The sequence below is a fragment of the Symsagittifera roscoffensis genome, chromosome 9 (assembly GCF_963678635.1).
Source record: "Symsagittifera roscoffensis chromosome 9, txSymRosc1.1, whole genome shotgun sequence".
NCBI lineage: Eukaryota > Metazoa > Xenacoelomorpha > Acoela > Convolutidae > Symsagittifera > Symsagittifera roscoffensis.
In genome coordinates, this window is record NC_087070.1 from 24360972 (window position 1) to 24505150 (window position 144179).

General features: G+C 33.8%; 1 protein-coding gene across 1 annotated transcript; it reads left to right on the forward strand.

Annotated features, from left to right (window-relative positions):
- Nucleotides 1-5647: 5647 nt before the first annotated feature.
- LOC134854773 (uncharacterized) lies at nt 5648-98298 on the forward strand (the record flags this gene model as incomplete). The annotated part of the gene is made up of 5 exons (XM_063871130.1): nt 5648-6469; nt 36792-37000; nt 73318-73551; nt 86818-87034; nt 98144-98298. Coding segments are annotated over exons 1-5 (1224 nt in total), but the record flags the coding sequence as incomplete, so codon positions are not given.
- Between the last annotated feature and the right edge of the window lie 45881 nt (nt 98299-144179).

Below are 144179 nucleotides of genomic sequence, written 5' to 3' on the forward strand. Positions count from 1 at the left end.
GTTCAGTCTTTGGCTCTGCTTAAAGCTGAATCTGATCGAATGAAACTCTTATTTGCAACAACTAACATTAAACACCACCTTGAAGCTTTTATTTCCTCAAAATTTCCGTTCAGTTTCGCTAACTGACAGGATGACGGTGCTTTTAAAGCCATTTTTACGTCAACCTTCTTCCGTGACTCAGGGTCACTCAAAAGTAACTTCGATAAGGCTTCAATTTTCAAGACGAATTTACAAGATTTGTTCAAATAAGCCCTGAAAGCAAACAAGACTGCTCGTATCAGGGCGAAGCCCTGAATGTTCCCACTGCCTTTTAAGGTTAATGGAGCAGTAAAAACATTAAAACATTCAATGAATTAAAACAAAATGAAGAAAAAAAATTCTAAAATTTGAAATATTTTTTTGAAAATCAATCCCCCACACTCCAAATAAAATACAAAAGGATATATTTCGCTCCTTGTAACAAAACCATTATGGCAAATAAGCTTCTTTTTGCCAATTTGGAACGATTTCTAAGTCGGATTAACTCTCCGCTCACGCGTTAATAGCGCGAAATTTATCGCGCGTTAATTGTCCCAAATTGGCCAAAATGGCAATCTTTAAACCCCCGTAACTTTTTGAAAAATGTTCACAGGTGAAATATCTTTTCAAATTTGAGCTTAAGACAACAATACCTTTCGAATGATATAAATAATAAATAATATAAAAATTCCGTCAAAAATGGCTAGTTAAAAAGTCGAAATTTGTCTGAAGAAAAAAAACCCACCCCGAGCACAAATATTCCGTTACTTTCGTGTCGAAAGTCGGAACAATAAACACTTTGTTAAATTCCAATTGAATAAGTGGCTTTGCGCTACGTCTCGAAACAAAATTCGGGTCTAAAAAAGAACAAAACAGCTCGTATCAGGGCGAAGCCTTGAATGTTCCGACTGCCTTTTAAGGTTTATGGAGCAGCAGTAATAACATAAAAAGTTAAATGAAATAAAAGATATAATGAAACTTTTTTTTTTAATTTGAAGTTTTTTATGAAAATCATCCCCCCACACGCCATATAAAGTACAAAAAGATAGATTTCGTTCCTTGTAACAAATCAATTATGGCAAATAAGCTTCGTTCAACCAATTTGGAACAATTTTTAAGACGGATTAAATCTCCGCTTACGCGTTAATAGCGCGAATTAGATCGCGCGTTAATTGTCCCAAATTGGTCAAAATGGCCAAAATGGCAATCTTCAAACCCTGATAACTTTACGCAAAATGATCACAAGTGAAATATATTTTCAAATTTAAGCTCAGGACAACAATGGCTTCCGAATGATATAAAAAAATTCCGTCAAAAATGGCTAGTTAAAAAGTCGAAATTTGTCTGAAGAAAAAAAACCCACTCCGAGCACAAATATTCCGTTACTTTCGGATCGAAAGTCGGAACAATAAATTAAATAAAGGTGAATTCAAAATGTTTGAATTGCTTGATGAAAGAACAGAACTTCATATATTGTTGTGAATCCTAATAAATCTAGCTTTGGTGCCAACTTTGTTGCCAAAATGTCTGCAACTACAAATAGAACAATTATTTCAGCGCCAAAACGTCTAAGAGGCGAAATCTCAAAGTGTCACTTAAGTTTATAAACGATCGCCGTTTAATTTAGATTGCAGCACTTAAAATGTTGAAAATTGTTGATAAAAGTTTTCATTTTCGGCACTATTGAACTAATTTTTTTCGGCACTGTTGTACTTCGGCACTATTGTACTGCCCCGTCATTTTGGTCATTTTGGGATAATTGGTTACGTAGCAGTATTTAGACAACCGCGTATTCAGACACTGTATTAACCAATCAGAAACGAGACAAGGAAGATATGAAACTCATTTCTTCCTTGTCTCGATTCTGATTGGTTATTTCAGTGTCTGATTACGCGTTTGTCTAGATACAGGGGCACTCCGGGATAACTAAATTAGCTAACCTTTCTAGTTCTCCCGTAAACGGTTAACTATAATGTAGGCAGCATTCAGCTCTTAGACCAGTCAATTATCAGAATGGTCTAAAAGCCGATTGGGTCAAACAGCAGAAAAAAAAACTAAACAGTAAATTGAGTATAAAAAGTGTCAAAATTATCGGGTCTTATGCACTAAACGGCCCAAAATCATTATTTCTACATCTCTTGAACTGAAATTAATGTGGTTGAATTTGATTGGCTAATTAGCCAATCAAGTTCCGTCGACATTTTCTGCCATTTCAAATGAAATAATTCTGCCATTACAAGCAGATAAAATTATTAGCCGAAAAGATAAAAAAATTTGAATTTTTTGTTTTGTCAAGCCATTTTTTTTGTCTGGGCAAGCTTTTTTGTCTGGGCAAGGTTTCACAAGTAACTCAAAATTAATTTGATTATTTTACAAAGTTCCATCTTTTCGAAAATTTCGGCTTATATTTTTATCTGCTGGAAAGGTTGATCGGAATGCCTGACCGTCTAACTTGAGTTTGATTGGCTAAAATTACCCAATCAAATTCGATCGCATAATTTCCAGCTTACGATGTAGAAAATTTGATTTGGGGCCGTTTAGTGCATAAGACTCAAATTATCAAAGAAACAAACATATTATGCATGATTTGAGTAATTTATTTGAGATTTAATTAAAATTCAAAATTAAAATAGATGAAATTATTCAATTCAAGCATAATTATTTCATTTATTTGGGATAAATGATGTTTCAAATAACTGTTTAGTATCAATTGGCGGATCTACTGAACAATTACCCCTCTCTATGTTATCTATTAAAAAGTTATTTAAAAGCAATAACCCCTATAAATAAAAGGATTAAATTAGCATTCGATTGTTGTTCCCACTTTCGATACAGCAGTGCTCGGGATGGGTTTTTTTTCTTCAGACAATTTTTGACTTTTTAACTAGGCTTTTTTGGCGGAATTTTTAAATATCATTCAAAAGATATTATTGTCCTGAGCTTTAATTAGCCTTAGACTAATAGGCAGTCGGAACATTCAAGGCTTTGCTCTGATACGAGCAGTCTTGTTATATTTCAGATTGGAGTTTTGCTGCATTCTGTTTCGTGTGAGTCTAACTTAATCTAAGTAACATTTGAACGGGGGATAATTGTTGTGTCGATAATTAGTTCGTATGAATTAATAAAACTTAATCTTTTTTTTTTGGTTTTCTGCTCTTGGACCCATTCTGCTCATAAACCATTCTGCTTATTGCTCCGCCTCCGATGGCAGCTAACAAAACCGTCTCAGAGAACGTCTCAAACTGAATTCACACAAGCTTATTAGTTCAAATAATGCTTTAGCAGACACGAAACTTGTATAACTGTAGTTGTTATAGCGCGGATGGAATCTCTTTAAAAATACGAAAACTTATTTTCATTCCTAACAACAAAAATTGCTCGTGAATTCAAGATCCAAATCAGCGATGTTTCATGCTCTGATTAATAATCATAATAATAATCAAAATAAATGATTTTCGAGTATTTCCATTGTGAGTATTTATTTATATATTTTTTTAAACCGCGCCAACACTTTTGCTGCCTGGGAGAGCCCCTGTGAACCTAGTGGTGTTGTTTTACTAATATCAATAATAATAAAATTAAATTTCAATTTCAAAAACTTTGAAAAGATGTTTTTCTTAGTGCGATGAGAAAAAGAAATACTCAAGCTCGAAGTCTTTTAAATTATTGTGTAGCATGGAATTTGTCACTTGGGAATCTCCATCTATGTGCTTACGAGGCACTGACAGTCTTAATTGTTGTAAGGTCAAATTTAATTAGTATTCCCTTTTTTATTCTCTTGAAACTTTTAAATAATAGTTCCGCTGTGTTTTGATTAGTTTTAAGCAAGATTTTTTTATTTGAAATTGCGTAATCACAATGTGGAGGATTGTTAAATTTCAGGTTTTTCTAATTATTTTTGTTCAGCGCAGTTTGGTTGATGGGACAAAATGAGTTTTGTGATTAAAAAACTGAAGCTTTGACAATTGGCTAAGGAAATAGTCAAAAAGAGAATTTAAAAAAATCTCACAAGCTCCAATTTCCAGTATAAGTAAATTGTTTGAAGTTTTTGAAACTTTTTTGATAACTTGGGCAAGTTTTTAAGCATCAAAGGTAACACGACTTTCCCCTAAACTTGAAAATAAACAATTATTATAGAGGCTACTGAAATTGAGCCAAAATACTCACAATACTTTTTTGCATGGTCTCTAGTGCCTTTTAAAGTGTTTACAAGCCTTAGATTTAATTCAGTGAGCCCCCAGTTGTTTTGAATGCTGCATAAACCAATCGCAGTGACAAAAAAGGATAAAAATCGAAGATATCCTGAAGAGTCTACTGATTAACGTAAGTACAGAATCGATTTATCTTCAACCAATTTGCGAACGATAATCGATTCTGTACAGATAGAATCCATTTTTTTCCACCGAAAACAAAATGGTTTTTAGTGCCATAATAATCGATTTTTCTATTGCGTATAACATGTGTATAATTTGCGGATAATCTTCATATACTCAGTATATGTTCTTTATACAATAAAAATTGTATATAAACTATAGATAGTCTGTAGATATTATGTAGACAATCTGTATAAAATATGTATCGAATTCATTAAATTGCCTAAAAACTAGAGGAGTCCTAAAACTTTCATTTTAAACCATGTTTTTTTGACAAGTTCAACAAAAATTTGCAATCGGAAAAATTTTCCTCAGTTTTATGGTGAGCTGAACTCACTTGAGGAAAATTGGTTACCGCAAACTACAAATTTCAAGAGTTCCCTCTAAGATTTTGCAATTTTAAGGTGTCCGCGGTAAGAAAAGTAATTTTAATTTTGTGCAAAACTTTTGAATTATCAACCTGTTCAGCGCAATTTTTAGAGAAAAAAAATCAAAAGAAAAATTTGGAAAACTAGCATAGAATAATAATTTACTTTGTGCTGCAACTTATTTACAAAAAAAGGAATTAAAATTTTTATTCAGATCAAACATTGGTGCAAAATTTTCGATAAAAAGCCTACATTATATATTTCTTCAATATACTCATTCTATCTGATTGGCGAGAATGTTGAGTAAATCAGTATACAATCTGAATATAACATGTATATGGGTCTATATAAAATCAGTTTTAATCTGTATATATTCTGTTGATTATCTGCATATAATCAGTATACATTCTGTAGGTTGTCAGTATATACTCTGTAGATAATGTGTATATAATCCCTTAATAGCTAGCATAAACTTAGATATAGAAAAAAAAAACAATTTCAGAGTGTTTTGGCAAAAATTATATACTGAAGGTTTACAGTATAAAATTTTTGGTGATCAGAATGCAATATAATTGAATATTAAAACTACTTATTCGATTTTTCACCAATTAAAATTACAACAGATCTGAAACCTGTATTCTTTCTATAGATAACCTGTTTTTATCCATTTTTTCACTGCGGGCACTGCATTTCTCTATAAACTTTGAAGCAAAATGGTGTGATACTCGTAAAATTTGTGCAGTTCAAGAAAAATGAAAAAAAGGAAGTTAAGATGTGTTGCTGTTATTTCTCATCCAGTTAAAAACCGATATTTGTTTATTCCAATTTTCTTATCAGGTTTGCAAGTCAACGTTTATTGGTCGATCCACAATGGCCACTATTTTTATGTTTTTTACTGGGCTTCTTACCTTTTGAATTAGTTTACATTCCTGAATTTTCTCTTTCAACCAAAATAATAGGTGCAAAAGTACTGCTCAATAATGGACCATCTTATTAACTTATTTTTCCTAGAAGCAGCAATTGATGAAATTATTTGATGAAGCGCGGCGCAATTTCGAAATTAGATTCAAAATTTTTGTCACTAAATCACGCTTTCATTAGTTCATTTTTCACGCACTTACTGTTTTGGAAAACAAATTATGCTGTGCTATTTACATTTCAAAGTAGTGACTTTGTGTATCTTAGTTTTTTGTACTTTCAAACCAATAACGATGTTTTTGTTCCATCATAACGCTAAGCTTTGAGCCATGTGAGCATCTCACAATACTAGTAACCTAAAATATTTATTTCGTATTTCACAAATGAATAAGAATACGCCTCTAGGCGTTGTTATCTATTTTGGGGGCTTTGGTTCGGCGTTTGCTGATTCGGCATTATCAGGGGCAAGCTTAGTACCAAATGTGGACAACCCCTCAAATATTTGCGACACAGGCCCCGAAAAAATGGGTGGTTTCGAAATTTCTGGTGAGACGCAACAGTTAATAGAAGATACCCAGTTTCAGCCTGAGTATAAAGTTAGAATTGTAGGACAGATTTTGATTCTCCTCGCCGCTCTCCCCCTCAATGCTTTTGTTATCTACAAGTTCGTGGGGGGTAGGGGGGCGGGCGAAGAGAGAGCAAGGGTGAATATTTTGGCGGGGCATCTGTGTTGCATCAATCTGGCTTACACTCTTTTCTCAATTCCTCTTGACATCATTTGGCATCTCACAGGTCAGTTAAATCAGCAACTTCTTTTTTTGAAAATTTTCAGAATATACGTTGTCCTTGAAAGCGTTTTCACTTGCGTCCTTATTTGAACGTTATGATTTTAATTCGAAAATAATGACAGGGTATCAAATTTACAGGTATAATAACCAGGGGGCTAGAATTTAGACGGATCCCTAAAGAAAAAGGACGACGAAATGAAGGAAAATTAAAACACCGTTTTCTTGTTGTTTTTTTCAAAAAATTGTAAAACGCATCTTCATTTTTTTCTAAAAACTTTGAATTCCAGTCAAATGATAATACATTCCGCGCTGCAGTACACTGTTCAAATTTGTAGAATTGGCGATTCTACTGTATTACATGCTATAGTAACCTGAGCTCAACATTGATTAGTCGTTAACTTAAGCAGTACAATAAACAAAAGGTCGAGTTCAAAATAGTTCAATCTTCAAAAATATCGTCCTTCCTATGCCAGAAAGTAAAAATTTTGACAAAATCGGCGAAACTCCCCCTGCCAAAATCGGAACTAAGGAAGCTAATGTTATGAAATTCAGAGGAGCGTTACTAGAGATGATTTGACCAGGGCACACGAAAAACGGGACCCCTCAGACCCTTGGGGTACAAGTGATAACAGTCCCCGGAAGTGTAAATGGCCCAATCAGAACTCGGAAACTAGCGGCGGTAATGGGCTCAAAATTTGTTATGTTGTAGGCCTAGTTGAGGGAAGCTTAAGTTTGGAACACCAGACCCCTAGGACCCCCACTTCCGGTTTTATGCCCTAAACAAACAAACCCACCACTAACTTCCGGAAATCGTGTCTCAGCTGCCACTGAACGCTGGGAGTTGAAACTTGGAGGGATGATAAGTAGTGGTAAAATACATGTTGTGTTAAAATTTGAACCATTTCCCACGGGTGGATCGGAAGCTACTCGCACTTGAAAAAACACCCCTCAGACCCCAAATAGGCAATTTTACCAAAATAATTGGACAGTGGCATAATGATTTTTTTGCGACAATTGACATAAGATACGAACCTCGAAAAAAGACCCCTTCTGAGTGAAAACCCTCCGGCGACTTCTTCCGGTGTTTTTAGCCTTTTTCCAGAAAAAGTGATAATGGACCTTAGAAATGGGATAACTTGTGGAGTATTAATGGTATATGGATGGAACTTGGTTGTAAGGACCACCATGAGATTCTGAACCCAAATCTGAAAGCTTGAAGCGGTTGACCTTAAGTTGACTTTTGGGCGTTTTGACCCCAATGTTTTACAGAAAAATTTGAGATTAACCGCGAAAACGGCGTATTACCCAGCCCAACAACTGGAAATGAGAATGGATCACCTTAGTAATAATTAGGAGGAATTTTGTATTTGGAACTAAAGCAGAAGCTGATAGAAATATAGTTTTATATTGCAACCTTGGGGAAGTAGAATTAATTCAAAGTGAACTTGGTAAACATTGGGTTCAGTTTAGTTTGGCGAATGATCTATTAATAGCAATTCAGCTAGACCAAAGAAAAGTAGTCATTGAAACAATTGATAGTAATAGGACCGCAGCAAGAAACGTTTTGAGTCTCCTAAAAAGTATGAGCTGACGGGGAATTTATTTAGCTCCCGGAGGTGAACTTTTGGCCTAATTTGACCCCTAATAGACGAACTACGTTACTCTGATAGCCAGAGGGTGTGGATTGCAATAGAGTACAGCTAGAAATTTTTGATGCTTGGAATGAATTAGCTACGCATGAAAAGGGTCTCCCCCTACCCTTGGGAGGTCGGAGCGTTAACGGAATAATTTAAAAAAAAAGACCTTGGGGAAGTCATTGAGTAAACCTTGCATGGTTTGGATGTTGGACTGAACTCGAGGGCTGAAGTAACTGCGGCTAGGAATTAATTGATTAGATTTGTATGACATTTTTTGTTTGGTCAAACTGTGACACCTATTGTATACCGGGTATCTAATAAGCGTGAAAAGATTGATAAAAGAAACCGAACATGGCACGTGGCAGAGTTGACAGAGGGAGAGATATACTTTTAAAACATGTGCGGACGGGTGATTTAAGCGAATGTCAGGACTGATAGGGAACGGAGTGACTTAACTAAAACTTAGTGCATAGAAAGATAAGGAATTGAAGGGTAACGGAGAGCCTTTAAGAGTCAGAACAATTATTGCTAATGAGCCGAAAAGTTGGTTCTCAGTTAGAGAGAAAACGATTGAGCAAGCCGAGAAGAATAGCTCGTCCGTCGAGGATGCTTTTGCTTGATTTGAGGTTAGTTGTGTCTCACAGAGTTTAGAAATTAGTCCATCTGATTTGAACCCGAGTATAGTACCGGGTTGAACTATTTGTGCGATCGAGTTGCGCTTGAACCCGAGTTTAGTACCGGGTTGTGTGAGCAAGCTGTACTGCTGGAAAAGGTCAGTTTTGAATTCAGTGAACCAAAAATTGACGAGCGGGTTAACGAAACGATTGACAGGAACGAAACAAAAATTTCCTTATAGAAAATATTAAAAAGTAGTTAGCTCTTCAAGGGAATTGTAAACTGCTTTTATATCCTTTGTAGTTGAGAATTTACTCATGTGCCCACGATTTGCTGAACTAGCTAGAAACGCAAGAGGAGAACCGAAAAGAGCATAAACCATAGGGGGAATTTGAGTAATCTTTTGATCGGCCGATTTAGTCTGAGCACCAGACTTTCGGGATTGCGGATGATATCGTGTCTTAGTGTCCCCCGCTATTACACGGTATAAAGGGGAGAAACCCTGCGGCCGTTCAGTAGAGTGAAAGTGTGCTTACAGGAGACGATTCCCCGGAAGACATCTACTAAAATGCCCTCATATTTCTGTTGCTTTTACTTAATTATCATGGGAAGCAGCTCTAGCGCAAATCTACAAAAATACCCTCAAATTTCTGTGACTTCTACTGAATTATCATGGGGAAACAGCTCTAGCGCAAAAGTGAGCGCCACTAAAAACTTTTAAGGCAATATCACTAATTGTCTGTAGATTGCATCCGTTTCACAATTCCGTGGATTTTTTTTTTTTTCACGTAGAACCTGGTTTTCTAAGTTGATTCCAACTTCAAGCGTATTCTATGCTTAACTCTTAAAATAACTGCCAGTAAACACTCCTACTGGTTGTGTATACAGATAAGTAAGCCGGGAAATTTGAACTGTTTTCTCTAAATTTTTAATTTGATCTTTTTAATTCTATTTTCCAAATCCATGACTTGGTATCAGTAGTACAAAACTGATAATTGGGTCTCTAGTTAATTATGTGGTGTTTTATTGTTTTGGTTGAGACCTTTTTTATATTCAAACTTGAGCTCAACAAACAAAAAACTCCAAGATTCCTAAGCTTCAAAAAAAAACTGAATCCTTAATGCTAATTGTTCGAGAAAATGAAAATTTCTATAAAAGTTTTCAATGATTTGATTTTCAACCACGGTAAATGTGCTTTGAAATTCATAGTTAAAATTCATAGTTCATCACATATTCCAAAGAGTTTGATCACATCTCTAAATTATTTTTTATTAAATGACAAACTGAACTGACAGTTCTGGAAAAAAAGTGCTGCCTCTCGTAATTTTCATCTCATTTCTTTTAAATGTTTTTCATAGAAGAAATGGGAAACAAACCAGCTTGTCACTGAAAAATTTCACTGAAACTGAGTCTACGATTATAGGAAATAATGAGCGTAAAAACTGTAACCTATAAAAAAAAGTTTTTCCAGTTTCCATTCCAATGAAAATCTATTACTTTTCTGACTTTTTGTATCCTTGATTTAGATATTTTGATAATCTAGGTTAATCAAGCAAATTTATGCGATAGCAGGGCACTAACCTCTGGTTTGACATGATCTGTTCCTTTCACTCTTAGATATCTGAAACGGGCTTAATTTGCCTGATGGCATCTTGAATGGGTTTCTTTAAATTGAATGATTGTCCTTTTAAGTTAGCTTTAACTTACACTTACATTTTTTTATTAATATTTTATTATTGTACTTGAGAGCACTGGCCTGCGCAGATATGTTTCTAGAGGGCGGTTTTTCGAAAAAAAAAATTGAAAGAAAATTTTGTCGACCTTTTTTTTTAGATGGACCAATTTGATTTTCCGAGCTCTCCGAAATTACAATAGGAACCTTTTCTGTCAAAAATTTTTGCGCGACAGACGAATTTTAGGGAAAAAAAGGTTAAACTGATGTTTTGAGCATTTTTAAATAATTTTTGACAAAAAACTGCGATTTGTTGTTGAAGACTTTAGAAAATTTTGATGTTGGACTTCCAAAATCTCGTAAAATTATATCAAAGGGGGACGGACTCTTAGGAAAAATTTGGCAACCAGAGGGGGGAGGGGTCGAAAACTTATGAAAAAAATTGCTTGGAAAACTCCTTTTTTGTTTAAAGAGTACAGTGCTATTAATGGTGTTTGACGGGCTGAAGAGACAACATTTCAAAGTGTAAATCATTTTCGTTGGTTAGTTTAAGGGCAAGAAAAGCAAGCGCATAAATGATCACAGACAATCAGAGTTTTGCTGTTATTTTATTTTCTGAAGACGATTTTGCTAACCAAAATTATTCAAGTTACTAAAATTATAAATAGCTTTACAAATACAGCCAACAAAAACTCTAAAAAAAGTTGAATCACTTTATGTAACTTTTCAAATGCGGAGCAAACTTTCGTTGTCTAGAAATAGCCCAACAGGTCAATTGTAAATCATATGCGCGCAGAATTAAGTACTGCGTTTGAAATTTGGTCCCAAAAAACCTATCGTGTTCATTTCAAAAACCTTTCTTTTCCAAAAATTTTAACAAAATTATTGAAAAAAGTGTTTGAGCGCGGTTGATGTTTTTCCGAAAGGTTTCGGCCAAATTTATCGTTTTGCCTTATTTCTTTGACTAAATTCAATTTTTGCGATAGGAAAAATTACAATCAGTAACTTATAGAGCGAATGGTTTAATTATACAGTTTTACTATAGCACAAGACTGCTCGTATATCAGGGAAAAGTCCTGAATGTTCCGATTGTACTTAAGGCCAATTGAAATTTTATTTTGGCCGAATCATTGACAATATAATTGAGAAAAAAAGAAGAATTTTTTCTTTTTTCTTTATTTATCGCCCCATACGCTATGTAAAATTTTAAGGGTGAGTTTAGCGTCACGTATTGTGATAATCGGATTGAATTGCTGGCCTAAATGCAATTTCGAACGCTATAATTTGCTTATTAAGCGTATCGTATTACGCATTATAGGATTAAATTGCTGCCCTCATTTCAATTTCGAACGCATTGATTAACTTGTTAAGCGTGTCATATTACGTAATATATCGCACTCATGCTATCCCAATTTGGCCAATTTAGCAATTTTCAAACGACATTAACTCTACGATAAATGATCACAGTTGAAACGATAGCTCTCAGATGATCATAAACTAATAACAAGACTGCTCGTATCAGGGCGAAGCCCTGAATGTTCCGACTGCCTTTTAAGGTTTATGGAGCAGTATTAACATGAAAAAATTAAATGAAATAAAAAAATAGTGAATTTTTTTTCTTCTAAAATTTGAAGTTTTTTAATGAAAATCATCCACCCACACGCCATATAAAGTACCAAAGGATAGATTTCGTTACTTGTAACAAATCAAATATGGCAAATAAGCTTCCTTCAACCAATTTGGAATGATTTCTAAGACGAATTAAATCTCCGCTTACGCGTTAATAGCGCGAATTATATCGCGCGTTAATTGTCCCAAATTGGTCAAAATGGCCGAATGGCAATCTTTAAACCCTCATAACTTTACGAAAAATGATCAGAGGTGAAATATCTTTTCAAATTTTAGCTCAGGACAATACCTTTTGAATGATATAAAAAAATTCCGTCAAAAATGGCTAGTTAAAAAGTCTGAAGAAAAAAAAACCCACCCCAAGCACAAATATTCCGTTACTTTCGTATCGAAAGTCGGAACAATAATTCTCAGATGGTCTAAACAATTCTATCAAAAACGCTGAGTTAACAAGTCAAAAACTGACAGAATAAAAAAATTCACACCAAGCGTAAATATTCCTACTTTTCTTCGAAAGTCGGAACAAAAGCTGTTTGCAGCTTCTCTTTTATCTAGTAAAATGATTCTTAAATTAAATCTAATTGCAGAAACCTTTAGTGTTAAATGTAATAATTTTTCTGGCTTCACCCAATTAAAGTGGATTAAGCTGAAATAGTAGTGAATGGTTTTCGACAAATAATAAAAAACGCATTCAAAAACGTATATCTTAAACGAACACTTCCTTTATAGGCTGCCGAAGGATTCAGAGCTCAGTTAAATGAAATCATACTTTTGCCTTTTTTCAAAACTGAAATGATCAATAGCTATTCAGTTCAGTTGTTTTCAATTATTCAAATTGCTATTTTTCTAACAAATGATCCAAAAAGCGATAGGTTTTTCGAAATTTGGATGGCTGTAGATAATAGAAAAGAATTTCAATGGTTAACTGCGTCCTTATATTTATGAATCAATGACAAAACTTTGCATAATTTTGAATTTCAATCACGCGTTAAGTAGGTCATAGCACCAAATTGTAGGGTTACATGGACTTAATGGGCTTAATGGGGTAAAGAGGAAGTATGCAAAAAGTTGGGTATAAAAAGAAATTCTAGCAGTAAATAATTATTTGATAGTGAAAACTCTCTTTAATTTTATGGATTGACAGAATTAATTAAAAATCTTCTGAATTTTGAAGACTAAACAAGAGTGATCTCGTATCAGGGTAAAACCATAAACGATCTGACTGCAACGTTACTTCACCCCGAACGCTATGTAAAGTACAAATTGATATGTTTTGCATATAGCAAAGTAAAGAAAAACAACTATTAAGCCTCAATTCAGTTTGGAACGATTACTAATAGGGAATACATCTCCGCTTACTCGTTATTAGTACGAAAAATTTCGCGCGTTAATTTAATAATCACAAATGATCACAGAACAAAAATTGTTTCTTTCTAAAACATCAAAAATTTTCAAATGATATTAAAAAACTCCGCCAAAACTTGCTTCTTAAGAAGTCGAAGCCTGTCTGGAGAAAAAAAACCGACATGAGCACCAATATTCCAATTTTTTATCAACCGAAAAATATCTTTGTCCTGAGGTCACAATTAAAAAGTTATTTACCTGTAATTGTTTCTCTTAAAGATATGGAGCTCAAGTTTATAAAAAAAGATACTTTTTACCCGTGATTTGGACTATTAATTACTTTGCTATAAGCAAGTATATCACTTTATACTTTGATTTTCGACAAAGTCTTCAACTTAGATAAAAAATAAATATTTTTTTCTTAAGATTTTAATGCTAACACGACTCCATAGATCTTAGAAAATTGTCAAAACATTAAGAGCTTCGCCCTGATAGGAACAGTTTTTAATGATCCAACTTAGTTCATTCAAAAATCTTTTAATATTATCAGCAATCTTTGATATATGTTGATTTAGAGGGTAGATGAATGGTTGCTTAGGATGAAGGGTAGATGAAATAACAAAATCAGCTATGAAACTCAGCAAAAAATACGCAATGAATTTAGAGAAACATCGAAAAGAAATTGTTATCAAAACTAACCATTTTTATAGCTCAAAAATTTCTATGAGGACTATAAGAAATGCCATTCATATCTGATTAACGCACAATAAATTTTTTCTAGTTCTTCAAATTTTCCATTTCAATTTTGCAATCAGTTCTTCAATCATTTGACTGACAATCATTAAAAAAAATGAAATTTTAAATCAAGCTGAACTCCTGCACGCTCTTAATGCTCCTTGAAGATTTCTTGATTTCTTCGATTTTTACAGGAAAATGTGAAAAAACTTGTGTTCGGGCAGCTTATTTTCTCAAGGCAAACTTTGACTTTTCACTCGCCAATTTTCGACTGAGTTTTCATGCTTTGTGAAAAACATAGCTGTCCGAAGCTTAAAATCAAAAACATATTTCACTTCTGATTCTTTCTTGCAAAGACATAATGTTTGATATTTGTACTATTTTGACAAGTTTTCTTTTTTAATCTGCACTTCTATTAGTGCAGTTTATGACGCAAGTTAAGCCAACTCATAAATTAGTCAAAAGTGAATTGATTATAACTGATTGTCCCAAAAAACTCATTACCACATGCAAAATAAATCACTGTTTCTAAAAAAGCTTGTGCGTATTAGGGAATGGGTTGCCAAAATCGATTGGAAAACAACTAATTGGAACAATTTTTAGCACTTTGTTTCATTCACCACTGACGCAAATGTAAAACCCCAGAAAAATAGCGACCATTAGTTACCCCAAATTAGTCTAATTTTGAACTGTGAAAAAATTTTCACTTAACAAAATGATATCTGATGTTTTTATTCTGAGCTTAGAGCAATGATGATTTTCATAAAGTTATTTTTTTCGCCAAACTAGATTGTTTATTCCGTCAAATAATTCTTTGAAAAATTGACTAATTATGATTTTGAGAAATAATCTGTTTAGCGTAAGCGTTTTTTGTCCAAAATCCGTCTAAACTAAAAAATCGACCAATTTAAAAAAAAATTGATATCAGTTCTGATTTTTTTGGAATAAGGTTTCATTCACTGCTGACGCAAAATGAAAACATAAAACTGCGCGCAGTAAATATTTCCAAATAATCTAATTAAAAAATTCCCACTTCTTTATAATTTGATATCTGATACTTTTACCTGAGCTTAGAATGTAGATGACTTGTAAAAAGTAACAATTTTTTTGCCAAACTATAATGTTTAATCAGTCAAATTTTTTCTTGGAAATTTCTAGCTATTTCAAACTAAAAAAAACTCGTCTAAATTAAAATTTTCCGTCCAAGATCCCTCTAAGTTAAAAAAAACGTGCAATTATAAAATAAAAAGTGAGTTCTGAGTAATTTTTCGATTCCAAAGTAGAAACCCAGAAAAATAGCGGGCAATAATTATTCCCAATTAGTCTAATATCTAAATGGGAAAAATTTCTCATAATTTAAAATTTTATACCTCATATTTCGTTTCTGAGCTAAGAATGTAGATGATTTTTACAAAAAATATATAATTTTTTGTTTGTCAAAATACTTTGTTTAATCTGTCAAAGTCGTTCCTGCCTTACTTTAGCCATATTAGGAGAAATAATCCGTATAATTTAGGAGTTTTAGAAGTGTCCAAACTTTTTCTAAGCCTAAAAAATTAAGTCCAATTATGAAAATATTTAAATCAGTTCTTAGTAATTTTTTGAGCACGGTTCCATTTACAGCCGACGCAAAAGCGTGAAACAAATATCCATAGTTGATCTAAATTCCAGCTATGATCGCGTTGAAAAAATTGGGTTGGTCAGCTGAAAATTATCAAACACTTCATTGAATTTCAAAAAAAACTTAATTGAATTTCAAAAAGAGACTTTTTAAGCTCGACCAATTTTTTTTCGAGCTTTTTTCAAAATACTGCAAAAACCTAATTTTGAAAAATAGTCAAATAGATAGAAGAAAAAAACGAGCCAAAAACGATGATTTAGTGGCTTTTTGTAAAAATTTGAACAAAAAGTTGTATTCTGGGTGTCGACAAAAAGTCGCTTCCCCCTCAAACTTACTGTACACTGGCGCCACGTACGAATTCAGAAGCATATTAACGTCATTCAGCTTAAAAAAATGGAAGTTTTAACACAAAAGGGAGACTTCGAGTGGTGAGAGGTCAAAACCGTGATAGCGAGGGTGCGTTCACAGGGGGACGAGGGGAATGAAAAACAAACTAATCCAGTATACTTGTGTTTTTAATGTGGAGTTAGCTACACCAGTGCGATTGCTGATCATTGATGAACGCTATGATAAGGTCTCACTTTTTGATGCGTTTTTCTATTGAATGAGCCTGAAAACAGCTCTTTTTGCTATCCCCTAAATGTAAGCAAACTTAAAACAAAACTTATATTATTTATTATCAACTTACAAAACGTGAAATTTGATTCAGGTATTAATTTGAGAACAATTTGGTTGTTCTCAGAACAGTGCAAAGTCACAGAAAAGAAGAGGCATTGAGTTAGAAAATGAGCAAAATGCATATAAAAATTCTGATTTTTTTCTGATTTTTTTAATCAATTTTTTGAAGTTTCACCCGACTTGAAAAACAGACTGATTCTATTAGAGCCTAGGAACGTAAATAATTACAAATAGCCAGCCTCATTTAATTCACAACTAATTTTGAGCCGTATTAAAAGGCTGTTTACGCGTTAAAAGAACAAAACGTATCAGATACCTGGGTTTGCCAAAGTTTTAAGCAAACAACCTCCTATATGAAATTATCACAAACCACGTAAAAAAATAAGAAAAATATGAAAGGTCTTTTATCAACGTTTTCTCATACATGGAAAACCAATGCCAAAAACTTTATGTCGAAGGATTTTTAAAATGTTTTTTTTTCTAGTTTGGTTTAATAATTTTGTGTTTCTTTGCCCGAAATCACAAAAACAAGGTATTTCTTTTTGAAGAAAAACTTTGCTAAAAGTATAATAGTTTCAGATTAACTACAATTTCCGATTTGGTAATTCGATGTATTAAATTTCACTCAGATTTGTATCTAAAATCTTTTAAATAGCTAGAAAAATATTTTGATAGCTTTTGATAGCTTTTGATAGCTTCACAAAAATTCAATGATTGAACAACGAGGCTTGCTTTTGTCAAATCTGAACTACGCTATGGTCCAAACAACGGAAAAATACAACTTTGAGTACATTATAGACAAAACTCAGCGTATCTTTTCATGCTACAATTTTTGGAAAACGTTGGTTTGAGTTTAGCCGTGTTATTGCAATTAAAAAATGTGAATAAAAATTCTTGTATTTGTAAGTTCGACTTTTTTGTAGCTATGGAAAAACATGGTTCAACTTTCATAAATAGAAGTTGTATAATAAAAATTTTTCGTGTACTGTAGGTATGGGATTTTATGACAAGGGTTTTTTCGTACACGGGGTTCAATTTTGGTAGCCAAAACGCTTTTTTGAAACCCCGAGTTTAGAAAATCACATTTATTCGAGAGTCCAAATAGCAAACTACAGGAAGCATTCGCATGATCTTTGACTGGGCAAAGTTTGTCAGATTCTCCAAGATTTCGTAGATTCTGCAGTCATTTTATTCTTTTCTTTTCTTAAATTCACTGTTGCTTGGGTATTTTGCAGTTTGACAAGATGATTATTCCATTTAATGGATGATATTCAGTAGATCTCATTTTTATTATTCAAGGTTACGCAGTTTTTTTGTTAAATTGTAAAAACCTTAGCGTAGTAATGAAATTTTCTAATCAGAACAGTTCGACAATAAAAAATGTATTGTTGATCTATTTATGACAATAAAAGCAACTTTACTGAGTTTACTGTTTTTTATCATGAAGATTTAATTTTAGATTGAATGAAATCAGATTATATTGAAACCGACTGACTCTGTTGTTTGCTGCTTAAGAGAGACTGTAAAGAAAGTATCAATAATTGGATTTCTCCATTAGCGGCTTTGTCTTTTTCGGCGAGCCAAAATCAATAAGCAAGCATCATTATCTCAGAACTAAATAATGATTTTTTATTGTGTAAAAAAACATGAAAACAAGAAGATTTAAGTCAATTCAGAATTTTAAAAAACCAGCACCGGACTTCAACTAGTGATAACGGATTGATAATCATTTTAAGCTAAGTTATTCGATTAAGATCAGTTTTTAATTGAATATGATGCTTCCACTTTTTAAGGCGAGAAAATCCAATTCAAGTTATTTATATTTTTTCTATAATAATCATAGTTACGTAATTATTTTTTCTAACTTTTTTCTGACGATTTTGCAACAGTTTTTACTAAAATAAAGACTTGACCGTTTCTTATCACGAATAAAAAACGCGTTGGTTAACAAACTTTTATCTTGTTCGAAAACCATCTAAGATAAGCGTTAAAATGTCATATTTGGCCTGTTTTTCAACGTCAGGAAACTTTTTGATATTTTTGAAATTCCGCTACCCAAGTTTCCTGCTCGAGCTTAAAACATTTAGGGAATTGCGTCAAATCTGTCAAAAATGTTAACAATAACTTTTTTACAATATATATTTCATTATGACCCATCATAATGGATTCTAAAGGGATAATACTCCGTTCAAAAATTTTGTAAAATGGCAAAAAATGAAATTAAATCTATCTCAAATACTAAAAGTATAATGATAATCACACATAACGGAGCTCTGTCGAAGCAAAAAACTGCACAAGCCTGCTTCTAAAACAAAAATCAAATGTGTTTCTCTTGAAAAACAAGGTTTTTTTTTCACTTTAACAGGGAAAAATTAGAGTTTTTTTTACATTGCTGAATAATGACAGTGTCCAAAAAAGCGTGCCGAAAAACCAACAATTTTTTTCTGAAAGCTCAAAATAAAAATTTCTATTGCAGCTCGATGAAAAAATTTAAATGTGTTAAGATTATTATTTTCTTCTTACCTCAATGTTTGCCGAGTTGTTCAAAATCTACAATATGAACAAAGCTAGCAGAAAACAAACGAAATATTCGTATTTGAAGTATCGTCAAAACAAAAAAAGTGGAAAACATTCAGCCGCTAATCGCACATTGACTCATTTGCTTATCGAAACTGCCAAAACTTTTGATCGATCACTTCCCACAACTATCAATTGTGAGAAATGACACTATTTTTCTAAGTCTCGATTTTTGCATAGACATCCTTTCAAAATGAAGATTTGCTACTGAAACTTTATAAAAAGAATAAAAAATAAAAACTGCATTGAAGCGATCATCTGCATTAGCAATCAAAAATTTTGAAAGCAGTTAGAAAACTGTGTTTCATAGTTTTTTTTTTTGCATAAAACAGTTTTGCACCTTGGACAAAGAAAATCGGCTCTGGCAAAAACTATTTTTCAGTCCTGCTGAAGGAAATTTTGTGTTTTGCAAAATCGTCCGTCCACTCGGTTGTACTGGCTTGTTTTCAATTGTCTAAAATAAAATAAAAATTCCAACTTAACTTTATATTAGCATAAGCTGATTACCTACATTATCATCTGCCATTTATAACTGAACATTAACCTGTTTCTTTGAATCAACTGAAAAAAAAAACATTTTAAGTTCTAAGCAGTGCTGACACAAATTTTTTATGACAATTCACGAAATCTTATTGTAAAACTTCTTCTGATTCAATAACGAATTAAGAACTGCTTTATTCTAGTTTGAGTATTTAAAACTAATACTGCCAGATTCTAAAAAGTTTGTTGACTTCCTTCAGCTCAGGTAAGATTTTTGTGCGAGAGGAGATTTTTAAGAGTCTATGAACGTAGTTCAGACTCTTATATATGTCGTGATTGTTTTTGTTTTTCAGAAAAAGTCGTAAAACGGTCTAAAAACTACACAAGAGCATTACTACATTTTAATACATTTATGAACAGCGTATATATGCACTTTCTTACGTTTATATGCACTTTCTGAGTTCAATTCAAGACCAGTAGCTAAAATATTGGCGCACTTAACTTTCCAATTACAAAATAAAAGTTGCGTAAGAAAAATGCTTGTGGTCTAGTTTCTCAAGTGGAAATCATTATTGTTCCGACTTTCGATACGAAAGTAATAGAATATTAGCGCTCGGGGTGGGTTTTTTTTTCTTCAGACAAATTTCGACTTTTTAACTAGCCATTTTTGACGGGATTTTTTTATCATTCAAAAGGTATTGTTGTCCTTGAACTCAAATTTGAAAAGATATTTCACCTGTGATCATTTTTTGTGAAATTATGGGGGTTCAAAAATTGCCATTCTGGCCAATTTGGGACAATTAACGCGCGATATATTTCGCGCTATTAACGCGTAAGCGGAGAGTTAATCCGTCTTAAAATCGTTCCAAATTGGTTGAAAGAAGCTTATTTGCTATATTTGATTTGTTACAAGTAGCTAAATCTATTTTTTTGTACTTTATAGGGCGTGTGGGGTGATGATTTTCATAAAAATATACAAACAAAAAAAATTTCATTTTTTTTCATTACATTTAATTTCTTAATGTTATTACTTCTCCATTAAACCTTAAAAGGCAGTCGGAACATTCCGGGCTTCGCCCTGATACGAGCAGTCTTGATTAGATTTCCCAGCAGTGCAAGTAACTAACTTTCTAGTTTCCTCAAATTCGGTTAACTCGATTAGAAATTTGCGCATACAAGTTTGTTTTTGAAATTCAAAGAGTTTCAAGGCCAATGTTTTATTTTTAGAAACCCCAAAAAACTCAAATATTTTACAAAAACTGACGAAGGCATACTGTTGATATTTTTCATTATAATAACGCACAACATTATTATATTTTTGCAAAACCAGAAAAAAATTGAAGAGTATTTTTCAATACAATAAATTTGTCGCAAAAAAAACTTGAAACGTTTGCTTTCTTGGAACACAACTTAGGATTAAGAAGAAAATTTATAATTTTTTCAGTTTTTCAATAGTTGAGGGCACATTCAGAGGCATCAAGTTTTCCCAAGAACACTAATTATGCATAAGCACATGGGTTGGAGCGGAAACTCTTTTAAAACATTGATAACCTATGAACATTGACCTGTAAAACGTTGAAATTAAGTATTTAAAACAATAATCGAATAGAAACATCAATCGATTTCGATGAAAACAGTTATGTAAATTTGGGTAATTTTCTTCAGTAAGTCCGGTGATTTTTTTTACCAGTAATGATTTTGATAATCAGTTTCATTTTTGGTTGGTACCATTACAAAAGATGAAATGTGTAAGTTACTAAGAAGCACAAAGATTAACAGTTAATTTTATGAGCTGCGAATACTTATAAGTTATTTTGAAGAATCTTAAAATGAAAAGTTGTGCTGAAATTAATTCAATTTTAGATAAGTTATCAATAGTGAAATTAAAAACTTTTAAGTTAAATTGATATTTCATCATTATGATTAATGTTAATACATTTTTTAAAAACTTTGTTGTTTGGCAATTTCCATGAAAAAAAATGATTATCATGATCGTTAATCAAGTTTACAGTGATTAGCTCAGTTTGAAACTTTTGGCCTCATTGAAAAATTTATTTCTTATGTCACAATTTAACACGAATTAAGTTTTGTTCTCATAAATATGATAATTCTGACGAAACTCAGAGGAATGTTTAATGTGTACTATTTTTTCAAAAAGTATCTACTATTCAGAGAAACTAGCCAGAATTTTTTGGTTTTTTCAAATCAGCAATAAAAAAACTAGGCCTAATCGAAACTCCGCAAAAGGTCGGTGAAGCGTGAAAAAGGCGCGATCTAATCAATTTTGCTCGATTTTAAAAGATTTAGAACAAGGGGAAAAATCACGTTAAGAAGCAATCATCTTTCAAAAGATCAGTTATAATCAACTACCTAAGCAAGCTATAGATGCGCTATCACCAAAGCCGGCCTGAATACTTTTAATAGGTTTATCGTTGCAATCGAAATATTGTTATAATTTAATTAAAACAAATCATATTTTTTAAAAAACAATCTATTTCTAAAAAAAAGAAGAGCCCCAGACTACTGTTTGCTTTAAGAAAAATGTAATGTTTACCTTTGCCCCTTTGAGCTAATTCGTACCTCAAGTTTTGCTTTTCTGATATTGAATTTTATGTAAAAAATAACAGCGTTTTTTTGTTCGGACTCACGATGAAAACGGAATATTTATCCTCGGTGTGAGTTTTTTTATTCAGTCAATTTTCGCTGATCAAAATAATAGTTTTCAACAAAAATTTTTCATACACCAGTGAAGATATCAACTTCCTGAGTTCACACTTAAAAAATTTTTCACTTCAGATTACATTTTTTAAGTTCTGGGGGTTTGAAGATTGCCAAATTGCGCTTTGAAAAGTTTATTCAATTTGCTGAAAATGTACCGCGAGTTATTAAAACTTATCGGGTTAGAGTGCACAACAAAACCATGGCAAACTGATTTGAGATAGATTTGGGGTCGCTCGTATTAATTTTGTACGGCTCAACATTTTACACTTTGATATTATCCAAAGGTGCCTATAAAAAACAGTCCCATGCAAAACAGTCCCATGCAAAAGAGTTCGAAACATCAAAAAAAGTTCTAAAAACAGTCCCATACAAACAGTCCAAAACATTTCAATTTTTTGACCTTGATCTTTTGGCGCCGACAGAACTGATCTACGCTTTGAAAAACCAAACATGAGCGCAAGTAAAGATCAAAAATCCACAGATCGAACAATAATTTAGATTAAAACCAAAGATCTCATGGTTTTTTGGTTAAAGCGTTAGGCTCAAACTCTGCAGATCAAAGGATGGAACCCTCGGTGGCACAAAAACTTTTCAATTTTCCAAAAAAAAATGAAATTCACTTAAATATAGTAACGGGTATATCTAAGTTACAAAAAAGGGGTCAAACTTGGAGGGTTGGGCGAGGGGAAAATGAAAATCAAAAGTTTGAATGAATCCATTAATTTGCAGGTTTCAAATCGACCATTTTGAGCAATCCAGGAAAATAGTTGAACTTGGAAAAAGTTTCATTGCTTAACAATGTGTAATAAAAGTGAAAACTGAAAAATAAAAAAACTTCTGATTATAATTTAATATTTTAACTGCATCCTTTCGAAGGCCCAATGATGTTGTTGGATTGATATGACCTAACCACAGGGATTAAGTTTTTGACAAGTTTTTTTGCTTAGTTTTTTTTTGGGTGTGGCTACTTTTTGTCAATAGTCGAATAGAAACATCAAGCGATTTCGATGAAAACAGTTATGTAAATTTGGGTAATTTTCTTCAGTAAGTCCGGTGATTTTTTTTACCAGTAATGATTTTGATAATCAGTTTCATTTTTGGTTGGTACCATTACAAAAGATGAAATGTGTAAGTTACTAAGAAGCACAAAGATTAACAGTTAATTTTATGAGCTGCGAATACTTATAAATTATTTTGAAGAATCTTAAAATGAAAAGTTGTGCTGAAATTAATTCAATTTTAGATAAGTTATCAATAGTGAAATTAAAAACTTTTAAGTTAAATTGATATTTCATCATTATGATTAATGTTAATACATTTTTTAAAAACTTTGTTGTTTGGCAATTTCCATGAAAAAAAATGATTATCATGATCGTTAATCAAGTTTACAGTGATTAGCTCAGTTTGAAACTTTTGGCCTCATTGAAAAATTTATTTCTTATGTCACAATTTAACACGAATTAAGTTTTGTTCTCATAAATATGATAATTCTGACGAAACTCAGAGGAATGTTTAATGTGTACTATTTTTTCAAAAAGTATGTACTATTCAGAGAAATTAGCCAGAATTTTTTGGTTTTTTCAAATCAGCAATAAAAAAACTAGGCCTAATCGAAACTCCGCAAAAGGTCGGTGAAGCGTGAAAAAGGCGCGATCTAATCAATTTTGCTCGATTTTAAAAGATTTAGAACAAGGGGAAAAATCACGTTAAGAAGCAATCATCTTTCAAAAGATCAGTTATAATCAACTACCTAAGCAAGCTATAGATGCGCTATCACCAAAGCCGGCCTGAATACTTTTAATAGGTTTATCGTTGCAATCGAAATATTGTTATAATTTAATTAAAACAAATCATATTTTTTAAAAAACAATCTATTTCTAAAAAAAAGAAGTGCCCCAGACTACTGTTTGCTTTAAGAAAAATGTAATGTTTACCTTTGCCCCTTTGAGCTAATTCGTACCTCAAGTTTTGCTTTTTTGATATTGAATTTTATGTAAAAAATAACAGCGTTTTTTTGTTCGTACTCACGATGAAAACGGAATATTTATCCTCGGTGTGAGTTTTTTATTCAGTCAATTTTCGCTGATCAAAATAATATTTTTCAACAAAAATTTTTCATACACCAGTGAAGATATCAACTTCCTGAGTTCACACTTAAAAAAATTTTCACTTCAGATTACATTTTTTAAGTTCTGGGGGTTTGAAGATTGCCAAATTGCGCTTTGAAAAAATTATTCAATTTGCTGAAAATGTACCGCGAGTTATTAAAACTTATCGGGTTAGAGTGCACAACAAAACCATGGCAAACTGATTTGAGATAGATTTGGGGTCGCTCGTATTAATTTTGTACGGCTCAACATTTTACACTTTGATATTATCCAAAGGTGCCTATAAAAAACAGTCCCATGCAAAAGAGTCCCATGCAAAAGAGTTCGAAACATCAAAAAAAGTTCTAAAAACAGTCCTATACAAACAGTCCAAAACATTTGAATTTTTTGACCTTGATCTTTTGGCGCCGACAGAACTGATCTACGCTTTGAAAAACCAAACATGAGCGCAAGTAAAGATCAAAAATCCACAGATCGAACAATAATTTAGATTAAAACCAAAGATCTCATGGTTTTTTGGTTAAAGCGTTAGGCTCAAACTCTACAGATCAAAGGATGGAACCCTCGGTGGCACAAAAACTTTTCAATTTTCCAAAAAAAAATGAAATTCAGTTAAATATAGTAACGGGTATATCTAAGTTACAAAAAAGGGGTCAAACTTGGAGGGTTGGGCGAGGGGAAAATGAAAATCAAAAGTTTGAATTAATCCATTAATTTGCAGGTTTCAAATCGACCATTTTGAGCAATCCAGGAAAATAGTTGAACTTGGAAAAAGTTTCATTGCTTAACAATGTGTAATAAAAGTGAAAACTGAAAAATAAAAAAACTTCTGATTATAATTTAATATTTTAACTGCATCCTTTCGAAGGCCCAATGATGTTGTTGGATTGATATGACCTAACCACAGGGATTAAGTTTTTGACAAGTTTTTTTGCTTAGTTTTTTTTGGGTGTGGCTACTTTTTGTCATGCGCACATTTTTTCCCCTTTCTTCTGCTCGTTCTTGAACTTCACGATCAACTTTGGATAGTAAGGGTGCTTACTGTTGACCAGTTTCGTTTAACTGGTCAACAGCGTTGTTGGTTCGGTTAAGGTCGGTTTTTCCTCTTTGATGGCAACTCCAATACTCCAAGTCAAATCTGGGCTTCTGTCGTCCTTGAGAAGTCAGTCTAGCAATATATGCGTCCTCGATATAATTGAAAGTTGGTTGAATTTCTTCAGAAGCCATACCTTGCAGAAGCTCAAACGCAATGCGCAGTGGAGACGTTCTCCCCGGACAGAAATGATGCTGTGAGAAGCATTTGAACAAATTCGCGGAAATTATGATCACTGTTGTTTTTTTTATTATCGCCTGACGACTGACAAGTCGCCCGACGATTTTACTCATATGGAAAAAAAAACTAAACTGATTTTGTGCACTCTGATGGCTAGCTATTATTGAGTTTTGCACAGCTTTTAAAAAACCAACTGTAACGCGTTCCGGAGAATCGAATTTTGAAATACTGAGAAGGCAACAATAAATTGATACTTTTTTGTTGGGTAGCAGAGCGTAAACAATAGGAAAAATGCATGTTTTGTATAATTGTTTTGTATAATGCTTTGTATAATGTTGATTGAATACATTAGGAGCAGTCAAAAACGTTCGATCACAGAACCAATCATCTGATAAATATAGTAGGTCTAACCCAGGTAACGTGGCGAACACAATAACCCGACTTTCATCTTGGGGACCAGAATCGTGAAGAAAGAATTGCTCTCCATCGTGAAATTTCTGTAGGGCCAGTGGTAGTTCAAAACCGTTCAGCGAAGTGGGCTCTATCATCTGCGGTCTTTTTCTGCGTCGAACTCTATTTACAGCTTACTGATTAGCAGAATACCTTGGTGAATGAACAGCTGTTTCTCGGTTCACATCACGTTGGGCTATGAAAATAGTCTGCCGCGGTGTTACATCAGATGCTGCTGCTCGATCTTCGAGTGTTTTTCTGAACTTAAGTTTTTCGATGTCAGCTGGATTTTTGTACGTACACGGCCATTGCAACTACTTTGTGCGCAGCGCCAGGAAATGGTGTTGTCTGACAGTGTTCGGTGTCTCACATAAGCATACCCGTCGCAAATCAGTAACTCAAAGTATATTTTCCATCGGTAGTTAGTGAATTTTGTTTCTATTGAGTATTGCCAAGTGTTCGCAACTGAAACAACTCAAAAACCCTGTCCGTTTTTGCATGGATTAAAAAAAGAGTCCATTTTGTAATTGCGTTAACTTTTGTTGCTTTTAATTGTTGCTTTTAATGAATGGCCGCTGCTGTTATATAAGTTGTTCTAATTTATCTGCTTTACTACCTACTGTTATCCGGATTAGTTGGAATCAAAATGTGTTTAATCCGAGAATTTTCTTATCAGCTTCTGGAACAATTATGACTGCGATCAATGGGACTGTTTTTTTGAACTTTTTTTTCGGACTTTTTTTGGGACTGTTTTGAATAAGACTGTGTTTTTGTACTTTGATATGGTTTTTGGACTGTTTTGTATGAGACTCTTTTGTACAGACACGTCACCAAAATTAAAAGTTTTTCAATATTTTCTTTTCCGAAAACTATTCGATATGAAGTACGGGACAGTCGGAACAATCAGGGCTTTGCCCTGATGTATGACCAGTCTTGTTGTTGTTAGTGATTTGAGCAGTTTAGTCATTCATTCTTAGTTTTTTCTAACATCCTTAACCTTGAAACTCCAAGCTAATCCATGCCAATGATTTAACTTGATCTATTACGACGCTGGATCTGTTCTACAGCTAAGCGTGTTTTTATGCCTTTACGCGTTACATCTTGTGCACTTCTTTATCGGTGGAATCCTCAAACTCTGTTTTATAAACTGAATCAAATTAATTTCACAGTTTTGTCAGCGGTGAGTTTCTCCTTTTATCGCTGATTTCCACCGTTTGTCACTCATTTGATTCTGCAGTCAATTTGTCCTTGATATCACTGGACCTTTCACAAAAAAAATTTTTGTTCCGACTTTCGTGGAGAACATATCGGATATATTGGAAAATATCTATTATATCGGTTACGAATATATCTACTTTATTAACAGAATATTTGTGCTCGGGTGGTTTTTTTCTACAGAAAAATTTCGACCTTTTAACTAGTTATTTTACGGAGTTTTTTATATCATTCAAAAGTTATTGTTATCCTGAGCTTCAATTTGAAAAGCTATTTCCCCAGTGATTATTTTTTTTCTAAAGTTATGGCGGTTTTAAAATGCCATTCCGGCCAATTTGGGACAACTAACGCGCGATATATTTCGCGCTATTAAAGCGTAAGCGGAAGTTTCATCAGTCTTGGAAATCGTTCCAAATTGGTCGAAGGCAGCTTCTTTGTCATAATCGATTCATTAATTCGAGCAAAATCTATCATTTTGTACTTTTTATGCCGTATGGGGGATGGTTTTTGCATAAAAATTCATATTAAAAAGAAAAATCATTTTTTTTATTATATTTAGTTTTTTCATGATATTACTGCTCCATAGACCTTAGACCTATATTTAGTTTTTTCAAATCATCCAACCCCACACGCCATATAAAGTACAAAAAGATAGATTTCGCACCTTGTAACAAATCAATTATGGCAAATAAGCTTCTTGCAACCAATTTGGAACCATTTCTAAGACGGATTAAATCTCCGCTTACGCGTTAATAGCGCGAAATATATCGCGCGTTAATTGTCCCAAATTGACCAAATTGGCAATCTTTAAACCCCCATAACTTTACGAAAAATGATCACAGGTGAAATATCTTTTCAAATTTAAGCTCAAGACAACAATAACTTTTGAATGATATAAAAAAGTTCCGTCAAAAATGGCTAGTTTAAAAGTCGAAATTTGTCTGAAGAAAAAAAAACCCACCCCGAGCACAAATATTCCGTTACTTTCGTATCGAAAGTCGGAACAATTATATCAGTTTCTAGAGAAGACAGTTTTATTACCAACTGATTACTACGTATTATCTCAAATGTTGATACTTTTACTGTCCAAAGCGCTGAAGTATTGTCGCCCAACCTGTTCACTACCAGGAGTGTTCAAAAATTAATGGGGGGGAAATTAATTGCAATTAATGGGATGCAATTAATTGACTGCGGTATTTGTCTAAACCCATTAATTGATGGTAAAGAAAGCAATTAATTGGCAATAATAACACAATTAATTGGTTAAAATGAGCGAAAAATATCACTTCGTACTTTATATGGCTTGTGGGGGAATGATTTTTACTAAAAATCTCAAAGAATTTTTTTTCATTTTATTTACTTTTTTTAATGTTATTACTGCTCCATGGATCTTAAAAGGCAATCTGAACATTCAGGGCTTCGCCCTGATACGAGCAGTCTTGTTAAAAATCATCCTCATAATGCAGAACAATAAATTATTTTTTGAGGAAAATATGTTTTGTTTGAGAAAGCCCATTACTTGCAATTAATTGCAATAATTGATTCATAGGAAGTCCCCATTACAATTAATTGATTGCCTTGGAAAAAAACTCAAAAACTAATTGCAATTAACTTTTGATTATCCCTGTTCACTGTGTTGTCTTAATGGCTGAGTTTTATTGTCCGAACCGCTGAAAATGAGGGATCAAATTACCTCATTCTTGTCTTGCTATCAAAGGGAGGACAGGAGATGACAGGAAATTCATTTGATTGTTTCAGCAAAACAAACAAGAATGCTCGTACCAGGGCGAAGCCCTGAAAGTTCCGACTGCTTTTTAACGTTTATGAAGCAGTAAAAACATAAAAAATTAAATGAAATAGAACAAAATGAAAAAAATTTTTTCTAAAATTTGAAAATTTTTCTAAGAAAATCATCCCCCCACAAGCCATATAAAGTAAAAAACAATAGATTTCGCTCCTTGTAACAAATCAATTATGGCAAATAAGCTTCTTTCAACCAATTTGAACGATTTCTAAGACGGATTAAATCTCCGCTTACGCGTTAATATCGCAAAATATATCGCTCCCTAATTTTCCCGAATTGACCAAAATGGATGTATTTAAACCCTCAAAACTTAACAAAAAAACACCACAGGTGAAATAATTTTTCAATTTTAAGCTCAAGACATTAATACTTTTGAGTTGTATAAAAAAATTCCGTCAAAAATGACTAGTTAAAGAGTCAAAAATTTTCACTAGTTAAAGAGTCAAATTTTTTCCGAAGCACAAAAATTCCATTACTATCCTTACGAAAGTCGGAACATGAAGACTTCTTGTATATCAGGGCAAAGCTTTGAATGTTCCCTTATTTCATATCGAATATTTTTTGGGAAAATAAAATATTGAAAACCCATAATTATTAGACAAAATCAAAGTGTGAAATGCTCAGTCGTACAAAATTAATACGATAGATCCGACTAACGAGCCTCAGTTCAAATAGGAATGACCCTGTTGTGCGGGATAATTCATCACCAAAATAATTCATTCGCATTACGCTCTCAGCAATATGAATAAAATAATCAAAGCTTGCATAATTTAAACCAGAACTTGGCTAGTTTTGCGATTTTCAAACCCCCATATCTTTTTGAATTTGAACTAAAGAAGTCGATATCTTTGGGGTACGAATTTTTTTGTTGAGAACTATTATTTTGATCGGCGAAAATTGACTGTCTAAAAAATATCGAGCAAAAATATCGAGCAAAAATATTCCATTTTCTTCGAAAGTCGGAACAATAATGAATCTTACGTGCTTCTATTGATTTTACAAGGCTGTGTATCAAGACAAAATGTTTTGTAAATGGATAATCGAGTCATCTTTTTCTACAATTAGACCTTGTTGGCAAAATTTAAGAAATTGAGGTATCGCAGATGAAAGAAAAACGATAGAAGAACCGCAACGCATGGAGATGACAGGAAATTCATTTGATTGTTTCAGCAAAACAAACATGACTGCTCGTACCAGGGCGAAGCCCTGAAAATTCCGACTGCTTTTTAACGTTTATGGAGCAGTAATAACATAAACAACATAAAAAAATAAATGAAATAGAACAAAACGAAAAAAAAAAATTTCTAAAATTTTCACACGCCATATTAAGTACAAAACAATAGATTTCGCGCCTTGTAACAAATCAATTATGGCAAATAAGCTTCTTTCAACCAATTTGAACGATTTATAAGACGGATTAAATCTCCGCTTACGCGTTAATAGCGCGAATTATATCGCGCGTTAATTGTCCCAAATTGGTCGAAATGACAAAAATGGCAATTTATAAACCCTCATAACTTTGCGAAAAATGATCACAGGTGAAATATCTTTTCAAATTTAAGCTCAGGGCAACAATAGCTTTCGAATGATATAAAAAATTTCCGTCAAAAATGGCTAGTTAAATGTCGAAATTTGTCTGAAGAAAAAAAACCCACCCCGAGCACAAATATTCCGTTACTTTCGTATCGAAAGTCGGAACAAAAAGCAAATTGAGCAATTGTGGCCAAAACTAGCGAAAGATTTGTACAATACATTTGCTGACATATACAAACATCCAAGTATACGACTGCTACGAACATGCATTTGCTGGCTAGTTAAATCCAGGAACTCGACGGGATCCCAGTTTCCTGGTTCCGGCTTTTCATTGCATTGTGCAAATTATTCCAGTGTCAAAGAATCCTTCAAAATTGATTCCATAAAAAATGAAATTTGCAAATTTTCTCACTTTTTGGTTCTCTGGCTTCTTTCCATTAAACCTAAAAAAGGTTGAGTAATTGGTCCCATTAATTCCCTATCATCTGCACATTATGTATTTTTGTTGTTGGTATTGTGGCTGCTTTCCAATAAACAACTTGCCCTATAAAATATTTTGATAACTGAGATCTAATACACATATTTTTTTATTCCGGTCTTCTAAAAAATAAAGGAATTTGTATGCTTCGGGGTAATTTTTCCTCAGAATAATTTCGGCAATGGGGAATAATAATGTCTTATGAAACTGTTTTACATTCCAATATATACATTTTATCTTAATATAGTTTACCAATTTTTTCAGACTATTTCAGGGTAGTTGTAATTTTTCCGACTTTCGATACGAAAGTAACGGAATATTTGTGCTCGGGGTGGGTTTTATTTCTTCAGACAAAATTCGACTTTCTAACTAGCCATTTTTGAACGTTTTTTTAATCATTCAAAAGTATTGTTGTCCTGAGCTCAAATTTGAAATGATATTTCACCTGTGATCATTTTTCGTAAAGTTATAGGGGTTTAAAGATTGCCATTTTGACCAATTTGGGACAATTAACGCGCGATATATATTGCGCTATTAACGCGTAAGCGGATATTTAATCCGTCTTATAAATCGATCCAAATTGGTTGAAGGCAGATTATTTGCCAAATTGATTTCTTAATGGGTCGAAATCTATCACATCGTACTTTATATGGCGTGTGGGGGATGATTTTTCAAAAATCTCGATTTAAAAAAAATATTAATTTTATTTTATTGCATTTAAATTGCTTCATGTTATTTTTTTCAAAAGACCTTAAAAGGCAGTCGGAACATTCAGTCTTGTTGTTTTAGTCAACATTTGTTTCCAGTTTCTTGGAATTAGGGTTCGCGAATTAAAAGAATGTGAGCTGGTTTTATTTTCAACTTTTCAACAAGACTGCTCGTATCAGGGCGAAGCCCTGAATGTTCCGACTGCCTTTTAAGGTTTATGGGACAGTAATAACACTAAAAGTTAAATGTAATAAAACAAAATGAAAAAAAATTCTAAAGTTTGAAATTTTTTATGAAAATTGTCCCCCCACACGCCACATAAAGTACAAAAGGATATCGCTCCTTTTAACAAATCAATTAAGGCAAATAAACTTCTTTTAACAAATTTGGAATAACTTCTACGACGGATTAACTCTCTGCTATTGCGTTAATAGCGCAAAATATATCTCGCGTTAATTATCCCAAATTGGCCAAAATGGCAATGCTTAAACCCCCATAACTTTAAGAAAAATGATCACAGGTGAAATATCTCTTCAATTTTGAACTCAAGATAACAATACCTTTCGAATGATATCTAAAAAATTCCGTCAAAAATGGCTAGTTGAAAACTCAAAATTTGTCTGAAGAAAAAACCCACCCGGAGCACAAATATTCCGTTACTTTCGTATCAAAGTCGGAACGAAAATGCCAATTCGAATCCTTGCTGGCAAATTGGAAAACTCAATCAATCTTCGTCACTGAGTTTTCTCATAGCCTTAAAGAATGTAGACAATATTTTTCTCATTTTATTTTAAATATCTTATTTTTCCGACTTTCGATACGAAAGTAACGGAATATTTGTGCTCGGGGTGGGTTTTTTTTCTTCAGACCAATTTCGACTTTTTAACTAGTCATCTTTGACTGAATTTTTTTTATATCATTCAAAAGGTATGCTTGTCCTGAGCTCAAATTTGAAAAGATATTTCACCTGTGATTATTTTTCGTAAAGTTATGAGGGTTTAAAGATTGCCATTTTCATTTTATTTTATTTCATTTAATTTTTTTTATGTATTACTGCTGCCTTAAATAAACCTTAAAAGGCAGTCGGAACACTCAAGGCTTCGCCCTGATACGAGCAGTCTTGTTTTTTTTTTATAATTTAAGGCTATACTAGAGAAACCTTTAATTTTGTGATATAATAACTAACTATAACAGTGCCAAACTTACAATACAGTTTAAAACCGCTTTTCCTAAACTCGCGCTAAACGTTTTCCTTTTTTCTTATTCGCGCTAATGCCTAATTTGCGCTAAACGTTTTCCCTTTTTCAATACTATTCCAAGAATACAAGAAAATACAAGACAATGCATGAGCATAGAAAAAAAGAACAATTATTTTTTTTCAGGCGGTTTTTCGCAAAAGCTTTGCAATTTTGACGGCCAATACATTGACACTTTTTTGCCAACGTTTTTTCTTGGGTTGGTCAACTAGAAATGAAAATCGTAAAGTAGTACCAAAGGTGGACCCTCTGGCTAAATTTGACAAAAACTATCTGAGAATAACTATTCGCACCAGGGCGGATTTCGGGGTCCCCCCTTTGTACTATTTTGTGATATCCATTTTGGCCGGTTTTTTAGTGCTTTGGCAGAGCTCGGAAATCAATTTGGTCGACCCTAAAAAAAGGTCCGCAAAGTTGTCGAATGTTTTTGAAAATACGCCCCACGCTCGAGAAAATCCTGATCCACCCCTGATTCGCGTAACAAAATTCGAGCTCCGAGATTGTCATACATCAATATGCAAATAGTTTTTGTTCGTAACCTTCTGCTGCAAATTTATAACTTTTTAATTTTGCTCAGTTTAGTTGCGAGTATAAGTCATTTCAATATACAGACTTATCAGGGTACAGTTAGATCAGGGTATTTCAGGGTACAGTTAGATCAATCAGAACTGTACCTTGATAAAAACTAGTTTTATAAAAACCTCAGTTGATTTTTGTTCCGACTGTTCAAGACAAAGCGGAATATTCAACTTGGCGTGGATTTTTATTGTTCCGACTTTCGATACGAAAGTAACGGAATAATTGTGCTCCGGGTGGGTTTTTTTTTCTTCAGACAAATTTCGACTTTTAAACTAACCATTTTTGACGGAATTTTTTTTATATCATTCAAAAGGTATTGTTGTTCTGAACTTAAATTTGAAAAGATATTTCACCTGTGATCATTTTTCGTAAAGTTATGGGCGTTTAAAGATTGCCAATTTGGCCAATTTGGGACAATTAACGCGCGATATATTTCGCGCTATTAACGCGCAAGCGTAGAGTTAATCCGTCGTTCCAAATTGGTTGAAAAAAGCTTATACTTTTGTACTTTATATGGCGTGTGGGGGGATGATTTTCATTTTAAAAATTTCAAATTTTAGAAAAAAAAAGTTTCATTTTATTTTATTTCATTTATTTTCTTAATGTTCTTACTGCTCCATAAACCTTAAAAGGCAATCGGAACATTCAGAGCTTTGCCCTGATACGAACAGTCTTGTTCCATTAATTTTTGATTTTCTAACGAAAATATTTTGACAAATTTTATAGTTTATGCGCGATCTTTTGTGCTCTTTGAACACGCGTAAGCGATAGATTAAATCGGTAGAAAATTAGCTGAGGTAATTTTTTTGGTCTTATCATTAGTATAAACAGGTCTAGATGCATCCATTTGTAATTTACATTTGTTTTGAGTGGGGTGTAAACTGTAGGAAAAAATTTGAGACCATTTTTAAACTTTTAGAATTAATTTTGATGGACAGTCGGAACATTAAGGACTTCACCCTCATAAACGAACAGTCTTGTTTAAAAATAGAATATGTACTCGCCTGAAAGTTTCTCTTGTTGAGTGAGAAGCGATGCTAACCCGTGTTATGTTTTTTTGACCAGCCTATGTAAATGTTTAACAAGAATTCTCGTATCAGGCTGACCTTTTTTGGTCTCGACTTGTTGTTGGCTAGTAAAGTTTTGACGAACTATGAGTTTAAGGCAAGCTATGAATTGAAGTTGTATTTTTTAATTATGAGTCTTGTATGGAATTAACAAGACACAATTAGTGTGCCTCACTTCAATTTGAAACGATTTGTAATGCGGTATAATTGGCTCACGCTTTCAATACCAAAATATGAATCGATCAGTTTAGCTAAATTGGTGTTAAGATACTTATATGGCGTGCAAACGTGGCGGCGATAACGAAGATCCAGGGAAAGATACTCAGCTTCAATTGTCTCCTTACAACACGTTTTGCTCGTTTCCCATCATATTTTTCCGACAGTTATTGTTCCGACTTTCGTAACAAAAGTAACGGAATATTTGTGCTCGGGGTGGGTTTTTTTTTCTTCAGACAAGTTTCGACATTTTAAATATAGCCATTTTTGACAGAATTTTTTATGTCGCTCAAAAGGTATTGTTGTCCTGAGCTTAATATTGAAAAGATATTTTACCTGTGAAAATTTTTCGTAAACTTATGGGGGTTTAAAGATTACAATTTTGACCAATTTGGGACAATTAACGCGCGATATATTTCGCGCTAATAACGCGTAAGCGGAGAATTAATTGGCCTTAGAAATCGTTCCAAATTGGTTGAAGGCAGCTTTTTGTTCCGACTTTCGAAACGAAAGTAACAGAATATTTGTGCTCGGGGTGGGTTTTTTTTTCTTCAGACAAATTTTGACTTTTTAACTAGCCATTTTTTATATCATTCAAAAGGTATTGTTGTCTTGAGCTCGAATTTGAAAAAACATTTCACCTGTGATCATTTTTCGTAAAGTTACGGGGGTTTAAAGATTGCCATTTTGGCCAATTTGGGACAATTAACGCGCCATATATTTCGCGTTATTAACGCGTAAGCGGAGATTTAATCCGTCTTAGAAATCGTTCCAAATTGGTTAAAAGAAGCTTATTTGCCATAATTGGTTTGTTAGAAGGAGCGAAATATATCCTTTTGTACTTTATATGGCGTGTGGGGGGATGATTTTCATAATAAATTTCAAATTTTAAAAAAAAAATTTTTTTCATTTTGTGTTTTTTCATTTAATTTTTTAATGTTATTACTGCTCCATAAACCTTAAAAAGCAGTCGAAACATTCAGGGCTTCGCCCTGATACGAGCAGTCTTGTTTACGTTTAATTTTCTTATGTTTTTATTGCTCCATAGACCTTAAGAGGCAGTCAGAACATTCAAGGCTTTGCCCTGATACGAGCAGTCTTGTCTAGTTTTGCTTCAGTTTTCAGTTTTCGTCCATGAAAGGCTTTGGCAAAGTTTTTTTGGCTCTTTTCCATTTTCCCCTTACATTTCAAAACATCCATTCCCTTAGTTGTTCACGAATTATTATGCTTCAATGCGTGGTATAAGATATAAATTATGAACGACAAATTTGTTCACAATAATCAATTTGTCAGCAAATTTTTATTAGACGAAGACAATATTAAAATAGTTTTTCATGACTGAAATTCAAATGTGGGAAAGGGGAGTGGAAAAGAAACGGTTTTTCAACACAAATGTAACTTCTTGCTGTTTTTCAGAGCAAACTAAGTGAAAATTAATTTTTGCATAATATTTCCTAAATTAATTATGAGCGACAAAACTTGATTAATTACTTTTTTGCTCCCAGCTCCCTAAACTAAAAATATGCTCGCGTTTTCAATCGAAGACGGAAACAAAAAAAAACAATTTTGGTGACTTTCAAAACAAGAAAAGAAATTTTTAAAATGTCAAGCGTTCGGCCAAAGCAGACGTAAATTGATGTAAAAGCTGTCTTTTTGTAACTATTGATTTCAACTACTTCAAATTATCTATTTTCACTGAAATTTTTTTCACTTCATTATCAACAATTCGATTTTAATGATTGCTAATTTTTTTTATGTTGGCACTTCATTTGTAAAAATTATTGATTTCATATAAAAATTTCCAACGAACAAAGCTCGAGCAAACTAAATTGTTTTTTAAACAACAAATATGGATCGACTTTAATGTTTTAAACATTGTTTCAACTTGACTCTTACTGTAACTTATCATATGGTTGATATGTGTTTGCAGTGCAATGGCTGGCGGGAGACATGTGTTGCAAAGTGCTCATGTTCCTCCGTCTCTTCCTCTTCATTTGTGGCCCGTTCATGCTGGTGTGCATCTCACTCGACCGCCTCCTCGCAATCGTGTTCCCCCTCAAGATGGTGGTCGCACAAAATGTCACCCCCCTAATGTGTGCAGTCACTTACTCTGTCGCAGTTCTCCTCGCCCTCCCCCAGGTACTTGAATCTACTTAACTATCCCCTCTGTGCAAAATGGGGGGGGGGGGGGGGGGATTCGTTATTAGGTACCAAAATTCACATATCCTCAACCGCTGAATTAGTTCATTATAGGGTCGTAATTCGTTACAAGGTACCCAGAGGTTGAATAGTAAAAAAAACCACAAATTTCCAGCTTTTCCGGAGAACAAATAATCAACAAACATGTTCCCGGGCCAGTTTTCTCAACTTACATCGCCACCCTAGTGGTTACTCCTATCTGATCATCCTACGATCAAATGTCCTCAGTCGCGCTGAGGATAAATTCGCGCAACACAAAAGTTTGTGCAGAATATTTTTTGGTCCCGCAAACTGTCTTCTGGGTCAGGTAAAGTCGCACAATTTTTTTCAGTCCGAGCGAAGATGCGCTGAAAACTGTTTATCGCGCAAAACTGCGATCTTTAATTCGCACTAGTTTTTTTTTCGTTTGCGCAAAGATGAATCATGTCCGTTGGTTGCCACTGCGACATACGTTACAGTCTTTGACTTGGGTGAATGTTAATAAAGGGAAAATCTGCATTTTTGTTCAGGGTATTTCAGGGTACAGTTAGATCAATCAGAACTGTACCTTGATAAAAACTAGTTTTATAAAAACCTCAGTTGATTTTTGTTCCGAATGTTCAAGACAAAGCGGAATATTCAAGTTGGCGTGGATTTTTATTGTTCCGACTTTCGATCCGAAAGTAACGGAATATTTGTGCTCGGGGTGGGTTTTTTTTTCTTCAGACAAATTTCGACTTTTTAACTAGCCATTTTTGACGGAAATTTTTCATATCATTCAACAGGTATTGTTGTCCTGAGCTTAAATTTGAAAAAATATTTCACCTGTGATCAATTTTCGTAAAGTTATGGGGGTTTAAAGATTGGCATTTTGGCCAATTCGGGAATTTAATTAACGCGCGATATATTTCGCGCTATTAACGCGTAAGCGTAGATTTAATCCGTCATAGAAATCGTTCCAAATTGGTTGAAAGAAGCTTATTTGTCATAATTTATTTGTTACTAGAAGCTAAACTTATCACTTTGTACTTTATATGGCGTGTGGGGGGATGATTTTCACAAAAAATCTCAAATTCTTTTTTTTTCTTTTTTTTATATTTAATTTTTTCATCATATTTCTGCTTCATAGACCTTAAAAGGCAGTCGAAACATTCAGAGCTTCGCCCTGATACGAGCAGTCTTGTTTGTTTAAGGACTGAACAGATCTTATGATGACGCTTTCTTTCGTGAAGAAATTCTCTTATAAGACTATTTCTCCTCAACAGACTGCAAAAACATATCACTTATTGTTCCGACTTTCGATACGAAAGTAACGAAATATTTGTGCTCGGGGTGGGTTCTTTTTCTTCAGACAAATTTCGACTTTTTAACTAGCCATTTTTGACAGAATTTTTAATATCATTCAAAAGGTATTGTTGTCTTGAGCTTAAATTTGAAAAGATATTTCACCTGTGATCATTTTTCGTAAAGTTATGAGGGTTTAAAGATTGCCATTTTGGTCAATTTGGGACAATTAACGCGCGATATATTTCGCGCTTTCAACGTGTAAGCGGAGATTTAATCCGTCTTAGAAATCGTTTTTAAACTTTATTTGGCGTGTGGGGGGATGATTAATGTCATAAAAAATTTCAAATTTTATAATTTTTTTTTTCATTTTTTTTAATTATATTTAATTTTTTTATGTTACTACTGCTCGATAAACCTGAAAAGGCAGTCGGAACATTCAGGGCTTCGCCCTGATACGAGCAGTCTTGTTTGTTTAAGGACTGAACAGATCGTATGATGACGCTTTCTTTCGGGAACAAATTCTCTTATAAGACTATTTCTCCTCAACAGACTGCAAAAACATATCACTTAGTGTTCCGACTTTCGATACGAAAGTAAGGGAATATTTGTGCTCGGGGTGGGTTTTTTTTTCTTCAGACAAATTTCGACTTTTTAACTAGCCATTTTTGACGGGAATTTTTTATATCATTTGAAAGCCATTGTTGTCCTGAGCATAAATTTGAAAAGATATTTCACCTGTGATCATTTTTGTAAAGTTATGAGGGTTTGAAGATTGCCATTTTGGCCATTTTGACCAAATTGGGACAATAAACGCGCGATATAATTCGCGCTATTAACGCGTAAGCGGAGATTTGATCCTTCTTATAAATCGTTCCAAATTGGTTGAACGAAGCTTATTTGCCATTATTGATTTATTACAAGGAACGAAATCTATCTTTTTGTACTTTTTATGGCGTGTGGGAGGAATATTTTCATTTAAAAATTTCAAATTTTAGAGAAAAAAAATTGCATTTTATTTTATTTCATTTAATTTTTTTGTGTTTTTACTGCTGCTCAATAAACGTTAAAAGGCAGTCGGAACATTCAGGGCTTGGCCCTGTTACGAGCATTTTTGTTCAGATTGTAACACACAGTCGCTGTTTTGTCTCTATCTAAGAACTCCGTGCAAATTCGTTCGAAATTTTTCCTAGGCTGAAAAATTAAGGCACCGGCTCAAGCCTCTATCATCTAATACCTTGGAAAAATTAATGGCCATCAATTATCTCTTCGAAATCAAATAAAGCCATAACATTAAACTGAAAATGTAACTATCCAAATTACTAAACAAAACTGCTCGTATCAGGGCAAAGCCCTGAATGTTCCGACTGCCTTTTAAGGTTTATGGAGCAGTAATAACGTTTAAAAGTTCAATGAAATTGTTTTTTTTTGTTTCCGTCTTCGATTGAAAATGTGAGCATATTTTTAGTTTAGGGAGCTGGGAGCAAAAAAGTAATTAATCAAGTTTTGTCGCTCATAATTAAGTTAGGAAATATTATGCAAAAATTATTTTCACTTAGTTTGCTCTGAAAAACAGCAAGAAGTTACATTTGTGTTGAAAAACCGTTTCTTTTCCACTCCCCTTTCCCACATTCGAATTTCAGCCATGAAAAACTATTTTAATATTGGCTTAGTCTTATAAAAATTTGCTGACAAATTGATTATTGTGAACAAATTTGTCGTTCATAATTTTTATCTTATACCACGCATTGAAGCATAATAATTCGTGAACAACTAAGGGAATGGCTGTTTTGAAATGTGGGGGGAAAATGAAAAAGAGCCAAAAAAACTTTGCCAAAGCCTGTCATGGAAAAAAAACTGAAAACTGAAGCAAAACTAGACAAGACTGCTCGTATCAGGGCAAAGCCTTGAATGTTCTGACTGCCTCTTAAGGTCTATGGAGCAGTAAAAACATGAGAAAATTAAATGTAAACAAGACTGCTTGTATCAGGGGGAAGCCCTGAATGTTCCGACTGCCTTTTAAGGTTTATGGAGCAGTAATAACATTAAAAAATTGAATGTAATAAAACAAAATGAATTTTTTTTTCTTTTAAAATTTGAAATTTTTTATGAAAATCATCACCCCACACGCCACATAAAGTACAAAAGGATAGATTTCACTCCTTGTAACAAACCATTTATAGCGAATAAGCTTCTTTTAACCAATTTGGAACGATTTCTAAGACGGAATAACTCTCCGCTTACGCGTTAATAGCCAAATTATATCGCGCGTTAATTGTCCCAAATTGGTCAAAATGGCCAAAATGGCAATCTTTAAACCCTTATTACTTTACAAATTACATATCTTTTCAAATTTAAGCTCAGGACAATAATAGTTTTCGAATGATATAAAAAAATCCGTCAAAAATGGCTAGTTAAAAAGTCGAAATTTGTGTGAAGAAAAACAACCCACCCCGAGCACAAATATTCCGTTACTTTCGTATCGAAAGTCGGAACAATAAAGGTGTACACGTATTTTTCGATATTAAGTTCAGTTATTGTCCTTTTTTTCATCTGATTTGCATTTTTATCGATTGTTTGGTTGTCGCAGTCTTTAAACTTTGCTGAAACTGAGCTTAGCAACAATTGCCAAGCAAAAAAAAAATTAAAATAACGCTAGCAGTGTCTTCAAACGATGTTAAAACAAGTAACAATCCGATAAAAATTGTAATATATAGAGTCTATTTTTCTGAATGGCAAATTACAGCAAAACGGATTATAATTTTTTAAATATGAACTAAATCGATGCAAAAGGTTAGCTTGCTTGCTGCATAATCATTGCTGAAAACTTATTAAACGTCGGTGACCTAGAATGATTCTGAGAATGAGTTCTGAGCAGTGAAATTTATTTTGAATCTTCGAAACTTGGTTTTCGCCATTGCAAAGTTCCTAGTTTTAGTCAATCATAGTCACTGATGTCCATTAAAATTATAAAAATTAAAATTCAAATTAATAGTGTAAGAAAATTATAAAAATTGTTGGATCCAATTCAAATTTTTTCAAAAGTTTTAATTTTTTCCTGAGAATTTTAAATTATCCTTCAGTCTGTTTTTAGCAATTTTCTGCCAATTTTGGTATTTTTTTGCAACTTCATGCAAGTAGTTCCCAAACCAATTTTTTCGAACTTTTATAATTGCGACAAAAGTTCATCAAATTTGTCGTGAAAATTTAGATTGTTGGCTTTTTCCGCGGAACTGTGAAAAGTGAAATTAATTATCATGAACGAACTCTGATCTTTGGCGTCAGATCAAATACAGCTGAAGCAATTTAAATTTTTTTCAATTTAAATTGGTCGGTTTAAATTAAAATTTTTCATTCAACTTGAGAGGGCTGATAATTTCACATTTAAATAAACTGAAATTTAAATGAAAATTTAAATTAATTTAAATTTTTTTTTAATGGACATAACAGATCATAGTCATTTAGCCCAAAAATGCTAGCAAGTGGCACGAAAAATTGCCACAGCATTTTTTTGCAAATTACCCGCAAGTGGACAAAGTTTGCCCGCAAGTAGTTCAAAATCTTTGAATATCAAACATTTTTTTTGCAAATGGCCTCAAAATGCAGTAAAAACTGTGTTTAAAGGAGCAAAAGGGAGTAGGAAAAGAATCAAAGTAAGACTTGCGAATTAGATGCACATAAATTAGACTATTTAACCTTCAGTAATTTAATTGATTCATTTTTTTGAGAAACAACATTCCTTCTCACAAAACTCGCGGAAACAGACGTTTCGATAATCTAATGCGCTTTATGCTTGTTTTAGGCTATTGAGTTTAATTTATTTTTTGAAAACAATTCAGCACATAACTGGGAAAACAAACGCAAACCTCTAAACAATCTTGTAGAATAATTGCAAGACTGACCTTCTCTTCACTATTACTAGCATTTTTTGTTCAGGTCTTCCTATCCTTACACAGATTTTTATGCGAACTAAATTGGCCATGACGAACATATTTGGTCTTCAATTTTAACCTTGAGGTTTGTGTGAGGTTGGGGAAAAAAAGAACCGGGGTCTCAATTGGAATCGAAAAATAATTGAATTCTCTAATTCAGATGCGCATGATTGTTTACAACCATCTAATTGTACGAAATTGCAATCAAAACGTAGAAATCTCATGATTTTGTTCTTTCTTGCTATGTTGTTTCTTTTCTCTGGAACAATGTGGCTAAATTGAGAATTTTTGACCATTTTTTACACAATGGACCTATTTCACTAAGAACTCAATCAATTGGCTCCGTACTTTAAATGTTTTTGAGGAGAAGTGTATTGAACGAAATTTATACGATAGTTGATTAATTAGCTGAAAAACGCCCAAATTCAAAACAAGACCGGGTTTTTGGTTTAATACGTAAGCGGACAGATACCCTAAATTTGATGGCAAGCAAATAGTTTTGAAAAAACAAATTTTTCTTGGACGGGGCTTCCTTTAAATGTAAAACATTCTAGTTTTGGTTGGTGTTGACGTAGTTATATTGATATCTACTTCGAACTTTTGATAGAATTGGAGAGATCGATTATGTTTGAGAAACAAAGGTAGAACGTGAGGTAACCTTTAGTTATAATTGGTTGCTCGTCTAGTCACATCTATCACTGCAGTTCCGGAAGGTATCTAGCGGCAAAACTGTTCCAGTCTTAGCGTCTCGTGCTGGTGTCGACACCTTTTCTCTGTAAGGCACGCTCAAGAAAAACGCAATAAAAATTTTTTCGAGGCAAAATTATGCCAGTTTTATTGGCCATATTTTCTCGGCGCCCAGAGAATTGAGTGAAACTTAATTTCCGGCAGTTAGTAAGCTACTATGGCAGTTAGTTAAGTAGGCAATTTTCAGTTAGTGGGGAGAACCGATGAAAACTCCCCTTATGTAAAGTTATCTTTTCAGCTGCGGAGGTTTGGCGGCTCCATCGGTTTTCTCCCGTAAGCTCTCGATAGTGAGGGTGATATGGTGTTCCCGGCAATTAACTAGATAGTCCATGGTGTGTGGTCCTATGTAACAATTTAAACAGATGTCGGGTGTATTGTTGCACAGTCTGTGATGGAGCCGAGTAACTAGTACAAAACTCTGCGAATATATTTTTGTTCAGTTCAAATTAGCTAATGAAGTGCATAAGTGATAAGAAAACACATCATTGGGAAGCTGAAACGGTTGTTGAAATGATACCGCAACAGACTCGGGAAGGTTAGTCGGGGATTATGCATTTTTGCTTGATTCTTTTGCAATTACGGAATCCAAAGAAAAGCAACAACGGTAAAACCATGGAGCAAGTTCAAATTACAGCCTTTTTTATCTTTTCTTTTTTGATTTTTTGTTTCGGTAAACTCAAAGTGCCAACTAAGCCTCATAATGATTTTTTGATCTATAAGTTATGACTTTCAAATACCTAATCCTACACTTTTTTGAAAGTTTTATATTTGGATGGAACTTAATTTGCCAAATCAATGTGTTAAATAGAGTTTCAAGTAAAACAACGTATACAAAATCTGCTGCTAGTTTGTCATTAAAATTTAATTTTCAAATCGGAAGTAATCACTTTTTGAATGTTGCGAATGGTAATAAATGACAGAGCAGAATAAATTTGTTGCTTTCTAGATATTGATTTGACTACCACCTGGAATCAAAATAATTTCAAAGCATACTGATTAGGCTTCCGAAAAAATCTATTTTTGCTCTGATGTAGTAGCTTCTCTTTTTAAGAAAAGCAAGAAACCCGAGTTGACCATCCCTCAAAAAGATTCCCCCAAAGATTTGCGTATGATTAGAAAATTCCGTTATCCTATAACTTTTAATAAGAAATATTCGAAGATAGCAACAAAGATAGCCAAGGTTCATAAAAATTGCCCGAAACACTTGGAACATGTTTCTGTACCGTAATAACAGATAAAACTCAGTTTAGCATTTTTTTTTCAAAATTTTGCAACAAAAATTCCGAGATAGTTGTTATGATGTGTGCATTTTCAGCAAAAAATTTGACTTTTTATTTAAATAGCCTTCTAGCTAATCCTAATAAGCGGTTCGAAATTATTTTGGAGATTAAGAAAATCAACTCTGACGAAACTTTCATAAGCTTTGGACGTATTGTATGTGGGGTTCGGGTATAGCTCGACGTAAAAAAACTAACTCGATAAAATTAATGAGTTTTTCAATAGCCTCGTGTAACAAAACGCGTCTTTTTGCCTACAAGGTTCTATTTTCATTTTCTGCGACACCGGAGAATTTTCAAACAAGTAATAAAAAACTTTTTTTATAAATGGTAACGAAAAGAAAACTGAATAATTTTGGTGGGAAAGTTTCTTAACTTACAACTTTCTTGTAAGAAAAGTCACTATCTTAAAATTTTCGTATCAGAATAAATCCATGTCTTGTAACATTCTTAGAGCCTAATTTTGTAAGAAATAGTAATTTTATCATAATCAAAGATCTATGATAGCGACTTTTGGACACCGCGAGAACCGTCGATTTGATAATTCAGCAAAGTAATAACTTTTTCCAAACAAGCTTAATGCAGTAAATCTAAAAGTGCTCGAAAACTATAGAACTTTAAGTAGCAGCAGCTGTTGTATTTAGCAATAGGAAATTTTTTATGGTACAAGTGATGTCTCTTTTGGCTAACCAAAAACACTGTCTTTGTTTGGAGATTTGGAGTTTCAATAAGGCTTTCTCTCAAATGAGAAATTTTCTTGCTATTGTGTTTTGGTACCTAACTCAAATACATATAGCTAAACACATTTTTTTAGGTAAGGAAAATGCCTATCACATAGTTTTCATGCTGAATTTTGTGAATTATATGAAGATTTATGGAATTGTATGACGTGAGGTTTTAGATAATATTGGACCCTTAAACACATCATCTTCCTTTGTGCATCCTTATTTATGTGCCACCAATTTTTGTTCTGACTTTCAAGGTTATCAAAGGAAAATGGCCAAAAAGAAAAGCGGCTTTTGAAAGAACTATTTTCTTGCTAGAAATAAAAGTAGATAAAATAAAATACCTAAGCAAAAAGACTGATTAGAATTTTGATGTTTGATATCATACATGCCTCCATAATTTTATGTAACCCGACAAACAAAAATGCATTGCAAAAAATTCCTGTGACAGACGCTTATTTTTTGCAACTCCAGTTAAGTAGAATTTAACATACTTAAATTGCTTTTCGTCTCAATTTTCCCCTCCCAGTGGCAGCAAATTCCGGCTATCAAATCCGTTTGAAAGCAAATTAATGGTTCCAACTATATGACCTCCGTTCAGTTGAAAGTACTCTTGAGCGACTAGTAATAAACAGCGCTCGAAATAAATTCGCGGTGATAAGTTGAGCATTGAAGACAAATGAAGAATGCTAGTTCAGATAAAATAAGCACATGCAATTAGCTAAAAAAAATTGGCCAATATAGCATTTATTCAAATACAAATCTCGAAACACGACTGCTCGTATCATGGCGAAGCCCTGGGTGTTCCGACTGCATTTTAAGGTTTATTGAGCAGCAATGATACATAAAAAAATAAATGAAATAAAATGAAATTTTTTTTCTAAAATTTGAAATTTTTTAATGAAAATCATCCCCCCACACGCCATATAAAATACAAAAAGATAGATTTCGTTCCTTGTAACAAATCAATTATGGCAAATAAGCTTCGTTCAACCAATTTGGAACGATTTATAAGACGGATTAAATCTCGCTTACTCGTTAATAGCGCGAATTATATTGCGCGTTAATTGTCCCAAATTGGTCAAAATGGCCAAAATGGCAATCTTTAAACCCTCATAATTTTACAAAAAATGATCACAGGTGAAATATCTTTTCAAATTAAAGCTCAAGACAACAATACCTTTTGAATGATATAAAAAAATTCTATCAGAAATGGCTAGTTAAAAAGTCGAAATTTGTCTGAAGAAAAAAAAAACCCACCCCGAGCACAAATATTCCGTTATTTTCGTATCGAAAGTCGGAACAATAATAACTATGTGACCTCGGCATAGTTTGATAAATTCAACATAGCAATTGAAAAGTTTCCAGAAAAGTTTTTGTTGCGATCATCAGGTCTCTCCTGATAAAAAAGTTCAGTTCCATTACAAAAAAACTCTATTGGATCACCCGCACTGCCGCGAAATGGATTACAAACGATTTATACAGATAATGTAGCAAAAACCTCGAAACAGATCAGCATTGATTAACAATCAAATTAATTTGATTAAAAATGTAGCTTAAAAAACCCTTTTCCATCAATAAATCGATTTAATCATTTTTTTTTCAACTTTTTGGTTTGATATTAACAAGAGTTTTTAGAAACAAAAAACGTTTTAAATTGATTTAAATCGATTTTTGTCCACTTTTTTGGATACTTTTTTAAACAGATTCTATGCAGATTATATTCAGATTTTCTCGGTTATCAAAAAATAGAGAAAATTGGAAATTTAATTTGTATGCTTTTTATTTGACTTTCGGGTTGATGTTTGGCATGAAAAAGTTCGGAGAGTAACTAGTCTGTATCTTTTGCACCAAAACATTGCAATTTAATTGCTCTAAATTGAGTTTCTCTAAATTGAGAATCTCATTTCCTTTCACTCAAAAAGAGTTTCCTCTTCAATTCTATGTCATTTGCCTCAAATAATTGCGCCTGGAACTTTGAGAAAATGATAAATTGGATAAACTGTTCATTCTTTTACTTTTCCTATCGCAGCAGTCCTTAGATTTGGAAAAAAAAGGTTTCCCTTCATCGCAATTTTTGCGGCAAAAAAACTCTTCTTGATTCTCGCTCTCTTTATTTGCGATGGAGGTTTTTTTGAGCTCAAAAACTTGCTCTATTTTTTTTAAATAAAAATAAATCATTTTTTTGAGATTATTATAGATTCCACTGCTCAGCAAAAACCATGTAAATTAACTTAAACTGATTTCATAACCAAAAAAAAAATGTTTTTTTTTCTACCGTAAAAACTCATTCAATCCTTTCTTCTAAATCGATTTTATTTCAAAATTTTATCTGTTGAGAAATCGATTTAAATTGATTTCAATCTCAAGTTTGTCAGCGCTGGCACCTAATTAAATGGCATTGGAGCACCTAAGCAAACAAAACTGCTTGTGTCAGGGCAAAAGCCTGAATCTTACTACGGTCTTTTAAGGCGTATGAAATAGTGTTCGTAATGAATTTTTCTCAATGAAACTTTGTGCTAGGTAAAATTCGAAGTGATTCATTTTACATACAGCAAATCTTTAAATAGACCAAATGCCATGCGTCAATTCAATTTGGTCCGATTTCTAAGACGGATTAAATCTTCTCTAATGGATTAAATATATCGCGCACTGGTAGTCCCACAGGGTGAATGTATAGTTTTTTTTTATTTTTGCGCTCCGGAAAACAATACTTTTTGTATGAAAGTTTAAAATTCCGTCAAAAACAGATAGTTAAAAAGTTGATATCTGTCTGAAGAAAAAAAAACTTTCCTTATCACAAATATTTCTTCAGTTTTTCGAAAATTGGAACAAAAACGCTCCTACGATACTTAATAGGACCATGAATAGGATACTTAGCGGGCTATCTGTTTCTTACTTTCAATGCGTAGGCGGTAATATAATCCGTTTTAGATAAATCGTTTCAAACTGAATCGAGGGTAATTGTTTGGCCTTATCAATATCTTACTGGAACGCATCTTTTTTGAACTTTACAGAGCATGGGGTGGAGAACTTTCAAAAATAATCATGCAAATTTCACAAAACACATGTTGAGCAGTCCGAAATTGTCAGAGATAGGTGCCGATTTTAAGCTCAGCGAAAAAAATAAACAAATGTTTATCAACCTGGGTTAATTTTTTTGAATGAATACTTACTGGCTGGCATATAAATTGGATCTACTTAACAATTTCCCCCTATTACAAAAGGGGGGAGGGAATTGTTAAGTAGGTTCAGCTAGCAAATTACTAGCAAATTAGTCGAACGTTCAGCCAATCAGAATGCAGCAAATTCTGAAACCGAGAAAGTTCTAATTGCCAACATGTGTTACACTTAGCAAAAAAGCACGTAAAATGAACTAAGCAAATGAGCACGTAAATTATAGGGGGGGAGGGGGGGGAGAGATTCTTAAGTAGGTACCACAGGGGGGGGGGGGAATTGTTAAGAAGATCCTATAAATCTTCTGGAATTATCACAGTAAAATCATTTTTTGAAGGCAATCAGGCCATTATTGTATTTGAGAAAACTGGAACCTGAAATTTCACTCAAATTAATGTCCTTTTTTTTGGTCGATTGATTTGGGTTCAAATTACCAAAAAAAACCGAATCAATTTATGAAACACCTATGATGTGAAAAAAACGTCTAAAAATTTATTGTATTTGACGACAAAAAGGACTGTATTACCAAATAAAATGCCAAATTATTTTCTTTGAAAACTGTATAAAACTTTGAGCCCTAATTTTTTTTCCAAAAAAATTTCGAACCCAACAAAAATGTCAGTTTGCTTGGTTCACAAATGGCCCAGTAGATATCGCATATATGTAAGCCGAACGAATCCACCCAAGACTTACGGTTTTAAGAGTGTTTTATTGGGTCCAGTTTTTTTTTCATCTGGTTATCTTATAATAATTTTGGTAAAAACCAAGGCCACGGTTTTTCATCCTTTTTGTCTAAATCTTTAGAAAACAGATTTTTTTCTCAAAATCTTTCAAGTTTTCCGGATAATTTAAACCACCTGCGTAAGGATATAGTTTTCAAAATAATAGCTGCTTTGTGCTAAGTTCGGGTTTAGTCCTCCCATGAGTTTGTGATTGGAGATCTGAAAATTTGATTTCTTGAAATTAACTTGAAACTGGAAAATATTACAACTAAGGCTGTGCGGTGCTTCGATTTTGCATCGAATATCGATTCAAGGGCATTCATCGTCATCGAATCGAAAGTCAATGCAAAAAATATTCGATGATCGATGATTGGCAGCTGCGTTTTTCTGAGAATTGCGCTACAGCTATGACGCGTTTACACATTAGTTACGTCATTAATAAGTTCTCTAGAGTGATTAGCTAACACTTAAGTGATTGGAAATAGCCTTCTAACTTACTTTATCTGAGAAATGCGCTACAGCTATTACAACAACAGTTGTTGACAATGCAGGCTTTCGAGCTCTGGTAAAAGCGCTGGACCCCAAGTTTGATATGCCAACAAAAACAAACTTTTCACGCACAATTATTCCACAACTATACGAGAAAGAACAAAGAAAACTTACGAATTTTGTGAAAGAAAAGCACCTCTACTGGAAAAAAAACTGAAAAATTCCCAAAAATTGCCAAACTCGCAGAAAACTTACTGTGTATTCCTTGAACTGCTGTCCCAGCAAGAGAGTATGGTCTGATGCGGGTAACATATTAACATCAGCGCGACAAACACTATCTCCCGTAAATTTTCTTATGCTACTTTTCTTGCGTGAGAACTTAAAATAAAATTTTGTTTCTGATTCAAATTTTGCATCGTATCGAAAATTCATCGAGTTCGATGAATTTTTCCGCATCGCATCGTCATCGCATCGATTTTGAAAAAGGTTGTTTCACACAGCCTTAATTACAGCAGACTTTTTTTTCTGCTACTTTTTTTTCATTTTTTGCCGACTTTTGAAGAAAAAAAATACAAGAATAAAAATGCTTTGCTGGTTTTTTATTCAGACCAGTTTTGACAATCAAAATAAACAATTTTAAATTTTAGCAACGAGGTTATTAACTCCCAGAGCACTGAGTTAAAATATATTTTACGTGCAATCAATTTTTCGCAAAATTCTTGATCATGTTCTGGAGCAAGTTATGCGCTTTTTGAATTTTAATATGCAATGATGAAAAGATAACGCGATTATCCACGCATTGCGAGTTATCTTCAGCTCATTTTTTTTCCGAATTGAATTATGGCAAGCTGTTGGGCACTTTTATTTTGTTATTACTCAAATTTTAACACGTAAGCTATAGTAATGGCAGTCTCAATTTTTTAATTTATACTAATTTTTTAATGAAAAACTTTGCGACACCAACTAAATAGCATTCAGATTATTCATGAGCAGTAGCGGATTTAGGGTGGGGCGGGGGAGGCGGACGTCTTTTCTCAGGGATTCATCCCCTGCCGACCCCTTTGTACTATTTTGAGATATCCATTTTTGGCTGACTGACCTTAAATTTTTTCTAAAGGCGCCTTTGTTGCTAATCTTTGCTTATTTTAAGGGGGAGCGCGCCGAAAAAACGCGATTTTTTGGTCGACATTTTTCAAAAAGTGCCTAAAAACTCCTTTTTGGCTTTTTTAAATTTGTCTGCGGCGCAGAGATTTGTATCAAGTTAAAGTCTTTCTAGTAGTTTGGGAGAGCTCAGAAAAGCAATTTGGTCGACCGACCTAAAAAAAAAGGTCGACACAATTTTCAATTTTCTTTTCTGAAAATCCGCCGCCCCTCAACAAATTTCTAGATCCGCGCCTGTTCAGGAGTTTGATCTTAAAAACGTGCAGTCTGAATGTTCAAATTTTTGACGAAAGGAAAGAAGAAATATTTTGGCAGTGGTTTTTTTTTCATTCAGATCAATTTTTTTGTTTGAAAAAATAGTTTTAAAACAGACAAAAATTATAAAACCTCAATCAAAATATCGTTCTGACTGAGCTCCAATGAAAATATATTAACTGTTGTGATCCTTTTTTGTCAAGTTTGTTGGGTTAAAAATTTTGCAACACGAAAAATTTGAGCGTGGCAAAAATTTCCACTGTCAGAATGTTCCAAATTGAAATGCCGTAACTATTGGATCAAAATAGTTCCCAATATCGACTCAAAATTTGAAACTTGATAATTAAACCTGGCAACTTAGAGTATATCCAATTGTGATTTACAAAAAAAATCGAGACTTTTTATAGGGTAGCCGGAACATTTTAGGTTATACAGGCAGACCTAAAATATTCTACTGTATAACCTAAAATATTCCGGCTACCCTATAAAAAGTCTCCGATTTTTTTGTAAATCACAATTTGAAGTATATTTAAAATAATTGCGGGATCTTAATGCAAAAGGCAGTCATCGTTTTAAAATAGTCTGAACCGAATTTCTGACAAGCATGGTAATTAGCAGCTCTTTTTTTCGGACTGCAGTTCTGCAGTTTTTTTCATCTGGTTATCTCATAATAATTTTGGTAAAAACCAAGGCCTAGGTTTTTCATCCTTTTTGTCTGAATCTTTAGAAAACAAATTTTTTCTCAAAATCTTTTAAGTTTTCCGGATAATTTAAACCACCTGCATAAAGATATAGTTTTCAAAATAATAGCTGCTTTGTGCTAAGTTCGGGTTTAGTACTCCCGAGAGTTTATGATTAGAGATCTGAAAATTTGATTTCTTGAAATTAACTTGAAACTGGAAAATATTACAACTAAGGCTGTGCGGTGCTTCGATTTTGCATCGAATATCGATTCAAGGGCATTCATCGTCATCGAATCGAAAGTCAATGCAAAAAAAATTCGATGATCGATGATTGGCAGCTGCGTTTTTCTGAGAATTGCGCTACAGCTATGACGCGTTTACACATTAGTTACGTCATTAATAAGTTCTCTAGAGTGATTAGCTAACACTTAAGTGATTGGAAATAGCCTTCTAACTTACTTTATCTGAGAAATGCGCTACAGCTATTACAACAACAGTTGTTGACAATGCAGGCTTTCGAGCTCTGGTAAAAGCGCTGGACCCCAAGTTTGATATGCCAACAAAAACAAACTTTTCACGCACAATTATTCCACAACTATACGAGAAAGAACAAAGAAAACTTACGAATTTTGTGAAAGAAAAGCACCTCTACTGGAAAAAAACTGAAAAATTCCCAAAAATTGCCAAACTCGCAGAAAACTTACTGTGTATTCCTGGAACTGCTGTCCCAGCAAGAGAGTATGGTCTGATGCGGGTAACATATTAACATCAGCGCGAAAAACACTATCTCCCGTAAATTTTCTTATGCTACTTTTCTTGCGTGAGAATTTAAAATAAAATTTTGTTTCTGATTCAAATTTTGCATCGTATCGAAAATTCATCGAGTTTCGATGAATTTTTCCGCATCGCATCGTCATCGCATCGATTTTGAAAAAGGTTGTTTCACACAGCCTTAATTACAGCAGACTTTTTTTTCTGCTACTTTTTTTTCATTTTTTGCCGACTTTTGAAGAAAAAAAATACAAGAATAAAAATGCTTTGCTGGTTTTTTATTCAGACCAGTTTTGACAATCAAAATAAACAATTTTAAATTTTAGCAACGAGGTTATTAACTCCCAGAGCACTGAGTTAAAATATATTTTACGTGCAATCAATTTTTCGCAAAATTCTTGATCATGTTCTGGAGCAAGTTATGCGCTTTTTGAATTTTAATATGCAATGATGAAAAGATAACGCGATTATCCACGCATTGCGAGTTATCTTCAGCTCATTTTTTTCCGAATTGATTTATGGCAAGCTGTTGGGCCCTTTTGTTTTGTTATTACTCAAATTTTAACACGTAAGCTATAGTAATGGCAGTCTCAAGTTTTTATTTTATACTAATTTTTTAATGAAAAACTTTGCGACACCAACTAAATAGCATTCAGATTATTCATGAGCAGTAGCGGATTTAGGGTGGGGCGGGGGAGGCGGACGTCTTTTCTCAGGGATTCACCCCTGCCGACCCTTTTGTACTATTTTGAGATATCCATTTTTGGCTGACTGACTAAATTTTTTCTAAAGGCGCCTTTGGCGCTAATCTTTGCTTATTTTAAGGGGGGAGCGCGCCGAAAAAACGCGATTTTTTGGTCGACATTTTTCAAAAAATGCCTAAAAACGCCTTTTTTGGCTTTTTTAAATTTGTCTGCGGCGCAGAGATTTTTATCAAGTTAAGGTCTTTATAGTAGTTTGGGAGAGCTCAGAAAAGCAATTTGGTCGACCGACCTGATAAAAAAAAGGTCGACACAATTTTCAATTTTTTTTTCTGAAAATCCGCCCCCTCCTCGACAAATTCCTAGATCCGCGCCTGTTCAGGAGTTTGATCTTAAAAACGTGCAGTCTGGTTGTTCCAAATTTTGACGAAAGGAAAGAAGAAATATTTTGGCAGTGGTTTTTTTTCATTCAGATCAACTTTTTTGTTTGAAAAAATAGTTTTAAAACAGACAAAAATTATAAAACCTCAATCAAAATATCGTTCTGACTGAGCTCCAATAAAAATATATTAACTGCTGTGATTCTTTTTTGTCAAGTTTCTGGGGTTAAAAATTTTGTATATGATGCGCAACACGAAAAATTTGAGCGTGGCAAAAATTTCCACTGTCAGAATGTTCCAAATTGAAATGCCGTAACTATTGGATCAAAATAGTTCCCAATATCGACTCAAAATTTGAAACTTGATATTTAAACCTGGCAACTTAGAGTATATCCAATTGTGATTTACAAAAAAAAATCGAGACTTTTTATAGGGTAGCCGGAACATTTTAGGTTATACAGGCAGACCTAAAATATTCTACTGTATAACATAAAATATTCCGGCTACCCTATAAAAAGTCTCCAATTTTTTTTTGTAAATCACAATTTGAAGTATATTTAAAATAATTGCGGGATCTTAAGGCAAAAGGCCGTCATCGTTTTAAAATAGAACTGAATTTCTGATAACAGAGACAAACATGATAATTAGCAGCTCTTTTTTTTCGGACTGCAGTTCTGCCATCGGCGGTTTCTGAATGCAATACGTCTGCGCTAGTGTTATCATTGGCTAAAATGACTGGTATGGTAAATTTCAGTGATTAAAAGCATGAGGACTAGAGATACTAATAGTAAAAAATAATCTGGACAGGCGCAGATGGATTAAAGCAGTAATCTTTGCAGTTTGCAAGAAATCAAAACTAAATTTTAGTTTTACAGGCTGGCCTAATTTGAATTAAGTAGCCTCAAAAATTCTATTCGTATTTTTATTGTTTCAAATCGAGATTTATGTAAATCATTTATGTAAATCAAGGCATTCATATGTAATCAAGGCAAATCATATAAATTGCACTTACGACATGAAGGAGAAAATACTCAGAGAAATCCATCAAATCTGAATTTTTATGTTTGCTAACAAGTCATCCATTTTTGGGACTCAACTTCTGAAAACTTTCAAAAAGTTGATCAAAAAACACATGATTGTTAGCGAGGCTACCTATGTCAACGACTTGTAACTAGGTATTTGCAGCGCATGGACCTATATTTTTTGGATTCCAAGTCAATTAGGCCCATGTGAACATTCTCTCCCTAATTAGACCAACTTAGCAATCTACCCCTAAAATTAGATGACGGATTCAAGCAGTAGGGCCTCCTTGTACTATGCAAATCTGATTGGCTGAAAATAATATATTTAACCAACTGAATTATCTCCTCCCTATTTTGATTTCGGGGTAGTGGGGTTAGATAGTTCAATTGTTCCGTTTGTTTGCCACGAGTAACTAAAATTTTGATACAATTGGCCCGACTAAGACAGACGTACGGCACTGCATCACCAGTAAGAGCAAAAAGAACTGAAAAAATGAATACCTCTTTTATTAAATTTAAAAAAGTGTCGCATTAAGCATAACGCAATCTGCATACATTTATCCTTTAAATAAAACCACAAGACTGCTCGTATCAGGGAGAAACCTTGAATGTCCTGACTGCCTTTTAAGGTCTATGGAGCAGTATTAACATGAAAGAATTAAATATAAAAAAAAGCGCAATTTTTTTTAATTTGAATTTTTTTGTGAAAATCATTCCCCCACATGCCATATAAAGTACATCGTGATAGATTTCGCTCCTAGTAACAAACCAGTTATGGCAAATAGGTTTCCATGCCAATTTGAAATTTTTTTAAGACTGTTTTAATCTCCGCTTACGCGCTAATCGCGCAAAATATATCGCACGTTAAATGTCCCAAATTGGCCAAAATGATAATATTTAAACCCCCATAACTTTACGAAAAAAGATCACAGGTAAACTATCTTTTCCAATTTAAGCTCAAGACTACAAAACCTTTCGAAAAGAATTTAAAAAGTTAGTCAAAAACGGTTAGTTTAAAAGTCGAATCTTGTCTAAAGAAAAAACCCACCCCGAGCACAAATATTTCGAAAATTGGAACAACAACCAAACAAGGACAAGTTGTCGTTGCTGTGTTAGCCCAGAATTTTCTGGTAAAAATTATTCTGAGAAGGAAATCAAAGTTCAGGATTTTTCAATTATTAGTTGTTCAAAATTCCGGTTAAATTTTACATAAAAAAGGGATTGATTTAAAAAAAACTGTAAAAAGCGGTAATTCTCATTTTAAAAAGTATTAAAAATTAGCGTTGGCAAACTAGTAAAAACAGAGTGAGTGAAAGGTTAGCTCCTCGTCTAATTTCGTTTTATTTAGTCTTAGAATCTAATTTTTTAGGCAACATTTTCTGAACTCTGAAATAGTTTTTATAGAATCTAAATCACGATGAATGTGGCTCTAATATGATACCATGCTCAAATCTTTTCAAATTTTTTTTTTTGCCGGAAAAAGTGTGATGCGGATATTAATTTGTTAAAATGCAAACCATGGCTAAGTTTTTCAAAAAGTCAATATAATGCAAAAAAATAACAGAGCAAAGCTTGAACCAAATCGTAAATAAGAGTAAACGTATATGTTATTTTATCGCCCTTAACACATGGTTTATTTCAAACTATTATGGCTATAAGCTAAGAAAATGATCGAAGTTCCAGTGCTATTATACGCTAATGAAGTAAACATTTGTAAATGTTAAGCTCTGATTTCTCAAAACAATGTAATTGAGAAAACCCTCAAGTACCATTGTTTTACCCATTTAGGGCTTGAATAATATATATATTGGTCAAATACACATGTAGATTTTTTGAAGAATTAATCATACAAAATAATTTAACAGAAGAAAATATTTTAATTAAAACAATTTAAAAAGAGTATATAGAATTTATTTCTTTTAGCGTCATTAGCGTTCAATTTAGTCTATTTGTTATAACTCTATGTCACTAATCAAGGAAACAAGACAAACCTTCGAAAATAAAATTTAAAAAATGCAATTAGTGTATAAATTTTTAAATGCATCAATTTTTTTATTTAATTTTTAGTGATAAGCGTGGAGAAGCAAGGACCAACCAACTCTTTCGCACTGTTCAGATCCTTGAAAGTGGGGAGAAACTTTCTCTTCTGGTGTCTTTTATTTTTTTTTTTTAGTTTATATTTTTTTCAGACAAATTCATTTGTCATTAAAATTCATCGGAATGAGTAGAGTACCAAAACCAGTTCATACCCAAACCCTTCAGTCGTGATTCGAATAATTTTTTTTAAAAATGTCTGATTTTTTTTCAATGCAGAGAAAAACCATTTTGAAAGTGTTGATTTACGTTTAATTTCGGGCGAGTAAAGCAAGCGTGCAGGTGTTATGAGGGTAAACTTTTTTAAATAAGCCGTGAAGATTTTTCTCCGAAAGTTCCTTGAAAGCCTTCTCGAAAGTCTCTTTTACCGCCCTCTTGAGTAAAAAATAATTTAATTGTAGATTTAAAAGTTTTTAAAAATTGCAAATACACCACAATTTTTGCACCACTTCTATTCACCCGACCAACAAAAACTACACAATTTGAAGAATTGTTTATTTATAAGTTTTTTGGTTGTGGTCAAGATTTTCATACAGCTACTGTCAAAGCAACCGGCTGTCCTTGTCCAAAAACATGAGTTTTAATTGCTTGAATCAATTTTTTTGTAACTGACCGACCAGCTGATATTCGCTACCCAGCCGCCACAAGCTCTCCAAAGTAATCGCAAAGCAGGATATGTTCCTCGTGGTACAAGCGATGGCTTTTTTACAGCGAGCCATCTGCAATGTATACAAATCTAAATTGAGCCCGACTGAGTAATTTCGGTCCCAGAGTCTGAACACAAAATGACTATTTGATTGGTTTTCTTGCAGAGGGGGGTGCATTTTCAAAAAATTTTCGAAATTTCATCGACTTTTTTTAGCTCGACCAAATCGATTTTTTGGGCCGCAGGCAAATTTAAAAAAAAAACAGGCCAAAAACTAGTGTTTCTGGCCTTTTTTTGAACATTTTGAACGCTTCTCACGGTACGCGCTTGCCACAAAAATTTAGCATATACTAGCGCCGAAGGCGCCATTAGAAAGAATTTGGGCTCCGTCAGCAAAAAAATGGAGATCTCAAAATTGTACAAAGGTGTCCCTTTGGCACTGCAGGATTTGAATCCCTGAGAGGGGCGACCGCCCTCCCTTAATCTGCTGGTGGCACTATCCCTAATGCAAATCAGTTCAATAATTATTTAACTTAAGAACTTCCGTCAGTACCCGTGTCGAACTAGTCGAAATATTATCAGACCGAAGTCGTTCGAACACTGACTTTTTCCAGACCAAATATGCACACCTAATTTTGGTCTGATAGTCCAAGCATCATACTTAATTTCATTCTGATGGTCAAACTAGAGTCGATTCGGGTTCAAACTAGAGTCGAATCAAGGTCGAATTAAAGTCGAATCAGAGTCGAACTAGAGTCGAGTCAGGGTCGAATTAGAGTCAAATCAAGTTCGAATTAGAGTTGAATCAGGGTCGAACTAGGTCAAATCAGAGTCAAACTAAGGTCGAATCAGAGTCGAACTAAGGTCGAAAAACGGTCGAATCCAGTTTGAACTGGGTTCGAATTAGGATAAAAAAAACATACATACATACATATATACATACAAAAATACATACATACAAACATACATACATACATACATACATACATACATACATACATACGTACATACATACATACATACATAAGTACATACATACATACATACATACATACATACATACAAAACATACATATATCCTTCTGTGTATAGATCGGTTCACCAAATTCCCGTCAGCCAAGATAGTTAACAGCACGTCTTCAAGTTCAGCTATTCCCTTTTTTAATGATTACTGTCACCTCCAATGCTTTCCAAGAAAAATTAGAGTCCACCACGGGTCATGTTTGTTATCTCACGATTTTAAAACCTCTTGCGAAAAGTATACTATAGAGTTTATTTATTCTACAGATGGTAATCATAGATCAAACGGACCCACTGGCAAAGATTCCCCATGGAAACCGAGCAACTCCAATCTCGTTCTCTTATAGGAAACGGCATACTTTAGCGAAATTTACCACCGGAGGTAATCTTTTAGAAAAAACACCAACCGAAAATCAGAAAAATGTGTTTTAATTCCGTTAAAGAGGTGATCGTTGATTCATTGGGCCACACGGTCACTTTGGAAAATGGACATATTTTACGCAAATCTAAGGGAAATACTTCCGGGCCCCCCTAAGATCCTTGTTTATAACCAACCAAAGGGTACCGATAGTTAATGCTTTCCAAGTTTAGCCGGAAAGAGGAAATCATCGCCTCCCAATAAGTCAATCAGAGCTAACCCTCAGAAGAAGACGACTAGTGGGAACTTGACTAGCGGAAACCCGATGCCCACAAAAACTATCACCAATTCATTGACAGAATTCATCATCAATCCAGATTCCCCGCAGAAATAGTCAGTTTCATCCTCTTCATCTTCTTCGCCAAATCTAAACTCGTGGGATGGCTTAATCGACGAGTACTTCGAGGATGTTTTGAATAACAAAACCCCATTTAACCAGGAATCTGACAATAACGTCGATTTGAATTTTACAGGTGAAGAAGTACCCAGCGGATCATCAGTCGCGACCCAAGCCAGCAGTCTTCCTGGACATTCATCGTTCAAATCTGCATCAGAGCCAATAGTGGAAACGCCTCCTATTGCCACTCAGCCGAGATATACAATCAGACCGAGATGAAATGTGTGACCACCCCAGTTCTACTGTGAATGCTGATATGTGGATCTCGTTGAGGGCCCTGAGACGCAACACGGACACAAATCAAGTTCCTTTATGTCACCTGTTTTCTTGTGCTGGCCTCCATCTGGTTTCTTCACCCCTCTCGCAAAATCCCCTCATAGACAAGTGTTGGTCGCCAAAACAACGCCTACATTGTCGTCAAATTCTACTTCAACGGGGAACGCTCAGACATGGTACTTGACCTAAACTTCGTGGAAGTCTGCCACATAGTTTCAGAACAAGACTCTGTGAGCGGAATTTTGTCGACGATAGATCAAGAATTACGACAATCTTCAAATGAAATTGTCGCCGAGTACAAATAAAACTTATTTAAAACTCCATTACCAATTTCCTCCTTTTATATTTTTTTCATTGCTCAACTGTCTTGAGTCATAGGTACTTTTTTGTACCGTTTGTAAAATTTTGCAAAAATTCACCCATTTGAGCATATTTCTACACAACAACCTAAATTGTTGATTGCAAATTTTCCTTCTGTTCATTTGAGATTGTTTTGTGTAGTTTGTAAATTGTGTTTATCTCTACTTTGAAGGGTGAAATGGGTGTAAATACACTTAGTTTTAGCTAATTGAAAAATTATAAATGTTTCCTGTTGGGACGTTGTGAGTTGTTCATTTTGTTTAACCTATTGACCTTTAGCATTAATTAGATACCTGCTAAATATGTTTCACATCGACCATCGGCCGATCATTCACTTTTTAAAGTTGTTTTAGATTAGACATTCATAATTCATTCCTAGCCATTTTATTCTTTCAATTCCTTAGTTAGTGTACATAACTGTACATATTCAGGGTTTAACTTCAGAATAGTTTATTATATACCTACACACAAACATACATACATTCATACATTCATTCATAAATACATACATACATACATACATACAGACAAACATACATACATGCATGCATGCTTGCATGCATACATATATATATACATACATACATACATACATACATACATACATACATACATACATACATACATACATACATACATACATACATACATACATACATACATACATACATACATACATACATACATACATACATACATACATACATTGAAACATACATCTATACATACATTCATTTATACATACAGTTATACATACATACATACACACATACATACATACTTACATACATACATTCATACATACATACACACATACATAGATACATATAAACATACATACTTAGATGCATACATACTTACAAACATACATAATTACATACATACAAACACACATGCATACATACATACATTTATACGTACAGTTATACATACGTACATACAGACATACATGCATACTTACATATATACATTCATACATACATACATACATTTATACATACCTACATACAAACATACACACAAACAAATATCATACATATTTACATACATACATACATACATACATACATACATACATACATACATACATACATACATACATACATACATACATACATACATACTTTTATACATACATACATACATACATACATACATACATACATACATACATACATGTATACATACATACATAGATTTATTTATATTTGCAGTTATACATACATACATACATAATCACATACTTACATACTTACATACATAGATTCAAGCATACATACATACACACATTTATACATACAGTTATACATACATACATACAGACAAACATACACACTTACATACATAATTTCATACATTCATACACACATACATAGACACATATAAACATACATACTTAGATACATACATACTTAAATACATACATACTTACATACAAAAAAACACCTATGCATACATACATACATTTATACGTACAGTTATACATACATACATACATACATACATACATACATACTTAGATATATACTTTCATACATACATACATACATACATACATACAAACAAACATACATACATGCTTACATACATACAGACATACATACATACATACATACATACATACATACATACATACATACATACATACATACATATATTTATACATGCAGTTATACATACATACATATATACAAACATATTTAGTTACATACATACTTACATACATACATACATACATACATACATACATACAAACACACATACATACATACATACATACATACATCTATACATACATACTTTTATACATACAGTCATACATACATACATACAGACATACATACATACTTACATACATACTTTCATACATACATACACACATACATAGATACATATAAACATACATACTTAGATACATACATACTTACATACATACATACTTACATAAATACAAACACACATGCTTACATACATACTTTTATACGTACAGTTATACATACATACAAACAGACATACATACATACTTACATATATACTTTCATACATACATACATACATACATACATACATACATACACACATACATACAAACATACATACATACATACTTACATACATACATACATAACATACATACATATAAACATGTACATTCATTTATATATTTATACATACATATATACATATATACACACATACATACATACATACATACATACATACATACACACATACATACAAACATACATACATACATACTTACATACATACATACATAACATACATACATATAAACATGTACATTCATTTATATATTTATACATACATATATACATACATACACACATATATACATACATACATACATACATACATACATACATACATACATACATACATACATACATACATACATACATACATCAATACATGTAAATCCACATTCAAATATACATTTGGTCCTATGAGTTTTCATCGAAAGGTCACAACAGTTTTAATGTGCTTTAGTCGCTTTTTTCTCTGACAGACTCGAGTCGAACATTTCATGCTCTGTCGAACTTGAGCCTGCTCATAAATTGTTTCAGTCTGGTTACTCAAATCATAAATTTTTCCGGACGAATGCTTCGAATCGCAATTTTTTGGGGTCGATAGGGTCGATCACAATTCGACAAATTCGTCCCTTGTTGAGTTAACATTGAAAATAAGCGATAAAAAATTAAAAACTATCGATCGCCCTTGATGAGTTATCACTGTTCATTGCCACAATAGCAAGTTTTATTGATCATTTATCGCTAATTAGGCTAATTTTCAGCGATGAACAGCGATAAAAAAAAACATATCACAATGAACAATAGTGATATATAGTGAAAATAGTGAACCACTGGGTTCGATCGAGCAACCATCAGCCTATTGGACATGTGTTCTACCTCTGCACCACGCACCTATACTCATAAATTACAGGGTTTATCAACTCACACTCTCATTTGAAAGCTACTAGAGTTATTTAAGTTTTAGCGCTGATTTTGTACGGAATCATTACTGAAATAGCTCTGAAATATCGCAGGTTTATCCATGCAAAAAACTCTGAATTATACATGAATCAGCGCTGGAAAATAGTGATCACAAGGATACTAAAGAAAAGTAACAACTAACGGACGGCGGGAGTTCAATTCGGGTACTTTTCAACCTTTTATGCAAATGTGATACTTAATCCGCAAATTACACTTTTTGCTCGAATGGAGTGCATGCTCGGGTTTCGAAATGGAAAAGCATGCTCGGGTTTCGAAATGGACAACGTCCCAACAAGTTACTGAAAAAATCCCTCGAATGAGCAAAAACTGTGAAAAGTTCAGTTTGAATCTCTATTTGGAGAAAAAGTTGTACAAATTAATTTATATGCTCAAAAATGACTGAAATCAAAGCCCATTTTTTAAATGTGCAATTAGTATAATCAGAAAACTGACTTTAATCTGGTTTATTCTATAGAATTATACAGAATTTATCCTTACAGGCCAATAGACAATTCCAAAATTGTCTAATCCAAATCTTCAGGAGGAGATTAAATGTTAAAATTCGACCTATAAAATTCAGAAAGAAGCGCAATAAATGCATTAAGAGGTCTGTGCAGGGTCGAATCTAGGTTTTCTTGAAGTGTGGGAAGAAGGATTCCGTTTCTGAGTCTGGTCTAAGCACCCAATCCACAATTAATACGATCCACAATTATTACGATCCACAATTAATATTATTGGTGGCGTGCAATCAAAAAATTTTCAAAGGCGCGAGTTTTTTTGAAATCGTTGTCAATTTTGATTTTTAGCTCAAACTCGTTCTGAGCAGCGATTAACTTTTGAGCAGTCTACTCTAGTAAAAACATATAACGAAGAAAACTTGGCTTTTAACTCATATTCAGTGTATATTGGCAACAAATGCGACTTTGGATTTTATTTTGAATGGTTCGGCCAAAGTTTAAATAGTACCTAAAATACCATCTACCCCATCCACACACCCACACTGAGACACATAAATACCTCTGCACGCTTGATAAACGTATGCTGTTTTGAGTTTTCGTCTCCTTCGGGGTTTGATTTAAAACTCTTAATATGCGACAAAATCAAGGAAATAACTTACTTATTAGCTAGATTACAAGAAATTAACAAGACTGCTCGTATCAGAGCGACGCCCTGAATGTTCCGACTGCCTTTGAACGTTTAAGGAGCAGTAATAACCTATAAAAATAAAATGTAATAAATTAAAATGAAAAATTTTTTTCTAAAATTTGATTTTTTTTAAACAAAATCAATCCCCACACGCCATATCAATCCCCACAAGTACAAAAGGATAGATTTCGCTCCTTTTAACAAACCAATTATGTCAAAAAGGCTTCTTCCAACCAATTTGGAACGATTTCTAAGACGGATTAAATATCCGCTTACGCGTTAATAGCGCGGAATATATCGCGCTTTAATTGTCCCAAATTGGCCAAATTGGCAATCTTTAAACCCCCATAACTTTACTAAAATTGATCACGGGTAAAATTTTCAAATTTGAGCTCAGGACAACAATAGCTTTTGAATAATATATAAAAAATTCCATCAAAAATGGCCAGTTAAAAAGTCGAAATTTGTCTGAAGAAAAAAAAACCCACCCCGAGTACAAATATTCCGTTACTTTCGTATCGAAAGTCGGAACAATAATATCTTTTATGAGCAGCAATTTATTTAACCAAAAAGACAACCAGTAAAATAAGCATTAAAAGTTGACAAGCAAAGATGACAGCTAAAAATGGCAAAATGAATTGTTGAACTTGAAGACACTCTTGACTTAAAGCTTTTGTTTTTGGACTGTTTTGCGAGATAGTGCTGATGGTATCGTGATATTGGCGTTTTTTGAAATCCGTTTCATCTGTGACAGTTTCGTCGTCCATTTTTGCGGTTGTCAACTGACTTCCGAATGGTTGCGGCTGACTGCTCGATTCTATTGAATGGTACTGTTTATCTTCGTATAATTTAAGCACCCTATCTGTTGAATTAGTTGGATTGTGGAAACATGCTTCTCTTGAAAGTTCAATGTTTGAATTAGAGTGCAGTTGAGTTAACTCGGAATCATCAGTCTGCGTGGCTTTCTCTATCGATTCTATTTTGTTTCTAGCTTCAACCAAGTGCTTCATAAGCCGGCTGATTTCTTCTTGAATTGGCTCCATTTGACTTATGCTGAGTTCTCCCACTTCTCTAGGGTTTCTCAAATAGTAAGTTGTGTCTCGTTTGGAAACGGGACGTTTATTGGAGTCCAGACCATCTTCAGCTGAATAGAATTTAAGACTACCTGACTGAGATGACTCAGGTTTAAGTTGTCCGAATTGCACTACACTTCGTTTCGCAGACCATTTTGACCTGGATGCCAAAGTAGAATCGCCGGCACCCCAAGTTGACCTTCTAGTCAGATTTGGAAGAGGGCCGACGGGGTCTGTCTCGGTCTGCTCAGATGGTTCAGAACTCGGAGACAGCTCTCTCACTGGTTCTTCTCGTGTTCTTCCAGCATCTTGGGTCGTGTTTTCAAACACGCCGGCATTCGGACCCGAAATACTTTCGGCTGAGTAAAAGATCAAGCTACCTGAGTGTGACGATGCTGGGTTGAGCACTACATCTCGGTTCGCAACCATGTTCAGCTCGGCCGGTAAACTGGTTGAATCAGCCGAATTTCGGGCCAAATTGCTCAAACCTGGCTCAGAGTACATATTTTCCTGAATAAATTCGGATGAAATTTGATTAGACTCTGAAACACTTGTCCCCAATGATTGCCTATGAGGAACAAGTGTGCTGGAATTATCAAACCATTCATGGGGCGGGTGGATATTGAAGGGACCATATTCTGGAATGGACCATCTGTTTGAAAGGTCAACAGACGATATATTTTCGGAATTTGGATCAATTTCGCTCAGATGTAAGGAGTCGCCCGCCCTCAAACTACTCATACCTGAGTTTCGCTGTGAGGAGTTGCACGAATGTTCGTCTAAGTTTATTCGGTTTCTTGGGTTCATGTCACTTTTATTAATAATTGAAATTTGCAAAAAATGCGTTTTTAAGTCAATTAGCTGAAGATTAGTTCGCTCAAATTAACTCAAACTGTAAAAAATATATATATCATTTTCAAAAAAATGAATTAAGTGAATACTTTGTCTGAATTGTTTCTGCTTATTAATCCGCCAGCATTAAAAAAAAGATTTTCATCGTTGAAACTAGCAGAGCCAGTTATCTGATAATTAAAGTGTCACTGTATTAAGTGTTTTTGCATCATTCGTTCTCAATCAACCATAAAAACGCGTTTCTATCAATAAAACATAGTTTTTGCAATAATAATCTATAAAAAGTTTGTAATATCCGTAAGCGCTTGAATGATCCTTGGTAGTTGTGGATTCTTTTTACTAGGCACCATAAGGGGAGGGGGAATTTTCAATTAAGTCCCTATCTTTTGAAATCTACTTTTTTTTCTTTGGTCCGAAAAAACGTGAAAGTATTCATATGACTCTTCCTTCAGCTTTTTTAATTAATCAAACTAAAAGTCTATCCCAAAGAAACAAAAACTCAAAAACCAATTAGTAGTTATAGTGTTGCAACCACCCATATCCAATCGCATGTAAAACTTAGTCTGATAACGTATGGCGCCATACCTAACATAAAAATTCTATAGACTATGACCACAGCTCGGCTTCTCTTTTATCATGCCTGAAGATTTATGATTATTAATCTGTTGCCATATTTGAAAATTCATGCTTTCTCTGTCGCCATATTTGAACATTGTTGATTGTGATTCTCTTGTGAATAATCATAATAATCATAATGAATTGTTTAAAGAAGTCATCACATGTACAGAATTACAACCGAAGAGTTTTTTTTACAAAAACATCACTTGAGAGAGCACCGTAACACTAAATTAAGCCTGTTTTCGGGCGTCTCAGAGCGATAATCAAATTTTTTCTGGTACCTTTGAAGATAGGGGAAGAAAACTTTGGGATGAGAGCCCAGCTTGATCACAAGAGAAAAAAAGGGTAAAATTTTTTGCGTTTGATAGAGTTCACCAGAATAATCAAAAAAATAAAAGTCATTACGAGGCCAAACTGTGCATTTTGTGCATTGTAAGCGGATTCCGCAACAAGGACGCTCCCTTTGTTCTTCTTTTGTTCTTTACTTTCCTTTGATCGTTCCGACAAAATTTTCACATGTTTAAAGACTTGTCTCTGGAATCCAGGAACATACAAACACAAAATTGAGCTCCTATGCAGTGCACAGTTTGGCCTCGCAATAATCATAATAAATTTTTTTTAAAGTTGCCAAAAAACAGTGAAGGAGGCAAAAACTGATTTTCTGTAGTTTAACTACAAAACAACATCTTTATCAGATCACCATTAGTTTGAAAATAGTTATCTGAAAACTGACGTTCCAAGTTGTTTAGTTCCTGGTTTTTGAAAATTTTTCTTATTTTTGTAAAATTAGGAAAAAAGAGCAAACAGTTGAAGAGTATTCGCGTTCTGGTAGCAACCGAGTGCTTTGATAAAACCTTGAGTGTACAGCTCTCGCTAGATTTCTTTCAGTTGAAATTGTTGCTTGCTTTTCTTTAATGATTACTTTGGGGGTAAATTTTCATGTTCGCTTTCACTGGATTTTACTCTGCACAAACTTTTCAGCTGTTAATAAGTCTGTAATTCTTCATTACAAAAACTTAATTTGTTTCGTTTTGTATTTAATTCATTCAATTTTTTTTATATATATGGTTTTAGAAACACGTTTCACCAGCATTTCTGGGTGTTCCAATTTTGTTCCATCCGTTGATGCGTAAACGAGGACTCCATATTGTAGAACTGGCTGACCAACATTTTACAGGCCAAAAATAGCTACTTTTTGTCAAAATTTTTCTCAGTCTGTAAAAAATCCCACAGTACTGAGTGAAATTTTTTTCTAAAGAGGTTATGTGGTTTTCGAACATTAATTTTTCATCTAAAATAATTACAAGATTTTGAAAGTTACAATTTTTTCTGTTTTTGGCAATTAATTAATTATCTGTAGAATAGTTAACAGCTGATTTTTTGCCGAAATGCTTTTTTCTTACTGTGTGAAATGTTAATTTACTGCTTGCTAACCGAACACTTTTTGCTTGCTAAGTTTTGTTTATCGTTTATAATTTCGTGGTGATTTGATTTTAGACTTTTTAATGAAAACCATGTTTTTATGACTGTGCCATCCGTATAGAAAAACATATTACTAGCTTGTTGAGGACGGTTGCTTTTTTATATCATAAGATCAATGTAAGATAAAATAATATAAGATGAATAACAATGGGCCCAAACATGATCCCTGTGGGACACCAAACTTCATTTTTCAATTTTTGCGCGTCTCGAGATGCAGAAGTTTTCGATATCAGGTCGATATCAGTTTGTCGATATCATGTCCAAGGCTGGCCTTGATTTTCTACTCTTTTATCAGTTTGCAGTATGACATGTTTGATTGCCGAAAAAGAGATCAATGCATGATTTGTTTTTACTACTTTTTCAGGTCGCTTGCTTGCCGTTTTTAGGTTTTAATTCAAAAGTATCTAGTACTCCTATGAGTTTGGTTTTCCTCTGGTTTTCGCTCAGTTTAATAATTTTGAAATCACCACACAACATGTTTTGCCTGGGAGTCATTCATAAAACTATCCAAACATTTATGAAACTTGTCTAATGTTTGCGAGTTAACTACGCTGGGTGCTAAATGAACTCAAAAAAATTATAAATTTTTTTACAAGTTTTATCACAATTCTGATGCTCAGATTTTGGACATTGTTATCGTTCAATTTTTTTGAGTACCCCAAAAACGATACTTTTCTGACACATATACCTACTCCATAACCTTTTTTTTCCTTGAGCATCCAATTGAAGATAAATACCTCAGTAGTTAATATAAATTGGTTAATTGATTTTCCTTTAACCATATTTCTGTTAAACATAGAGCTATTGGCTTGGGATTTAATTGAGCAACCAAAATTTCATTTTCGTGAAGGTTTTTTGAAAGCGATCTTATGTTCTGTCGTAAAAATTGGTTGCTTGAATACACACTTCAATGCCCCCATTAGCCTTAGTTGATCTTTTTGATTATTTAACTCGAGCAGTAGCCTGTGATCGCTTCTACTTCTGCTTGACTAGTTTTGAACTAAAACTTGAAATTTTTGCGCTCCCTATGATTTTTACTTTTCGTACTTTTTTGTGCAACATATTTTTGCCAGCTTCTCCGTTAATTGTTAGTTAATTTTCATGAGTAATAATAACTTACTAAAAAGAGCGAGAGAGAGAGGTAACATTTGATCAAAACATACTCGCGTAATCACAGACCTATTTTAAAAAATTACTAATTGGTATTGCACCAAAACATCGTTTTGAAGGATCGCTTAATCACAAACCAGTCAATGCTGCCTGCGAGAGAAAACCTTCCGATACGTTCACCAAACTTTCATTTGAAAAAAGTTTTGCTTACAATCAATTTAGCAAAAAAGTTGAAAAAGTACAGAGGAGCTTCATAAAGTCAACCTAAAAGAAAAAAATAATTCAAACTGACAAAAAGAGAAAAAAGCAAAATAGAAAAATCTTTTTTTTTGCCCTGCTTCACAATTTTAATCAAAGATGTTTAAAATGCTCAGCTCATAAAACAAACACTTAACGAGAGCTTTGCACAGCTCGTCATTACTAACTCAAAAATTAAAGTTTCAGTTCCTCATTGTAGTCATGGAGCAGACACTTTCATTGCTTAATTTTGGCAAAGTTATGTAATTTCACTGGCGGAGACATTTTTCGGACAGTTGCGTTTTTTCGCGAAGCTTGAACATGCTTCCTTTTTATTGCATTCCTCTCAAGTTTTTTCAATTCAACGAAACTGTATCCTTTGACATTATTTTTGCCATTTTCTTCCTTCCTTACCGCAACGGAAACCACACAGCTGTTTGTGGTGGTCTCGATATCCATCTGCTTTGAAGCTGCTTTTATTTTTGCTTCTGCTTTGGGCAGCGGATCGTTTAATTAAGTCCTTTTTCTATTTACTGTGTAAAACTTTTGCGTAAAATTCGTCTGCTGTTCCACATTACCGACGTATCATCAAAATAAACAAACTTGCAGAAGAAACTCGGCAAAAAGTCCTTTTACAACACAGGCAGAATATGACACTTCTTTTTTCCTTCTATTTTTTTATTTCAATTCCCAAAAATTTTCGGAGAATCTCAAAGCCTTGATGGTTGCGTCATTTACTCTTCTGGCATCAAAAAATGGGCTAGCAAAAACGACACTGTTCGTGCGTGAGTTTTGTTCTGCGCTCCTGGCCTCTCTTCCATATCATTTTGATTTCTTTGTTGTTCGTCCATGTTTGTTGATCATACGTGATTTTTCTCAAGTTTCTAACCTCTTTTTCTAGTCGGCTCACCTTTTCGTCTGTTATTTTCCTAACCATGGAACCTGACGATTGAACAGTCTCCAAACCATTACGAATATCATCCTCAGAATCCATTTCAAAAAGAATAAAATGATAATTCCTAATCATATACTCATTAGTTAGTAAGATCAAACACTTTCACGCTAATTAACAATTTTGAAGCTAAAATCAGTGAAGGTCAACCGAATGTTTATCAGACTTTCAAAGAAAACACATGCCTACTTAAGGACCCATCTGTAATTATACCTTGACAAATATTAGTGCAACTACGATAATACTTCACAATCTGCATAATATTAGCATAAACTGCTCAGGAAAAAGTATCCTAATAGCAGGCTGAAGAGATCAAGAAAAGCTTTGTAGAAATACTCAAACTAACCAATAAAACATGAAACGATCGCAAAATAAAGTTGTCTCTTGCTTTTTCAGACTAAGAATCCGTTAGTGAGCCAAAAAAGATCCCAAAATTTTATTTTTGTTCCTTCTCAGCTCTGTTTTTGTTCCTTTGGAGCATTTTACAAAATTATTTAGATAGCGGTACGCAGACAACTTAGAAAGTACAGATCCCAATAAGCAGATATTTTTTATCAACTTTCATTAAACCGATGCTTTTTTCAGTAAAAAAAACTCTTCGGACAGCTTTAAGCAAAAATAAATTTTATGAAAAAAATTTCACAAAATATTCAAATTAAATAATTTCGATTTAAAATAAACGAAAAATTCATCAATTTTGAATGAAATTTTCAAAGCAAGTTTGTTCTTTTTCATTCAACCAATTTTGAGTTTTGTTTTCAGAACTGACAAGTATCGAAAACTTGCTGTCTGCTAGCTGGCCGCACACCCTAAAAACTTATAACCATCGAATTAAAAAAAAATACTTCAATTTTTGTGTCATTTAGATACCAATTTTGTTTCTGATTCACAATGAAATTGAAACGTTACAGCAAATCAAGCTGAAGCACAACAGCTTTACTTTATTGTTTTAAAAGACTTAATTACTGTTTGAACTAGTTAGGAAAATCGTTTTTGGTAGATGGGGGAGCTATTTTTAATAAACCAATAAGCAGCTAAGCTTTGACTGGGCTAGACTTTTGCTGTTCCACAAAGACTTCTCGTATCAGATCAGCGCCCTAAGTGTGCGGACTGCTCTTTAGCGTCTATGCATTGATGTTTTTTAAAGATCTCCCTACAGGCTATGTGAAGTACTAATAAACCGCGTATTGCAACCCGCATTGGAACTTCATGGGAATTAATCGATCACTATGGTTTAACTTGGCAAAAACATCTAACTAATTTAATTGATATTCATGACCCATTCAATCATGGAAATGGATTTTTACAGGATTATAATAGTTTTTTTATGCAATATTTTAGAATCCATTATAATTGATTATTTTGACAATATAATCTTTTTTTAGGCCACAAAAATCCATGAAAATCGGTTTTTGTTCTACAGCATATTTTTTGCAGCTAATTAAAATCTTGAAATAATTGGAAACGTTCTGCAAATTTAGAACCCGAAACAACAGGTTCATCCCTAACCTAAAAAACTCTAAAAAAAAGTTTGTCTCCTCTCCTACTCCACCCCCTTCCCCACTCCAAGTTTACAGCCCCACCCCTAATTAATCCCTCCACTTTTTACACCCACTGCTTTCCCTACCCCCACCACCTACCCTACCAGAACCACCTCATGCACACCTCCCCCCATTTATTTGTGATGGTTCAGAGACAGCTCAATCGTCAGATTCCGTGAGTACGAAAATAGCAGACCACCATGTGAGCCGACTAAAAAAAGAGGTTAGGGACTTGAGAAAAATACAGGTGATCAACAAATGATGGGTGATCAATAAAATTCGCTTATAATTGATTTTGTTTGTATAAAAATATTAGGGTTATAATCCATTTTAAATGGTTTCTAATCGATTACTGTTGTAGTTTTATGGATACTGACTATAAAAATATAAAAATATTTGATACTATAAAAGTATCAAATGAAACAAGTATTATACCCCAACTCAAATTAGAATGATTTTCTAAGACGATTTAAGACGCTGCTAACGCGTTGACAGCACGAAATTTATCGAGCGTTAACAATCACAAAGTTGCCAAATTTTCAACTTTTGAACCCCTTTAATTTTATGAAAAGTGATCACAAGTGTAATATTATTTTAAAAACTTTGAGACAACAAAGTGTTTCGATTGGTAAAGAAAAAGTTGGTCAAAAATGCTGGTAACTTTTGTCTGGAGAAAAAAATCACCCCAAGCACCAAAATATTCTGTCACTTTCTTCAAAAGTTGGAACAAAAATTCGTACACACTCATTTAAGCAAAAAATTAATTTTTCAATTTTCTTCATTTTATAACAAATTTTAGCAGAAAACTAGCAATTTAGATTACTCTCAATAAAAACTTGTAGTTTAACTTAAATCCACTCTTTTCATTTGTATTTTTTGAAATAGGTTCAACAAAGTGATGATAGTCAAATTTAAAATAAATCATATAATGATACCCAAAACCCATTTATTTCATTTTTGTATTTTAAATGTATATATGCATTCAACTCAGCAAAAAAGACGTTTTGCGCCATACTATACTTATTTTTGCGAATTAATTATGTCGCATAACTGACCATACTGCTGAATTGAATGAATATTTACAGCCCAAAAAGTTCACTAATCCTTAAGGGAGAAACTAAGAAAGATTTATAAGGTATTCATATCTATTACATTTTAAAGAAAAATTCATTACGACCAGATCAAACCATATGACGGCTCCTATAAATGTCAATTAAATAAAAAATGAAGTATTTTGGCCATTTTTTAAGGGAAAAAAAGAGATGAAAGCACTCCTTCGTGCCTACACTGTTCTAGTTCTAAATTGATATAATTGATTATAATTGATTTGCAATGCGTTTTTTGTTTTATTAAATAACAGCAAAATAATCTTTTTAGTTAATTATAATCGATTTGTTTTTTTGGAAACTGACAATAAATCTCAATTTTAATTGATTTTATTCGTGGATCTCCATTGCCGATGTCGATCTATAAATCAAATGAACTGATAAACCAAAAATTTAGTATTTATGTACAACTTATCAATCAACCATTGTTTTTGGTCCTGGGGAGTTTGAATTTAGATTTCAAAAGTCCGAAAAAAAGTAGCTATCGTATGTGTGCTGGTCCGTTTTCAATGAGGAAATGTGTGCAACCAATCACGTTCTCCGGCTGAAGCATGGCACGAGTGATCACTTGCAGGTTTTTTTTGTTCAGTTTGTTTTTGTATTTTGCCGGCAGGTGTATTTCTACGAGGCACTCAACATGCGAGATTTCATGGCAGAAAACATGAACTTAACAAACTTCTCAACAGAAAACGCAAGTTCGAAAACAACAGAGGTTCAAAATATATCTCCTACCGGAAACAAGTGCACTGCTCAAGTACTTGCTAATCAAACTGCATCAGCGTCCAGATCCAATCTGACAGTTTCGGCTAACTGGGCAGTCCGCGATGATGATACCAGAAGTGGAGAGGTAAGAGGAAGTAGGCATGCTTAAACAACTTTAATCTAACGGATTTGGATTTCTTCATTTCCGATTATTTATCTTCCTACTTTCTCAAAAACGTTTCTTTTTTTTAGTCCACAATTCGTATTAATTTTTTACTGATGTCTCTGTTTCAAGAATGCAGAATTTTTTTAAGACAAAATACTTTGTCTTTTCATATTAAAAAAGCATGAATCTGGAAAGATAATGTGGTTCCTGCGAATTGCAGAGGAGGTATCAGTAGGCCTTGACAGTCCTGTCGATGATAGTCTATTTCTATTATATCCCCATATTCCAGACTGTGCTATTTTGTTGAGCGAATCATATCCCCACATTCCAGACTTTGTTATTTTGGAACTAGAATTTTCATGTGGCACCACTATTGCAGCAGAAATCGGTCAGGCTGTTGTAGACCTGAAGCTGGAGGTCAAATCTCGACGTCTAAAAATTACGAGTGTGCTTGTTTAACTTGTTCGCTGTGTAGTGTGTTTAATCGCCAGAATTAACATAATTCAAGAAAAATATTGATGTGTGATGTCCTGAGGTCAAAAATGTAAAGAAATCTTGTTTAAGAATAGTTTTTGCAAAGTTAGGTTTTGAAAAAAGTCAGTCAGTTTTACCAACTTGAGTTAGGATAATTAAGTTGTTTTTTCTGTTATAAGCTTAATTTTCTGCCTCTTAAACTGAAAATTTGTTCTCGACCTAATTTTAATTTTTTGTCTCTAAAATTAAATTATTCGTTGCTGCACTAGATATCTCAATAATAATTGGATCTTTTTAACTATTTCCCTTCAATTTGCAAAAGGGGGAGATTAGTTACTAGGTACCCAAGGGGATATTGTTAAAGAGATCTTATTATTTGACCATGACCTCTTGAGTGGCCAGCATTAATTCGCGAATCATTTTTTAACCTCTATGTTTACGTACTAATTTGGAATTAGAAACATACCTGCCAAAAGATCATCGGGTTTTAGTACAACTGATCTATTGTCAGTGTACGCTTTATAAAACCAACTCTTAATTCAACTTCTTAACAAATTTTAAGTTTTATCTAGCTAAGCAAGCTTAAACAATGTCGTTTTTTCTAGTCTTAGTTTAGATGTCTGCTAGTTAGTTTAGTAGAGAACCCACATCTTAACAAGTCTTACACTAGTTTTAATTTAACTACATCTTTAATCTCGGGTTTTTTACAATCCCATTATTTGGGTTAATCTAATTTTTTAACAAGGCGCAGTGAACGAGCCGAACCTTTGAGGCCTAGAGTTCTTTGGGAACAACGCATCAAGTGAGAACCATCAACATTGGGAAAATTAGGCGCAAAAGTTTCTGTTGACAATTATCGCTAAAAACTCTGTGGATATCGAAGATGTGATTAAACCACTATCGAGAACGAAATAACTTACCCCTTCTCAGAAACATCGGAGACTTCCGACAATTAAACCCGTCGGGCTGAAAAAGAAGAAAGAAACAAACAAGTGTTACACCTCTACAACGAAGAAGTGCGAAGGAGGAAAGCGAAGGACAATGCAAAATTTAACGGCTACAAATCGGTAACATCGATAAAAAGTTAAAATTACAGCTATACCGAGGACTTGGTAAAGAGGGACAAAAGTGCTTCGCACACAAAAACCCTGGAAAAAGAATACTCGACCTAAATTTTGCAGAATTTTGGGAACTATTAAAACCACGTTCACGATAACCATGAACCTGACTTATGAAAGATACAAACTCTTCGGTCGAAGAAAGAATGATCACGGGTCAGAAAAAAATCCTTGAGGTCTGGGCAATCTAGAGACCGGAAAAGTCAGATTTTAGATCATTACCAACATGAGGAAAGTGGAAATCCAGAAAACGTTGGGTATTGAATATCTGACCCCATAATGATTTTAGCTTATTTATTAGTTCACGAGAAAGGCACGGAAATACATCAACCGTACACAAGAATCCCTCTAAAGATGTCTGTACAAAAACCACAGTATGTATAAAATGAGCCAAAACTGAATAATGTAGAAAGTAATAAACGTAGAACTTGTCGTCAAGAAGGGACATCTTACATCTTGTCCAGCAATAGAGAGAAATTGTAGCACCTGCGGTCATAAAGGTCACTTCGCTAAGAATTGCAGAAGATCAGCCAGAGCGCAAATCAATTTAGTTTAACAAAACTCGAAACTGCCCGAACAAGAAATCCACCGAAAACACGCGCAGGACAACTCCGAGTTTGAAGTAGATTTTGAATTTTTTTTACTAAGGATAGATAACGATAAGCGAATAACGCTATTGAGGACAGAACTGAAGGAGGAATGAGGAACCAAAACAGTATTTTTATATGAAAGATTCCAACTGAAGAAGACATTAACGGTATCAATGGGTAACTGCAATCCCTACCTAATTGAAACTCAAATTGACTCAGCTAGCCCAGCATCGCTTATGAAAAAAGATTTATTTCAAGAACGCAAGATAAGGGACAGATTTTTACGAATCGAAGCAGTTGATGAACTCAGGAAAAAAAGCTACCAAGGTTTTGGAAACGCAAAAAATATCATCATTGTGAGGATACAACCGAAGGGATGGGATGCCAAAAATCAACAACAGTTTATCGCCAAAGGGGCAGAAAGAAACTTACTAGGCAACGACATACTTTTGAATCTGGGTATAGAGTTCTCACAGAAGCAGGCACCACCAATAGTATCAGACACACGGTCTATCAGACACACGGTCAAACTCACGGTCGGGATAGAAGTAAGCCAGATGAAATTTGAGTCTGACAGTCAGCCCAGTCAATTTCCTGACACACCACTTCAACGGGAATTCAAACTGTATATATCTAACCGATTTCCCGAAATTTTGAAAAAACAGGCAGAAAAAAAGTTTCATAGTAAAAACATACTTCAACCAACCATTTAAACCAATACAAGTAAAAGGCAAAAGTATACCAATAAACCAACTCCCTGAAGTTAAACTATGTATCGACCAGTTAGTCAGCGAGGGGTATATAAAAAAACTGTGAGGATGTTCAAAGAACTGCTTCATATCAACTATCGCCATAACAGCAAAAAGGGACGGGACAATTAAATTTGCATTGAACTGAAAACTACTAAATAAACCAACATTTTGCAACATATATCATAAGCCTAATTCGTTTGAAGTAACCGACAACGTTGTCTCAACAATTACTGGCCACAACGAAAACTTAACCTTGTTTTCATCTATCGACTTTAAGTACGCATGTAGTCAGATGCCTCTGTCAAAAAAAAGCGTGCAACCAAGGCAGTTTTAACATCGCGGGAGGAGACGTTATGGGTTCATATCGTTTCAAAACGGGATTCTACGGATTATGTGATATGCTGAAATTTTTTCAAAGTATTATGAACCGTTTGACTGAAAAATTACTAAACTCACACTGTTACTTAGACGAAATGTTAATCGCTACAGTAGGTAGCGCTAAAGAACATTGTAAATTTTTCACTGAAGTTCAAAGAACATTGAACGACGAAGTAAAACAGAAATATTAGCCATGAAATGCTAGAAAAGTAAATTTTTGACTCATCAAATAGAGTGGTTCAGTTCTAAAATTGATGCAAAAGGAACCACTCCTTTAGTACCCAAATCAATGTAATCCGGAATTTAAAAGAATCAAAATGTATCAAGAATTTGAGATCCTTTATGGGCTCAATCAACCAATTTAACAAATTCATCCCATAGGTAGCATCTTTACCTACACTGTTTAAAGCTGTAACTGCAGCGCTAAAAGTTGAAAAATATACAAAGACAGCTCAATCTTGCCTCACCCGCTGGCAGATAAACTTTTACCATATGACTTCACGGTCAAACATCTCCCGGATAAAGTCATGAGATTTGTGCAATATCTATCTAGACACCCATCAATGGACTTCGTTTTAGTTTCCTATGAAAGAAAATGTGGTTCCTGCGAATTGCAGAGGAGGCATCAGTAGGCCTTGACAGTCCTGTCGATGATAGTCTATTTCTATTATATCCCCAAATTCCAGACTGTGCTATTTTGTTGAGCGAATCATATCCCCACATTCCAGACTTTGTTATTTTGGAACTAAAATTTTCATTAGGCACCAGTATTGCAGCCAAAATTGGTCAGGCTGTTGTAGACCTGAAGCTGGAGGTCAAATCTCGACCTCTGAAAATTTTAAGTGTGCTTGTATAACTTGTTCGCTGTGTAGTGTGTTTAATCGCCAGAATTAACATAATTCAAGAAAAATATTGATGTGTGATGTCCTGAGGTCAAAAATGTAAAGAAATCTTGTTTAAAAATAGTTTTTGCAAGGTTAGGTTTTGAAAAAAGTCAGTCAGTTTTACCAACTTGAGTTAGGATAATTAAGGTGTTTTTTCTGTTATAAGCTTACTTTTCTGCCTCTTAAACTGAAAATTTGTTCTCGACCTAATTTTAATTTTTTGTCTCTAAAATTAAATTATTCGTTGCTGCACTAGATATCTCAATAATAATTGGATCTTTTTAACTGTTTCCCCTCAATTTGCAAAAGGGGGGGATTAGTTACTAGGTACCCGAGGGGGGATTGTTAAAGAGATCTTATTATTTGACCATGACCTCTTGAGCGGCCAGCGTTAATTCGCGAATCATTTTTTAACCCCTATGTTTACGTACTAATATGGAATTAGAAACAATCCTGCCAAAAGAACATCGGCTTTTGGCACAACTGATCTATTGTCAGTGTACGCTTTAAAAAACCAACTCTTAATTCAACTTCTAAACAAATTTTAAGTTTTATCTAGCTAAGCTAGCTTAAACAATGTCGTTTTTTTTAGTCTTAGTTTAGATGTCTGCTAGTTAGTTTAGTAGAGAACCCACATCTTAACAAGTCTTACACTAGTTTTAGTTTAACTACACCTTTATTCTCGGATTTTTTACAATCCCATTATTTGGATTAACCTAATTTTCTAACAAGGCGCAGTGAAACGAGCTGAACCTTTGAGGCCTAGAGTTCTTTTGGAACAACGCATCAAGTGAGAACCATCAGCATTGGGAAAAATAGGCGCAAAAGTTTCAGTTGACAATTATCGCTAAAAACTCTGTGGATATCGAAGATGTGGTTAAACCACCATCTAGACCCGAAATAACTTACCCCTTCCCAGAAACATCGGAGACTTCCGACAATTAAACCCGTCTGGCTGAAAAAGAAGAAAGAAACAAACATTTATTACAAGTCTACAAAAAAGAAATGCGAACGAGGAAAGCGGAAGACAATGCAAAATTTAACGGGCTACAAATCGGTAACATCGATAAAAAGTTAAAATTACAGCTATACCGAGGACTTGGTAAAGATGGACAAAAGTGCTTCGCACACAAAAACCCTGGAAAAGAATACTCGACCTAAACTTTGCAGAATTTTGGGAACTATTAAAAACCACGTTCACGATAACCATGAACCTGACTTATGAAAGATACAAATTCTTCGGTCGAAGAAAGATTGATCACGGGTCACAAAAAAATCCTTGAAGTCTGGGCGATCTAGAGACCGAAATAGTCAGATTTTAGATCATTACCAACATGAGGAAAGTGGAAATCCAGAAAAAGTTAGGTATTGAATATCTGACCCCATAATGGTTTTAGCTTATTTATTAGTTCACGAGAAAGGCACGGAAATTCATCAACCGTACACAAGAATCCCTCTAAAAATGTCTGTACAAAAACCACAGTATTTATAAAATGAGCCAAAACTGAATAATGTAGAAAGTAACAAACGTAGAACTTGTCGTCAAGAAGGGACATCTTACATCTTGTCCAGCAATAGAGAGAAATTGTAACACCTGCGGTCATAAAGGTCACTTCGCTAAGAAATGCAGAAGATCAGCCAGAACGCAAATCAATGTAGTTGAACAAAACTCGAAACTGCCCGAACAAGAAATCCACCGAAAACACGCGCACGACAACTCCGAGTTTGAAGTAGATTTTGAATTTTTTTATTAACGATAGATAACGATAAGCAAATAACGCTATTGAGGACAGAACTGAAGGAGGAATGAGGAACCAAAACAGTATTTTTATATGAAAGATTCCAACTGAAGAAGACATTAATGTTCTCAATGGGTAACTGCAATCCCTACGTAACTGAAACTCAAATTGACTCAGCTAGCCCAGCATCGTTTATGAAAAAAGATTTATTTCAAGAACGCAAGATAAGGGACAGATTTTTACGAATCGAAGCAGTTGATGAACTCAGGAAAAAAAGCTACCAAGGTTTTGGAAACGCAAAAAATATCATCATTGTGAGGATACAACCGAAGGGATGGAATGCCAAAAATCAACAACAGTTTATCGGCAAAGGGGCAGAAAGAAACTTACTAGGCAACGACATACTTTTGAATCTGGGTATAAAGGTCTCACAGAAGCAGCCACCACCAATAGTATCAGACACACGGTCTATCAGACACACGGTCAGACTCACGGTCGGGATAGAAGTAAGCCAGATGAAATTTGAGTCTGACAGTCAACCCAGTCAATTTCCTGACACACCACTTCAACGGAAGTTCAAACTGTATATATCTAACCGATTTTCCGAAATTTTGAAAAAACAGGCAGAAAAAAAGTTTCATAGTAAAAACATACTTCAACCAACCTTTTAAACCAATACAAGTAAAAGGCAAAAGTATACCAATAAACCAACTCCCTGAAGTTAAACTATGTATCGACCAGTTAGTCAGCGAGGGGTATATAAAAAAACTGTGAGGATGTTCAAAGGACTGCTTCATATCAACTATCGCCATAACAGCAAAAAAGGACGGGACAATTAAATTGGCATTGAACAGAAAACTACTAAATAAACCAATATTTTGCAACGTATGTCAAAAGCCTAATTCGTTTGAAGTAACCGACAACGTTGTCTCAACAATTACTGGCCACAACGAAAACTTAACCTTGTTTTCATCTATCGACTTTAAGTACGCATGTAGTCAGATGCCTCTGTCAAAAAAAGCGTGCAACCAAGGCAGTTTTAACATCGCGGGAGGAGACATTATGGGTTCATATCGTTTCAAAACGGGATTCTACGGATTATGTGATATGCTGAAATTTTTTCAAAGTATTATGAACCGTTTGACTGAAAAGTTACTAAACTCACACTGTTACTTAGACGAAATGTTAATCGCTACAGTAGGTAGCGCTAAAGAACATTGTAAATTTTTCACTGAAGTTCAAAGAACATTGAACGACGAAGTAAAATAGAAATATTAGCCATAAAAAGCTAGAAAAGTAAATTTTTGGCTCATCCAGTAGAGTGGTTCAGATTTAAAATTGATGCAAAAGGAACCACTCCTTTAGTACCCAAATCAATGTAATCCGGATTTTAAAAGAATCAAAATGTATCAAGAATATGAGATCCTTTATGGGCTCAATCAACCAATTTAACAAATTCATCCCATACTTACCTACACTGTTTAAAGCTGTAACTGTAGCGCTAAAAGACGACAAATATACAAAGACAGCTCAATCTCGCCTCACCCGCTGGCAGATAAACTTTTACCATATGATTTCACGGTCAAGCATCTCCCGGATAAAGTCATGAGATTTGTGGAATATCTATCTAGACACCCATCGGTGGACTTCGTATTAGTTTCCTTTGAAGACGAAAAATTCGTCACCGCCTCTGTAAATAATACCGGCCCGCTTTTGGGTTTGAAAACTTGATGCCTAGACATTCTATTCGCAAATAAGGACAAATGATCTTAGCAAAGAGTATCTCATGACTCAAATTACTTCAACGTGATTAATAAATCGGCTAGAAAATTGACAAGACAAAAATTTGAACGTGAGAAACGATTTGAATATGCTGCTGATAGTTTTTTAAACTTTAATCGCGCATTCTAAAATTTCGTAGTGCCAAAATTTTCACTCGCGTACAGAAGACTGCAATTCATCCTGTCAAGCAGTTGATTTTTCAAATAACTACAAAATTCTGGAAGAAAGGTCCGATCAATCTGAAAATTCAGTTGTAAGCAAAATCCGTCTGTTTTAACCAGTACTAGCTACCCGTCTGGTACCGTATACTTATCAATGAGAAAAAACCCTAAATATATTAAACAAAAATTATTCCTATTCTCTCGGCGCAAAGTTTTTGATTCAAAATTCATTACGTTACTCACTAAACAAGACCTTGTTTTGAAAAAATTTATAAGAGCTATCGAAGAAGATCGGAAACAAGATATCATACTCGGGAAAATATTTGAAACTTTATATTAATAATTTACACGTGAACGAAGGGTTCCTCTACTTCGATGGAAGACTCGTGATACAGGCATGTTTGAGGACCAGTAAGCTACGTAGACTCCATGAAGCACACCCGGGCCAATTTGCAATGAAGAGCTTGGCAACATTCTACATCTGGTGGCTAAAAATCTGCCGCGAAATCTAAGTCCACGGAGAAAAAAGTATCGAGTGTGTTAAAGCAGGTAAGAATTTGAAACATCTAACGAAACATTGAGACCTCGGAAAGCTCTCATCGGTCGTTGAACCAAATCAGGAAAAGAAGCTAAATTTTGCCTGTGGCCCGCTACCTATATCTTGGGGAACAAAGAAACTTGTGTGCCTAAACCGATTCTCAAAATTCCCCTCAGCGCAAATTACATCTGGTACATCCTCAAAATCCGTCATAAACTTTCTTAGAAAATACATAACCCTTCATGGATTACCTAGAACTGTTAAAACAGACCAAGGGTCGGAATTTATTTTTAAAGAAGTCCAAAAATTTTGTCAAGAACGAAACATAAACTTTAAATTTAACCTAGTAGGTGACCATAGAGCTACATGTCTGGTTAAAAGAGTGATTAGACAAATTAAAAAAGACGACAAAAGAAACACTAAAACTCTTTCCAGAAATAGCGCTTCTGAAAATCATAAAATTTTTAAGGACTGTAACTCAAGAATCAATAAATTGCTCTCCTTTCGCAGTACGTTTCACCAAACACCAATTTGCACAATCTCGTAAAACGTCCATCTTTAAAAAATATTGTATTGGAACAAAACGTTATTATGCATAGATAAGGGACCAACCCAGCCGACCACAAACGCTAGACAAATTAGAAATAACACCCTCGAATATCTCTATGAAAACTATAGCCGTTGACGATGCTAGCGACCTCATTCTTTTGAAAGACCTCAAGCCGTTCACTGAAATCAACCAGAAAACTAGACAAGATAGTACATCCCAATGTCCAGCGAATAATAAAAATGAAGTCCCACGGAAAGATGAATCAGGTATAGGAAAAAATCAGGACCCAGCTCAATACTTAGTCATACCGACATCAAGCATTTCCAAATCCAACCAAACCACAGTACCACCAATCATTCAACTTGATGGTCAATAACAAATGGAGAAAAGCCAATCAGAAGCTTGAAACGAGTGCGATAGGACTCAACTCCAAACTCTGATAGCAATCCCGAATATGAAGGCAATCACGAACCCAGTTGGTACGGACCCCGATAACCAGAGAAAAGGCCCTATTTATCATGTTCCAGGGTTCTTCGAAGACAAAACCCACCGGAATTGGCAATAGGAAAGCATCCTCGCCCATGAAGTAGCCACCTCCATGAGAATTGTCCTACCCTCATGTCAGACATAATACTAGGCCTATTCGAACTACACAACCTCCAACTCTATTAGGAGAACGGGTGTTCACGAGCCTCGTAGAAGCTTCCGGTGACAGACCGGGCAAATATTTCTCAACGTGCCCACAGAACCTTTTCCCACCTCATGATTTGAGGTATTTACTACGAAATAGAAAACCCGCCAGTCACCGCCGTGGACCTAAATACCCCAAGTTCCTTTCCACTCTGGCACTCGACCCCAGATAGTTCCAGAAGATTATCGAGGCTATGGACCTGCTAAGCCGCCCCGTGACATTTGAAGAGCTCAAGAAACGGACAAAAATTAGAGCTATGAACCGAGACGCCGCCTAATTTCCTAGTGATAAAAAAAATTTTACATTCAGCAAAATAACTCGCTCTATTTCGTAAAAACAGTCCTTTTTTCAATATTCAATTTTGAATTCTGTTTTGTAACCGGAATTAAAACACCTGTGTTTGTATTTTGATGCTTAACTTTGTTTATTTAGTTTTAAGATTAATCGCAATGATTGGTGCTTACAGCTACTTTAATCCTTTTAGGAAGTTCACGTAACCATTCAGCCTGATACCCGTTTTCATGGACCTTTATGTTATCAAGTGCTTATTTTGCCCATCGGGCGTCATCTTCGGGGGTAAACTTAATTTTCTGTGCCGTCTCATTATTCCGCTCTTCGGGCACCATCCTTGGGTGAAAGGTAAATGATAAGTTCTTTGTACTAAATGCTACCTTGTAACAATTTTTCGAGAAGAATGTCTAAGGCGATGTTTTAACCTCTATGATGTTTACGTACTTATTTCGAATTACATTTATACCTGCCAAAAGAACATCGGCTTTTGGTACAACTGATCTTTAGTCAGTGTACGTTTTTTAAAACCAATTCTTAACTCAACTTCTTAACCGGTTCTAACTTTTATCTAGCTTAGCTAGCTTAACCGACGTCTTTTCTTCTAATCTAGATTTCCTTTTTTTTTTAATTTAACAAGAATTGAAAAACAGGACAATTTTTTTCACAAGATTACTCCAAACTGAACAAGATATCAAAAGGTTTTTGTTAAATTGATGAATTTTGAATGTTTTCTTCATCATATTAAAGAATTAATTTGCGAACGCTTCTTTGGATTGCTTTGGAAACAATGCTAAGTCTGAACAACATTAATCATTTAGTTTTTGAAGGCTTCCGACAAGAAAAAAAACTGCATGGGTCAGGGCAAAGCCCTGATTGTTCCTACCTTTCTTTAACAACATTTTGGAATGAAATGGGCTTTTTATTTGATTTTGGTTTGATTTTTAGGATTCGGGTTAAATTTTTGTCAGATTAAATTAGGCTACGGAGGAGGGTTGTTTGCTGAAAAAATGTAAAATTTTTGTCAGCATTTTTTCATATGGACAACTTGATTTTCCGAGCTCTCAAAAATAATGTGCCGCAGGCAAAAGTTCGAAAAATACAGACAATAAAAGGCGTTTCTAAAAGACAACCAATTAGCTACGTGCCTTTAGAAAGTTTTGAAATTGGTCTGCCAAAAATGGATGTCGTAATTTTAAACTAAAAAGAAAACCTTTCGGAAAGTTTTGGTAACCAGAATTGAGGGAAGAAGGCGGTTGTCCCCACCAAACCCCACACCCCAGTTCGGCTTGCTTCTGGTTTTGGTATAAGTTTTTGGTAAGTGGGTTTCTTATTTGAACTAGTGGATTTACCTGACTTTTTTTCTGTGCACATTTTTTCTTGACCCATTTGATGGTTGATTCAACTGATTTCAATTGATTCATCATTTAAATAAATAATCTGAAAAAAAATTTGGAATTACTAGAAATGTTTAGAAATTGATTAGAAGTGTAAACCATATTGTACGGAAAATTAAAACAGAAGAGCCCTGTCCCTCTCTCTCCTCTTCTTAGATGATTGAAAACAAAGTCTGTTGTTCGTTCCACCTATGATGTAATAATGAAGTATGAGTAGTTTATCTGGAAACTCTAGTAATCAGATCAAGTACTGGCCAAATAAATAAGTAAACGCTATTCAAGAAATCAGTTTGAAGTGAAATTCTCAGTAGAGTGCGGAAAGAAATTTGAATACATTTTTTTTGGCTTACATCTAACGCTAGGATGATCAGTTCTAACTACATGCTTTGCTGACCTCATTTTTTCTGTTCATTTATCTACGTTCCAGTTTTCACCTTATAATGTCTCGAGACTTGAACCGATCTGGATCCGACTTCAGCATCAAGTTAGGAACTGCTATAAACCTGCTCAGTTCTGGTTTTAAAGTATTTCTTATTTACGGGATCGTACAACTATTCTTAGCTAAAGTTCAAGTTTTTCTATTATGTCACTTACAGTTTGACGTGAAAAAATCCTAATTAGAAACAAGACTACTCGTACATCAGAGCAAAACATTGAATGTTCCGATTGCGCATTAAATTCGATTTTATTTGTTTTTTTTTACAACGAGCTGACGAAACAACCGAGAAAAAAAAACAAGTTTAAGATATCCAAGTATAGTCGTAAGTAGTCCAATATAACGGGTTACTATATTGGCTTCTTAACAAACATAAATGATTATAATAACCCAAAAAAGTGTATAACAACATATACACGATTATAATTGTGATATTTTAAAAAGAAAACAATCTGAAGACAATGTTTTACCGCTAACCAAAATTTTCGTAGACATCTTTTAAACTTAGTGGAAACGTTCCCGCGGTAAATGAAAAATAAATCTTCGCAAGAAATTATGAAACAGTTTTTGGTAGCTTGAAAATTTTAAATCTGCATCATTAAACGACTTTAGTAGAGAAGAAATGAAAAATTAAAACCGCTATAAATTTGAAAGGATCTGGAAACTTTTAAAACAATTTTCTCACTTTTCACACAAGCCAACGTATACGAAATGCATAAACAAAAGTCATTCAGATTGAAGGTCGCAGACAAAATGGGCAAACAAAAGGGCTTATAATCGTATTTAACCAATTATAATGAATTTTTCTTCAAAACATATGAACTGAAAACTGGATAAAAGTAATCGATTATAATCGATCCTAACTGTATCGACAAATAAATGGAAAAATAATTGATTATAATCGATTAAAATGTATTACAATAAATTGATTTCAAAAAAGAGAGATTATAATCGATTATGAATGGATGAAAATCAACTTTTTCTCAATTGTAGCAAGACTGGTACTAAAATCATAATATAAAAAATTATTAAGGGTTGAAACTGGATGCAAGTTTTTCTATTATATTTTTTATCTAATTTTTTTCTTTTTTTCTTCGATTTAGTCCCCCCCCCGTATTGGCCTAAGTTTTCCACTAAAAGAATCAAATGACATCACCTGACACTTTATATTGGCTGTGGGGCAAAAAAACTAAAAGCAAAAAAACTAACAGCCAAATTTTGAAAAATATTTTTTTTATAACAAAAAGTATCCTAAGCAAGGCAAACGGATTGCTCAAAAATTCACCCTTATACCATTCTGACTAATAGTTTTAGACCGCCTATTGCTAACCTTGTTTGGCTGATTTAGGTTCTAACTTCTACAACCTGAGTTCTAAAACCTCCACTAGCGGTTGTTGCGTTTTGCAGCGTGTATTTGATCTTCTCGAATTTGAAAACTCCACTATTCACCGCTCACTGGTTGTTTAGACTGGAAAAGTCGATGCCCAGAAAGACATTCTTTCAGCAGAAGATATCCCAGACTTCACTCAGTGTGTCACTTTTGGAACTCTGTCGACCAGAGGTGCCAAAATCTACAATGTGTACACTATGGTGATCCAGTTCATAGTTCCAGTTGTGCTGATGTTGTTGTGTTATCTGGTCATCATAGTGAAGCTCACCATTAAACACAGAAGTCAGACCAGAGGTCAGTCAAGCAACGCACAAAGCTTTTAGGCTCATAATTACAAAGAAAATAATGATAAATTAAAATAGATATTCTTGCTTACTTGCGCTGAGCTTTTCGCTTTATGTGAATGTATTCCAGATTTTTGCGCAAAAAATGGAGTAACCAATTTTTCGCCATAAATTATTAAATTTTCGAACAATTTGTTTTTTGCTTTTTTCAGTTTTTTAATCAAGATCAACATTGGTTAAGTAAAAATTAGCGTTACAAAATACCAAAAAAAAGAGAAAAAACAGTATGAAAAACACAAAAAATATTTTAAAAAAAACATCCAAAAAATAAACATAAAAAAAACTTAAATACAGAAACATTTTAAACATTTTTTAATGAAGCCTTCAGATTCTTACAACATAAACCGTTTGACCAGTTATATTTAAACTCCAGGGTAGATAATTCTAAGGATGGTATTTTAAACTTTAGGTGCCATAAATAGGATGATAGATAAAGCTTCACATTTTTTCACAAAATTTTGGCGTGAGCGAAGTAAGTTTTTCGTACAAATAAAATCATTCAAATTAGCTTTTTCAGTAGAAACTTTGGGTAAATTTAGCAAATTTTTGTTTTTATTACTAATAAGCTTCAATTTAATCACTAACTTCACTTTTTCAATGTAAACTGCATATTGGGAGTTTCACAAATTTTCAACTAAATTTTAATAACGAACAAGACTACTCGTATATCAGGGCAAAACCCTGAAAGTTCTGACTGTCCCTTAATCCATATCGAGCAAATTATGGGAAACAATATTGAACAACTATAAGTTTTAACCAATATCAAAGATCACGTGTGAAAATATGAGTCGTGCGAAATTAATACGACTAATTAGCTAGCCTCAATTAAATTTAGAACAACTTTGTTGTGGGGAATAAATTGCCTTGCATGACTAGTTCGCTTTACGCTTTCAAAATTAGGAATAAAATCTTCAATGTGCCTATAAATAGATCCAGAGCATGGCCAAAATGGCAATTTTTTAAAATTTTGATTTCAGGAGCTCGATATTTTTAATGATGCATAGAAATTTTTCGTTAAAATTTATTCTTTTGATCACCGAAAATTAATTGAAGGAGCACAGAAACTTTTGATCGGTGGTATATAAACCAGCAAAAGTATGAACTAACCGAAGTATCAACAGGCCAAAAATATGTAAGCGTAATGAAGTACTTATGCAACATTCATGTAATAGTTACAAAATTTATGCATATTTCATTCAATTGATGTAAATTTAGCTGGGGTATATACTCTGCACATTTAGAAAAAATTTTGATCGGCTGATTTGATTATTTTTGTTTTGATAACAGTAGATTGATAAAATTATGGTCAGACTTTTTTGGTTTTCTAACAGATTTTGTTTTGAATTTTTTAGGCGAAGGGTCTCAATTAGATAATAATTCACTATTAGTAGTTAATAGTAGCTAAAACGCCCTAAAACTCATAATGTAATTATAGATGCAAACTCATTATTTCCCTAGTTCGTTTGAATAAGTTTGTATGAAAAATAGATTTGTTCAAAATGGTTTCTATCGAATTTTCACAATTGATATTCTATCAAATCGCGACTCGCAACATATAGAGCTTTTACCGCATTTGATTTTTTCTCAGCTATCATTTGAGCATCATTTTCTGGTTGGAAAAATTTTCTCACCCCATAATTCCTTCCTGTAAATTCGTGAGTTCGTCGGGACAAAATTTTTTGCTTTAAAACACAATTATTTTTTATTATCAAAATCTGAATCATATAATTTCAGATCTAAAAACTCACGTTTGTAGGAAGGAAAAAATTTTATATTTCGACTTAAAAGTTCATAAGATACGGATAGGCACACGGATCGAGACTAGAGAGCATATCAATGCTATTCTAGGGTTTCATAGCTATTTTTAGATAACAAAAAATCTAACTGAATTGGAAAAAAATACTAATGAGATTGAAAATAAAGGATTGAAAAAAAATAGAAATTAACTTAAAAATTGAGTTCTTAGTGTTTTTAGTAAAAGAGTTGTATTGGCAGAGAAACAAAATATGTGAGATTTGAGAGCATGAGGTCTGCCGCCGGAAACTGTATTGAAAACCCGTTTTTGCCTTAACATGTTTTTAAATAGTTATCTCCTTTTTACCCTAAGTATACCGCTAGAATCTGAAGTATATTATTATATGGCTTTAATCAATGTTGTCTAACTCAATTTGCTCGGATTAGCTTCAACACATTTTATAACTTGACAACCGATGCCAATTGGAATTCAGGAAACAATCACTGTCTTCAGGGAATTTAGTAACTGTCTTTATCTAACAGATGGAAAAATTAGGAAGTAAGAACAATATATTTTCCAACTTAAACCAAATTTAAATTAGAATTCGATCCTTTTTGTTTCTCAGCTGAAAAAAGCTAATATTTACAAATTTTCTATTCAAGTCATGTGTTTCAACAAAATGTCAGTTTATATTTTTGAAAGCTATTTTCACGTTTTCATATGCACTTTTAAAAAATTTTTTCAACACTTTTTTTTTTTAAATGCAAATTAAACCAATGCAAATTGTTGATTTGTTTATCCTACCTATGGAAAAAACATTACTGCATATCTCAATACTAATTTTCTCTTCCATTTCGAACTAGAAAATTGTCTAAACCTAATTCTAACTTTAATCGCAGACGTACAGATAACGCATCCTTTCATGCTTAGAAAGACCTAAACAAACCTTGAAAAAATCAGTCCATCATCTTTTGATTAAAAAATTTTCAAAATTTAAAACAAAATTGTTATATTTATTTGAAAAGTTTTGGTTAAAAAAACTTTGCTTTTGTAGTCGTTGATATGGTTTCAGATCCAAAACAAAAGCAGCTCTAAGCTTTTAGAATTACTTTTTCAATATCTAAAACACGCAAATATCAGTTCAAACATCTTCAAAACTGATTAAATCCAATGTCAATGATGATTCCTAAATTTGAGACACGATTGCGGTAAAGTCGATTGAGTTATTTTTATCGAAGTTGAATGCATCACATCACTACTATATTTATGAATAAATTACTTCTGTTAAAAGAAACTTTTTTACAATTAAATCTGCTTTATTTTAATTTGAGAAGCGATGCTTTTCTTTTTTAAAATAACTTTAACGCAACCGCGTCTGAGTTTTAGAAATCAACAATGGCTTTGAGATTCGGTCAATTTTGTAGATGTTTGAGTTGATGTTTTCTTGTTTTAGATATCGAAATTGTAAATCTAAAAACTCAGTTTTCAGAATTTTTGTCTTGATTCTGTAAATTTGTCAACAACTATAAAATTCAAATCTTTTACAAATTTTTTTATAATAATTGTTTCATTTTTTGTTTTACATAATCTGTTCGGTTTTTGATGCTCGGTTTTTGTAATTTTATGCTTCAAAATTTCAAGCTGAATCTACTGAAATTTCATTTTTTACTAGCAAAGTTTTGATTCGTTTTCCCGTTTGATTGATAAGTATTTAATAGATAACCCTGAAAACTTAAAAATGTAATTAATTTTTAAAACAGTTTGAATTTTTTTTCCTTGTATCCATGTATCTATATAAGTTTTCATATAAGTTTTCACGGAAATTGTAATCAATTCAGCATACGAATTCGAAAAAAAAAAACGAGGATCAAAAAATTTTATCAGACATAAAACACAAAACAATTTGGGCTCTTTTCCAGTTCCCCCTTTGATATTTTCTGAAATTCAAGTTATAAAAATCTATTGAAATTGATTTTTTATATTATAAGATGCGTTAAAACGTGTCAGCGTGAACAGCTGAACAAGTTTGTACAGCATTTTTAACATGCAAACTGTCGTGTGAACAATTTTTGAACAGTATTAATTCTAAATTTTTCGAGGGAGGAGGGGGGGGGGGGGGTGGGTGATTGGAAAAGAGCCACAATTTGAGACCAAAAACCGGTTGAACAAAAAAATTTGAAAAGGTATTCAGAAAAGCGGAGTTAAAAAACTTCCGTAACAAAAAAAGTATTCAAGAGTGCCAATTGAGCTCAAAAGATGGAATATCAGCGCAGACTTTTAGCAATGCCGGGTTGACTGTTGCAGAAAAGTAAAAAGATTCAATCTAGATGAAAAACAATCAACATTTTGTTTTAAACCATCTGTACTTTTTCAAAAAAAAAACTCGTGATAAATAAAAGCTAAATTGATAAATTGACAAAAAAAACTATAAATGATATTTAAACTCGCGATCAAGATCTCACCATTAAACAATTTTAAAAACAGCAATTATACTTTTATGAAAACGAAATTGTTGGTTGATATGATAAAAGATGAAAAAGATTAAAAAGATTGGTTGATTTGATAAAAAAAAAGTTCACACTACCCAGGACATATTAAAACACGTTACGCAAAAACCATTAATTTTGAAAGCGCTTTTCAAACATAAAATGCGTTTTTTCGATACTCAGAAAAATGTATCTTCAGATGATAAATTGCTTGGAAAAGGCTCTTGCTTGGAAATGAAAATTTTTGATGCTCTGTTTTTGTAGTTTTATTTTTCACAATTTCATGCTGAATCTACTGAAATTTCATTTTTTTTCAAGCAAGGTGAAAAAAAAAACAATAAGTTATTGATTCGTTTTCCTTGTTTGATTGATAAGTATTTAATAGATAACCCTGAAAATTTAAAAATGTAATTAAATTTTAAAATAGCTTGAATTTTTTTTCCTTGTATCCATCTATCCATATAAGTTTTCATGCTTGTCTATCAAGTATTCATCATTCAAACAGAGATATTGGTTTAGTTTCATTCTGTTTGTAAAAACGGAAATTGTAATCAATTCAGCATACGAATTCGAAAAAAAAACGAGGATCAAAAAATTTTATCAGACATAAATTAGAAAACAATTTGGGCTCTTTTCCAGTTCCCCCTTTGATATTTTCTGAAATTCGAATCATAAAAAATCTATTGAAAATGATTTTTTATGTTATAAGCTGCGTTGAAACGTGTCAGCGTGAACAGGTGAACAAGTTTGTACAGCATTTTTAACATGCAAACTGTCGTGTGAACAATTTTTGAACAGTATTATTTCTAAATTTTTCGAGGGAGGGGGGGGGGGGTGGGTGATTGAAAAAGAAGAGCCACAATTTGAGACCAAAAAGTGGTTGAACAAAAAAATTGAAAAGGTATTCAGAAAAGCGAAAATAAAAAACTTCCGTAATAAAAACTTCCGTAACAGCTATATTTTTTCTTTTGTCCTTGTATGCGCTTTTTGAAAAAATTACGGTACTCGTGAACACTTTGTTAGTTTCGAATTTCTTTTGCCTTACCACACTGGAACTCTGAGGCAAAAATCTGACAAGATTAAGATTTGCTTACTGCTGTTTTCTAAGAATTAATTGAGCTCAAAAGATGGAATATCAGCGCAGACTTTTAGCAATGCCGGGTTAACTGTTGCAGAAAAGTAAAAGGATTCAATCTAGATGAAAAACAATCAAGTTTTGTTTTAAACCATCTGTAATTTTTCAAAAAAAAACTCGTGATAAAAAAGTGCTAAATTGATAAATTGACAAAAAAACTATAAATGATATTTAAACTCGTGATCAAGATCTCACCATTAAAAAATTTTAAAAACAGAAATTATACTTTTATGAAAATGAAATTGTTGGTTGATCTGATGAAAGATGATAAGGATTAAAAAAATTGGTTGATTTGATAAAAAAAAGTTCACTACCCAGGACATATTAAAACACGTTACGCAAAAAACATTAATTTTGAAAGCGCTTTTCAAACATAATATGCGTTTTTTTGATACTCAGAAAAATGTATACTCAGATGATAAATTGCTTGGAAAAGACTGTTGCTTGGAAATGAAAATTTTTTCACAAAAAATTAATTTGAATACAAAATCGTTGCGAGTATTTTTTAGATCTTCTTTGAACCTTTTTACTTTCAACACCAGCAATTTGCACGATTTGTTTTATGGAAGATTATGAATACTTTTTTGTGTACAGGTTTTTTTCATATAAATTTCAATTTACACTCTGATTTCGAAACAAAATCGTCAAAAGTTACATCAAGTCAGCCATTTTCAGATATTCAGAGCCTATGTTCCATTCCCTGTCATGGCAATAAGGTTCAAGAAATCTCTCGCTGAACTTCTTGCTTTAGGTTTACCACAGCTTGGCTAATTTTTACTTCAGAAAAAAATCAAAGGACAAAATCTAGATAAAAACGTTCTTTGATAGATCTCGCGCGTCTTGAAGGTACAATTTAGTAAAGATGAAAAAAATTGCAATAAAAAGTGGCACAAGTTGGACTCACATCCTAATTGATTAGGCAGTCATCTTCAAATCTACGTTTTTCGTTTTTAGTGAAACTGAACTTCAGGTCAAATGACACTTATACTAAAAAAACTTAAATTCGTTACATACTTTTTTTAAACAAAATCTAATTATGGCTGCTTTCTGAAGATATTAGTTTCTTAAATTCAAAAAAACAATTTCAGCCTTTCACAATTTTCTATGTATATTTTATAGCTTTTTTGCACAAAATTTCAGCAAAAAGTAGCGCTCAAAAAAACTCTGTCAGTGTTGCAATGATCTTAAATCGCTTCAAGAGATTATTTCACCTCAAACCATTCGTTTCAGGAAAATACTTACAAGAGTTTGCAATTTAAGCGTTCCTGCGATAAACAAGACTTAAGTCAAACAAAGTTTTTTCAAAAGTCATTTATAGCATCAACATTTTTATCAAATTTTTCTCAAGCAAATCATAGAAAAATTGAAAACTCAATTGAGAACAACTAAGTTCGCTACAAGAAGTTTGCACTTGGTTACTCCTACAGTTTTTTTTTCATGATAATTGAATATGCAAAATCAGCTGTTTAGTATTTTTTTAAACTTTCTTCAGAATATTTATTCTAAATGATAGTCGGTCAATTCGAAAAAAAATTGTTTATAATCTGTATAGAAAATGAGGTATAAAAATTGATGAAAATAATTGAAAGACAAAGCTATATAAAGACATCGATTTAATCCAAACATGGATTTAAATCAATTTAAAAACTATTTAAATTGATTTTTTGTCTAGGAATATGATCGATTTAAATAGATATAAAAATTGATCCAAATCAACCATAATTCGCGTTTTTTATTCCCCCAAACTTGCGTTTTAATACTATAGTTTTGTTTTCGATCTCAACATATACAACATAAGTTTACAATACTACAGTCAATTTTGATAAATTTTTGATTCTGAAATAGATTCATTCTATATACACACGTTTTCCCTCATCAGTTCACTTGTTTTTTTTTCGCTGAAGCATCATAGAAAGCTGTATTTTGCAGATTTTTTCTGCACAGCAAATGAAATAATGATCTTTGGAGCGCAGTTTTTTTGCATGTCAATCCGATTTTTTAATTTCTTTTCAAATACTTAAAAAATTAGTGTATAATTCTGCCAAAATCGCCTCCGAAAAGTTTCGGTTTTCCTGTCAAAAGTGAATGTTGTGAAGTATATTAGCAGTGACACACTGTAGTTGCTGAGTGAAAAATGACTACTGCGAACAAAGGAGAGCAGACAAGTAGAGCAGACGGTTTTACTTTGTCAGGGTCGCTTTTTGAAAGTTCTATTTTATTTTTTTTGCGAGTTGCCGCTCTCGCGAAGTTTTTCAAGCTTTCTATTTTTGCAATTTTCCCCTTATGAGTTGTCGTGGTACCGGTTTTAAAAGGTTAAATTTCCTAACGAGGGAAGTTTTTGCATTTTACTTCATCCTAATGCCCTTGTAATTCCATTAACAAGTCACAAATGGGCGGAAATTTTTCAGGAAGAGTAATAGACTGACACTTAGTGGCCTAATTATCTTTCTCTTTGTAGGAAGTGTTTTTCAGTATCATTCTTCTACAAGGGCAATTTTTTTTAATAAACAAACCCTAAAAATTGAAAGACTTGACGATCCCTAATATTTTGTCAAAATGTTTGACGGAAAAACAATGATTAGAACTGAATTGAATAATTGCAATTTTTAATATAAAATATGACTGCTCGTATCAGGGCGAAGCCTTGAATGTTCCAAACGCCTTATAAAATCTTTGAAGCAGTGTTCGTTTAAAAATAATTGATGAAATTTTCAAAACAAAAAGATTTGTTTGTTCAAATTTGAGATTTTTTAAAAATCAAACCATATAAGGTACCAATTGATGGATTTTGCTCCTAGTAACATAACAATTATGGCAAATAGCTTGCTTTAACCAATTTGGAACGATCTCTAAAATGGATTAAATCTCCGCTTACGCGTTAATAGAGTTTTGCTGAGGTTTTTCTGTTTTGTTACTGCTTGGTTAATTTTTTTCCGATGCTAATTTTGCATTCTATTGTTTTGGCATGTTTTTTTTCTTCAAAACTATCTTCATTCATTCTGATTGATATGTTTTAAGTATAACTACAAAAACATCAATATTACTCTTTTGCTCAAACTTTTTCGGCTTTCGATTTAGCTCTCGGCTTAGCTTCTAAATTGTGTATACCAGCCTAATTTCAGCACTTGTATGACTTTCGTGGATACTATTTGGGCAGTGCATGTATATTTTCCAAAAAAGTTTGCCGTATTTGGGCAGTGATGGAATATTTTCCAAAAAAAAATGCCGAACTTTTTTAGTTGAACTTCAGCTAATCGGTCTGTCAGCGTATTTACCTAATACTTTGTTCCCTACACTTTTTCTATAGTATTTATGAGATTGTTAAAAATGAAGGCCTCAAATTTAAATTGTAAAAACAATGCTCAAGTTCAACCCATTTTTCAATCGAACTCTTTAAACTTTAAACAACAATTTTCATTTTTTTATTTCTAGTTATTTCTTCTACGCTTACAATTTCTTTGATAGTTTTTGAGTGTCCTTTTTGATAGTTCTTGAGTTTTTTGCTGTTTTGAACCTCTACTTGTTGTATCGTAAGTGGTGCGCAAGTAGTACATTTGGGGAAGAAAAAAATTTTTTTTCCTTCCAACGACTTGGATAGTCGAAACGTTTATATGATGATTCCAAACAATATAAAAAACTGTCTCAAATTTTTTCAACCAGAAGAAACAAAACTGCTCGTATCGGTGAGAAGCTTTGATTCATCGGACTGCTTTTTAGGGTCTATACTGTAATGTTTATTGTAAAAACACAAGAATATTATTTTAGATTGTTTTGAATATCATTCACGATCACGCTATGTAAAGAGTCTTGTATTTTAATAATACAATTAAATGTCGTGTCTCATTGTTCCCACTTTCGATACGAAAGTAACGGAATATTTGTGCTCGGGTGGGTTTTTTTTTTTCTTCAGACAAATTTCGACTTTTCAACTAGCCATTTTTGACAGAATTTTTTTATATCATTCGAAAGGTATTGTTGTCCTGAGCTCCTTAAATTTGAAAAGATACTTTACCTGTGATCGTTTTTCGTAAAGTTATGAGGGTTTAAAGATTGCCATTTTGGCCATTTTGACCAATTTGGGACAATTAACGCGCAATATAATTCGCGCCATTAACGCGTAAGCGAGATTTAATCCGTCTTATAAATTGTTCCAAATTGGTTGAACGAAGCTTATTTGCCATAATTGATTTGTTACAAGGAACAAAATCCATCTTTTTGTACTTTATATGGCGTGTGGGGGATGATTTTTAAAAAAATTTTCAAATTTAAAATAAAAATTTCATTTTATTTTATTTCATTTATTTTTTTATGTATTACTGCTGCTCAATAAACCTTAAAAGGCAGTCGGCACATTCAAGGCTTCGCCCTGATACGAGCAGTCTTGTTTCCATTTAGAACGCATTAATACGCCGCATACTTGTATTCGAAGAACGCAATATATCGCGTGTCAATTATATCAAATTGGCCAAATTAGCGATTTCAAACACCCACAACTATATAATTATTGATCAATGTTTAATTATCTATTTAGATTTGAGCCCAGAGCAACAGTATCTTCCAGATGGTTTCAAAAAGTTTCCGTCAAAAATTCATAGTTTAAAGATCAAAATTTGACTGAATATAGAAAAACCACCCCAATCATTTATATTCTGCTTTTTCTTCGAAAGTTGGAACAATAAAAAGATCAGATGTGATTTTATAATTTGAGCTGAGGACATCAAAAAATCCGCCAAAAATTACAAAATTGGTCAAAAAATGCTAGTTAACATGTCGAGAAAAAACACACCCCGAGCACAAATATTTTCGAAAGTCGGAACAACAAGATTTGAATGCTGCTCAAGTCTGCTATAAAATTAAATCTATAGACAAAAGTTTTCAGTTTGTGATATTATAAAATTTTCAGATTTTTTTGACTAGCTTCTTAAATCTAACATTAAATCACGTCTTTTGAATCTGTAAAATTATCTTCTACCCGACTCCATCGGATAATAAACTCAAGTTGAAAATATAACCCGACACTAAAGTTTTCAGTAAACTCGGACTTTTGTGAGAGGACGGCAATTTTGAACAAAAAAAGTTTTGCCTTATCTAAGATGTAAGTGGCAAAGAAATTAATGTAAAGTGGCAAACTTTTTGCTAGATTCGAATTCTTAAACAAATTAGATTTGTTTACTCGTTCAAAATTGTCATTCCGCAGTGTGATGTTCCCAAAAATACAAATAAAAAAGATTTATTTCGAGAAAATAAATGCCATTTGGATTAATTCAGGATTTTGAGGAGTGGATTAAAGCTCTTTATAGCCTGTTTTAGCGAAAAATAACTAGTCTTTGCAAAACTTTATTCCAATCACTTTCCGTTACCAAGCAAAAACTGCCGAAAATTTCGAGTAAAAACACTAAAATATACGAAGAGAAAATGTGTTTTTTTTGCGATGATAAGTTTGGTGAAAAAAGCTTCTATAGACTCTTAGTGAAAATAGCTTCTAAAATTGCTCCGATAGACGTCTAAAAAACAGCAATTACGTTTTGTCCAGGAAAGTTTTTGTTTTCTAAACCTCTTTTTTTTCCATTAATCTGTCCAAAACTTCAGATGGAAAGGCATTTTTAAGTGGTCGGTCAGTCATCTGCATTTATATTGGTTTTTTGACTTTCGCTGAGATAATGAGCAAGTTTTCGAAGTTTACTTAATTTGCCGTCATTTCAGCCAATCAGCAGGCGCAGATTGAGCTGATGACTAAGGGAAGTGTGCGAACAAGCAACACCACTTCCTCGACAAACAGACCAAATGGGACAGTGCGAGGAGGGGCAGAGGGAGGGACAGGGGGAGGGCGAGGTGGAGGAGGAGGGGGAGGGAGGGTGCAGTTGCGACTGAGTGGCAATTCAGACCACCTGGAGAGGGCTAGGAGGAGGATGGTGTGGATGACTGCCTGCTTCGTCATCACCTACATCTGCTGTTCCACTCCCTACTACCTGTCCATCGCCATTGAGGCATACAGGTTAACTTCCTCTTCATATTTTACATTCTGCGGTAAAGCTCATTTTGAATAGCTCCAAACATACATGTTAAGGTCGCCTTTACAATTGACATTTTGAAATAAACTTGACTTCGAACAGCCGTGATTTCTGCCTACAGGCACAAGTCCGCCTATAGTAGGTGTTCTTCAAGCTGTGGCAGATTCAAAATTCAAAATTTGCCATATTCATTTTTCAAAAAACTCTTCAACTTTGATAAGTGTTTCTAGATTATCTGATTTGATACAACGTTCTGCATGCAGTTTTCCGATATGCCAAACGGTGCACGAGGTTACCACCAGGCCTGGGAGTTTAGATCAGTATTAAAAAAAAACATTTTAGTTAGGTAATTAATTCGTTAAAAGCATCAAATTAGTTGAAGAAAAGTTAACTAAAACTCACGTATTTTTAAAAGTTTGCTGGAGTAACAGCAAAAAAGTCATTTTCAACATATTTTCTGTTAAAAAACATAGCGAGCCTGAGAAAAAAAAACATTTAACGAGAAATTTTTAAACTGCTAGCTTTCAAATATAGAGCATCTAACCAACTCCCCCACCTTATGATCTCAGGCCTTGGTGAAGATGTCAATGTCAGAATTAATGAAAATAAAGAGCATTTCTCTAATTAGTTCATTTCGTCTTTACATTTTCTTTTTCTCAGAAGTATTATTGTTAACTACGAAAAATAGTTACTTAACTAAAATCCGGAGACTGGTTATCACATAAAAAAGCACACAACGGCATAAAACTAGCACAAAGTTTATGAAAGTTGTTTCAGTTATATTTCAAAAAATTTATATTGTAAATTGAAGCTCAAAAAAACATGATGAAATTTTTCACTGAGAGAGACTAAAGTATTAATTCACGTCAGAAATTTAATCGGTGTTTATAGTTGCAACTATAAACACCGATTAAATTTCTGACGTGAATTTCATACCATACAAAAAAAAGAGGAGTCTTGAGCATTTTTGAAAAATTTTATCAAGAGAAATGGAAAAAAAATTAATATTAGTATATCCAGGACTACGTTATACACACAAAAAATTAAATTTTGCATGCAAAATTTTTTTTCAAAAAAATGTTTGTTTGAGTACGAAAATCATTTTGCGGTTGAAAAAAAACAAAAAAAAATTTGGGGGCAATTTCAAAAAAAAAAATTTTGTTGTCGCCATCAAAAAAATGCTAGTCATACAATTTCCATATATGAAAATTGTATGATTAGTATTTTTTGACAAAAAATTTTTCTTTGTTATTTAGTACGATACACCAAAATTTATGCGAAAACAAGAGAAAAGTTCTTCGAAAATTCGATGACACCATTTTAGCAAAATGTATGAAAATTGTATGATTAGTATTTTTTCATAGACTTAGTTTATGGAATTGTATGATTAGCATTTTTGGTCTATGGAGGTCAACCCGGGTGCTATTAGTGAGAAAATTATAGATAAAACCAAGATATAACATTGGGGATGTATATTGAATTCGCTCACTAGTTTCCAAGTTTGATAAGTTTTTGTTGTTTGATAACTGATTAAGTTCTTCTGACTCCGGCATTGTTTTGGTTGAGAGACTATAGTTGGTGAAAAACAAAATTGCACTGGACTTTCCGAAACACCATTTTTTGGTTGAATATACGAGGTATTGTTTCTTGTGTTTTTTGTCTCTGCGCCTTGCAAGTACGTCTTTGCAAATGTCAGTGTCCAATAGAAGCAATATAGACATATGCAATCTGATTTTTCATCCGTCATAAACACTCGATAAAAGAAGACCGATAGAAATTTGGTCGAAAAAATATTGCCTCAAGCTTGCATGGTACGTGGCATTATCCATACTGCTCTTTTCAACAAACACCTTTTCGTGAAGGATAGCTCCGAAATTTGTTTTATCATTACGAGGCCAAACTGTTCGTTCTGTAAATTGTAAGCGGATGCCGCAATAGTCCAAAATCAGAATTGTCGAGGAATCCGCAACTTTGCTACTTTTCTTTGATTTTCTTCACTGGTTTGGATTCCACAAACAAAACCAAAAACACTGTATCGCTCGAAATATCTCCAAAAATAGAAGTATTGCGGAATCAGCAACCGTATTTGCAGAATCCAGAAGAGTTTGTGAACTCCACAAACAAGCAATAAGACCTTTTTATAGTTAAATTGAGCTGTTGCGGATTCCGCAACTGTGACCGGAATCCGCAAAATGTAAGTGGAATCCGGATTTTGTTTGCGGATTCCGCTTACATATATGTTTACGTGATAGCAATTAAAAGTATATCTTTTAATTTCTAGGTGGTAACCAGAAAAATTAATCCCAATTACTACACTAATCAACTACGGTTTGAAATACCGAACGTTTGGTCTGAATTCTTGGCAACCCAACTTCGATCTCAAATCTTGTCAACTTTGATCTCAACTTCGATCTCAATTCACGAGAATTGGAATTATCTAGATCATCTGTATTTGGGATTGATGGAATGCCAAATACTGACCAGTATTTGGGGTTTATGCAATCCCAAAAACTGCCTTAAGTCGGCGACATGCTGTGCGTTGTGTTTCTAAACACTCTCAACCCAATGACTACAAATATTGAACTTCTTCGACGCTATGCTTCCAAAATCAGTATTTGGGATTGACACAATCCCAAATACTGACCTAATTTGGCGATACACTGTGTGTTTTCTTTCCATACACTCTCAACCCAATGACTACAAATATTGATTTAATTCGGCGTTATGCTTCCGAAATCAGTATATGGGATTGACGCAATCCCAAACACTGACCTAAATTGGCGATATGCTGTGTGCTCTATTTCCATACACTTTCAACCCAAATACTCCAAATATTGAATTCATTAAATTTATGTGTTGTGTTTCCAAAAGACTAAAAGGTGACATCCACCGACTTAGTTAACAAATGTTTTGAGGTTTGTTCGTGAATTCCGCTGACAATGGTTAAGCCCTTGCCTTTACGTTCGCATTACCATGGATAAAAATTCCAGCTCTAAATTTTACTTGTTCATACGCAAGTTCACTAATTAACAAAATTCTGAATCCACTTACAGTTTGCAGAATCCGCTTACATTTGCGCTTCCGCTACATTGTTTTTACAAATTCCGCTTACATTTTGTGGAATTCACTTACAATTGCGGAATCCAGAACAGCTAGCTACATTCGCTTGTTGCGGAAGCCACGAAGCAACAAATGTGCCGACAAAACTTACGTTACAGGTATTTGAACTCGGAATCCACGGAAGTTTTTTCCTTTTGACAAGTCTCACAAAAAGCGACAAGGTGTTTCCTTTCAAGCAGTTTCTTTACTGAAAGTTCATCAATCGATAGATTTTAATGCAATTTCTTGATGTCTTCATGGGTGAGCCTTGTAGCATTCGGCTTCGGCTATCAGTTGTGGTCTGAATCTCATTGCTATAAAAACAGCAATACGGTAAATGATGCATTATGATACTGTCAATCTTTCAACTAGCTCCCCGGGCTGAGGTGCTCGACTCATGATTTGACCGAAACGGTCGAACGATGTCCGTTTTCGAATTTTTCAGTCAAACGGTATCCGATTTCAATTTTTTGAATCGAACGATGTCGGTTTTTGACTTTGTTCGACTATACCGGACATTGTTCGACTTTTTTCAATTTTGTTCGATTTTATCGCAAACTTTTCGCTTTTACCGAGAATTAGCTTTGCTCGTGCGGCGTCAAAGATTACTCTTTCAGTTTTTGTGGTAACTAATTTGTTGTTGCGCTAAAAAGGACTATTTCACATTGGGACTATGTGTTGGCCTTCTCGAGGCGGTCCTGTATTTGATCAATAAATATGTTGATCTAGCTAACTGCACATTAAAAATACATATATACTGGATGATTTTGCAATCTGCATATGTATAACGCTTATGCAAGCAAAAAATCCGACAACAATTCCATTACTTAAGCTTTGCGCGACCCATGTTGCGACTTTGCGCGACTCATGTTGCGACTTTGCGCGACCCAAATTAGCTATGTTGCGACTCTGCGCGACCCATGTTGCGACTTTGTGCGACTCATGATTCGACCGTGTGCGATTCATGATTCGACCATGTTCGACTTATGATTCGACCCTGTTCGACTCTCGACCCTGTTAGACTCATGATTCGACCCGGTTCGACCCATGATTTGACCCTGTTTGACTCATGATTCGACCCTGTTCGACCCATGATTCGACCCTGTTCCACTCATGAATTGACACTGTTCTACCCATGATTCGACCCTGTTCGACTCATGATTCGACCCTGTTCGACTCATGTTTCTACCCTGTTCGACCCAAGATTCGACCCTGTTCGACTCTATCGACCCTGTTCGACTCATGATTCGATCGTGTTCTACTCATGATTCGACTATCTTTCGACTGTCTTAATTTGCGACAAAAATCGGACTCCTTTTGACCGTGTTGGTCGAATCATGAGTCGAACACCTCAGCCAGGGTCTTTCCAATGTATTTCAACTTCTGAGCGTTGTCTCTATTCCTTGCTTATTATGCTTTAAGGACGTAAATGCCGGATGAACTTCCAAATATGTCAAAACAAATGTCTGCAAACTTCCTTTTAGGCTTCTTAATTTTGTGTCTCTTGACACTGTAGTTTCATAGATCACCTTCATGTAATTTTTTTCTGTGTTTGTGAGATTTGACTGCAGATTGAAAGTTTCTTTGAGTAATGAATGTTTCAGTCGATTCACCGAAATTGCAACTACTAAAGCATTTTATCTCTGTGTTGAGCTTTTGCGCTCACCTCTTGATAGCTTCGTTTGATTGTAGATCACAGATTATCGTTCATGTGAGAGAAACTCACAAAAAAAGCCTGATCAGAAGCATTGGTGGTCACTCTCATTTTTGGAACGTGCGCATAAGCATTGGCGTGAAAGCTTTTTCATACTTTTTATCATATGGGTGCTGGTTTTTGTGATTTGCTTGATAGACAGATCTGACAAACAAGATAGAATTCGACAGGCACAGTAAAAAGGACAATGGTTCCAGTCTAACATTGACAGAAAAACAACGAAAAAATTTATAAAATTCACAATTTTTTGGCAGAAACTTTTTCATAACATATTGTTTTATAATAAGCCTGCTTGCTGGTTTTGTTTTCTCGAAATTAGAGTAGAACTTAGTAAGTTCAAACCGGTTTTTCTTGACACTTAGACAATTTTTTTTAAAAAAAAACTAATGTCACTCGAATCAGCGCTGAAAAGGTTTTAAAATAATATATCACTCCACCCATAACGATGATAATTTGCGATAAATGTTCGTTAATGAAAAACTAAAAAGCCTGCTTGCTCACCTTATTTGCTCGAAATTAAACCAAAAACCAAAAGTTTCAAACAAATTTTTTTCAATACTGTTAAGATTTTTTCAAAATTTTTAAAGTCGTTCGATTCACGACTGAAAGAGCTTTAATATTATAAATCCCTACACCCATAACCATGATTATTGCCGGTAAAGTCCTTTTCGATGAACAGCGCAATAAGCTTAATAAGCTTGCTTGTCCATCTTATTTGCGCGAAATTAGGCATTAATCAAAAATGTTATTTGAGTTTCTCTCAATGCTGGGAAAAAAGTGTTCACGAATTTTTAATGGCGTTAGAAATACGATTGAAAGAGTTTCATTGTCATACATCATTCGAACTATTTCGGTGATTATTTGTTATTCCTGATTTTGCGTGAAAAACAAAAAAGGAAAAAAAATAAAACAGCCAAATACTAAATCTTCTCCCTATTTCAATGATCGGAACAACGGTTAAAACTCCTTGTTCTCCTTTGTGCTCCCAAACTATCCGATTATCAAGTTTTATCCAAAAAAGTTGACCATAGTTAAGCTTGAGCCAAAACTAACGGAAGTGGTGTGGAATTATCGGTAGTTTCGTTGCTGGTGGAGTTTTGTCTCGGAGTTGACCTTTTACAGCCATCCATCACACACCTTTTGAAATACTTTCATGTTGTTTTGGAGACAAGTAAGTTGTCCTGTGGGATCATCCTTTTTTAAAATTTCTTTCAAAGTCTTCTGGCAGCTTACTAGTTACGGAAATTTCTAGTCGGGGTAAGGGTAGTCTTTATTCAAACCCGGTTATTGAGAATAATTTTGGAATTAACACAAAATCTCGAGTCATGGTTTTTCGATGTGCCATCGAATTGTATTTCTTTTTTATACTACTCTGCTACGCAGAAAACAGATTCAGCCGCGCTACTTTTTTCCCTGGACTTTGTAACGGAAGTCAAAAAAACTTCAGTAGTCTAAGTATTTTATAATAGACTAGCAAAAAAATCATCTTCCAGGGGTCCAAATTTTGCTCTGTTGGACTGCGCGCCTCTGCAAAGGATATTTTACATAGATTTAGAATTTTGTGTCAAATAGAAAAATCGCTGTTTCCTCGAAGTATAGTTTGTGCTCATCGTATCTGTTAGTGCTTGACCACTTACTTTTATAGTGGGTTTTCTAAACCTGTCTCTAATGGCATTTTTGCTTGCTAATCAACAAAATTGGCATTTTCGCAAGCGGCAGCCATATTGATGAAATTTGAAGCAAAAAACATGCCTACTTTAAGACAATTTGCAGACTTCTTTCTCTTCATCACTGAGAACTGATCTGCATCCGTTTTTTGATAAATCTCTCAGTCACTCTTCTGTTACCAATACTGTTGGTGGCTAAATAATGCCTGACTTTTTTCCAGTGGGTTCTTTTCTCCAACATGCCTGTGTTAGTTCTTTTCTCCAACAGTAACTAAAGCGAAAAGTCTCTTGATCTTAGAACTAAAGATAACTTATTTCATAAGATCCCGTTCTTCGAAATTGGAGATTTCTTGTAAAGTTTGACAATTTACACCATCCAGCTGCTTCACGAAGTATCTCAAACCAGCAGGGGTTGTCAAACTTTTCTTTATTTTGCATTGTCGATAGGTTTTTCACATCTTTGTTCTCTCGATTAAGCTTCCCGGGTTGACCAAAACTTCTTATCATACAATTTCGATACATGAGAAACATCTTGTCATACAATTCCATACAATTCCATATGTGAAAAGGGTATGATAGGTGTCTTTCCATAAACCAAAAAATTGATTTTTTTTTCGAATTTTAGTATCTGAAAAATTTTCGGTTGTGTTTGTAACCGAACGCAAGTGACAAAGACCAAAGCACCAACGGTATTTACATTGCATAGAAACCGGCCTGAATGGTCTTAGAGCTGCATTTCACAAATTTTGAATTTTGAATTTATCAGATATTGATCAAGGCATAAACAAACACACCATACAAAAGAAATAGAAGTTTTCGGCGTTTCTGAAAAAAAATTATTAAGCGAAAAGGAAAAAAAATTAACATTAGTGTATCCAGGACTACGTTATGCACACAAAAAATTAAATTTTGCATGCAATTTTTATTTTTGGAAAATGTTTGTTTGCGTAAAAAATTCAACTTGCTGTTAAAAAAAGAGTTAAATTTTTGGGGCAATTTCAAAATTACCTGGAAAAATTTTTGTGTCACCATCAAAAAAAAATGCTAGTCACACAGTTTCCATATATGGGAATTGTATGATAAGCATTTTTTTCAAAAAACAAAAACCTCGGTTTTTTATCACCAGACTGCTTTATTAGAATGAAACTGCCGCAGAAATTACTTTAAATCTTTTTTAACCATTTTTCAAATTTGTATGAAAATTATATGACAAGCTTTTATCCACACATTTCACATTTCATGCATGGAATTGTATGACAAGCATTTTTGGTGTATGGAGGTCAACCCGGGTTAGTTCACTCTAGCAGAAGCTTAGTACACATTTGCTGAATGCCTTGATTATAATCTCACTGAAGTTGTTTGGCAAAATAAAACTTCTCTACTCAATGACTGCTTGCAAACAAAGAGTTTTTAGCAGAAGATAGTCTTTTGAAGGTTTAAATTTTCGCTTTGTCTGCCTCGTTTCTATTCATAAAGTTCTTTTCCTTTATTTGATTTGGTCTGGAGACCACTTTGTGTATAAATGCAAAACAACTATGTTTAGATAATTTTTTGTGGAGACCGATGGAATTGGTATTTTGCCTTAGAGTTAGTCAAGTTAATTAGTTATGATTGGGAAAAAGCATACATAAAACTAGAATGCTTTGCTCCATTAAGGATATATCGAATTCTTTCACAGTTTCTTAATTTAAATAGTTTTTTTCTTAAAAAAACTTTCGACATATTAAGCATCAGTGTTATGATAAGGATTAATAAAAACCTGAGATGCCATTCAAAGGTTGCTCAAACGTAAACTGTTAATAGAGATGGACAGCCAAAAAATCTAGAGTCAGGTCACAGCTTCAACAGAGCATGTATTTATGTTTAGTTTTCCTCGCTAAGTTTCAATTAAGAGTTTCGATTTTTCTTGTCATCGCACTACTAACAACTTTAGCGTTCAGCTGACCAAAAAATCTATTTATGATGAAACAAAACAGAAAAAAAATATATTATATTTTTTGTTTTCATTTAATTAGCTCAAGGCTGTCATTTTTATAATATTGTCGCCGTTGGTCCCCGATTGATAAAACTGTAGACGCTTTTAGGTCAAATTTTGCTCTGCTTATTAATTTTTTCAACCAATTATTTGATGATGCAGTCACGTCCAAGTGCTCAAATAGATAGCTTATCAAAAAATACAGTCTCAAGTTTGATTAGATTTCAAGTATACGATTGGCAATCACGAGGAAGGCATCACAAAACAACGATTGAAACTTGATGCGGGAAGGCACTTGTTATCGGAAAAAATTATCAGTAAAATTTTTTTTAAATTTTTGTTCTGAAAATACGACGTCTCGAATCAACTGTTGGCCCGTTTCAACGCAAACATTTTATTGTACTTTTTTCAAAATTTAAACCCTTTTTTTGGTGAAAAATTTTCAAAAAAAGCCCAAAAGCGCTTTTTTGGCATGTTGTTTTTTCAACATTTCATCTGCCCCACAGAACGTTTGGCCAAAATATGGTCTTGATATTGAGTTGCGAGAGCCCAGAAGTTTATTTGAAAATTTGAGAATAAAAAGTCAACATAACTAACCGTCAATTTTTTTAAACAAAAGCCCTAAAAAACCTGCAGGCTAAATGGCAAAAATATATCCGATACACTGTTTTTTCGAGTTCCAATATATCAGCTAAATAGTTCCAATAAATCAGCTGAATTCTCTAAGTTCCCTGCTGATAACTGACCCTATCAATTTGATCAAGCGTTTGCATTTGAAAAATTGACATAAACCAAAGAGGTCCCAGCAAATTGCTGTGCGCCATCAATAAAGTGTAGGACAGATTGCATATCAATTAGAGCTACGCATGTTTTAGTTCTACTCGCCACCAGTAATTCAAACAAAGAGTTCCCGGAACTTAATCACATGATAAATTGCTTTCGTACGGTCCCATTTTCTGCATTGGCATTGTTTACACTTTGAAAACTCACACTATCTAGCACCTTCACGAAGTATCTGATGCGAGTCGTTCTTAATCTTTCCTCGTTTCTAAATAACCGAAAAGGGTTTTGCTTTTTCAGCAACTATCATTTCTTCTCTCGTTCTGCAGAGCCGTATCTTCGAACCACATTGCAATGATAATGATGAGTCTCGGAAGTTGCCTTCCCGGATTGACCAAAACTTCTTATCACACAATTTCCATATATGAAAAACTTCTTACTATACAATTATATACAATGCCTTACGTACAGAAAATTGTATGAAATCTCTATGATAAACATTTTTCCTATGAAATTTGTATGACAAGTGTTTTTCCATGAACCAAAAATTTGATTTTTTTTCCATTTAAATTTAAGAAAGTTTTGGGTTGTGTTTGTGAACGAACGCAAGTGACAAAGACCTTGGTTTACTCAAAACACCAAAGGCTGGACGTTTTTGCACTTACAATGCATGCAAACCGACCTGAATTGTCTTAAAGCTATCTTTCACAAAAGATATAAGGAAGGTAACAAAATTTTAAATTTTGGCAAAATTTTTCAAAGATGATAATTTTCAAAGTTTGAGTTTTTAATAGTTCATGGATTGATATAGGCAAACATAAACATGCCATACAAAATAAGGAGGCGTTTTGAGATTTTTTCAAAAAAGTATCCAGAGAAACTGAAAAAAAAAACAACTTTTGTGTATCCAGAAAATTAAATTTTGCATGCAAAAAAAATTTGGAAAAAATTTGTGTGTGTAAAAACTCGTTTTACGGTTGAAAAAAAAATAAAAAACTTTTTTTGGAGCAAAACTTTGTTTCGCCATCAAAAACAATCTATTCATACAACTTCCATATATGGTAATTGTATGATAACAATCTTTTTTCAAAAAACAAACTGTTCGGTTTCTTCCTCACCAGACTGTTTCGTTCGAATCAAAAACCGCAGAAACTAGGTAATATTTTTTTCAACCTTTTTATGAAAATATATTAAAATTGTATGATAAACAGTTTTCCATACACTTGATGTATGGAATTGTATGATAACCATTTTTGGTGTATGGAGGTCAACCCAGGTTAACAATAGCGTAAAAGCTGATTGAAAAGCGATAACTGATTATATCTTCTAAGCTTGAAATTGACCTTTACACAGAGATATATCAACAACGACGTAGTTTTTGTATATGGCTAGAAGCTTATAGCTTAAAAAATCAAAATAAACTCTGGCCTGCTTTTGACAAATTCCAGTTTATCTTACCCTGCAAAAAAAACCATAACTATATCTGTACTCAACAAAACGCTAATTATAGAAAACGAACAAGTTGATTTGATTATAAATTAGTTGGTTGCACTTTTTTGTAATTCAGTTTTGCATTTTTTCCCAGTTTTGCAGTTTTGTATTTGCCTTGTTTTGGTTTTCAATTTTTTTGCCGGAGTTTTCCTGATTGAATATGAAAATTTGAAGTCATCTAAGATGGTTGTCAGTTATCAAATTGGCATATAACACTCGACCTCATTTTGCAGTTGCAAACGAAATTAGGGTGGTTTCTATTTATAAATCTTAAAACGCTGGCTTAACGGTCATGTAAATGTCAGTTGAAGTTATCGGCTATGGCTGTCGGCGGCAAGGCTGGTTTAGGATGAGGCTCTCCTTGTCGTGAATTTTCGTTTGCTGGTTCATTGCAAGAGTCAAGACTAACAGGCGCTAGTCTAGTGGCTGGTTTTGACACAGGTTTGTCTCTTGTTTTGAGGGTGTAAACGCCATCTGGTCACCATCGGTTGATTTCTCTCCTGTAATCCGTCCAATTGGCCAGAGTCCTCGTGGCATTATATTCTGAAAAATCCAAACAATTTTTCATATTTTGAAAGGCGGCGTCTTCTTTGTCCATCGGTGTCGTGGCAGTAGTGTTGATATAAACTCCTTTATCAGGCTTTTCCAAATATGAGTTGCGAGTTGTTGGGCCAATTTCCATTGTCGACTCGGGTTAACAATGGTCAATTCGGGTTAACAATAGCGTAAAAGCTGATTGAAAAGCGATATCTGATTAGTTAAAACTGAAAACTATTATCTTCTAAGCTTGAATTTGACCTTTACAAAGAGATATATCAAACAACGACGTAGTTTTTGTATATGGCTAGAAGCTTTTAGCTTAAAAAATCAAAATAAACTCTGGCCTGGTTTTGACAAATTCTGGTTTATCTTACCCTGCAAAAAATAACCATAACTATATCCGTACACAGCAAAACGCTAATTGTAGAAAACGCACACGTTGATTTGATTATAAATTAGTTGATTGCACTTTTTTGTAATTCAATTTTGCATTTTTTTTCCACTGTGTATTTGCCCTGTTTTGGTTTTCAATTTTTTTTGCCGGAGTTTTCCTGATTGAATATGAAAACTTGAAATCATCTAAGATGGTTGTCAATTATCAAATTGGCATATAACACTCGACCTCATTTTGCAGTTGCAAAAGAAATTAGGATGGTTCCTATTTATAAAACTTAAAACGCTGGCTTAACGGTCATGTAAATGTCAGTTGAAGTTATCGGCTATGGCTGTCGGCGGCAAGGCTGGTTTAGGATGAGGCTCTCCTTATCGTGAAATTTCGTTTGCTGGTTCATTGCAAAAGTCAAGACTAACAGGCGCTAGTCTAATGGCTGGTTCTAACACAGGTTTGTCTCTTGTTTTGACGGTGTAAACGCGGGTCTGGTCACCATCGGTTGATTTGTCTCCTGTAATCCGTCCAATTGGCCAGCGTCCTCGTGGCATTGTATCCTGAAAAATCCAAACAATTTTTCCTATATTTTGAAAGGCGGCGTCTTCTTTGTCCATCGGTGTCGTGGCAGTAGTGTTGGTATAAACTCCTTTATCAGGCGTTTCCAAATATGGGTTGCGAGTTGTTGGGCCAATTTCCATTGTCGACTCGGGTTAACAATGGTCAATTCGGGATAACAATAGCGTAAAAGCGATAACAGATTACATCTTGTAAGCTTGAACTTGACCTTTACACAGAGATATATCAACAACGACGTAGTTTTTGTATATGGCTAGAAGCTTATAGCTTAAAAAATTAAAATAAACTCTGGCCTGGTTTTGACAAATTCCAGTTTATCTTACCCTGCAAAAAAAACCATAACTATATCTGTACTCAGCAAAACGCTGAGTACAGATATAGTTATCAGTTACAATCAGGAGTTTTCCTGATTGAATATGAAAATTTGAAGTCATCTAAGATGGTTGTCAGTTATCAAATTGGCATATAACACTCGACCTCATTTTGCAGTTGCAAACGAAATTAGGGTGGTTCCTATTTATAAATCTTAAAACGCTGGCTTAACGGTCATGTAAATGTCAGTTGAAGTTATCGGCTATGGCTGTCGGCGGCAAGGCTGGTTTAGGATGAGGCTCTCCTTGTCGTGAATTTTCGTTTGCTGGTTCATTGCAAAAGTCAAGACTAACAGGCGCTAGTCTAATGGCTGGTTTTGACACAGGTTTGTTTCTTGTTTTGACGGTGTAAACGCGGGTCTGGTCACCATCGGTTGATTTGTCTCCTGTAATCCGTCCAATTGGCCAGAGTCCTCGTGGCATTGTATCCTGAAAAATCCAAACAATTTTTCCTATATTTTGAAAGGCGGCGTCTTCTTTGTCCATCGGTGTCGTGGCAGTAGTGTTGGTATAAACTTCTTTATCAGGCGTTGCGAGTTGTTGGGCCAATTTCCATTGTCGACTCGGGTTCACAATGGTCAAATCGGGTCAACAATAGCGTAAAAGCTGATTGAAAAGCGATAACTGATTATATCTTCTAAGCTTGAACTTGACCTTTACACAGAGATATATCAACAACGACGTAGTTTTTGTATATGGCTAGAAGCTTATAGCTTAAAAAATCAAAATAAACTCTGGCCTGGTTTTGACAAATTCCAGTTTATCTTACCCTGTAAAAAAACCAAAACTATATCTGTACTCAGCAAAACGCTAGTTATAGAAAACGAACAAGTTGATTTGATTATAAATTAGTTGGTTGCACTTTTTTGTAATTCAATTTTGCATTTTTTCCCACTGTGTATTTGCCTTGTTTTGGTTTTCAATTTTTTTGCCGGAGTTTTCCTGATTGAATATGAAAATCTGAAGTCATCTAAGATGGTTGTCAGTTATCAAATTGGCATATAACACTCGACCTCATTTTGCAGTTGCAAACGAAATTAGGGTGGTTCCTATTTATAAATCTTAAAACGCTGGCTTAACGGTCATGTAAATGTCAGTTGAAGTTATCGGCTATGGCTGTCGGCGGCAAGGCTGGTTTAGGATGAGGCTCTCCTTGTCGTGAATTTTCGTTTGCTGGTTCCTTGCAAAAGTCAAGACTAACAGGCGCTAGTCTAATGGCTGGTTTTGACACAGGTTTGTCTCTTGTTTTGACGGTGTAAACGCCATCTGGTCACCATCGGTTGATTTGTTTCCTGTTATCCGTCCAATTGGCCAGAGTCCTCGTGGCATTATATCCTGAAATGTCCAAACAATTTTTCCTATTTTGAAAGGCGGCGTCTTCTTTGTCCATCGGTGTCGTGGCAGTAGTGTTGGTATAAACTTCTTTATCAGGCGTTGCGAGTTGTTGGGCCAATTTCCATTGTCGACTCGGGTTCACAATGGTCAATTCGGGTCAACAATAGCGTAAAAGCTGATTGAAAAGCGATAACTGATTATATCTTCTAAGCTTGAACTTGACCTTTACACAGAGATATATCAACAACGACGTAGTTTTTGTATATGGCTAGAAGCTTATAGCTTAAAAAATCAAAATAAACTCTGGCCTGGTTTTGACAAATTCCAGTTTATCTTACCCTGTAAAAAACCAAAACTATATCTGTACTCAGCAAAACGCTAGTTATAGAAAACGAACAAGTTGATTTGATTATAAATTAGTTGGTTGCACTTTTTTGTAATTCAATTTTGCACTTTTTCCCACTGTGTATTTGCCTTGTTTTGGTTTTCAATTTTTTTGCCGGAGTTTTCCTGATTGAATATGAAAATTTGAAGTCATCTAAGATGGTTGTCAGTTATCAAATTGGCATATAACACTCGACCTCATTTTGCAGTTGCAAACGAAATTAGGGTGATTCCTATTTATAAATCTTAAAAAGCTGGCTTAACGATCATGTAAATTTCAGTTGAAGTTATCGGCTATGGCTGTCGGCGGCAAGGCTGGTTTAGGATGAGGCTCTCCTTGTCGTGAATTTTTGTTTGCTGGTTCCTTGCAAAAGTCAAGACTAACAGGCGCTAGTCTAATGGCTGGTTTTGACACAGGTTTGTCTCTTGTTTTGACGGTGTAAACGCCATCTGGTCACCATCGGTTGATTTGTTTCCTGTTATCCGTCCAATTGGCCAGAGTCCTCGTGGCATTATATCCTGAAAACTCCAAACAATTTTTCCTATTTTGAAAGGCGGCGTCTTCTTTGTCCATCGGTGTCGTGGCAGTAGTGTTGGTATAAACTCCTTTATCAGGCGTTTCCAAATAGGGGTTGCGAGTTGTTGGGCCAATTTCCATTGTCGACTCGGGTTAACAATGGTCAATTCGGGTTAACAATAGCGTAAAAGCTGATTGAAAAGCGATATCTGATTAGTTAAAACTGAAAACTATTATCTTCTAAGCTTGAATTTGACCTTTACACAGAGATATATCAAACAACGACGTAGTTTTTGTATATGGCTAGAAGCTTTAGCTTAAAAAATCAAAATAAACTCTGGCCTGGTTTTGGTTTTGAAAAATTCTGGTTTATCTTACCCTGCAAAAAAATAACCATAACTATATCCGTACACAGCAAAACGCTAATTGTAAAAAACGAACACATTGATTTGATTATAAATTAGTTGGTTGCACTTTTTTGTAATTCAATTTTGCATTTTTTTCCCACCGTGTATTTGCCCTGTTTTGGCTTTCAATTTTTTTTGCCGGAGTTTTCCTGATTGAATATGAAAACTTGAAATCATCTAAGATGGTTGTCAATTATCAAATTGGCATATAACACTCGACCTCATTTTGCAGTCGCAAAAGAAATTAGGATGGTTCCTATTTATAAAACTTAAAACGCTGGCTTAACGGTCATGTAAATGTCAGTTGAAGTTATCGGCTATGGCTGTCGGCGGCAAGGCTGGTTTAGGATGAGGCTCTCCTTATCGTGAAATTTCGTTTGCTGGTTCATTGCAAAAGTCAAGTCTAACAGGCGCTAGTCTAATGGCTGGTTCTGACCTAGGTGTGTCTCTTGTTTTGACGGTGTAAACGCGGGTCTGGTCACCATCGTGATGATTTGTCTCCTGTAATCCGTCCAATTGGCCAGCGTCCTCGTGGCATTGTATCCTGAAAAATCCAAACAATTTTTCCTATTTTGAAAGGCGGCGTCTTCTTTGTCCATCGGTCTCGTAGCAGTAGTGTTGGGATAAACTCCTTTATCAGGCGTTTCCAAATATGTGTTGCGAGTTGTTGGGCCAATTTACATTGTCGACTCAGAGTTGAGGGCTCTTGAATTTGTAGAGTCAGCATGCTGGCGTACGCTCTCCCGAGAGGAAAACGCCTTCTCAGATAGAAAACAAACATGTAACCGTTTCTTTTTTACACGGTGTATTTGATCTTTTTCTTTCTTTTAACGTTGATTTGACTTTAAATTAGTTGGTTGCTCGTGTTTGTTAATTCAGTTTTGTATTTTTCGCGACTTTTTACTTCCTGTGTTTTGCTTTTCAATTTCTTCCGGAGTTTTCTTGATTGCATATGAAAAGTTGAAGTCATCTAAGATGGTTGCGAATTTCTGTGTAAAGATTTGCGTCAGGACCACTTCATGAAAAAATCTTGTTTCAGTTTTGTTTCGTAAATCGTTCAGTTTAGCAGCTAAGGAATAAAGTTGGTGTTTTGTTTCCCTTTATTAGTATTTTGGAATATACGTATTAGTCCTTTTTTGGTCGACTTAAGAACACACGTTGCTTTTATTTACTTTGAGATTGTGGCATTTACAAACTATGGCATCAAAACTTTTAACAATTGAACATTTTTAAGATCTCTTTAAAGGTCTTTTCACAACATCAATTATCCATCTTTAGACCTGAATAGTTTTTTATAGCAAAGAAATAGTTTGCAATTGAAATAAAAAAGTAATGGAACCTCGCTATTTAAAGAATTAGAAGGAGTGGAGACTGTTTTGTAAATCAGAATTGTTGATTGGATTTTCATGTCATCTGAAAATAGGTTTATTAAACATTTTACCTATTTTATTTGACTTTTTCTTTAGTCTTCGTCCATGGAATTGTTTGATAAACTTTCTTCATGAGTGGATTTGATTGGCAAGCATTTTGGTAGTAGGGTCAACCTGGGGGAACCCTGCGGATATTTTCTTGATTTAAGAAGAAATATACACGCACTGCAGTCGTTGTTTTTACTTTTGCTTTTTTTGCTGCTTCTGCGAAATTAAGAATTTCAACTGAGAGAATACAATTTTTCGTATCTTACGCCAACAATTTCGAAGAGAAGCTTGAGAATATTGACTAGATTTAATTCACAATCATTAAAAAAGGAGAGAACTCGTATACAGGGCAAAGTCTTGAATGATGCGACACCACATTAAACCATTGCGAATAGTTTTTGGGAAACAAATTTAAAAACTTTAAAATTTGGACAATATCAGATATCAATCATTTATGTTAATTTGAGTCGTATAAATTTGCATTTGAAAATTGACAAAACCAAAGAGGTCCCAGGAAATTTCGAGTGGCACGAAACCAATTAGCTAACCTCAATTCAATTTGTAACATTTTTTGTTGTGCGAATAAATCACCACGCATAGATAATTCGTGTTACGCTTTCAGCATTATAATAAATTCTTCAAAGCTCGCATAAATTAGTCATGGCAAAATTGGCAATTTTCAAACTCCTATAACTTTATCCTTAAAGTTTTAAATTTTATTTTAGGGAGTCGTTATCTTCTTTAAAGATAATGACTCCCTAAACAGCTGTGATCATTTATATTTCGATCGTCGAAAATTGACTCAATAAAGAGAACGCTCCAAGCATAAGTTTTCCGTTTTCTGCGTATGGTGTATACAAATCAAGGCTACTCGTATCATGGCAAAGCGCTGAATGTTCCAGCTGTCCATAAACTGCTCTAGAATATTTTTTAGCTACTTTCCACTTCCCCCTCGCCCCTTATTTGAATTTCAGTGTTGAAAAGTTTATTTTAGGTCTTAATCAAATGCAACTTTGCATGATGAACATACTACCCGTACTGAACTTTTTGTGCCATTTCACGACTGATCATCCATTTAGCAGGGGAGAGAATATTCTCAGGACTGTTCCCCCATTATGCAGGGCTGTTCACAAGTGAGCATGCGTATTTTTCTACAGACATGGTCATACCTGGATCTTACAGGATCAGACCTGAGTGAGACATGTTCATGCCTGCCGCAGACATGATAACGCCTGACTGAAAACTTGACAAATTCATATTTATTTATACATTACTTCGTATCTTGACTAATTGGTCTTTGTTGTTAAAAATTCACTTTTTCAGATTTTGTTCGAAATGAGCTTATCCAAATTTACCTCCTCGAGTCAAATATCTTCAAATGAAGGAAATTTTGTCGCATCTACATCCCAAAAAACAGGACGTCAGGTTAGCTTCAGGGGTCAACGGGAGGGATAGTCGAAAAAACTAAATATCCCCGGTTTGAACTAATTAAAGCAATTCGTCACAAAAATTTTTGGCCAATAATCCTTCAATTTTCGCAAACCAGTAGCCGCAATTTCAGGTTCAGGCATGATCATGTATCCTGCAGGTGTGAGCATGTTCAATTCAGGCATGATCATGCATGCTGCAGGTGTGAGCATATCTTCAGTTAGCACACCTGATGCATGTCTGATGCAGGTATGTGCATGCCGAATATAGACATGCTGCACATCTGTTACAGACATGAATTTTGCATGATTTTACAATGATCAGATATGATTATGGCCAAAAAGTTCGGTACGGGTAACTAATTTGAACACAATTGCTTCATACCTTTTTTCGTAACATCGCGCGTTTAGCTATAATAACACGTAAGACAATCGAAAAAAGGAAAATTAAAAGTGTGGAGCGAAACTAAAAAAAGAACTTAGTTCTTGGTTAATAAAATATGAACAAACTATGAATTTTAAGCTGAATAATAGGAATCTTGAATAGAACTAATAAGAACAATTACCCTGCCTCAAATGAGTTTGGAACGATTTTGTGGTGCGAGATAAGTCACCACGGGTAAATAAAGCGCGATAGAATTTCAGCATTAAAGAAGAAGTATCACAGCGCTCTTATAGTAACGTTAGTCTATTAGTGAGCGTTCGCGGTTGTCTGTAAGTCAAAATAGTGTAAGTGTGAGCACTATCTTTCAAGGACAAAAAAGATCTACGGATCGAGTCTCAGCGGTAAATTTGAGAATTGTTTGAATAAAAAAAAACTCGAGCCTATATATTCCTTACTTTCTTCGGAAGTCGGAACAATTATTGCCAATGCTCAGCGGTAAAATTCCAAATATTACGACAGAGACTATTGATATCAATAAAGCAGATACAACTATCGTGTGGTGGAATTATTGCAATTCATTTTATGTAAGTTGTGTGTTGTTCTTTAAGCAAATATTACCAAAATTGAGTGTGGTATTTTCAAAACTTACCCCTTTCATAGGAAATTTGCTTGGTTGCGTGAGCAAACCGAAATTATATGCCTGGCAGACTGCTATATATAGATTCCTATTCTTCGATTGCATAACTTTAGTGTACTAAAGAGCACAATATATCATCTCAAAAACACATATATCTATTTTTGTCCGCAATTAATAATTTGTTGAGATTTTGCAGTCTTGCTCGAATTCTTCAATTATATCGTTAATTGCAAACGGAAAATTTGTGCTCGGGTGGGATTTTTTTCTTCAGACAAATGTCCACTTTTCAACTAGCCATTTTTGACAGAGTTTTTTTTATATCATTCGAAAGGTATTGTTGTCCTGAGCTTAAATTTTGAAAGATATTTCACCTGTGATCATTTTTCGCTGGGTTATGGGGGTTTAAGGATTGCCATTCCGGCCAATTTGGGACAATTAACGCGCAATAAACTTCGCTCTATCAATGCAAGAGCGGAGGGTCAATCCGTCTTAGAAATTGTTCCAAATTGGTTAAAAGAAGCTTATTTGCCATAATTGATTTGCAACAAGGAGCGAAATTTATCCTTTTGTACTTTAATATGGCGTGTGGGAGATGATTTTCATTTAAAAAAATTCAAATTTTAGAGAAAAAAAAATTTCATTTTGTTTTATTTCATTTAATTTTTTAAATCTTATTACTGCTCCATAAACATTAAAAGGCGATCGGAACATTTAGGGATTTGTCCTGATACGAGCAGTCTTGTTTTTGTTTCAAATCGATATCAACATTTATTTAAATTAAGGCATTCATATGTACTCAAGGCAAATCATATAAATTGCACGTACGACATGAAGGAGAAAATACTCAGAAAAGTCCTTCAAAATTGAAACTTTATGTTTGCTAACAAGTCAACCATTGTCGGGATTCAACTTCTGAAATCGTTTAAAAAGTTGATCAAAAAATGATTGATAGCGAGGCTACCTATGTCAACGACTTGTAACTAGGTATTTGCAGCGCATGGACCTATTTTTTGGATTCAAAGTCAATTAGAATGTGAACAATCTCCCGCCTAATTAGACTTACTAAACAATCTACCCCTAAAATTAGTTGACGGATTCAAGCAGTAGGGCCTCCTTGTACTATGCAAATCTGATTGGCTGAAAATAATAAATTTAACCAACTGAATTATCTCCTCCCTATTTTGATTTCGGGGTAGCGGGAATAGATAGTTCAATTGTTCCGGTTGTTTGCCACGAGTAAGTAAAATTTTGATACAATTGGCCCGACTAAGACAGACGTACGGCACTGCATCACCAGTAAGAGCAAAAAAAAACTGAAAAAATGAATACCTCTTTTATTAAATGAAAAAAAAGTGTCGCATTAAGCATAGCGCAATCTGCATACATTTATCCTTTAAATAAAACCACAAGACTGCTCGTATCAGGGAGAAACCTTGGTTGTCCTGACTGCATTTTAAGGTCAATGGAGCAGTATTAACATGAAAGATTTAAATATAAAAAAAATATAGCGAAGTTTTTTTTTAATTTGAAATTTTTTTTTGAAAATCATTGCCCCACATGCCATATAAAGTACAACGTGATAGATTTCGCTCCTAGTAACAAACCAGTTATGGCAAATAGGCTTCCTTCAACCAATCTGCAACTAGTTCTTAGACTGTTTTAATCTCCGCTTACGCGCAAATTGCGCAAAATATATCGAACGTTAATTGTCCCAAACTGGCCAAAATGACAATCTTTAAACCCCCATAACTTTACGAAAAAGGATCACAGGTAAACTATTTTTTCAAATTTAAGTTCAGGACAACAATACTAGAATTGAACTAGTTTGAGCAATTTTTTCTACTTCGGTGACTCTGGGTAGCAATGATTTGAATTAGACTAAGGCAAAAAGCAGTTACTAGAAAAGCATTTGTAGCTACAGTCGCTTGATACTATAAAAATAATCAAAGAACTAAACCTGCTCGTAATAGGTCAAATCCTTGCAAGTTCTGGCTTCCTTTTTATATCTGCGAAATAGTTTTTGAGGGTCTTTTCTGTAGTTCAGAAAATTTTAGCGAATTAAAATCTAACAGAAAAGGCCCGTTTTTCATGAAAATCATTTACAAATTTGTTAGTTTTTGGAATTTTGAAAAACAATCAGATTCTTCTAGCAACGAATTAGTTTGTCCAACTAGTTTGTCTCAAGTCAATTTATATCAACTCTTTTGTTGTTTTTTTTTCGGACAAACTTTGATCTATTGAGTAGCCAGTTTTGGCAGAAAATTTTGTACCATCTGTAAAATGTTGAGATCAAAAGCTAATTTTCAGAAAAAAAACTGTTTATCGGATAAGGATGGTTTCTTTTGAAGTCAAAGGAGAATGAGTTTTGAACTCTTTTGATCACTTAAATTCACGTAGGGATAATTATTTTGCGATATGTTACGTCTTATTAAACTTAAATAGCAAAACATGTTTTTTTTTCTTCTAAACTAAAGTAAACAAGACTGCTCGTATCAGGGCATAGCCCTAAATGTTTCGACTGCCTTTTAAGGTTTATGGAGCAGCAGTAATAACATCAAAAATTAAATGAAATAGAATAAAATGAAAAAAAAAATTTCCAAAATTTGAAATTTTTTAATGAAATTCATCCCCCCACACGCCATATAAAGTACAAAAAGAGAGATTTCGTTCCTTGCAACAAATCAACTATGGCAAATAAGTTTCGTTCCACCAATTTGGATTGATTTATAAGACGAATTAAATCTCCGCTTACGCGTTAATAGCGCGAAATATATCGCGCGTTAATTGTCCCAAATTGGTCAAAATGACCAATATGGCAATCTTTAAACCCTCATAATTTTACAAAAAATGATCACAGGTGAAATATCTTTTCAAATTTAAGTTCAGGACAACAATGGTTTTCGAATGATATAAAAAAAATTCCGTCAAAAATGGCTGGTTAAAAAGTCGAATTTTGTCTGAAGAAAAAAAACCCACCCCGAGCACAAATATTCCGTTACTTTCGTATCGAAAGTCGGAACAATAAATTGCTTTTATTTAATTTCAACCAGCCAAAACATTTACTTAAAAAGCAATAAGTACAGTCAAGGCTTCGCCCCGATACGAGCAGCCTTGCTCTCGTTTTCGTCTTGTTGTTCCAATTTTAGAATAAAATGAGGAACTACATTTACGGGGCGCTTTCATCATTCCGTACAGTTCATGAAACCAAATTGTAGAGCGGAGGAATATGGAATTTGTTTTTTTAACCGGGCATGCTGCACACTATCCTAAATGCTCTTTTTGTCTGCGTAATTTGCTAGTTTAATAAAAAGTAAATTTTAACTATGATGCCGAAGAGCCTACGAGGGTTTACTATCCCATATGCAAAACTGCTCCAAATGAAAGAATCAAGCTTATTGTTGTTGCAAATTCCGTAACGAAAGTAACGGAATATTAATGCTCGGGTCGGTTTTTTTTTTCTTCAGACAAAATTCGATTTTTTGCATAACCATTTTTGACGGGATTTTTTTTATATCGTTCATAGGGTTTTGTTGTCTTGAGCCTAAATTGGAAACGATGTTTTACATGTAATCTTTTTTTGTAAGATTATTGGGGTTTAAAGACTGCAATTTTGGCCAATTTGGGACAATTAACGTGCGACATACATCGCGCTATTAACGCGTAAGCGGAGATTCAATCGTCTTATAAATCGTTCCAAATTGGTTCAAGGAAGCTTATATGCTATAATTGATTTGTTAATAGGAGCAAAACCTATCCCTTTGTACCTAATATGGCGTGTGGGGATGTTTTTTTTTTCATTATATATATATTTATTTTATAATTTTCTCAAAAAAAAACACAACAAATTTGAAATTATTTTTTGCTCATTTTTGAACAATTGGCTCAATCCAAAACCTTTGATTGACGTTAATGAGCAGTCGGAACATTCAGGACTTCGCCTTGATATACAGGCATTCCAGATAGTTTTTTTTCTGTTGATCAACTATTTTTAATCCAATTTTCAAAGAATAATTTTGCTTACATCAATTCAAGAACTGACGAAGTATAAGTGTTAGACATTAGTTTGATTACTCTATCAAAACAAAGAATCATTTTCCATAACATTTCTTTTGTAAACGGTAAAAACAATTTATACAGTTTTGTTGAAAAAAGGTAACAGAAAAAACAATTCGTTTCAATTAAGTTTTTTTAATTATTTCATATGAGATAACCAAACGCTTTTAAGTTTGTTTACTTAAGGTTTTCGGGTTTTCAGCCGCCGGATGTCTTTAATTTTTTTAATTTTTAAGCGTCACTTCAGGCAGATTTCAGGCAGGTTATAAGGCAGGTAGTTCTTACTATAACACTTTTCAAGTCGTTTGTAATATCCGTAAACGCTTGAATGATCCTTGGTAGCTGTGGAACCTTTTTACTAGGCACCCTAAGGGGAGGGGAAATTCTCAATAAAGTCCCATTTTGTTAACTCAATGGTTCTTTCTTTTTTCAGCATTTCTAAATCATCAAACTGAAAAATTTTCTCAAAAGAAAAAAACAAAAACCAATAATAGTTATAGTGTTGCAACTACCCATTTCCAATTGCATGCAAATCTTACACTGATTACAAATGGCACTATAGCTAACATAAAAGTTCTATGAACTATAGCCATAGCTCGGTTTCTCTATCATCATGCCTGAAGATTTGTGATTAGTGTTTTGTTGCCATATTTGAAAAGTAATGCTTTCTCTGTCGCTTTACCATTGCTGATTTGCTTGTGAATGGCTAATTGAAGACCCATCTGTAATCATATCTTGACGTACGTTTGTGCATCTACGATATTAATTCATGATCTGCATAATATTAGCTCGACCTGCTCAAGAAAAAATAACGTAAAAATGGCTAAAGAGATCAAGAAAAGCTTTGTAAAAATACTGATACAGATCATTAAATTGTAAAACGATCGCAAAAGAATAAGTTCACTAAAACTCCGTTAGTGAGCCAAAAAAGAGCTCAAAAGTTGATTTTTGTTCGTCTTAGCTCTAATATTGTTCCTTTTGAGCATTTCCCAAAATCATTTCCCAAAATAGCGGTACGCAGACTACTTAGAAAGTATGGATACCAGCAAGCAGATAATTTATGAACTTTCATTAAACTGACGCTTATTTTAGAACAAAAATTCTTCGGACAATTTAAAGAAAAAAATTTTTTCATAAAATTACCTTGGCAAAAAAAATCAATTTCAGTAATATCCATTTGATATAAAACGAAAAATTGACCAATTTTTAATGAAATTTTCCAAAAAATTGTGTTTTTTATTCAACCAAAATTGAATTTTTTTCAGAATTGCCTGCAATAAAGAAATTAAATGTAAAGAAACAAAATGATAAATTTTTTTTCTAAAATTTGAAATTTTTTATTGAAAATCAACCCCCAAACGTCATATAAAATTCAAAAGATTAGATTTCGCCCCTTGTAACAAATCAATTGTTACAAAAATGTTTCTTTCAACCAATTTGGAACGATTTCTGAGACGGATTAACTCTCCGCTTACGCGTTAATAGCGCGAAGTATATAGCGCGTTAACTGCCCCAAATTGGCCAAAATGGCAATCTTTAAACCTCCATAACTTTGCGAAAAATGATCACAGGTGAAAAATCTTTTCATATTAAAAAAATCAGGGCAACAATACTTTTCGAATGATATAAAAAAATTCCGTCAAAATGGCTAGTTAAAAGTCGAAATTTGTCTGATAAAAAAAAGACGGAACAAAAATTGTATGTGTCTTAAAAACACTGGTGGCTTCCAGAAAACTGCAAAATCAAAGAGCTGCTAACAAGATTCGTTCAGATATCGATTTTCAATTTTCACGAATATAAAGCGATCTGTTCTGTTCTTTTCAGCTGTCAGCTGAAATTGTTTATTAATTGTACTGAAAGTGTGCCTCGATTATCATGACGAATCGGCCATTAACATTTGGGTAGCAATTGAAGGTGCGAGCAGTGCTGACTGAATCAAATAAAACTTTCAATAAACTATAGCTTTTTCAAATGCAAAACAGAAACACAACAAGTATTCTATCTATTCTACATGCAAAACAGAAACACAATTATTCTTGCTGGATAAAATCAGTTTCTAGACTAATCCCTCAAAAATACATTTTTTCGTTCCGACTTTCGATACAAAAAAAAACGGAATATTTGTGCTCGGGTGGGTTTTTTTCTTCAGACAGTTTTCGACTTTTTAACTTACCATTTTTGACAGAATTTCTTATATCAATCAAAAAATATTGGTGTCTTGCGAAAAATTACAGAGGTTTAAAGATAGCCATTTTGGCCAATTTGGGACAATTCACGCGCGATATATTTCGCGCTATTAACGCGTACGCGGAGTTTTAATCCATCTTAGAAATCCTTCCAAATTGGTTGAGAGAAGTTAACTTGTCATAGTTGATTTGTTACGGGGAGCGAAATATATTCTTTTGTACTTTATATGGCGTGTGGGTATGACTTTCATGAACAAATTTTAGAAAAAAAATTTTCATTTTGTTTCTTTACATAATTTTTTTTTATTTCTATTACTGCTCCATAAACCTTAAAAGGCAGTCGGAACATTCAGGGCTTCACCCTGATACGAGCAGTCCTGTTGTTTCTTGAGTTTTGTTGGTTTAATCATCCTATAATAAAAGATTTTTCGCGTATGAATTTTCGAAAGCGCAGACCTGAAGGTAACACACTTTCTTGAGAACAAGATGCCTAGAGCTGATACTAAGAGTATTACGCAGATATTAATTAAATCGAAACATTAATTGCAAAAGCGAATTGAATGACAACCGGGATCCTATTAGAACACATTTTTTAGCGAGTTGTTCTGGAAAGTTTTTATTCCCTTCTGAACTAAGAACTTGGTGCTTGACTTTGTGTGTCAGAAAAGTTTTAAGCATGTTGAAAATTGCCCATCTTAGGGCAAATTTTTCAGTTTTTGGACCAACTGTTATCTAGTCGCAATTTGTTTTTGGTAAACTTAAATAAAAATTAATAAAAATTTTGTGGTATCATTTTTGGGGATAATTCACATCGCAATATCTCAGCCATAGTTCACGTGAAACAAGTATAAAAGCTAAAAGTTTTTCCCAATTTCCCCTCACCTTCTAAATTTTTCTGTTTTATGATGCCTCTGTGGGTTTTTACAGGTATAACTGCATAAAATTGCAATCATTACGAGGCCAAACTATGTCTGTATGTTCCTGGGTTCCAGAGACAAGTCTTTAAACATGTTAAAACTTTGTCGGAACAATCAAAGACATCAAAAGAACAAAAGAAGAACAAAGAGAGCGTCCTTGTTGCGGAATCCGCTAACAATTCACAAAATACACAGTTTGGCCTCGTAATGATTAAATTTGAAGAAGAATTGGGTTCAGGGTACTTAATTTGTTAACCATACAAAATTTCCTTATATAACAAAAATATTAGACATTACGGGGGGGGGGGGGGGGGGGGGGGGGGCAATTGAAAAAATCCAAATGGGGTTGGTAATCTGGAAAAATCTTATGCTTTGCAATTAGGGGTATTGACAAAAGATTCAAAAAGATTCCACTCGCCCACATTTTAAATTGTATTTTCACAGAACACGGTCTAAATGCGTAATGCTATGATGTCAAATAATACGAGCAGTTTTGTTCTCACAACATTTGGTTAACTCATTGCATTAGGACAACATTAAATTTGTCCCAAATTCAGGGTTGTCATGTTATTAACAGACCTATATTTAAAATGTTATTAACACATTGTTTTGAACAATTCAAGTTTTCGAATCAAATGCAGTCGTTTTTTTCATATTTTATTGAAAAATTGGTCGACTAGGCCAGTGCAATTTCCTGCGGTGCTAGATTGGAGCGGTATTTCTCAACTCTCGGTTCATTTATGGAAAAATCCGAAGTTCTTGAGTTTTGTTGGTTTAATCATCCTATAATGAAAGATTTTTGGCGTATGAATTTTCGAAAGCGCAGACATGAAGGTAACACACTTTCTTGAGAACAAGATGCCTAGAGCTGATACTAAGAGTATTACGCAGATATTAATTAAATCGAAACATTAATTGCAAAAGCGAATTGAATGACAACCGGGATCCTATTAGAACACATTTTTTAGCGAGTTGTTCTGGAAAGTTTTTATTCCCTTCTGAACTAAGAACTTGGTGCTTGACTTTGTGTGTCAGAAAAGTTTTAAGCATGTTGAAAATTGCCCATCTTAGGGCAAATTTTTCAGTTTTTGGACCAACTGTTATCTAGTCGCAATTTGTTTTTGGTAAACTTAAATAAAAATTAATAAAAATTTTGTGGTATCATTTTTGGGGATAATTTACATCGCAATATCTCAGCCATAGTTCACGTGAAACAAGTATAAAAGCTAAAAGTTTTTCCCAATTTCCCCTCACATTCTAAATTTTTCTGTTTTATGATGCCTCTGTGGGTTTTTACAGGTATAACTGCATAAAATTGCAATCATTACGAGGCCAAACTATGTCTGTATGTTCCTGGGTTCCAGAGACAAGTCTTTAAACATGTTAAAATTTTGTCGGAACGATCAAAGACATCAAAAGAACAAAAGAAGAACAAAGAGAGCGTCCTTGTTGCGGAATCCGCTAACAATTCACAAAATACACAGTTTGGCCTCGTAATGATTAAATTTGAAGAAGAATTGGGTTCCGGGTACTTAATTTGTTAACCATACAAAATTTCCTTATATAACAAAAATATTAGACATTACGGGGGGGGGGGGGGCAATTGAAAAAATCCAAATGGGGTTGGTAATCTGGAAAAATCTTATGCTTTGCAATTAGGGGTATTGGCAAAAGATCCAAAAAGATTCCACTCGCCCACATTTTAAATTGTATTTTCACAGAACACGGTCTAAATGCGTAATGCTATGATGTCAAATAAGACGAGCAGTTTTGTTCTCACAACATTTGGTTAACTCATTGCATTAGGACAACATTAAATTTGTCCCAAATTCAGGGTTGTCATGTTATTAACAGACCTATATTTAAAATGTTTTTAACACATTGTTTTGAACAATTCAAGATTTCGAATCAAAAGCAGTCGTTTTTTTCATATTTTATCGAAAAATTGGTCGAATAGGCCAGTGCAATTTCCTGCGGTGCTAGATTGGAGCGGTATTTCTCAACTCTCGGTTCATTTATGGAAAAATCCGAAGTTCTTGAGTTTTGTTGGTTTAATCATCCTATAATGAAAGATTTTTGGCGTATGAATTTTCGAAAGCGCAGACATGAAGGTAACACACTTTCTCGAGAACAAGATGCCTAGAGCTGATATTAAGAGTATTATGCAGATATTAATTGAACCGAAACATTAATTGCAAAAGCGAATTGAATGACAACCGGGATCCTATTAGGACACCTTTTTTAGCTAGTTGTTCTGGAAACTTTTTATTCCCTTCTGAACTAAGAACTTGGTGCTTGACTTTGTGTGTCAAAAAAGATTTAAGCATGTTGAAAATTGCCCATCTTAGGGCAAATTTTTCAATTTTTGGACCAACTGTTATCTAGTCGCAATTTGTTTTTTGTAAACTATAATAAAAAACTAATATAAATTTTGGGGTATCATTTTAGGGGATAATTTACATCGCAATATCTCAGCCATAGTTCAAGTGAAACAAGTATAAAAGCTAAAGGTTTTTCCCAATTTCCTCTCCCATTCTAAATTTTTCTGTTTTATGATGCCTCTGTGGGCTTTTACAGGTATAACTGCATAAAATTTCAATCATTACGAGGCCAAACTATGTCTGTATGTTCCTGGGTTCCAGAGACAAATCTTTAAACATGTTAAAATTTTGTCGGAACGATCAAAGACATTAAAAGAACAAAATAAGAACAAAGGGAGCGTCCTTGTTGCGGAATACGCTTACAATTCACAAAATACACAGTTTGGCCTCGTAATGATATAAATTTGAAGAAGAATTGGGTTCAGGGTACTTAATTTGTTAACCATGCAAAATTTCCTTATATTACAAAAATATTAGACATTACGGGGGGGGGGGGGCAATTGAATAAATCCAAATGGGGTTGGTAATCTGGAAAAATCTTATGTTTTGCAATTAGGGGTATTGCCAAAAGATCCAAAAAGATTCCACTCGCCCACATTTTAAATTGTATTTTCACAGAACACGGTCTAAATGCGTAATGCTATGATGTCAAATAAGATGAGCAGTTTTGTTCTCACAACATTTGGTTAACTCATTGCATTATGACAACATTAAATTTGTCCCAAATTCAGGGTTGTCATGTTATTAACAGACCTATATTTAATATGTTATTAACACATTGTTTAGAACAATTCGAAATTTCGAATCGAATGCAGTCGTTTTTTCGTATTTTATCGAAAAATTGGTCGACTAGGCCAATGCAATTTCCTGCGGTGCTAGATTGGAGCGGTATTTCTCAAATCTCGGTTCATTTATGGAAAAATCCGAAGTTCTTTGGGCGTTGACAAGGAGTGATTTTAAAACTCAATTTTGTTTTCAACGTGTTTTTTTCATAACAAGTTAACATGTTAACAACGTTTTACTTAACAATATAACAGCCCTGCATAAATAAGAAAACAGAAAAATAAATATGGGAGGCAGCGGGAGGGTTGGAAAAATATTCTGGTTGTTTATTTTTATTGGTTGTTGTAGGAGCCAGGCGGGCGTGTCGAGTGGAGACAAGGATGAAGAAGATGGTGGTGGGGAGGGGGAGGGGGAGGGAGAGGGAGAGGCAATCACCCGGTCCCTGTGGGTGCGGATAGGGAATGAACTGTTGAATCTGTTCCAAATGGCCAGTGTCATTGCCAACCCCATCATCTACGGAATATTCCACAAAAAGCCAGACAGAAACCCTCTCAGGTAGGTCGCCACCGATCAAATCTGTATCAGATAAAAGCACACTGAGGTAGCTGACAAGTAGCTGTGCATGAAGCACATAATGCTGCAACTACAGTTAGTTTTGCAAAAAAAAAGAGTTTTTTAACCGACTCTAATAATGTTGATATTTCTGTTAGGTAAGGGAGGCTAACGTCGGCTAAGCTCGATTAATGGAAAAAGCTCAAATAAGGTTAATAACATCAATGTTTTTTGAAGTCCGCGACAATTGGAATCGAAAGTCTTAATTTATTCAATTACTTCGCAGCGCTGATTTTTGCTTCAGATGGTTTTGAGGTTTCTGCAAGAGTTCAAAATGCTTAATTTGGAAAACTTTGCCGTCAAAAAATACATAAAAGGGTTTTTTCCAGTGATTTGTCTGCTTACATAGATCTAATACAGTGATTTAAAAAAGGAATTTTGTAAATGTGAACAGGAAATATTTTAGGGGTATGGTTAGCAAGCGCAGTGCAGATCACACGAAAGATTACCACAAAAACAGTCGAATCACGACAACTGGGTTACCACACCCCCCTAACTACACTCACTGCTGTCAATGCAGCAGTAGCAAAGTCTCCACTTCCCCATCAATGAGAGCAGTCGCAGACCAGAAAGATCATGAGACAATCTTACGGATAGGGGGGTGCAGTTTAGATCGAGACCAAACCTGCCAGGCGTGCTGCACTCCGAAAGGAAAAATAAGCCGAGTAAGCATCAAGGAACAGGCACGCGAATAGGCCGCAGCGTCAACATGCTCAAATATCAATCGGGGAATCAAATCGGCTAATTGTTGATGGTGGAATCCCTCATGCGCGAAGGACCGAATGCGCGAAAATGAAAATCAGTCAATCAGATTTCAGTAATCTAAAATTTGGAAAGAAAGTAAACATTTCCAGGGACTGGAGTATTGATATTGGCCGACAATAAAATCGGCAGAAATATGCAAATTTTTCAAATTGTTATTGACCGCCGGAAAATCGGGACAAATTTAACATTTCCAGGGTTTCGTAATGAAAGCAGCAAAATATTGCTTCATTTAATTCATTTTAACTGAATGACATTAGTTTCTTTTTAAAAATTGACTTTCGGCTAATTTTGTCTTCGGTCCTTGGCCCACAAGTTTTTTCGCCCATTCGGTCCTTCGCGCATGAGAATAGCCCCCGAGATGTGTTATACTTCGAAACTTATCCGTTATCAGAAGTTTTCTAGAAGTATTCATTAGCATGAACTTTAGAGACATTCATTTATAAATATTGCAAACTTAAACTTCGAACACCGGAATGTTCACGAACACATTCACAAACAATTTTGTTTTCGTATTCTACCTCCAAACTGTAAAACTGTCAGTTGATTGTTTATCGGGTGGGGAAATGGTAGAAGAGCCCGAAATTGTTAAAGAATTCCTGTGGCGACTTTGGTGCTTTTGCTTTCAAAAGTTTCATACCAGAATATGCGTGTTTCATTTGCCAAACTATCATTTAAAGCATTATCATAATTTTTTTATCTAAATTCAGTCTGAATTTTAGTTCACGGATTACAAAGTTTAGTCGATTTTCAGATATAAAAATAGTGCAGTTTATGTTTTCGGTTAAAAATAATATGTTGCAAGTATAATGCATGCGTTTTGTTCGATTACAGAGTTACCTTCGCAGTCATTTATATTTTTTAATTATTTTATATCTCAACTATTAGATCAATTGGATGTCTTTATGTCAAAAATTTTGTTTCATCCAGTCTTTTCACTTTTATTTGAAACTTTTCAGGAGAAGATGCAAGCCTAACTCAGGTCTTGCCTGTTTCATGAATATATTTTACTAAGCGCTCATTGCTGGTTGAATGCTTAGTAATTTTATCCTAAATTATAAGTCTCACCTTAGATCGTCAAATTGTCTTGACAAAAAGTAGAGTAGAAACAATAGTTAGAAAAGGTATGAATTAATTAGTTGGTTAATTACAAAGCACTGGGTTATTAGATTATATAAACGAATCGAACAGCTTAAAGAAATATACCTATGAGGGGAGGTTGAGCTAATCTTATGTTGTTCATCAATTTTTTATCTTCTTACTAAGATCGGTGGCTGATTAGTATGTATGGTTGCCCTTGATTTTGTCCAAGTCAGCATTTCTGGTTGGGTCGTCTGAATCGTCTTGCCGTAGTCCTTTGGGTACTTGTAGTCCAGACTTCCTCGGGGGTGCGTATCTCGATTATTTCGATTTATAATTTTTCGAATCAAACTTAAATTGAGAATTTATTCTCTTTTTATAAATGAAAAGGGCTAGATTAATTTTAGTGTTAGGGCAGAAAAGAAAAATTATTTATTTTTAAAAGATCTGACTGAAGAGAAATGACTTGCTGCTGACTGAGCAAAATGAAACACTGAAGATTTCAGGCCAGTCCTTTTGCTCGTAAGCATAAACCGGCGGCTGATTCAATCTTTAATTATTCAGGTTTCACCTGCTCCTTTGTTCTCCCTTTCTTATAAGGGAATATTCAACTAGTTTTTATTTGATTTTTTCAAATCAAATATCTTCAACTTATTAGTCCCCTTTGATAAAAACCGCAGCCTTCAGTTTGTCTTATTAAAAATTCATATTACTCTCTCTGATGCATCATATTGCAGGTGCACCTCTGCTTAATCAAAGCAAGGAGAATTTCAGTGCAGCCGGCAAGACTGCTAAATATTTATCCAGTTTGTTTCAAGTTAAGTTAAAAGGGACGTATTAATAATCGCCGCCCTTTTCAAATATTGAGTATGAAAAAATGAGAAAACTTGGACAAGTATTCAAAAAGGAGTGGATTTTCAAAACAAGATTTTATAGTCCTAATAAGAGTAAATCAGTCAATATCTGATTTAGTGAAAAGAGGCTTTAATTTAAATGGCACGCTCCAATTTAGAATTGGGTCGTTAAATAAACAATTAAGACAATGGTCTTTTGTGTGTGTGTAGTATTTTGCAATACTACAACTCACCCCTTTTTTTAGAAAATTAAGCTGTTCGATTCTTACAGTTACCATGGTGAAAATTTAAACACTTTACTGGTTAAATACTATAGTTAAAAAATTTAAAAAGAACATCAAATGAAAAGTTTGAAAAGATAGGTTAGGTTTTATCTAGAGCTTCCTTCCGGCTTCTAGCTCCACATTGTATGATCTGAGGATCGCTATCTTCCTCTGTGAAGCCTCAAGTTTTTGTTGCAACTTCACGATTTTCTTCTTTTTAATTTTGTTTTTGATTCGTAGTCTGCTCATTCCGTCCGTAAGTTGTTGAATGTCGTCCTGTTCTTCCTGTCTGTTTTTTATATGGTTCGGAAAAGCAGTTATTCCCTCGAACGGGATGGTGACTTGCGTGCCTCCTGCCTTGAGGATGTAGCCGTGTTCCTCCCTCTTCTTTAATTTCCAGAAGTTGTTTTCGTTCTTTATAACCACTTCTGGCTGGGTTATGAAGTCGATAGGCATCATCGCCTTTTCCATTGTCATTGAATTGACGACTTCAAGGAACGATGGCAGTTTCCATCTGTTATAATTTTCCTTTATTGAGTACTTTAAACTCGTTATATATTTTGGATTTTCCGTATCCAATTTGGTTTCTCTGCACTTCTGCAGTTCCAATCTTTGGGTTAAATTGGGAAAATTGCGAGGATTCCTATTTAACCCGTCGTCCATTGACAAAGATTGTACTGCTACAGGTTTTCGTTGTTTCTTCCTGCGAGGCAGCTTTCTTTTAAACTCCTCTGGTGCTGGGTCTGAATTTCTGCAGTTCCAGTTTAAAATTGGGTCGTATTCCATTTGCTAAACATCAATAAAAAATGACCAAATTTTCAAAATCCCGAATTACATTCGGATATTAGGGCTAATTATCAAATGTTTGAACAATGAAGGACAAAGTGTAAAATTGTATATATATAAAAGGTGGAAAATATAATCTTGTGGTTTCACACAAACCCACTACGGAAAACAAATGAAGAAAGACGATCATGGTGTTTATTAACCACAGGAATACAAATGAAGAAAGACGATCATGGTGTTTATTAACCACAGGAATAAAGCATTTTCCGACACTGAGTTAAGCTCAGATATTAAACTTATGTAGTTAAAGCAAAAATGGAAATTTTAGGCATTAATTAACCCCTAATATAAAAGTATGTCCACCTGGTTGTCATAACCAGCAATTTTTGTTACATTTTTTGATAGAAAAAACAAAAGATTTAAATTAGAATCAAATCAAAATGAAATATCGTAGAAAAGGAAAATTAAACAGACAATTTGCAAACTGTATAGTTTTCAAAAAGATAAGTTTATTAGTTTATCTTTGGTTTTAATCCTCTGCATCAATCCATGTTCACATCTTTAGTACAGAAAGTCATCCTGAACTTTATGATGCAAAAATTTAACGTAAACAATCTTAAGGATGATGTGGTCCAATTTTCAAAGTGTTGCTTCTGAAAATTTGTTGTTTTTAAGGGTTTAAATGCCTGCATGTTGTGGATTTTGGGCTACCGAATTGATATTTTGGCCAAATTGTGAGGAGTGAATCATAAGAGTCTCAAAGGCTGCATACAGCCACCAACAAGCACTTGCGTTGTTGAAAGAATATGGTACCATAATTTTAAAAAGGCTACATGAAGCCACCAACAAATGCTGGCATAAATCTGCGGCGGGTCGGGTCGAAAAACGTTGTTCGCCCATTTTTTGATAAAGAATATTGATGAAAATTTTTATCAATGTGTTGAGAAGAAAGGAGGTGATATCTCCCTTTTTGATGAATTTCTTCTAGTTTGCATTTTGTAACTTGAAAACTACAAAGATGATAATTATTGTCATCGGTCCCTACTTGGGCCCTAAGAGGAATCCGATGGTGCAAATTAACTTCGCAGAATGAGTTTGTTACAATCTTACATTGGCTAGTTCTTTCATCAAAGGTTTCACTCTATTAATTCTCGTTATTGCACGTAGGGTAATTTGACATTCCCTTAAGTTTAATACTGAATTTTCAGTTAATAAAACCGCCTGAAAATGAATTCATTATAGACTCGTAACACTGTAATATTTGAAACTCCTGGCCTTTTGCAGTTTTTTTGCAAATATATTGAAGTCGAAAAACTTTTTTTTGTCTGAGCCATTGGCTTCCGATCCCTCTATCTTTATTTGATTCTGAGGATGGTCCAAAATTGTAAGCGTACTTGACTGTTTTCGATCTCGGTTAAGAATTAAATCCGTGTTCATGCATTTTGGCATATCCCCTTAGGTGTCATACAGAACCGCTATTCATTGTAGTATATTTGTTGGATAATACTCGTAATCTTATTTTTTAGTAAGATTAAATTAGATTTACTGCTCAGTATACAAAACGTTAGGTAAAATAACAAAGTTAAAGCGTTATAAAAGCTTTGACGAAAACTTCACATTTATAAATAATTTAAAGCAGGAAGAAATGGGTTTATTTTATTTCTATGTTTTCAAACGTTTGGCCTATTACACCTTTGTTTATATCTACTTTTGATAATCTGGAGTTTTTAAGTACGATAGGCATTGACTTAATTTCATTCCTACAATAAGTGCTTTTTCCATTAATGCCTTTTTGTTCTAAGGACTTATCAATTCTAAACGATGTTCCTGCTTTGAAAACTATGCCTGCTGGAGAAACTGAAATTACGCGGGATGATTTTGGTGCAATAGTTATATTTTTATCAAGAAGTACATTTTGATAAAAACTTAGATATGGATAACTTTTGCTTCTTATAATAATGATAGGAACTGTTATATATGGGTATTTTTTTAATTCTAAGTTCAAATTTGGAAAGTTTATTGATTTAATGTTGTGACAAATGAAATCCATTCCTAATATATTTAGATCGCAGCAATTCTTGGCTGAAATCCATGCTTTAATTTTTACCGGATTATCAGAGTTTGTACCAAAAGTTGATTCAAAATTAGTATAACCTATAAGTTTAAGTTTTTCTCCATTCACAGCAACTGTGTTTGATCTAGATTTATTCAACTGTAGAGGCTGTATTTTACAAAATTGTTCATAACTGTCAAAATTAATAAGCGAACATGTTGCTCCAGTGTCTAGTAGAAATTGAGTTTCCAGACCGTTATTTTTATTTTTGTCTCCGACGGGATGTTGGTATAAATTAATATATAATTGTATTTTTGGTTCAGACGGAGACTGATCTAGTTTAAATTAGCAAGTTCACACTCATTGTCGGTAATAGTCTCCTGGAATGTCATCATCACTAAAGTTGTGGATCTGGTAAGGTGAATGATAATCGTTATTTTCGTTGAAGTGTTTCTTACTGTTCGACCTGTCACGCGATTGAGAACTTTCATTGAAGTTTGACAAGTGCCTGAACTCTTGCTGAGAGTTTATGTCATTGAAATTGTTGTCTACTCTTGACCTACTCTTGCTATAGTTATGGTAACTTCTGTTTGAGTTCTCTCTTAATTGAAGCGAGTCATAATTTTGCTCCTGTTGATCGTTATATTTAAAGCAATGGCTTATCGTATGGCCTGACATGCAACACCAGTTGCAAAACATTGGGTTGTTTTGTTTGTTTCTTTGCTCATGTGGATTATAAGCTGCGTTTATTTTATGATATTTCATTAGTCCTGTTAACTCTTTAAGTTGATCCTTTATTCCCTCTATTTCCAATTTATTATCTATGCTACTGGATGCTGTTCCGATAAAATCTCTACTTATTGCAAAACTTAAGTCTTTTGTAGCAATATGATCTTTTAATTGCTGCCAAGTTGCGGGTGGATTCTCAATTAGGAATTGATGCGCCTTTTGTTTTAAGCCTAGCGGGCTTAAGCCACGTACAAAGAATTCCATTTTCTTTGCTGTTCTTTGATCATCATTAAAAGTTGGATTAGGCCATCCACGGTCTACTGCGGTGCTTAATCTATGTATGTAGCTTTTAATGAATTCATTAGGTTGTCTTTTTATGTTTTCTGCTTCTATTCGTCTCCTATACTTATCCTTATCATCAGTGAATCTATCTATGAATTGATCTCTTATCTCATTCCAAGGTAAGTTTGCTGCTAATCCCTGATACCATTGAGCGGCTGGGCCTCTTAATATTGAACCAAATAAGGCTCTTTGTCTGTTATCATATGCGTCTTGTTCGTCACCTGCGTCTCCTGGTCTAGTGCCTAGGGAAAATGCTATCTTTTTCTCTACTATATCAAGAAAATCTCTTGCATCTTCATTCGGATCTAAGCCGGTAAACTTTTCGAGAGCTAAATCTGGGTATGCTACTACATTTGCCATCTTTGTTTAATTCACTCAATGTTTTGTTAACAATATATAAAAGGTTTGGATGTGTTGTGTACTGATCAATTGTACGGACTGAAATAATTGTTAGAATAAAGTTACAATAAAGTTAAATAAAGTTACAATGAAGTTTGCTGGTTTCAATGAATACGAATTTTTGTTAGATAGATCAATAGTGCTAATGGGCTGATTAAGCTTTTTTAAGATAGAAGTTATCTCTAGGGTATTGCTGCTGGAGAGAATGGTTAATTCGTGAATATTTTAGTGTGGGTGTTTGGACAAAATTGTGATTTGATCTTTTTGGATATTGGTGATATACCATATAATTTTTGTGGATTTATTTTAATTTTAGTTTTAAATGAAATGCTGTTGTATTTACTTGATAAAAGTTGGTCATAGCATTTTACATCATTTTAGGGACATAAATATTTATTTAGGGAATGATAAACAATATAAAGTATATTTAAATTTTTCTTATGAACTTGTTATGATTTATTTTTTGTTAAGGAAAAATTTGTGTTGTTAATAAAAAATGATTAAAATACAAGTAGTTTTGTGCTTGGGTATATCATGATATCAAAAAGCAATCGGGAGTGAAGCAATTAATCGTACTTGCGGTATATAAATTATCTTATTTGGTATTTTTATTTGCTTAAGAATTGTGTCAATTTCTGGAGTGTATCGTCAAAAAAAGACGTATAATTCGTGTTTATCGTCGTTAGGGTGTTTTGCTAGTATACTAATATGATCTTTTTCAGTGTTAGTGATTTACCATATGATGTTAGAGACTTTATTTCCTAATTTGAGTTTTAAATTTATTGTACTGACGTCAATTTTAAAATTTGTTGACATTAATTTTTACGATGTTTGTTTTCTTTTTCTTGAGCTAAGTTGTACTATTTGATTAGTATGTTTTAGAGTAATGAAAACCTCTTAGGAATTTTTGAATATTAACAAAGGTTATTAATAATAAGATAAGGAAATAAAAATTTTCTTTGGAAAAAAAAAATTTTTCTAAATTTTTTTCTAAGTTTTTCAAGTTTTTTATTTGCTGATTCCTTAACTGAAACCTAAAACTTTGTTCAAGTGAAGTTTTGTTGATGCTATGGTATGGTTAACAGTATAACTATATGCCTTTATTGGTTATTATTGGTTCAAAACTTATTTTTTTTGTTAAAAATTTTTAGAAAATTTTTTGACTGAAACGATAATCTGAAACCTGAAACTATGGTAGCTGAAGTTGAGATTTTTTTAATCTTAAAATTTTCTATACGCTTTATTATATCTGGTTTTCGCTTTATCTTGCAAAAAAATTCGAGAAAACCGAATCTTTTGATATCTTAAACTTAGTTTTTGAAAACTCAAACCTAAAACTCTGAAACTCTCTAAAACTCGGTGCATGAAAATAAAAAGTTGGTTTTTGATAGCTGGTCTAGTGTAAATTAGAATTTTGAACAGGTTTGTAACTTCAAAATCAAAAATTTGTTTGCGGAAACCTACGTTTTTGGGGCTGAAACTATGATCTCTAGAACTGAAACTATGGTTTGACCACTTGGTTTTAGAGTTTTGAGATTGGAAATTTAGGTTGGTCTCTCTAATATATTTCTATTTCAGCAATAAAATTGCCAAAAAGATGAAAATTTTAGCCTAAAACGACGATTTTAGTTTTCTGAAACTATAAGTTTGAGGGCTCAAACTAACACCTTCTAGAAGTTTTTTGAGTTTAAAAATTTGTTAGTGCATTAAAGATTCTTATTATCTTTCAATATTTCACAAAAATTTTTCTCGGGAAGCAAGATTTTTGGTTCTGAAACCAAAAACACCAATTCTGAAACGTACGTTTCAGCCTTAGGAACCAAATTTTAAAATTGGTTTGGTGGGTTTTAACACCGTTAGTTTTCTCTAGAAAGTCAAATTTCGGCGTTCGGAGCTCATTTTTGAGACCAAAAACTCAATTTTTGTGTTCTGAAACCTGAAATTAACAAAAACGTACCATTTAAGACCAGGTTTTTGACTTATGGTATCCAAATTTGGGTTTGACTAGTTCAACTTTTGCTGTTTTACCCGAATCCGTTCACAGAAACTTTAAATTTTGACCGGAAACTATACTTATTTTAACTGAAACGTTTGACCCTATAACTGAAACCTAGACTGAAACCAAAAATTTTGGCTGGTAAAAATCAATTTTTTAGTGCTTATGCTATCATATGAAACCTATTTTATCAATATAAAGTGGATGTGTCAGTGTTTCAAACCTAGTTTTTGTTGTGAAACCTGATATTTTTGTGCTGAAACTAAAACTTGGTGTTTGGTGTTATGTGGTTAACGTTTAAGATTGGTTTTAGTGCGTAATCTTATTGTTAATTAGGTGTATAGTTAAACTGTGTCAAAAAAAACTAATGATTTATTAAAAAACACTCAAATCCGTTCCTTCCTTTTTGGTTTTTGTTATTTTCGTCCTTAGTTTCAGTAATTGGTAGCTTTACTGATGGATGATTTAGGTTTAAGTTACGTTAAGGTGGTTAGAATTAAAATGAGTTTAAGAAAATTTGAGGATAAGCCTCGAGAATTGATGAAGGATTAGGATAAATAGCAACAACCGTGGATGGTTTGAGATAATGTGATGAAGAATTCAATTTATCATACAATTTAGGGTACTCTTAGATCGCACATATGACCACTTAACCCCCTCGAAAAAATAATTGAAGATATTTAATAAGTTTTTGAGCACTTAAGTTTAATACAGAATTTCGTTAATTTTAGTGATGATAACTTTAAACTGAAGTTTTGGCATGTAATTAGTGGATTACTGGACAAAACGGGTATATCTTACTAGCGGACTTAGGCAGAGAACGATTCTTTCAGAAATTTTATATATTATTATAATAATAGATAATAGTTAAGTTCATGAGCTAATGTCAGTTAGAAAGCCGTCTAATAGACCTCGAGATGGAGGGATATCGTGGGCGACTGCTAGCGCAGGGGATGCTTTCGCAAGAACCCTACTAGGAATATCTGTCAAGTAGAAGACAATGAAATTGTGTTTCTATCGAAAGATACCCATTGTCTCTGGCTTTTTGAGGTTGGAAACTAATCTGACAAATACTCACAGATCCTAAGAATAATATATTTTTATAATTTTAAAAGCTGTTTCTAGTTTGTTGGAAAAAGAATTTCTTAAGGAGTAGTTCTCTGCTGCGGTCGCACCAGTTTTACTAAGCGCTCATTGCTGGTTGAATGCTTAGTAATTTTATCCTAAATTATAAGTCTCACCTTAGATCGTCAAATTGTCTTGACAAAAAGTAGAGTAGAAACAATAGTTAGAAAAGGTATGAATTAATTAGTTGGTTAATTACAAAGCACTGGGTTATTAGATTATATAAACGAATCGAACAGCTTAAAGAAATATACCTATGAGGGGAGGTTGAGCTAATCTTATGTTGTTCATCAATTTTTTATCTTCTTACTAAGATCGGTGGCTGATTAGTATGTATGGTTGCCCTTGATTTTGTCCAAGTCAGCATTTCTGGTTGGGTCGTCTGAATCGTCTTGCCGTAGTCCTTTGGGTACTTGTAGTCCAGACTTCCTCGGGGGTGCGTATCTCGATTATTTCGATTTATAATTTTTCGAATCAAACTTAAATTGAGAATTTATTCTCTTTTTATAAATGAAAAGGGCTAGATTAATTTTAGTGTTAGGGCAGAAAAGAAAAATTATTTATTTTTAAAAGATCTGACTGAAGAGAAATGACTTGCTGCTGACTGAGCAAAATGAAACACTGAAGATTTCAGGCCAGTCCTTTTGCTCGTAAGCATAAACCGGCGGCTGATTCAATCTTTAATTATTCAGGTTTCACCTGCTCCTTTGTTCTCCCTTTCTTATAAGGGAATATTCAACTAGTTTTTATTTGATTTTTTCAAATCAAATATCTTCAACTTATTAGTCCCCTTTGATAAAAACCGCAGCCTTCAGTTTGTCTTATTAAAAATTCATATTACTCTCTCTGATGCATCATATTGCAGGTGCACCTCTGCTTAATCAAAGCAAGGAGAATTTCAGTGCAGCCGGCAAGACTGCTAAATATTTATCCAGTTTGTTTCAAGTTAAGTTAAAAGGGACGTATTAATAATCGCCGCCCTTTTCAAATATTGAGTATGAAAAAATGAGAAAACTTGGACAAGTATTCAAAAAGGAGTGGATTTTCAAAACAAGATTTTATAGTCCTAATAAGAGTAAATCAGTCAATATCTGATTTAGTGAAAAGAGGCTTTAATTTAAATGGCACGCTCCAATTTAGAATTGGGTCGTTAAATAAACAATTAAGACAATGGTCTTTTGTGTGTGTGTAGTATTTTGCAATACTACAATATGCAAAAAACGGAAATCCAACATGTAATTGAGAGCTTTCAGAAACCAATATAGACCCAATTTGACAAACAGCATAAATGTATCATGACAAATTGTACCTTGACAAAGAGCATAATTTTTTTTTAAAGATTTTGATCTCTCACTTGATTCAGAAGGAAAACTGTTTACAGGGTAATTATTTTTGAGGATTATTTTCAGCAATAAATTTTTTTAACCATGATGCATCGTTGAGCAAGTCGTCTATCGGGCAAAAGTGAAAAATAAAGGTGAGTGCGGTGAAAAGATAGAAACACAAAATAGATGAAACTAAAACAGATCAATTGAGACAAAAAATCTCACAATTTGAAAATGGAGTGTTTACAATCACATCTTTTTTATCACGCAAAACGAAACAAATCTAAATTTGCCATAAAATAAGCACTGCTCTTGCTCAAAAAACTTTGTTTGACCTCCTTCTCCCCTGCTCGCCTCACATACGAGTCAATTAGTAAATGGTAGTAAATGAGCTGTTTTACCTGGAAAATTTTGCTGGGTGAAAAAATGCGGCAGATGCGTGCATTTTTTGCATTTCACTCTTTTGAAGCTCTAAAAGCGGCGGAGATGGAGAAATAGACACAAATTTTGGTTTTTAAGTGTTTGCTTCCAAACCCACAAATCCGCTTAAATACTGAATAATCTTCAATTCGCCAATTTAGGTCTGTAATTAGTTATTTAAAGGAGAGCACCCTAAACGAACACGCATTTTTTTAGTCGAAACATTCCTCAAAAAGTCGTTTTGATCTGTTTTCTTTTCACAAATTCATCTGCGTCAGGAAAAATATTTCAGAATAGCGTCTTCATAGTGTTTTGAGAGAAGCCTGAACATCAGTACTCGAAAATCTTCCCTAGAAGGAAGATCTTATGCAGGGAACATTTTCAAATGAAGTTCTTTCAATTAAATAATTACTTCGGAATTGGCGGGAAGTGTTTGACAAAAAATCAGAAAAAAACTTGATTTTGCTAAAAGATTACAGTTTTTCGAAAAAAACTATGACGTAGCTACTTCTGCAGCCAACATTCCTCACCGGCTGAGTGATTCTTTAATTGTGGAGAAATTTCTTCATAAAACATTCTCATAACGAATTTTTCGATTTAAATCAGAATCTCAGATTTTGCAGTGTTCAATTTTTTCTAACTGTCTGCTTAATCTCGAAAAATAAACAATTCTTGTTAAAAATGGACCCTTAATGTTAAAATGAACCCAAAACCTTAATCTTTAAATTGGCGCTGTAGTTTCTGAGACCTTTCAAAAAAAATCCAAAAAACGGTCAAAAGTACTTATTTGTGCATTTCCGGAAAACCATTTTTTTCCTGAAAATGGGTTGTAGCCGCTTACACAGAGAAGAATCCCACGATTTGTTTTTCTATATAATCTTTAGACCCAAGTTTGAGAGAGTATTTTTTAGAAAAGTTTGAAAAATTACAAAAATGATCAAATTGCCAAAAAATGGCCTTTTCTGAGACCACAAACTTTTTAATTGAAATTGGGGAGTAGTGGCTCATACAAAAGAGATTACCGCTGCCCCGTTTTTTTCCACGAAAGTTAAATGTCAGATTTGGCGTAGAAGTATCTGATAAAAAATCCAACAAAAAGAGAATTCTAAAAAATTTTTAAAATATTAAAAATTAGACTTAGCAAAATGACGAGTTACAAAAATTCGAGGAAAGTAAAAAAAAAACTTGAAACTCAAATTGCAATCTATGCTTCAAATAAAGTAAGACGATGAAAAAACGCACTAGACAATGTAAATTCCACATATAGTGCACGTGAAAAAGAACACACAGAAACTAGGCCGCAGAATACTATACCTGCAAAATTCAAAAGTTGTTCAAGAAACTTATTTGGAAATAAAATTACTGATGTGAGTAGATTTTACCTATTTACTATTTAATTAATGGTAGTTAGTTTTGAATTTTCAGGAAATTGAGCGTGTCTTGAAAATAACCATTGTTATCATTCTGTAAACAAAGTTATTTACGGGAACAAATGTCTAGTATGCGGTTGAAAACCCTTGCTCAACGCAAAAATAGAGATATATCAGAAACTGATCGACATACTGAATGAAATGTCAGTTTAGCTTCCTATTTTTTTATTGCTGTTGGAAAAATTGAAATTCCGTTTAAGTTCTCCGTTTTCAAGCGTGGAATTTTTCGTCCAACTTGCTAACGCCTTTTTTGTCTAATTTTGCTTTTGTCTCATTTGCACATCCTCATTAGTATTCCGTTTGAAGAAAAACGGGTGATAAGTTACATTAGGTGGCAGGTTTACATTCTCTTTGTCTCAGTCTAAACAAAACCATAAACCTAACCAGCCAAAATCAAACCCGGATCTCTACTGGTTGGATCAATTGTTTTGAACGCGATATTAAGCTACATATGACCACGGGCCCGACATTGACGCCCGATTAGATCCTCGTTTTTTTGCTCAGCTGAATTAAATTAGTTGCATCGGTCACCTAGTTTAATATTTCACCAAAAAACGAATAAATCAATCAAAAGACCAAACTAACTTGATTTCCTTGTCTTTCTTTTTGAAGAATTAAAATTAGAAATTGAGCACTTTTGAAAGGAGATTTACCAAACTCAGAAGCAAAGATTCCATTCGCGAAACAAACATTAAAAAAATCATTTAAAAATCTGCGGTGTAACAAATAATTGACTTCTTCAAACATCTAACAGTAAAAGGAATTTTAACATCTGATTTTCACTTCAGATCTACAGACAGAGATTTATACAACAAGTATGCTTCAATAAGAAAAATTATTAACATGCTTCAAACAGTCAAAAGACTGTTGGAAAAATGTCAATGGGGAAAGCTAGGCGAAAACATTGCTGAACTTTTTTGAAAACTAATTTTCAAAAATAAAGAACATTATATGATTATAGAGCTCTTTGATTTTCCAGAGCACCTTATGACTGATACTTTTGCAATAAAATCATTCCAACTTAAGAAAACTGATTCATAGGTTAAATTTTTTTTGCTGGGAAAATAAAATTTATTTGCAAAACTAGAAATAATTTTTTCGCGCCATTTTTGCATTCGTATTTGGAGAGCACAACTTACCGTCTTCTCCGCTAATTAAATTGAATTCAACGTATGAAATCAAAAGTCAAACAGAGGCGAAGCTGCGCTTTGGAAACACAGTCGAGAAAATTGTTGAAAAAAAAGATCTGAACGGGCAAAACATAATGAAATAAAGATTATACCATACAAAAATTGTTGAGATTAGGAGTATCACGCTCTCAAATCTTCTCTAGGATCATTTGTAATTTCACTAAAATTAGCCACCAATAAAGCAGCTAGTTTCTATCAAAATGCTATTGTTATGCAAGGAAACTCGACTAAAACACTTTTTATATTACCGAATTTGAATATCTGACCTGTTGGTCAGGAGTCTGACTTCCTCGCATCTGCTCCACGTCGCTTGGAAGTAAGAGAGTGGCCCAGCTAATGCTGGATCTACCTGTTCTAATGTTTTAAGCACAGAGGCGAAGTCGAGTTTCGTAACACTTCCGATGCAAAACACAGACTGTGCTACAAAATAGTGAATGAAAAAAACTTTTTAAAAAAATCAGAAAAAAACTCAAATTCTGAAAAATTATGTTGGAAAAATTACTTGAAAAAATAACTTGACAAAGTTGGAAAATTACACCTACCAAAACTTCATATTTGTATCGAATGAAGTTCATAAACAACCCTTAAAAATGGAAATCAATTACTGAGCGGCAACAAAGGCGACAAATTTTGGGCCGCTAAACAGTTGTCATAAAAAACTTCATAAAAATTGAAAGTTTTTACGACCCACCCAAACTAAATCACATAATCCCATACGAATATATTTTTCTCTCTGAATAACGCAAAATAAGCTGACTAACTTCATGTAATAAAAACTAAAAAAAAATCGAAAATTAAAAAAATCGAAAAACTCAAAATCAGACATGGTGAATTTTCAGACATGGATGAAGTTGTTGAATTTCAGTTATAGTAAAACCTGTTCAAATTGGAACAAAACCGACACTTTAAAAACTTAACTAAAAGAAACCCT